Source organism: Amblyomma maculatum, chromosome 10 (assembly GCF_055883805.1).
Source record: "Amblyomma maculatum isolate TAMU_Amacu chromosome 10, ASM5588380v1, whole genome shotgun sequence".
NCBI lineage: Eukaryota > Metazoa > Arthropoda > Arachnida > Ixodida > Ixodidae > Amblyomma > Amblyomma maculatum.
This window is the reverse complement of record NC_139353.1, coordinates 10,647,534-10,788,730: the sequence shown is the minus strand read 5'-3', so window position 1 is coordinate 10,788,730 and position 141,197 is coordinate 10,647,534. Positions and strand designations below refer to the sequence as shown.

The following is a 141,197-nucleotide window of genomic DNA, read 5'->3' as shown; positions in this document are numbered from 1 at the left end:
ATTCATATGTCTCACGGGTTATTCATATCGCCAAGGCGATTATTATAGCTGCTGGCCATATGACAGGGTACACATGTATTATCAAAATCCGTTTCTAGGTTATTTGGCAGCATTCTAGTTAAAATACTGTTCAAATTCTTAGATAAGAATGAAACTAGTAAAGCATAGGACAGGCGTTACATACCCTTTTTATTGTGCGGTTTGAAGTTCGTCCAGAACACGCTTTTATTCATTCGTTGAGCATGCCTTAACATTGAATTGTGAGCAAAATTAGATGCGAGGTTTGCAAATTCTCACTCTTTTCTTTTTGGTCTCTTTCAGGGATGGAATCTATGTTAATCGCGACTGTAATAAATGGTCAAAAATAAAAATATTGATAAGCCAGTGCATGTTACTGGATACGGTAGTTAGCTGTGCTTTCTTGTACCAAACTCAAGTTGCTCTTGAGTTGCTTCAGTGAAAAAAAAACTCCAATCAAAACATTGCATGTATAGTGCTTTATTGTGGACTCGGACAAATACTACATTCTTTTTACAACACCAGCAGCAGCTTCACAGTCCGACAAGCTCCTGAGCTACTGTACAAAAAGGTATGCAACCTGAAAAGCATTAAATTGCATCATAAAAAGAAAATTATCTGTACAGTATTTATTTTAAGCACTATTCACTCTCATAGTGTCCCGGCAACTTGGGTTCACTTCAATTTGTGGAGAGAATATCGATGCATTTCAGATGCCCATGCTGCTCCCACAAGCTCCACAGCTGCCGCTCGGTGTATGCTGGCTGCTAATGCAGGTTCTACAACCTGCGGATTTCTTATTTACATTTGAGAAAGCCAAAAACACCTCGGCACAATGCTGTATCTTAATTTTGCTTCAGATGATGCAGCAAGTTCACTGAAATGACGTTATGGTACCAAGTGTACACGCGGCAGTCCTAACGTGTGCACTGAACGTAGTAGATTAAAAGCCAGGATCCCAGTCTGTCTCTTGAGGCACCTGTTTCATGGTGTAGCAGACGAGAATGTCGCCCTGCTGAAACCTAACACTGGCATCTTGAAGCATGAGTCCGCACTCAACATCTTTCTTGATGGTGTCCACTTCATTCTTGAGATGCCTCATGGATGCCAGCGGCCCTGCAGAGAAGAGAGAAGCAATTATGGTGTTTCTCACATTCTTTTCATTCAAACAGCATAGCTTGATCAATGGCAGTGTATGAAACTACCACAACATATGATTAGCTTGAAAGTAAGGAAGGCGTTTAGTGTAGATCACGCAGTTACGATTTGTTTGGTTTATGACAACGTCCCAAATAAACTCTGGCTATGAGGAATGCCGTAGTGGAGGAATCCGGATAATTTCAACCACCTGAGTCATACTGCAGGACGGCCTTGCATTCCAGCATCATCGAAACGAAGTTTCCACTGCCAGGATCAAACTCGGGTCTCCTGAATCAGTAGTTGAGCGCCTTAACAACTGAGCTACTGTGGCAAGAACATGCAAAGTTAGATTGGCACATAATAGCAACTGTGGAGCTAATCAGTGGTTTTAGCCGGCAAAAACCACTGAAACAGCATAGTTTTCTACAAGTGGACTTGACTTATTTTTGCATGGTTTTGCCAGGATGAAAATAAAGAAAGACCACCTACCACTGTGTATAGTCTTCTCGTCTCGAACTACTTTGTAGAGTGCATTTTTGCGTAGCATTCCCTTGGTGCACTTGCAGCCTGCTACGGGGACCTTCTTTTTGCCTTCTGTGACCACAAATTCCTGCTGCACAAGAGCTTCCCCTGAGGGAGAGGAAGAAAATGGAATGTAGCAGAGGTGTGGAAAAGCTGCCAACAGAGCTTCACACTCTAGCCCAGGGGTCTCAAGCATACGGTCTGCAAGCTTTAAAAATTTAGTGTTCCGAAACCATGTTCCAGTTTCCCAAGTCGGCCTTGCCACCAGGCTTGCCTTCCAGCTAAAAATTAACTAAAAGGTCTTGTCTCCGGACTTAACATGTCCTTTGTAAAATGAAAATATGCATTGGCTCCTCAATCTGCATTAACATAACACAGATGTCAGCAGCCTTCAACAGCAAGGCGCGTATAACTTGCCCTCTCTTTCATCTCCAAGTCTACGTTGTTTCCTTTGAGGGCGACTGCGGTATGTATTAACCGGTAGTTCTCTCCGAGCAATGAAGTGGCGCCCGTCCAGTGTTTAGGCAGAATCGAGCATGCTTTGCTTTCTTTACTCGCAAAGAATCGGAAGATGCAGTCTGAGAACAAGACGTTTTTATTTATATTTCTTTATTTATATTTTGATATTTATTTTTATCCTCATCATTTTTGTTGTCACCTTTCAGCTCCTGACCAGTGAGGGACAACATTTTCTTACACAGCCCTCATAGGCTAGCAATCTGAGCTTAAGATCCTTGCTCTAGCCAAAGCAAAACATGATTAAAGGTGCCCCCCCCCACTGAACTTGACACATCACACGCACTAGGTAACCCATGTGGACAGAGCGTTCCCCAGTGAACACCTCAGTGACACTCTCCCCTTCCTTGCTTTCTTACAGCAGCACTGCAGCGAGGGGTGAGTGGCAACACACCATCACTGAAGATAGTGGTAAAAGCAAGGATTTCATAAGGAGCGGTGGCACATGCTAAGTGCATGTCAAGGCAAAATGAAGGTGACGATATTCAAACTAACAGGACTGGCACAAGTTTATTAGCGTACACTTAATTTCCCGCTGCTGCTCTTGCACATATAAGAAAGCATTCTTTCATAATGTTGCTTGTAAGGCACCCAACATTATCCAAGGCACTCATCATAAACGGCAAAGGTCAAACGACTGTTTTTCTACAGAAGTACATGGGGATGCAGAAATGCACACACTAAATGAATCCTGTATGTTAGTTATGGCAATCCTTGGATGGCATTTTCACATACCAGGACAGTGATTCATTCTGATGTCGTGTCCATACTGCCACAAACATGCGTAAACTAAACAGCAGTCACATTATTGCTCTTGAATATCTGCCTTGGTTCCTGATAATTTGTGCCGTGCTTTTAAGACTATAAGAACCTTGTACACTTAATGATTACAGTCGAGTGAATTTGAAAATTGTTGCGCACATTAGTCTGCTATGTGGGCTTCATTTGTGGGATTTCGCGTCGGGCTAAGACTGCACAAAACCGCAGTGCCAACTACCAAGCAACAAAGGCATGTAGGAAGAAGACGGGCAGCATTCCCAGATGACCAGAGCACTGCTATTTTAACTCGTGCAGTCTGCTAGTTGACCTGCAGTACGAGCTCCAGTGTTACTCATTGCAATCCAATGTTAATAAAAACAATGCGAACAGGAAGACAAAAGACAAGAAAAAAAGAAAGCTATGTAGCTTCCTTTTTTTCTTGTCTTTTGTCTTCCTGCTCACGCTGTTTTTATTAATAATGGATGTTTACCAACTCGCCCAACAGAGCAGTATCTTGGTAAGCTACATTGCAATCCAAGCCAGAAGAAGTCTGAAAGGCACTGACCATGAATCTCTTCCTCATCAAGAAGTGGCAACCGCTTGCCAAGTTCCTTCTTGATGTCATCTATCAGGTGGTAGATGACGTTGTAAGTGCGTATGTCAACATTTCCTTCCTCTGCCGCTTCTTTTGCTGCACTTGAGACAGGCACATGAAAGGCGTAGACGATGCCTGGAAAGGAGTTTACAATTTTCATTACCTGTGCTGAAGACACTAAGAACTAGTATATATGTGGTAGTTACTTAAGCACTGGAGGCAAGGAGACAGACTCTTCACTATATGCTTTGTACTCTCTCTCATTTACAACTGTGCAACTTTGATGTGCTTCTGATTATTCTTTTTTTTTTCTTCTTTACTCCTGCTCTGTGCTCTGGAATTCATGTACGTGGACATACAAGTGTGCCGTGAGATAAACTGAACACATGCCTTAATGAATTGCAGACTGCATCACAGAACTATTGGCATTCTACCCAAGAATGACTTCTCTCCTATTAACTAAGCTGTATGTCACAACTATTATGTAGTACTAAAGTTCATAGCCCCCTTTTTATTATTATTTTTTTTTTCACCACTGAGTTCCAGTCTGTATGCACAGAAAAGCAACACTGAAATAATTCATGGCAGGTTTGTTTGTTGTAGTGATGCTTCATGTCATACTAAAAATTCCCTTCAATCAGAACTAGAATTCCCTATTTCAGGCCCTTTTTCCATGTGGCAGCTTGAAAACTCGGTCAATTTATGAAAAGTGAAACAATTTTCGTTCATAAAATTCCCTGAAACTCCTATTTCCTTTTTACCAAATTTTATCCTTCAAATTCTCCACAAAAGAAAAGGGCGGGGGAGAGGATAATTCCCTGAATTAAACATCACTGTTTTTCAATGCCATCAAGAAGCAAGCGTGGTGTAGCCTAGAGCTTCAATTATCCCAACCAACCCACCTCCTCCTCAGTGGCGGGCGTGGCTGGCCTCGGCAGCTCATGTCGACTAGTTGGCTTTAGTCCACTTAGCAGAAGAACATATGTTAGGTCTTTATTTGACCTTCAATAAAGTCTTTTTCTCTCTCTCTTTCGCTCTCCATCTGGTGTTATCCGGTCTGACAAACTTTTATACCATGCAAGTCTGCATTACTACGCCAGGAAAGGTTTTGCATTTACTGAGCTACCTCACAATTTCAATGCAATTACAACAATTAATGTGACAATTACAAGTGAAAGCTGCATAACTTATTGTTCTTCAAGTAGATAGTTCCATTTAATATACTTAAAACTGCCTGCTTGTTAGCTATGGGAAACATTAAAAACTGGACAGCATACATTAATGACAAGTTACATGTGCAAAATTTAGAAAACTTTCAAGTTTTCTAAATTTTGCACAGGGTAACTTGTCACTTGGCGAACGTTCACCTCGGCAATGCAACATGGCAAGCAGGGCAGCTCTTCGTTACCGTTGAAGGGTTGCACGAGCTCCACGTCAGATTCAGACACTGGTCCTACTCCGTAGTGAATGATGTCTAGACGGCAGTTTTGGTGCGAGTGATAAGTGTCCAGTAGATCCAGAACGGCCTCCACAGAGCCATCAACATCACCTATGGAAAGAACCAATAAGAATTTATCAGTTTTTGAACAGCAAACTAGTACCTTGCCTTGAAAGTATGCTCAATATTGGGTGCATGTTCAAAATAATAAAAAGTTTCCAAGCAGGAGTCCAATAATAGCACAAATTTTCTTGGTCGTAGCCGATATTAGATAGCAACATGGTTGCCCCATCAATTTGACTACCGAATTCAACAAACTAAATGCAATGCTCCATCGAGCATGTTAATCATATCAACTTGTACAATGTTTTTCGAACAGCAAATTGGGGAGGTTGAAGAACACAAAAGTCCAAGATAAATGCACACTATGCGGCCGCATTCAGTCATCGCAACCATTAAAGAAATATGGTCAACATGCCGCAATAATACGCAAAAAGCTACGGACCTCATCATGTAGATGGACCAATTACAGCAGTCCGTCTGAGCTGCATGCTGTAGCACATAACACAATGGGAAAGTAAGTCATCCACCACTACACATTATCATCTAAGGCTATCTAAGAAGTTCTGTACAATCCACAAGAATGCATCTGTATTTTTGCAAAGAAAAAAAAAAAAAGTTGTAAATCATGTGAATATAGTTGCAACCTTACGCACCTTTGACAATGATGGGCAGACAAGGAGTGTCGTCGACAGTGAACTCCTTTTCGCGGTTGGTGAGGCGCTTGCGCTTTTTACGCAGACCCATAGCTCGCCGCTCCTCAAGCTCGGCCCGGTACTTCTCCAAGTGCTGCTGCACCTTCTTTTGTATTGCTTTGTACTCTTCCATGTCTTTCTCTGCCCTCACTTGGGACTCCCGCCACTCGACGACCTGACGCGCGCGTTTCTGCAACAAAAATTATAGTCCAAAGTCGGTTCATCTGCAAGGGCATTACTGCTTGTTCGGCTAGGTCGCATGTTCACTGCACAGATCTGTTTCTGAACCACGCTCGTTACATTGAATTCGCAGAATTTTTCTTGTTTCCACTGCATCTTATAATGGTGCAGCATGCACACGTAGCTAATAAAGCACTTTAGGACAAGAGATAGAAACAGAGTAGTGTCACCTCAGATTCAACTTCAATGATGACATCGCCGGCAGATGGAAGTGACTTCCACCCAATCACTTGAACTGGCGTTCCAGGTGGTGCATTTTGTACTGGCTTACCCCACTCGTCAAACATGCCGCGCACCTTTGAAAGAGAGGAAAAAACATGGAGATAAACTGACATTGATACAGAACATCAAATAGCAATGATCAAATGACTTAAAATAGAATAAGCACATCAATATTTGCACTACAGCATTAAATAAATTATGCTTGGTATGCAGACAATTAGAAGATTCACCATCAAGTGTTAAAATGAAAGCGTACCATGTTGTTGTTTGTCCATTCCTTGTTTATGCTTCCACAGTGAGGGATTCACCTTATGTCAAAGACATTGCACAAGTGGAACACATCCAGCTTCTCTGTGCTAGATACATTGGATCAGACTAGAGGCCTTCTTTATCTGTTACTGAGATATGCTGCAGCGACTAAGTCTAGATCCCCTCCCTCTAAGCTGAAAGAGTGCAAGACGAACTCCTTAATTTTACTTTTATCTGCCTGTACTTTACAAGGAACAAGCTGTTCCACAAGTGCATTTTTTTTAATTTCTCATTCACAACAGAAGAACAGAATCTGTTTGTCCGTTGACCATTTTTTTGAAGTAACTGTACTTGGTGGCACCTTCTTCTGCTAAGGCAGTTTCCTAAATAAATAAATGAACAGAGAGCAGCCTGGTAAATGGCTTACCTTTGCCCATGACTCTCCTGCCACAAGGTATGCTCCTCTCCTTAGTGTGCCACGCTGTACTAGAGCTGTGGACAGCTTCCTGGAAATGTTCGTATCTCCTAAGTCACAGCACTCACTCATAAAAGCAATAGTAACTTGGATTTCTAGATTAAAAAAAGAAGAAAACACTGGATTCATTTTACGACCTTCAACATATGCTGTTGTGCATGCTATTACCCGAGACCATAGTGTGAAAACTGGAAGGGTTTGGAATTCTTGCCATCTAGTGATAGAGTCGGAAGTGACCTGAAACAACTTGCATGCATGCTGGTAGCATTTAATGGCCAGAAAGAGCTACGCCAATACATGCACTAACATATCCACTAAGAAGCTTGCGTTTTGTGCCTCAAGATCTCACCTGTGCCTCCACTGCCCAACATTGTAGTACCTTTGTATGACATTACCTTGTCATTTGCTCACATACAACAAAAGGAACTTCTCACTCCCATACACACTTGCTCCACATCTGACACAGAGTGAACACAAATATCTGCACAACATTCTTTTTTCCCCATTTGACCTGCACTAAATAGATTTAACTAAATTTCATATAGCTAGCCTGAGCGACAATTTCTGTGCATTTCACGCAATATCTCTTTTAGATGCATTCCAAATTCTTTCTTTACCCACGATGTTGGTCTGTCGTGGATTCGATGACAACACCTTCAACAAGGCCCTTGGGGTCTGCTTTGATCTCCATGAGGGCAGCCTGAGTCATAATAGTTTCAACTAACTTGTCCAGATTTGTGCCCTGTGGAGTTAGCATAGGAAGTTAAACATAAACCATTTCATTTATATATGTTATTTTATTTACATCATACTGTAGGATGAACTCCCAAGCTGGAATGGCATACAGGCATATACAATACAAAAAGTATCAAAGCGCAAACAATGTACAAAACAGGCCAACACATCTGGTAGGCAAAGTGTTTACCCTATGAAAAATGCCATGTGAGCTTTCCACAAGGGAGAAGTTTCTGGCTATGAGGTAATTTAGTTAATGCACTAAAGTTAATTTAGGCAACAGCTGGTGTTTCATTTTTTTCCTGATCATTATTCCATAGGTGCAATACTGAAACACTGACTACATGAAAAGCAGCAAGCTATTGTGGTTTCCTCCATGAAACGTACCTTCAATGCTGAGATGCACACATACTGTGTGTCTCCACCCTCATCGTCCATTTGTATTCCGTACGCCATCAACCCCCTTTTAACATGTTCCTGTGGAAGAAAAAAAAATGCATAGTGGCGAGTAGCTACATACAAAAAAAAATGTCACTAGAGCCATTTTCTCAATATGTGGCATCTGTTGCAAGAGTCACTTACAATGTCAGCTCCAGGCTTGTCTACTTTGTTAATGGCAACAACTATTGGTACTGTAATAGAATGCAAGAATTAGCTCTGTCATGGTGCATTGACAACAGGAACATTTTTGCGCAAATACTTACTGCCATCTTAGATTAATTTTTATTTTGCAGAAACTGTGCACGACTGCTGCATGACATAGCAAACCAGACAAAAAGATCCCAGTGAGCTGTTACACAGTCCTTAATTAGCATAAAGTAGTAAGCATTTCTTTTACAGGGAAAGCAAAATTATTGCTAAAAATAGCACACAGAATAAATTTTTAATTGCTACTTTAGTAGAAATCGGAGAAGTACTCACTGCTAAAGCTAAATTGATACATCAGGTTGAGCAAAAGGCAGAGCATAAAGATGCAAACCTTGACTCGACAATCGCTTCTGGCAGTTTCAAACAAGCTGCTGCATCTGCTTTAAAATGTTAGGGAAAAGCAAGAGTCATTCCTAGTGAAAGTACCATTGGCTTCACGGGCGTATCGAATGGATTCGACCGTCTGCTCCATCACTCCATCATCTGCTGCAACGACCAAGATGACGATATCTGTTGCCATGGCTCCTCTTTCACGCATTGCCGAGAAAGCGGCGTGCCCGGGCGTGTCCAAGAATGTGATGCTCTCTTTGCTTGGCAGCTTTACTGTAAACACAAACAGCACTCATCAGCAGCTAACTTAAATGCACTATAATTTACAGGCACAGCCTTAGAACAGGATGACAGCATCTTCCAAGCAGCAAAACAAATTATAAAGCTGAATATACCTGAAAAGCAGACATGTAAAGACATAAAAACAGAGGTTAGATCTAGTTACACACTTGTAGGTGCAACCCAGTTCACAATTTGGTTATATATCACAAAGGATTAAGGCTAAATGCATCGGCCCTGGTGAGCTACCTAAAAGCTTCGAGATGGACGAAGAAACGGTGGACTGTTAGAGAAGCAGTTATGCTATCATTATTCTGAGACTGTATATCGGTGAAGGCTTTCTGTGTCACTCCACATGCCACTGACTATTCTTTAACCTGCAAGGTAAGCAAATAAAACTGGCAGTCCATCATGTTGAAACAAAATCTGCACAGTGAGGGGCAATGTTGAAACTGAAGGGTTTACTCAAGAATGCTTTTTCCAATTTTCTAGAAAGTTGAGGCTCCCAATCACATTCACGTTTTTTCACTCAGCACCTCTGCCACAACTTTACAGTCTTCAAAAGCAACCTTGTTTTACATTCAGAGAAAATGCAGGTTTTGACTAGTTGGTACAACCGAATTAGAGATGACTGCATTGGAAACAAATTAAAACAAAGAGGAGGTCACAGTCTCAGAGAAGAAATGAGGCCTCTTGATAAGAAGAGGCCAATCGTAAATTTGCCATAATCATACTGATTGCATGCTGTCTATAGCAATCCTTCAGTTGCTATAGTAGTCGCTGTAGAACAGGTATAGCAATTTATTGGCCTCCCATAAATGTTTTAAGAGCTGGATAGCAAACAAACACTTTGGTAATGCTCCAGACTAAACGAAAATCTTTTATTTGCAACTGGAGGGCAAATTGTGCATCCTACCAGTGAAGGCGCCAATGTGCTGTGTGATGCCACCAAACTCTTGGTCAACAACATTGGTATTACGTAGCGAGTCCAGAAGCGTTGTCTTTCCATGATCGACATGCCCCATGATTGTAATGACTGGTGACCGTGGCACAAGCATGCTTGGATCAGGGGGTGGCCTAGGGAATAACCAAAAACACCAAGCATAAAACATATGAGCTTCTTTTTTTTTTTTTTCTTTCCTGCTGATATGAAGCAGTGGAGATGTGAATAAATAGGCAAATTCAAGGACAAACAATAACAAAAGCAAGCATGGAAACCATTCCACACCTTCTAACAGCATCCTGAAATTCCTTTTGTGGCGATGGTTTTTCTGGAGGAGCCACAATCTGACCTCGATAGCCAAGTCTCTTGAGGATCTTGAAGAGTATATCTTTGTCATCAATTTCTAAAATAAAAGAATAGATGGAAATGGCACTGAGAGAGCTTATGCAGTACTGCTGATAAAGGGAGAAAGGAAAATTCGGGCCAGTGGGATAGTACTGGTCTCCCGCACACTCACCACAGTCATCACAATCATACTGTCCAGCGTCCTCAACAAAAAGAATTGCCTCATAGATGTCATCTGAAAGATGGAGCACAATATGAATCATAAGATGCAGATTCTTCCTTCTTCTTCAAACCCTGGGACAGTGATAGGATGTCGGGCAGCTCACCTATTGGTCGCTGCACTACTTTGGCAAGCTCAGCAAGAGTTATATTTTTCCAGACTTGGAAGACAGGGCTCTTGGGCTTTGTCTTTGATGGCACCTGTGACAAGTGAAAGTGCAATACAGCATAAAAACGCCACCCACACAGCATCTAAGGATCAGTTTTCCAATGAGAAGAGCTGCTATTTCAGCTGAATTTGTATAGAGCACGCAAGATACTTGCACTATGCTAAGTGCGACAGGTCAATACAGGTTTGTTTGCATAGGACTAACAATGTTGGACCGCACTGCACTAACAACATTGCGGTTTTTGTAAGTTGTTTATAGCAGAGAATGATAAGCGGTGTCCTCTTAGACAGAACATGCAGAGGCGATGAAGGCCGACCACAAGGTAACTTGTTATGGTCTACACTTTTCGATACATAATTTAACGCCTAAACTTGTCTGCATTTTCCGAAATTGGCAAAAAACTGTAGTCGTCTGTGGCAGTACCTTTCGTTGTGGCGAGAATATCGGCTTATTCAATAGTTTGTGCCATCTGGCGAACTTCAAGGCAACCAATATTCTCCATAGGACGTGGTGGGCCTTGCAGTTTGCTATACAGCACAGCCTGTCTAATCAGCTGATCTGCCCAATACAATGAAAATTTCCACCATAGACAACTGCAGTTTTCCGCTGCTTCCGGAAAATGCAGGCAAGTTCAGACGTAAATTTACATTATCAAAAAGCTTAGACCATAGCAAGTTACCTTGAGTTCGGTGTTCGAGCTGAAATAGTCCAGTAAAGTTTGCGCAGGAAAATTTTTCACAACTCAATCAGATAAATGCGGAACGCCCTGTGTATATCACTGTGTAGTTGGTGTTAAGTGCAAGTATATCCGATAGTTACTGATCAGTGACATGGTAACAAAGTAACAGTTATGTATAATTAAACATGTAAAATATAACTAGTGAACCATGTGATACGTCGTTGGACAGTTACTGGTGAGAGGAAGTATAATCTGATAGTTACTAATTAGTTATAATTCATGTAAATAACTGAGTAATCTAAAATATTAGTATATTGCTGGATGCCTGTAGTGGCGACAGCAAGTATAAAAAAAGTTTAATTTATTAGCAGCGGTAATTAGTGAAATTAAGCGGCATTCAAATTTTATCCATAGTGCAATATACGTTGTATAGCTATTGACGAGCAAATTATAATTACACCATTGCATACTCCTTTTCAAACCACGCATAACAGAGCTTACGCTCGATAAACTAGGTGTGACCGTGTTTAACCTCATCACTTTTTTTTTCATTCGAACCACTTGTATTATTTCGAGAAACCTTGCATAAAAATTATAGAAGGCGTACTTCCAGCCAGGCATAAGCAGTAGGCCCGGACCGGCAAGCGCTCGAGTGTTCCTTCTCATATCAGTTGCGCATGTAACGCTTCAAAACTCAGTATGCTACAGGTCATGAAAGACGTTGTCTGGTCACGTTTATGAACTTTTTTTTATTATTATTATTATTAATTCTACGCTCCGCAGAGCAGGCGAAATCAATGAACGCAATGTAAAGTGCTTACAAACGGCTTCTGTATTTTCTTCGCCCAGCGCCAGTAGGACGTGCTGAATAAACGCGATTTGCACAGCGAACAGCCATGGGTATTTCTGTAGTCGTCTGGGTGGTTCAGAGCCAACACACGCGCTGTGTCGCAAACGCCCGTGGACCGCAATCTGCAAAGTCGTGAAAGTTAACAGAAGTGACTGGGGCACAGAGTCGCTAAGAAAACGTGATTAAAATCATCAGAGAACTATAAAGAATTCAACATCTTGCTGCGGTCTAAATTTGTGTCCCACATCAACTGAACAGAGAGCCAGACAATATCAAGAGCCAAAAAGTAGCAAAAACAGAGACCGAAACCTGTGGAGATGTCTCACGGCAGTAGCTCTTATGGATGCCGCCATTATTCCAGTCAATAATGTAAATTTAGCGCAGTATTACTTTCGTACGCACCAAATGTTTTATTTCGCAAGTTTTCTAAAGTAAAGCCTAATATAAATATTACAAATAATTTTATTACTTTTATTTCAACAATTAACAAGTTTTATAATTTGTTAAAAGTGAGCAGTAAATGACTTTGCTTACGCATAATGTGCGGCTAACTCATTACAAGCCAAAACTGCAAAGCGTGCCATGTGCTTTGTGTTTTGGTCGTGCAGCCGGGCTAGCCGGGCGGTGCGTGCGCCTCTTGTGAAATTTTATGTAATTTTGGAGCCAAAATTTTATCTCTTTTACTATGGAGACCACACACGTCAACTCCTGTCTCGATCAACTGTACAAACTTTTTATTGGTCGAACGAGCGGTGAGGAAAATTTGCAAGCAAGAATACGAGTATGTATGCATTTCGATGAGCTCATTCGAGGCGCTCGTTTTGACAAGCGCTCGATGAGGTGCATAACAACCTCATTATGTTCGTATCGGCTTCTCGCAGGCGATAATCAACGAAACGGCAAAGCAACCCAATCTGAAGCTGTCTTCACTTCCACTGGCATCGCCTATTGTGGAGCTTTTGGAACACATCACTGAACAAGTCTGTGGGCATGTTGGCAGATAAATATGATTTTGTGCGCCACATTTGTGCAACGATAGGAAAATTGGGTGTTTCTTGCTTGAACTCCACCAAGTGCGTTAGGTCGATGCTGTTAATATTGTTAGTGTTGAGAGAGAGAAAGTAAATTTAATGAGGGAAAGGTGGAGAGGTCGGGCGTCGATAACCTGACCTTGGCCTGCTATTTTACGAGGGGAAAAGGGAAAGGGAGAAATAGGTTATGATTGGAAACTGATGATGGCATAATACTAATACAGTGAATTGCTGTTTGCTGTTTACATTGTTGTCAGTCATCAAATGTTATACTACCTCCATTAACGCTAATTAAAGTGCCTACACCTACAAGTGGTTGTAAGTGCATTCAACGCCTTCGCTAGTAGACATTATGAAGTAATATGAAATATTCAGTCCCGTGAGTGATAGTGCCACTCGTACGCATTGCCGTAAATAAATCGAACAATTTGGCCGTTGGCTGCACATCAGTTTTGTGTATACTTAGCCATGTGTATTCACACAGTAATGGAAGCTAAGGAAGGGTTTGTAATCATGGCACTTGTTGCAATGCAGGATGCAAAACCAGACACACTTCTACTCGCCGGAACATGCATTGTTCGCCTCCTTTGCCGATTTCTGACTGCAAGCGCTGCTTCTGATGCCCTTCGACAGCTCTTGCTCATGTCTTCATGTCCAACTTCGTGGAAATCTCAGCATGCTGCATTCTTGCCGTCACCAGAGCCTGTGGCACACAGCTCGGACGCTTCGAGTCGTCCTACTTTTTACCACCTTTGCCTCATTCATGGTGCACTGAGTGCTGGCGCTGACTCCCATTTTCTCCTAACGTGCCAAAGTGGTGCCAATGCTGCGCCTTTAATCACAAAAGTCTTGAAGCCTCTCATCTTCCTAGTGCTTGATGACACTGTCTCAAGGTATCACGCTGTGAGCACTCTACTTTTGTGGTTCAGAACTCTAGCAAACACACTGAGGGAATCAGAGGCAGTAGAAGACAGCACCACAACTGCTGCTCGCGCTTTGATACGAAGCTTGTTTACACCTGAATCGGATGAGACTGCACTTGTTCTCTCCGCAGTTGATGCAAACTGGGAGTCATCAGTGAATGGAGTGTCTGATCTTACCAAGAAAGTGTACCAGTCTCTTCTCCATGTGACTTTCCCCAATAACTTGACAGGAGATGGTAGTGAGAAGTTTGGAGTAAATGCGCATGATGTGTTGCCAAGGTTTCATCAATTTCTACTGGAGAAGGCAATGCGATTGGACTGGAAGGCAAAGCCCAAGCTTCTGAGCCTTGCATGCTTGATGCATTTTGTGCCATTTCAGATGGTGAGTGTTCCTTTTCATTGGCGAGAGTCTCATCAGTTACAGAATTTGTTTCACCAGGAAAACAAATGTACAAGACAGAGCTGCTAGGCAAATTTGTCATTTCGTTGTTATTGTGTACCATCTGTGTCCTGTACACTTCTATCCTTTCACTGAATGTCTGCTAAGCCAAGTCTCAGCTATCAACTGTCCCTTGCATTATACATGTCAAATTCTTTCCGGGGATGTGCTGTTTGTCATATTTTAATTTGAGCCAAAGGTTCTCCTTATGTTATAATTATATCTAGCCAAAATGTTCCGATGATTTTCTCAGATAACTGATAATCATAAGGTAAACATTCCGCACTCAAACACAATTGCCTAGCATAGCGAGACTGTAGCGCAAAGCAGACAGGACATACGAGAAGAACGAACAACACGAGCGCTAACTTCCAACAACCTTTATTTCAGACATGCAGCACATTTATACGCCAAAGATAGGAAATCACTTGTGCTGACAGTATCACCGCCGGAGAAAAGAGAGTTCTTTATCGCATAAACTAATAGACGGAGTGCTAACACAAGTCTCTCCGCAAGCATTTATCTTCTCAGCTTCAATTATCATTCGCGTGGTCATGTCAAAATTTCTTGCTAGCACAACTGTTTGTTCCAAGCACGGTTTGCAAGTTTTCGATTCACAAGAAAGAATATGATCAACAAGAGTACTACCCTTCCCATTCTTGAAGTTACGTGCGTGTTCCATTAATCGCTGATTTAGGCACCGTCCTGTCTGTCCGATGTAGTGGCCACCGCATGATAAAGGTATCTTGTACACAACACCTTCAATGCAACTGACGTAAGGCTTCAGATGACGAGTCGTGCAAGCTCGTGCTCCGTTACTGTTTGATTTGCCAATCTTGCACAAGGAAGCGAGTTTTTTTGGAGCTGAAAATACGACAGTTGTGTTTGCCCTACGCCCAATTCTCTTTAGATTATGTGAAATTCTGTGCATATACGGCATAACAACAAAGCGTTTTCTTCCATCGGACAACGGAGGCTGTTGACACTGATTACTATTGAATTTTCTCAGAAGTTTCTCGGCGACAGATACCTGGACATCGGCAGGGTACCCAGCATTAGTCAACCTTGTGGATTGCTCTTTAAAACTTTCAGTTATCTTGTGGGTACACGACTTTTTCAGAGAGTTCTGGAAACACATGCTGACGATGGCTCTTTTTACGAGTTTTGAATGTGCGGAATGATACGGCAGTACAGGTTTATTACTGCGAGGCTGGTAGGCCCAGCAAATGCGATTAGAGTGGAAGGTGAAGATGAGGTCTAAAAACCTGATAGTGTCATTTACTGGCAATTCAGTGGTTAAAACCAGTGGGTCAAAACATTCCTTCATGACGGTCAAAATGTTAATGGCCTTTGACTCTAATGAGCCAGAGTCAGAGGTTCATCGGAGCCATCGGTTCATGCCTGGCGCCGGTTTTAAGCAACATGTTTTTATCTAAACTTGACAAGACTGTTATCAGTCGCCTTGATGGTATGGACGTGTTGCAAATCTTTAGATTTGTTGACGATTTCTTAATTCTTGTTAACAGTGACTCTGGCTCATTAGCTCGTAACGTCAAGAATGGGAAGGGTAGTACTCTTGTTGATCATATTCTTTCTTGTGAATCGAAAACTTGCAAACCGTACTTGGAACAAACAGTTGTGCTAGCAAGAAATTTTGACATGACCACGCGAATGATAATTGAAGCTGAGAAGATAAATGCTTGCGGAGAGACTTGTGTTAGCACTCCGTCTATTAGTTTATGCGATAAAGAACTCTCTTTTCTCCGGCGGTGATACTGTCAGCACAAGTGATTTCCTATCTTTGGCGTATAAATGTGCTGCATGTCTGAAATAAAGGTTGTTGGAAGTTAGCGCTCGTGTTGTTCGTTCTTCTCGTATGTCCTGTCTGCTTTGCGCTACAGTCTCGCTATGTTCACGCACCAACAAGCCCAAAAAGCCACCCTTTTGAACAATTGCCTATACTCGTTTCTTTCCCAGATCTGTAATGATTGGAATAACCGGTCTGCATCCCTAACAAGTATAACTGAAGAAGAAAACTTTTGGTCTGCGTTGCAAACCTTTTTTTTTTGGCTAGTGTTAAAACTTCTTATATGGTTATTTGTTTGCCTTCATTGTATACTGTGCTGCTTATTATATTTTGTTTTGTTATTTTTTACAGCTATGCCATCTTCCACAATTACACATGTACCTCATTGTTATTTTTATGTGCTAACTTCTATAATGAACTTTGTTTTTCAGAGATTTGTACATTTATTGTGTTCACCTTCTGTTTCTATATATCCTGTACCCTACCCTCTGTAACATACATCTGCACCCTGAGGTTATTATAAATAAATAAATAGACCAACTAGGCTAGGATACAGGATTACAGTTTCAAGTAGACAACTGCAATACACTTCAAAATTCATGTGAGAATGAAACATTGTGTCATTCACTGTTGCCTGGGCCAGATATCTTCTATTTATGAAGGTTCACGCTGCCTGCAACTCAATGCTGTCATCAATGTCTCATTGCATGTTTCAAGCAGTCATGACTGAGTGGAGTAAAAGTGTAACCCTCACTTTTTGGCTCTGATGCCTAAGATAACATGCTTCCTGCATATTGTAACTGCTGTAAAATCTTATTAATTCAGCCTTCAAGGAACCTGGAAAAAGATTCGAATCATCCGAAAGCTCAGCCATAAAAAACTGCCAAAAACTTCTTGTGTTCCGGTAATTGTGTCTAATGAACTCCTGGAATATGGCTTTTAAGATGAAAACTGAGTGACAATGACAATTTTTTATGATTTCATCGTGTGCTTTTCTTTGTGCACATTGTCGTCAATGTTAAAAAACTGCTCCAAAACCGTAAGTGCCTCTGTGGCCCATTTTTGCAGTGTGACACAGTAGCAGTGGTGCCTCTTCACAAATGGCCCCATCGCATTTTTAGGATGCTCCACCGCGCAGACGAAGCAATGTACAAAGCGGTTCAACTGGCTGACACGCACCCCTAATGGCTTAAATTTAAGAGCAGTGAAACTGAAACCATGTTTCTAGACTATATTTTGGCAGTGAGAGTTTTCCGATCATCATCATGCCTGTCATAGCTAGCATGCTTGTGGTGCTTGGGCACCAGAATTGTATGCAATTCAGGTTCAGAGAATTTTATCTGGACGATGGTACCTTGACATGACGCACAATCTGATTTAACCGATGCGAGCTTACTAATGTTCAAATTGACGGGCATCTGATGCAATGTTTCATGACCATTGGCTGGAACTGTGCTCCTAGTTTGAGTTAGTTGAATTTCTTAATTAACAAGGATTGAATTAATGACATTTTGCTGTACTTTAAACAAGAACAATACCGGCCAATAAGTTTTAGCAAGTTGCAGACCCAAGCCCTGAAGCATAAAATATCTCCCATGTTTACAACTGATTGTCACTTACAGCTCAAGTCAATGCATTGGCAGCACCGAGAAAAACTTTACTGCATTATACATTTTGGGTTGCTTACAATAGCATACTTGAAGTCCCTTGCAACAGTTAAATGAGCCTTCCTGTTAGCATGTAAAGTAGTGGCATGTATAGATGCACTGTTTTTAATTTCTAGCCTCTCTGCATCCCCTTGTTTTCCTTTCAGTGTTTGAAAATAGATGCCAATTTCACTAAGCACTGCATTCGAGGCTTGCTGGCCAATCACCTTGTGTCAGCGACAGTGGATGTCTACAAAGCGTCACTAACGTTTGGGTAGTTCTACTTTCAATACTTCTCTTTCACTTCCTGTTTGCTGATGCTAAACACACTAACGCATAGAAATCGTACTGCCTTGTAGGCAGATGGGTTACCTAATGCATACAAAGGCAGAAAAAGCTCTGTTATTAAAAAGTAAATTATTTTTGTCAGCATATGGACACTTCCGACATACTGCTCTACTTAGTAGTCTTGGGTGAAGGGAGGTGATGGAGAAAGAGCGCAGAAAATAGTGAAAGAAAAATATGTAAAAGAAACAAATTTTGGTCAGGGAATAAGTTTGTTGAAGTCGAGGTTTTTTGCGTGCATGCCAACTTCAAATTCCTTATGTAACGCAGAATTGTGGTTGCATGTTTCTTACTCAACAACTGCCTTAATTTTTCGTCTGTATTTTGTATGTGGAGAAAAGTATGGAATCCCTTTTGTCTTTCAGCAGTTCAACTGAAATGGCAAGCAAAGAAACGTGGTCTGTACACTGGAAAATGCCAATTATTGATATCATAAAGGCCGATGATGGGTTAGTATTTGCCCTCGCTTGTGTCCATAGTGGAATATCACTCTAAATAGCCTAGTTACTCCTGCAAGTATACATGTAGCTTAACTATATCTGTGGCATATTGAAAAGAAACATTCAGAAATTGCAGATTCATAGGAAACCATGTTTACTACCTAGCATGACCCGATTTAACATTGTTTTGCCGTATATTGCTAAATCAGTGAAAATGTATATGTAAGAAACAACTGGTGCTTTTTATGTTAAAATATTTTGTTTTAACAACTGGTGATATCATTTTATTAGGCTAGGTTTAAAAAGATGTGGTTTGTGGGTTTAGCATTCCAAAGCGACTCAGGCTATGAGGAACGCCGTAGTGGAGGACTCCGGAAATTTCGACCACATGGGTTCTGTGCCATTAGAAGTGATGTTGAGGTAGACCTCCCACAAGTCCTAAGATGAAAAGTTATAATCGGTTATAATTGAGTATAAATATATACAAAGTGTATATAAAAACAAGCAAGAATTCAAGCAGAAATGGGAAAGAACATATTCTTTATAACTGTATAAATATATAGTTTGAAATAAATTTTCTTTTATAAATTAGTTCCTTCTGAAAGGTTTTTTTTTACTTCACTATCTGTCTAGTCCTATACATCCCAGTTGCGACAGTGGATAGCAGTAGGCAAAGACTGCCTTCTTATTTTAAATTTATATCATCCAACATTCTGATTCAGCTGTTGCTGTTAGTCATTGTTGCATACTGTTTCATGCCTTTTCTTTGTTTTCAGGACATGTCTGCAAAACATGACGACTCACTTGCTTCCCTGGACACTCAAGAACATTTCGTGCAGCTTAGAAGAGCTGGCAGAATACTTTGAGATGCGTAAAACTGATGAAGTGTCTCTATCTTTTCTTGTGACCCTGGACCGCATCGCTACGCAAGTAGGGCTTGCATCGAAGGTGTTGGAGGCGAGTCTGAAAATTGTTACAACTGCCTGTTTTTGCATTTGATCGGTGAAAAGTAGTATTACAGTGCTGCTGACCCTTGATGGTAGTATATTTTAGTTTAGTGATGGTAGCTCAGTGTATTATATATCATTCTGTCTGCAACGACAGCATCTGTATTTCCTGCACAAAAGTGTGATCCCCCTTTCAATGAGGTGATATTTATGAGCTGCTTTTGAAGCAACCAGGATGTCAACAGTTTGCTGGTTCAAGCTATAGTTTGAAGGTATGTCATCAAGAAAAAGTATACTTGGATTTTTTTCTCCACCAAGGGCTCACAAAAGCTTGGGACTGCTTGAAAGCGGCACTTGAGTGCAAAGCTAGCCTTTATCTGTAGATTGCTACTTTCTGATAACGCTGATGGTAGTTTTGTTGAAAGCAAAGTTTTATAAGCTAGAATGGGTAAAAAACGAAATCAAGCTGCCAACACCACCTACTTTTACACAAGCAAACTGCGGTGTGTAAGGGCATTTTTTCGGGCATGGAACCTCGTGCTAGGCTATGTTTCTGCTCACTTCCAAATTATGGTCAATGGTCACTGTGTTCTTTTTCATTTTGATGTGATGAGTTTGAATACAAGAGAAAAATTTTTTTTGCTTAATTTTCATGGCAATAAATTTTCTTTTGTTGTGGGACGAGTTACCACAGCCAGAGAGAGCCACAGAATTGATTTTTACCAACAGCAAAATGTAAATGGTGTTGTCCAGTGTTCATCAGCCAGAAGAGTAATCCAGGCCTCGAGGAAGCCAATTAATTAGTTTTCAAACCGAAAACCGCTGTACTCGATTACTTTTGTGCACATAGAAAATTTATGCGCTCTCGTAATATGCTGAAACTGCAATATCAAAACTGTGAAAGATCAACATCCTAGAGATTGGAGAGTAGTTTTGAGTATGCACATATCAGCAAAATTAAGAGAAAGTAAACAGACGTTTGTAGTACTAATGACGGTACTTGTTGGCAAGAAAATAGCGGGAGACATAGTGCTAGCTTGAGCACAACAACAAAAACCTGCCTGGTTGTGGTGTACACAGTTCTGCATGTAGCATGTGAAAGGGTTAATGTTTATTTTTGGCTTTTAGATGGACATTCTGCACATAATTTAAACTATGTTGATATGTTCGTTTCCTTTTAGCCTTTGTTATATTTTTTGTTAGCTTGACAGCTTTTATACAATTTCAACTGTTGGAAGAGGAATTTAAAATTGTTAATGCAGTCTACCTTTTCGGCATTGTCATGTACTGCCTAGTGATAGAATTTAGTCATTCATATATTGGGGGTTTGCAGAGGTTGGAGGTTTTTGTACTTAATTCATATCTTGTTCATGCAGGACTCGTTGCTGGCACAGTGTCTTGTGCACCAGTCTAATGCAATTCGGATAGAAGCATTCAACCTGTGTTGTTCATCATACATACATCATCCAGGTGTGATTTTAGTTTTGCCATTCGAGTTTTATGTGAAATCATTTGAAATAGAAGTTAGTGTCCTGGTGTTACGTTTTACATAGGCCTGCGGGGAAGAAAAAAAATAAATGTAACGGCCAAACGCAGCACATGAAAATGTCTACAGTGTTGTCCATCTTATTATTATTTTTTGTAAGCGCGATAGGAATTTGTAAGGGTTCGTGACTTGTAATCACTCTGTAGGCTCCGCATGCGTGCAGCACTCTGAACAATTTTCGTGAAGTTCACATCTACTGGAGTTTATAAAATGCACCTTTCAAGCTGCGGGCAACAAAGCAAAAAATTTGTGACAGAAAAAAAGCTAGATTGAGCCGCATTCATGACACCCGTAAACCTTCAAGGCGTTGGCGAAACATGTAAGCCATGGAACAGAGTGAATGTCAAGCACCGACAGAGTGCAAAAAAAGTCTCACTTTGGTCGGTGTGTTATTGCCGTCTCCCACAAGCTAATGTAGGCTGTCAGAAATGCTGGAATGTGGTATAGCACTACCGCGAGATGATATTTGTGCGATAATATCTGGGAATGCTGTCACACCATGTAACTGACAATTTTGTATTGCTTAAGCATCTGTAGGACACAGAGCGTGACTGGCACATGAAAATATACCAACGAGAAAACACAGCACCTGGGAATGTAGCAGTGGCTGTTTACTTATATAGGGATTGACAATTTGTTTCCTTTTTTTTTTATAGTATCATAAGAGTACCCACAAAAGATAACATTTGCTTATTGCTTTCCTTTTTGCCATATTTGCAAACTTTCTGTATTTTGGTTCCTGTCATTTGTTGCCTGTAGTATCAGCAATGCTTGATCTGATCACTCATCTTTAGGCTTGTGTGAAAATTGTATCTTTCTTTTAAATGAAACGTAAGTGAATAGTCATTTTCCTCAAATAATGTTGAAGCAAAAATTTTGAATTTTTTTGGCAACACAGGGCCATTACATAAAAACAGAGAATATTCAATGCAGCTTTGTCACACTTGTCGAAGTTGCTTCAACCCTCTGAAAAAAAAAAAAATAAATAAATTATCAGCCATGGTGGCTGAGTGGGTAAGATGCTTGGTTGTGGACTGGAATACCCAGGTTCGAACCTGATCACAGCGGCTACATTTTGATGGAGGCTAAATGCAAAAGGCGTCCCTGTGCTGTGGGATGCATGTGCACAGTAAAACTCCCCAGATGGTCAAACTATTCCATATCCCTTCACTATGGCACCTCTTTTCTCTTTTTCTTTCGCTCTCGGCATTATTTCCTAAAGTGGGGTTGAGGTGTCCACCGAGAAGTATGATGGATACTGCGCCTTTCCTTTCCTAAGGACCTTTTATTTTATTTAAATGTATATGGTACTTAAGTAAAATAAATGGTCTTTAGGGAAGGAAAGGCGCAGTATCCATCATACTTCTCGATGGACACCTCAACCCCACTTTAGGGAAAATATTTATTGAAATAAAGATGCCATCTTCAGGAAGTATGTCAAGGCCAGAGCACACAAAGCCAGTACTCTGGAAGCATTTACTTGAAATAAATACTTTAAGATTTCGAATACCAACCATGCGAATCAAATTGGACATTGTAACTTATTCAGAAATGTGGCGCAACAAACACAAACACAAGAGAGGATACACAACACACGCGCACACTACCAACTGTAATAAGAACTGAAAACACTTCCTCTTCACCACTCCTCCTCTTCCACACTCAGGCACATCTCATCTTTCTCTTCTTCTCATCTTCCTCTTCTTTGCCAAGGGGATAGTGGCACTTTCTTCCTCGCAGACATGGCAGTCACAAATTCTACTAGAAGAAGAGGAAGATGAGATTGGTGACTGCCAGGTTCCGACGATGTTTATAGTCTGCAAGGAAGAAAGTGCCACTATCCCCTTGGCAAAGAAGAGGAAGATGAGATGTGCCTGAGTGTGGAAGAGGAGGAGTGGTGAAGAGGAAGTGTTTTCAGTTCTTATTACAGTTGGTAGTGTGCGCGTGTGTTGTGTATCTTCTCTTGTGTTTGTGTTTGTTGCGCCACATTTCTGAATAAGATGCAGCACCAACTAGCCCCTCAAGCCATTATTTTGGACATTGTAATTTTACAATTGACTGATCATTCAATTTTACTGCCAAATATTTGCACAAACTTACACATCCTGGTGACATCGCAGTAGTTTTTTATTGAATAATGCCCCAGTGAGGACGCTGTAGGTACCCTGTATAAATAAATAAACTGGTCATTTTTTTTATGAGAAAGAATTAGCCTTTCCTTCAACTTGTTGACTTTGGACTGACTATTCAATTTTACTGCCAAATATTTGCACAAACTTACAGATCCTGTTGACATCGCGGTAGTTTTCTATTGAACTAAAGTCATTTTTTTTTTTATGACAAAGAATTTGTCTTTCCTTCAACTTGTTGACTTTGAACAACGGAGATACATATTTTGCTGCACAATCAACCAGAATTTCTGTAACACTCTATTACAAAAGAAAAGAGGGCCTTTACATAGATGCATGTTGAAAAATCTACTTGGACTCGAAAGTCTTTTAGTCATTTGTGATAGCTGTCCATTCACACACTGGTTCAAATAAACAGACCGAGGCAATGTGCCTTCTAGAGCCGCCTTAGTGGTGCAGTGTTTAGGGTGCTCGACAGGTGTGCTCTAGGATGTGGGATCTTATCCTGGCCGCGGCGGTTGCTTTTCGATGGAAGCGAAAAGCAAAGCATCCGTGTGCTATGCGATGTCAGTGCACGTTAAAGAATCCCAGGTGGTCGAAATTTCCGGAGCTTTTCACTATATCGTCTCTCATAGCCTCAGTTGCATTGGGACATTAAACCCCACGACCTAAACCTCAGTGTGCCTTCTGTGTGTGACATTTGCTGTTTTGGTCCTCAGAAAAGTCGGAGGATCACCTTCCACACATAGTGCAATTCGTAAAGGCCAACCTGAACATAGATGACTCCTGGTTTCGGTCGAGGCTCATGGTGCAGCTGGAGAATGTCTGTGTGGCTTTGCGGGAATGCATGGTGTCTGAATTCAACAGAGCGGCACGGCAGAAACGAAAACCAGAAGTCCCGGGGAATCGCTATACTGCGGCATTTTGTAAGTACAGATTTGCACTAGCTGTTGTATCAACCTCAGGGTCAATCTAACGTCTCTTTTTCTTTGGTGAGACAAAGGTGGTATTTGGCACTAAAAGTTTGTTTGTTTGTTTGTTTGTTTGTTTGTTTGTTTGTTTGTTTGTTTGTTGCTTCACTCTGTACATGTGCTGTTGACCTTTTCCAGGACCATACATATGTTAGAAAAGAAAAACAAAGATACCACCTTGCAGTTATCTCTTTTGGCTGAAGAAATGGGAATGAGTCATTGACTCCAGTTTGTCACGCTCTCGTCCCTTCCTGCCCATAAGGAAACAATTCTTTTTTTTTTTTTAAAGTGCTAGTGAGACCGTCTTTACTGAGGAAGGTAAACACCTGTTTGCAGGCAGCGAAAGAGCCATTGAGGTGTCGTGGTTCTAGCAACGGATAAAAATTGACATCACATCTGTGTTTTTTTTTTTTTCTTTTTTTTTTTTGCCTATAAGCTTTGGTGACTGACAGAAAAAAATAGGTCACCAGTACTTTAGTTGCAAGCCCTTGTGAAGTGTCTGGTGTAATGAGACTTTGATTAAGAAATTTTTTTAGCAAACAGTTTTGGAGATCAACAGATATCTGATGTGTTTCTTTCGTGCTTGCATCACAGCAAAGGCAGCTCATTCGAACGGCATCTGCAATTGTTTTCCCAAGGTCATGAAACAGCTATGACTGAACAAGCTTGCCTAACATTGTCATGCCAAATTATGGCCTGTGGTGCATTTTGTGGGGTATGATCATTAATTTAAATCAATGAACTTAGATATTAGCATCTCCTGCTGACTTGAGTACCCATGTCCGACTTTCAACTCATTCTGCACTTAGCCAGAGACTGTGACGGCTTGCAGCCACTGGAGGTTCTATTTGGGCAGGTTTATGAGCAAAATGTTGAGTGCTGCCCGCCTACTGATTATTAAAAACAGGACAGCGTTGTGACATCTCGTTTTCTTTTCTGTGCATCTTCAGGTTTCATCAGGGAAATGGTAGTGGTCTCAGTTGAAAACTTGTTTCCTGGTGCCAACTACCAGAGGGCCATAACTTCGCTGGGAATCCTCGAATCACTTGCAAACATTTTTCGTGTGGATCCGTCTGGGAAACAAAGAACAACTCATAAGAGAGGCAGGTCTATTTCTGATTGCCTGAAATTTCATCTGGTTCGGTGTTTCCCTCATTTCCTGTAGCAGCACGAAATTGAAATTTCGGTGAATGGAGAGCGAATGTGTGCAGTATTCCGCGGGTTGCTAAGACGTTGGCTTTTCCTTGCGCCCTAACAAGCCTTGTGTGTGACCTTGGTATAGGTATATCAGGTAATGGTGAAAAAATAAAAAGCATTGCCTTATGTTCGGTTCTGAACCAAAGGACAGTGTGGTTCAGAAAGCAAGGTGCTTTCTGAGCCAGCTTATTCTTGTAAAAGCTCGCATTACCTTTGTTCAAATATGTTAATTAATACTGCTTTCAACATGTCCCATCTACTATCACTCCGCGTGGGCTGCTGGAACTGCATGTAATGCTTGTCGCGTTAACTCGGTTAGGTAAGTGTATGGAGGAGCAAGCATGTCAAATAATCAGCAGAACTTCGTTCCTAATTCTACCTTCTACCAGAATTCAGATGCTGAAGCTTATCACTTTCCCATCAGTCTGTTGTTACTACTGATGTCTGCAAACATAATATCATATAAAAAAGTGTGGCCGCTAAAATACAATACCATAAAAAATTATAAAATCTGCAATATTTGCAGAATCATGGGGAGCTAGGTGCCTAGAGTATTGTTCATGATAACTCTGTACTTGTGCGTATCTTCAAGTCCATTGTTGGTGTAGTGACTTCATTGCTTCCAGAAGTCAACGGTAGAGTACTAGCACGTGCTCCCGTTTTCTTGCATTTACATTTGTTACGCTTATTGCGCAGAAGGCCTTACACACAAAAAATTTAATCAGGAATCTGTAATATTACAAATCTACTACTAGCGTTTTTGACTACTGAGGCTATTTGTCTTTCTTCAGAAATTCTGGTTTCCATTATCTTGTTGCAAATTGCTGCAAGCAAACTGATTCAGCGAGAACCTCTGGATGCATGCCATGCCTGTTTGGCCTTTGGACTTAAGGTAAAATGAGAGAATATTGCCCAATCATCACAGCTTTCACTTTGAAGTGTGTAAGTGAAGTAATTAGGTGTTCACTGGCATGACGTTGTGTATTGTGGCTCGGTATACACTATATACACTTACATTGATTGCACCTTGGATAATTACTTCTCTTCCATAGTACCAAAGTTGACGCAAGGAGCCTTGCGGCAAAAAGCAGAAATTTTGGGTAGCTTTTTAATCTACATGTCATTGAGGAGGTGACTCTTAATGTCTAGGAAGGTCCATACTTTTGATTGATTTTTGTCCATTTTCATAAGCATGCTTCAAAGTTCAACCACAATTTCAGGAAATATTTGCTCAAGGCTTTTTGCTACATGTTTCATTGATGACAGCAGCACGCAATTCCATTCTACAGCTGCAGTCTTTTCAGAGTTTTTCTTTCTTTCTGTGAGGATACTATTGTGTTTTAGGGAATAATAGAGTTTAATTCAATTCTATTAAAGCTTGGTTGTTTGTAAACACAGAAATGTACTTTATATGGAACCAAAAAGCTGTATCAGTCTACAAATGTCTAACCCTTGCAGTCTGATTTTGGGTTTCATTAAACATAGGCCAAAAAGCCATAAATATTTTGACATTGTCTCTCCGACAACCAAACCTTGCTGCTTGATTGTTTGGAAATCAGTTTTGTGTAACTATTTCTTTTATCCTTGTTAGAAACCTTGGAGAAGTTCTTTGCCTCTGAGACAAATAGGTTTGGATTGGAATCCATGCAAGGCACAATCAGGGCAGCTTGCCTGAAAGCACTTTTTCATAATGTGGTAGAGGTAAGAGCGGTATTTCTACATTGCTGAGTGTTCATGTGTATCCTATTAAATGCTGCTTTTAATAATGACCGTTTCATGTCTTGTCATCAAATTATATTAACGAAGTCAGGGTCCCTAGAATTTGAACAAAACTTGCAATGATATGCTTGTGCTCCAAAGGAAATAAAGAAATATTTTGGTCTGTACAGTAGCAAATACTTTTACAAACATTCCATCTTAGAATAATCTAGAAAACATTCACTAGGGTCACATTGTTTACATCAGTGAACTTTAATCACTAGGTTAGCTGTCTGGGTTACACCGTGGTCTGAGCCATTTGGTGAAACATACATGAGGGGCACACAGTACGAGAGAAGGGAGTACTGTGTCCTTGTTTTTGTGTCTTTTCCCTCCATACGTCGCGCACCACTTTTTTGAGCAGTAGTTTACTAGCAGGTTGTTTTTAAGGTTCTTGCTTTTTTTTTCTTTTATTCAAAATTATGGTTATGGTATTTCAAATTCTGAAACGTAGTCCATAGTTGATGGCACAATGACTATGAAGAGTGGATGTGCAGATGTATTGATGTATTCATGTTTGCAAATCTCTGGAAAATTTAGTGCTGCTGCTGTGACATACAAGTCTTGCAAACATTAATCCCTCGGTCACTGCCTCTTGTAGCCGGAGTTTCTGAAAGTTTGAAATCTTCCAGCTCATTGGTTTTCAGTGCCAACTTTATACCGAAATGTTGTCAGAGGTTCACAGCAGCAAACAGTAACTTGAATGCCAGAATTTGGAGGGTTAACACAGTGTGCATTGACCATGATGATGGTGACATTTTTTATTGAAGAAAAAAAAAAAGCATGGTTTCAGAGCCTAGAACAGTCAGTGAGGCATTGCTTTTTTCTGTCGTCATGCACTTTGTGCTGCTTTGTGGTACAACATTGTACTTATGTTGTCGAGTTTATTTTTCTGGACTCGTGTAGCAGCACTAGGCTTGCAAAGCTTGAACAGTTGTAACTGTTTTTCAGGTAAAGCATGTCACCAGAAATTGAGAACATGTTTAGGGATATTTAAATTTGTCCCTTGATCAGGGTGATGGTTCTGCAGTATTTTAGTCCAAGATGTTTACATTTGAAGTTGGGCATGCCTGATCATTGAAGATTATATAAGAAAATTACAGGAGCCCAAGAGGTTTAAACGTTCATGCTAACTAGGTTTGTTGCCGCTAGAGAAAGGCAGAGAGTTCCATTTTCATTTCTCACCAGCCTTTTTGTTTCAATAATTTCTAAGCTTTGCTGTTAATACCATCAAGGGCATTAAATTGCCACAGACATTGAGTTTTTCTCTGAGAGCTTTCTTACTATCAGGAGTGATATCTGATGAAAGGCTTCTGAATCAGTTTCTTTACACGTCAAAACTATAGCCCAGTGCTGAAGGGCAGAGTGAAGCATTAGGAACTTGTGAAAAGCAGGATGTCCATCTGTCCTAAAGTCTGTATGCCGCAGAAGAAAACATGAAGTGCACAGCTACTTACAATTTTTGGATTTTCCTCGTTATTATTTACCTCAGCGCAGGTCAATGCAGCTGTCAATATTTTTTTCGAAGGAGAAGTAATAAAATTGAGGGGAACTTTATAGCAGAACACAGTACACATTAATCCTTGAATACCCCACTATTTCCCCAGAAGAAATTTCAAGCAGTAATGGTAAATCACCACGCACATTCTACATGTTGAAGTGGAGACAGCTGCAAGGGCATTACTATCACTATACTAGGCAGAGTGAGAGGACGCCTCTCTGCTTCTGGTTAATGATGGCTTGCCACCCATTTCAAAACCAGCATCTTTGTCAATGTTTACCAGTCTTGTGTTGCTTTATCCAAGTCAAGTTGTGTCTTGCACACAGGTGCGTCTATCGGCATTTCGGCTTCTGACCACTGAAGACTGTCCACTTTTCAAAAGTGGCGGCGATCTTCAGCGTGCAGTGCAGGTCACTGCAGACAGGTACCTGACCAGTCCGAGGCCCCAAGACAACGCGGTCGGTGCGCTGCTTATTCGACTCTACCTCACCAAGTAGGCACCTTGTTCTGACTTGTTACTCTCTCGTATCGTTGCGTTAAGTTAATGTTACGTGATCATTGTGTTCAGACTTCAATTTTCAGTTTTGGAATAATGATCTGCACATTGCATTTCTGATCCTTTACCAAACCCCTGATATTCACTGAAAAGTATCATGCTTTATTGCTGAGCAGCAAGGCCATGTGCTGAAGTCCACTTTTATTCAAGTCCAGATTTGGTTCAGATTACAACTTTTCAGGGCTCTTATGCTAAAAGAGCAACTGTTCGATCATTTAATGTTGCACTGTACCAGCATCATGATCGTATGATGTAGTGAAATCAAGTGCTAAGTTTTAAAACTTCTCTTTGATCGTTCTTTGGTGCCTCATAGTGAAATAGGTACAATTTATGCTTGTGGTTAGTATGTGGCATCTTTTCCTCATTGAGGCTGATTGAATGGGCTACTTACAAAAACCACTTAAAAATGTTTTATAGCCTGTCACCATGAAAGCTCCCGATGAAAGTTTAAGTTGAGCATCCAAAGTGACTTTTTTCCTTCTTTCTTTCTTTCTAGCTTGAGAAAGAAGCCAAGCCATCTCATTGCCAAGCTTGAGGAAATTTGCAGCTCGGGTGAGAAGTCTTTGGCAGCGTTTCAACAAGACCCCGTATCTGCATCTGCGAGCTTTCCACTTCATGGTACGTACACCTGTTCTGTACATATGCACAGGCTTGGAAAAGCCTAAAACAATGTTGTGTCTAAAAAAATGAGAAGAGTTCAAAGCTGCTGAACCGAATGTAGAGCGAAAGCATTAGCTGCAAGTGACTGAGCGCTCTTCGTCTTCTTCTTTTTCGTCTTCCACGGTGCCACCTAGCACAGGGTGCTATGGTAACACGGTGCCATGGTAACACGGTGCCATGGTAACACGGTGCCACGCTGACGGCTTGAATGCCTAGCGCAGTGTAGCTTTCGCTATAAAAACTTTTTACTTATAAAATTTAAAAAGGTCCTAAATAATTGAGTTAGGCTGAACTTACTTCACTTTGCATTCATTCACTGAAGCAGATGACACTGTTGATTCACGTCTCTTTTGTATAGACATACCTAGATAATTTGCTGCAGTAATAAATAGATTATTCCTTTCCTTCCTATGTTGGAAGTTGATTAGTTGTTAGTTTGGTTTATATAGTGTTTAGCGTCCCAAAGCAACTCAGCCTATAAGAGACAGCATAGTGAAGAAGTTCAGAAATTTCAGCGGCCTGAGGTTCTTTTAACGTGCACTGACATTGCTCAGTGCTCAAGTTCCTTGCTTTTCGCCTGCTCTGAAAAGAGACTCCTGCTGCCAGGATTCGATCCTGTATTCTTGGTTTTTGCAATTAGGCGCCCTAACCACTTAGCCACCGCAGAGCAGTTGTCAGCCATGTTAGATATACTGTGTGCTTTAAATAATGGATGTTGTCATATGCAATGCTTTAAGAGAACTTATAATGGCAAGTGGAGACTGTATTCTACTGCATAGGAAGAGAGTGCAAGTTTTTGTCATGTTACTTCCACTTGACTGCCAGAAAAAGTTGTGGCAGAGTATAGCAGATGATGTGTAATGAAAAGTGGAGCCTCCCAGTCTACACAGAGGCATGTAAGGTTGCGGGGAAATGCAAAACTGCATTGCTTAATGATATGGCACCACCGTCTCACCAAGGACCATACTTCCTTACCTTATTTTCTCATTTGGTTGAGTGTAGCTGTGGTGTGCGTGTCAAGAATGCTAACCATTTTCATGTAAAACCAAATTTCAAAAATTGAATTTGAAATGTCCATCTTCTAGTTTTAATGATCACACTTCATACGTTTATGGATATCTTTATAAACATACTATACTACAACAAAGCCTCAATATATTGGACATAATCCTCCAAAACCTTTCTAAAATATATCTGCCAGATTTATGCAATTTTTACTTTGTATACAGAGTGTGACTGGGCATAAAACGGATATGTCGCCAAGTGTTACCAAGTTTCGCCGCGCTTCACAGTTGGCTGGTAATAGCACAGCAAACGTTCATACCGTATTTGTGCATTTTTTTTTTAAAGGGGGGGGGGGGAGGCTCGTCAGAAAAGATGTGAAAGATGTATGGTTGAAAAGCGTTCTTTCCTCTAACTTATGTTGTCATTGCTACGGAATCTGTGGCATAGATGACTGCAGCCTCGCAGTCACCTAAGGTGCAGCATCCAACTCAGGTCAACTGTTGCATGTTACACAACTGTGATGAGGGGAAACTGCCTGAGCTAAAATTTGGTTTGCTGTCGTAAGCCTTAGCTTTCTTTTGTGGGGAAGCCAATCTAACTAGCATTTGGCGCTGCTTTTGCTCTCTCCGGAATTGCCGCAAGAGCCCCCAAAAATGTCCACTAAAACTTTGAAAATCCCCCTTCTTCTTAATAATTGCCTGAGGTGCTGGTCCTTCAATGATTGAGTTGCTCCTCTTTCGCATGCATATTTAAAGAAGTTTTGTATCATTGATTTTGGCTATATAGAAACTATTTAGTGATTTTTAGTAAGTATTAATTTTAATGAGGTTTGATATTCCTGTAATGGTCCTCACTGGAGCAATCATAACTTTGCTTCCCTTTCTGTACTGCTGCATTGGGTGAGCAAAACAAGGTATACTAATTGTTCTGACAGCTATTCCTCATTGATGCTCCCGTCTTTATTACAGGAATTCTGTTGACACTAGTGACCTGCCTTAGTGATGTAAAGTGCATACTGGCAACAGTACAGGCTTGCAGTGCAGATGGGGGAAATGACCTACTCAGCTCCATTCTCAGCAGAGCTGTGTGTCTCGCAAAGAGCTCTCTCTTGCATGCTCTTCTCATCATGGTGCCAAGGAGCAAGCAGCAGACCCTTGGTCAGTACGCACTTCAGCACTAGGTATTGCCTGATGTATGATTCTTTACACTATTTGTCCCGTGTTTTGCAATCTCTTGACTGGCTGTCCTACAGCTGTCTTTTAAACATTGTGCATTAAATTCCTGATGATTGGATTTATGATTGGATTTATGCTTGTACTGTGAGAAACAGCTGTTCTGTTGTTCTTTTTTCACCCATTTCTTTTCTTGCAAAATTATTATACTTCTTTTCTGGGATATTACTATTGGTGCACCTAAGAGCAGATCCAGCTTCCGCTTGCTTTCTTTGACATTATTTTGAATCCTAACATCTTGTCTGCATTTTCTGCCGTGACAGCCAAGCAATATGTGGTGAAGTAGACATCGTGGAGTGGCAAATGCTTGTTTGTTTCACTTTTCAGGGGCACTATCAACTACCGCAGCAAACAGAGTGGCACCTTCTTTTGAGGATACAAACCTAGCCTTTGAGGAATTCATCAGAAGTCATGAGTCGGCTACAGGTGTCAAATTCACGACAGAGGAATACCACGAAGTTGAAGAAAGGATGACATCATTCTGTTGGCATTCCATTAAGGTTACGACTGCAAAGAATGGCTTTTTGGTTGCATTGAGGACCGTATGGTTGAAGTTTATCTGTGTCATTTTAAGAGGCAATTATAGCTCATGCTCTAATTGTTGCTATGTTTCCTTCATGTGATACATTCTATAGAATCATGATAATGGCATGAATTTCGCTCAGTTCTAGAAAAAGTGCACCGTTCAATATTTGTATCATCTCAAACGAATGAGCTTCATATGCAGAGACATGTTAAATGTATGCACACAGATGCTGGCTATTTGTTGTGACTGATGAAGTTTCGTTCATGTGCTGAAGTATGCAGTACATAAGCCCATTCTATTGCTCTATTTATGAACTGACTACTAGCTAGCTCAGATCAAATTACTGAACTGTCCTAGCATTTACCTCAATCGCCAGCTGTAAGCAGTCCATGTGTCAGAGGATTGCATTTTGTCGTTTACATGTTGTAGTGTTCATACAAAGCTGCTTCCTCGCTGTTCTTTACAGAACTCTTGCTCACTATTGGAGCTTGTAGCAGCTATTTCTCTCAAGGACAATGGCATCTCTTACCCACTGGATGGCAAAGCACTGTATGACATTTTAGATACCCTGGCCGCAGTCATGACTGGCTGCAGGCATCGTGTGAGTGCATTTTTGTCACTGTCAGTGTCATTTCCTTGACATGCCAGCCAATTTTTCTGAGATTATTTGCCTCAGCGTGCATGATGTGGGTTAAAGAGACACTGAGAACCCCTCGTACATTTCCTGTTTTTGGTATGAACTGATTGAATGGCATGTTCGTTCAGCAGAAAACGTCACATGTAATGTTAGGAAAGTTGTATTTAAAAATGGAGCTCTTCTTTTATTTTTTCACCGCACATCTTTATTTCATTCATTCATTCATTCATTCATTCGGATACCTGCATCGCCCGTAGGGCATGCAGTGATGAAAAGTACCTGGTAACTGGTGTTTGGAGGTGAGTGGCTGAAATCTGTGACGAGAAAAAAAGGGTTGATGTCTTTGTATGTGGCATGTGAAGACAACTGGTGGCATTTTTTTAAATGCCACCAGCTTAGATGCCACCAGTTTAAATGCCACCAGCATTGTAACAGAAGTCAACTCTAGTTTGTTCTCAGTGTCCCTTTCAGCTTCTTTCCTCTAAATGCTCACTTCCCTCTCGTCATTTATTATGCACATTGTCCCGCACACTCCTCCATATATATTCTACTATGTAATAAAGTGTTAATTTAGTGCGTAGTCAGTGAGAAATGCTTTCACTGGAACTGTCATGTCCAAAGCAAGCCACAGAAGGAAGGAATACTGGGGAAATTGCATCTAATGCAAGATAGCGCTGTAAATGCAGCTAGATACATTAGTCATGCTGTGCTCTGTATTCTTGCTTCTTCGTTGCATTAGGGAGCCATTGAAAGCTGCTGTGAGTCACTAAGAAGCCTCTGCCACTTGTTGTCCAGCAGTGAGAGCACAGAAATATCTGGTATCCCATTCAGCCTCCTGAAAAATGTACGTGTTCACATTGTGCTTGCCTTTGCTCCACTCCTTACTGTTCTTATGTCCTAAGTGCATATATATAGTCCTGCTTGCATGACGTTGCTGTGATGTTTTTATTATTTATTTATTCAAGTTGCTCCTAAGACCCTCCAAAGGAGGGTATTATAGTGTCGAATTTCTTTCATGGCTTTCACATGAACACTGATGCAGACTCCTGCTTACCTTTCTGCTTCTTGACTGTTACAAAACTAATTTGTGCTTTAAGTGATTGTTATTGTATATAGCTTGCTCCTATTCTCAGTTTGTTTGAGTAATGTTTGAGTTGTATTTTTCATACAAAGGCGCACAAATCTTTGTGTCTTGGCTAATGTTTCCTGCCAAGACATCAGTGGTTATCAAAATTAAGATGATGGATAGGGTTGAGACATACATGCATTTTTGACAGTGGTTGTGTCTGTTAAGAAGTTTTTTTAAGCAAAGAATTTTGTTTTCTTCCTCATCCTGTATGACATAAATTGTGTCAGCCACATGTCATGAAGAATCAATACTAATACTCGAGCACAAAGATCGTCACATTTTATATGCAAGTGTTGTGGCAAGTTTTAAGGCTGAGATGCACATGCTCAATTTCTAGGCTCTGTCATCTTTGACCCTGAGATCGAAATCCTCTTCCATAACAAGGCGTTCAGCAGGGCTCCCGTTGCTTGTCAGAGCACTGCTTGAAGGTGAAGCCAGAAATGTGAAGGTAAGCATTTTGAGTAACCTTTACGAAAGCATGCCTCGTCCTCTAGTTAATTAAAGTGCAAGTCTTCCTGATTCTTTTAGCAATTACCTTTGTGAATACCTTGTAGGCAGTGGACGGTAAGCTGTTTGGTTTGTATCATTTATAGTCCATGAAATCCCATATGTTATAGATTATGTTAATGCTTGCTTTCTTCCTGGATTCTGGTACACTAGAGCTCATGAGACATTGTGTAAATAGGGCTGCCAGTTTTTCTAGCATAATTTCTCTCACTTTCAAGAGCTGTGCAGTTACTTGATCCTCACAAGCTGCTTTCCCACTTTGCATCTCTTTCAAAGTTAAGATTATCCTTCTTATGCCTCAGAAGGATGGAAATTAGGCACAACCCAACCTTTTGGATATCTGTGGGGTCTAAAATTAAATAAAATCGTGTTTTGTCTTAAGTCGGAAGCCTATATATCAGGGGCATCGAACATCTCTATATATTTGCCCATTTTGTCTTCTTTTGATGTAAACAGTATTTTTCAACCTCTCTCCTAGTCTGTATAAGTCTTTGCTGTGTTTCAGTACACATTTAATTGTTTATCTTTAACCTGTCTTTGCAGCAAAGCATGGCACAGACTGTGGACCATTTGAGCTGCATAATCAGAGAGTGCTCCGAGCAACCCTGTGGTTCGACGACCACTGTGGATCTTCCCCAGGCTGAGGCGCTGCACATTCTTTGTGCCATTGTGAGCTCAGCGTCCCTGGGGCCTGCAGTGATGATGCACCTCGGACGCATTCTGCAGTTTTGCTTTGAAGGCTTGGCATCACCCTTTTGGATTGTGAAGAATGCGGCACATCAACTTTATGGTATGTAGCGTACATTGAGGTGTATTGTGGTGCCCTTCTCTTGCCTTGTATGTACGGGTCTGCAGTTTACGGGTGTCGAAAGGATGAAAAGTGTACAATGGGAATAAGAACAGCGCAAAAACAAGGACACAACGATACAGTGCCGTCTGTGTTGTGTTGTCGCATCCTTGTTTTTGCATTCTTATTATCCCTATTCTTCACGCACCAAACTAGCCCACCAAAATGTTTTCTATGTCAAAACCCAAATATAAGTCAAACCCATTAGCCTAAATAGAAGCCTTATTGAGCACAGTGGATGGATCAAAAGTATACAGGAGCATTTTCTGTGGCTCCAATGTCTCAGTAGTTGAAATATATTGTTGACATGGAACATTAGCAGTTGTGAACCCATTTCACTTTTTACTTGAGTACCAATTTGTATATGGCCTTGGAAATATGCCCCCTTAACTCTCTGAATTTTTATATCAAGTTTACCCTCAGCTGCTGCTTCATTTCGATTTATTTGGCCAGCTTGTTTTTGGTAAAGGGATTTGATGCCTGGTTTAATTTTCACACAGAATAGCATGTGTTAGAGGATTTTGTTGCAGAGCCTTTTTGGATACCTTTGATTTACAGAATTTGCATCATTTTATTGCACACTTCTTTTTTTGTGATGTAACCTGAAAGAGTTTTACTAATGAGAGATTGAAGTAAACTAAAGAAATGTAAAGTTTTGCATTCTGTTGCATTACTGAATTAGTCTTTATTTGGAATTGCGTGCATCCTTATGCTTTAAGCACTCAATTATATTTTGTTACCGTTTATTATGTATCTGCCTTCTTTTTCTCTTTATGTTTAGGTGTGACAGCACCCCGTGTGTTAGGACTAAAGAAGACCAGAGAAGAGTTTGTTGGTCATGATGCTCTGAGTGCTTTGGACCTGTTTACAAGGTTTCCAGGCCTCCGTTCATTCTTTCTGGACAAGCTCGATGGCTCAAATATGGGCAGCCATGACATGTACTTTGTCTTAGACTTCATGTCAAGACTTAAGCCTCCTTCTAGCAACCAGCAACTCCTGTGAGCAGCACTTCATTTCTTATGGTGCCTCGATTAGGAAGCTGCCCGCATTAACTGTTCAATGTTTTGTGACTGTACGGTTCACTTTATTTTCAGTTAAACACATTCATCAAATTTTAGTTGTGTTCAGGGTGGCTGTTCAGGTGTATTGGTTTGTCATGATGGAAAATGCAGTGCTTCAAAGACACAAAGAGAAACAAAGTGGGTAATGTGGGCTCTAACCTGCAACTGATTTTTTTGATTACAAACACAGATTTTTACAAGCACTAGGAGTATGAACAACCATGATTCCAACAGGTTATCATGCGACCAGTCTCTACACATCACAAGGCTTAAATTTTATTTCTATTTTCTAGAAAAGCAATCTCTTTCTTTGAGAGTGCGATATAGATGGAACACTTACCTATCTTGCAGGATTTTTTTTTATTTTATTTTTTTATTTTTCTGGTTTTATTAGTCTCACACATTAGTCGTTCTATATTGCTGCTGACAGTTTTACAGCCTTTGGAAACTAGGTTGACACCCATCCAGCTTACACTCGAGACAGTGTTCAGCAAGGTTTCTTTTTTTTGTTCTAAAAGGTCTTTTTATGTTCTCTAAGCCTCTCTCATTCAACCACCTCCTAGTCTGAGGAACAAAAGTACACCAAAAAGGCACCAGAAAGAATCTGTGCATTGTGCAATAGGGGTTGTGTATTCCTTCCCATTGTCTTGTGGTAAGACCTCTATATCACACCGTAGTTCTGTCAGAGTTTAGTACAGCTTATGTGAACCATCAAAAGTATTGTATGTAAACACTCTTTCATCTTTCATTGTCACTCTGGCTCTAGGGGCAAGACTTGTTAAAATTTGTAGTAAATTAAAATGACAGAGCAATGATTAAATCGCTTAGTTGGGGTCATCTGATCCAAACATACCAAAACCTTGCATAAGTCGTGTTTGAATTGATAGACTTTTTAAACTTTTCTCTGATAATATGGTATTCCACCTTCTTTAAAGTGAAGTAAGAAATGAGAGTACTTGTTATACTTTTGTTTATAAAGTGTAGCACAGACAAGAGATGGGCGTGCTTATTGTTGATTTCAGGGAGTCACTGGAGCCATTTCAACAGCGCATACGTAACCACCTGTGTTGTCGCTCTTGGAATCTGCGGCTGCTTGCCGCCAAGTGCATCACCTCATTTTGCCTGTCAGCCTTTGACGAAGTTGTGTTGTTACTCACAAGTGTTGTGGAATCAAGAGATGCTGATTCGCATAACAGAACCCATGCCCAACTTTATGCTGTCAACAGTCTTCTGAGGAAGAACCAAGATTGGTTTGTATAAATTTACCAATACCTTATTGACAGCATTGCCTATGATGCAAACATATAATTAAAAAAATTTTGTAGCAAATTTGAAGCTTACCATAGAGTGTCGATAAATATGCAATGGCTGTATTAAAAATGGTGCAAATTTAAAAAGCATTTATTTTAATCTGTTGCCTCTGTTTTCTTACTCTAGTCCGTGATAAAATTCTGAGGACTGAGAGGGATAATTGCTTAGTATAGAAGTTATGAGCTCGAGAAAAAAAAAAAGAAAAGAATTGCGATCAATGAGCAGCTTTGCAGCTCAAAATTACTTTTTGAAATTAGTACATGGAGTTTAGTATGCGTGATATGAATTATACTTTGTCTCGAGTGTTTCAAGATGAGATAGGCCATTCTAAAGCACAAATGGCGCCTGTTTCTAGAGCGCGCAGCGCATTTTTATTTTGTGTTCTCTTTCTACTTCCCTTCACAGCATTGAGGATGTTGGGAAGTGGTTCTGCAAAGGCAGTGGTTACAACAGCTTGTCCTGGGCCCTCTCATCCAACTTTTTTGTGAGGGTGGAGGTTGTGAACCTGTTTGATCAGTTATTCAGTGAAAATAATAGCAGTGAGTGGCGAGCTAGCCTGCATACGTCATTCATGTTGGACATTGCAGAGAGTCCCACTCATAAGGAGGTAAGGACCTTGTAAATGCACCCACCCTTGTGCCCTTAAAAATGCAAGTGCTTGTTTCTGTCGAGAACATCAGAAATACTCCTTTTGTTTTTGGCAGTTCAGTCTCATAGTCACAGTTAAATTAAAATTCAATTTTATTTTTGAAAATAGCTTACTTAAGTTACACTTTTTGATTACAGTAGCAGAACCCCAGCAAGTGAAACTAAATTCATGACATTCCTTGTTTAGTAAAGATCTGCTGGTATTACAAGGATGAGCAAGCACACACTAAATGTTCTATACACAATGTAACTCGGACATTAACGATCGAATTTTGAGAAATGTAAATAGCAGTTCCTTTTCAACAGCTCATTTAGTTACCACCTTGACCTCATGACTGTTGAAGAGCCCTGGAACACTATTCAATAATGTTGTGGTATGCCTGGAATCTGCCTCACACATGTTCCTCAATCAAGAATTTCTTTAATGCATATTATATTGAAAATATGAAATAAAGCAGTCATGATAGTCACGTGCCATTGGAAAAGATCTGACCAATATCCCTTTCTTAGCCAGCATACGTAGGTGCATGACATGGAGGAATGCGCAAGTATGCAGAAATAGACAGAAAGGGTTTGTCAACTTTCAAGTGCAATCGTGAGTTCTCTTTTGCATGCGGAAGTGTGTTGTTTGCCTCAGATGTTCATAATAACACAGCCTAGCAATTTAGTGAATTTATTTACTATGTTCACAAAGAATTGCAGGGCCCCTTTAGGGTATAATGACTGCAAGTTACTGCTTGTCAGTATTAAGAAACTGCGGTGTTGTGGTTGCCTCATAGTGAGGTTAGCAACTGGGCTATTTTGGCCTGGTCTGTCAGTGCTTGGTGGTGTGTCCAAAATTTCTGTCAGGGAAAGAGACTGGTTTTCATCATCCTAATACTGATGATCTCGGGACCTTCTTATTAGTCATTCTCATATCCAAAATGACTGACTAGCCGCGGGGGTGCAGTGGTCAAGGCCCTCGACTACTGTGCCCAAGGATGCGGGATCGAATCCCAGCCACGAGGGCCACTTTTCAATTAAGGTGCAAGGCGCCTGTGTTCTGAGTGATATTGGGGCACATTAAGAAAACCCCACGTGGTCGAAAGCGTCTCATAGCCCGAGTCGCTTTGGAACGTAAACCCCACAAATTAAACAAAACAAAGCCAAACTAAAATTAATCAAGCCGATTCCCAGTGTGTTGGATATTGTGCTCACTTTGCAGCAATGTACTTACATTGACAGGCGACATTGAGTCTAGCACCGCTTCTAATGGCTTGCCTACAGTTGTGTTTTTGAACACACTCTGCAGCTTTTGATTTACGTTTTATTTCTGGTACCTTCAAGCTGTGGCTTACTGGCTCTTGCATCCGGCTACTTAATGCAGAGGTGTAGGTGAAATCTTAGCTTCGATGACTGTATTTTGATGGACAGTGAACATATAAATGCCAATGTACTGAAAAAGTTATGCATTATATATTTTGCTGTGTTTTTGACACATAAAAAAATTTGTCAATGCTAAAAGTTCTTTGCTAAGTCTGTGAATGTTTCATGTGAAAGGCGTGTATGATGCCTTCTATCCATTGTACCTAATCCTAGCTGCCTGGCATTGTGACGTGGAGACAACGGCAAACGAAATGGTTGCTAAGGCAAGCGGAGTGTCTGTGTCCTTCAGAAATCGTTACAATACTGCAGAAAGGAACAGAATGCCAGGTTGTTATGGAACCTGCTCTTGAGTTTCTGCTGCACAAAGCACGGCAGCCAGACTCAGAAATTGCACCTGAGGTGTGGTGCCAAGTTGTGGTAAGTTTAATCACGGTTTAATCTTGTTTTTATACTGGCTCACTTTTTTAGTTTGTTTACCACAGTGTGGCTGGATATTGTAGTCATTCAGCCACAAGGCTTTGTCTTGAAAGTCTGTTTGCTGTGAATTTAAAATTTACTAAACGCTGGTACTTGCATCAAATCTGGGATCTAAATGTAGCTGCTGCAGCATTATTATGCAGTTCTGGCTTATTAGTATTTGGCAGTTTTGTAGTCTCTGTTGTTTTATTTCGTATTACACTGCCCAGCTCTTCTCATTGTCGTGTGGGCTGTACGATTTGCGAGTTGGCTGAAGGCTCTTTTTTTCTTCAGCCTTATTTGAATTTTCGTTCCACCTGTGCTGTAAATTGTCGTGCTTTTCAAAAGAAATTTAATAGATATGCACTTAACCCTTTGTATTACAATGTGACACATTTTTCTTGCCATCTTCAAACGTCTACAAATGGGCAGTGGTCTAAATCTATGTGCTATATTTTTGCATGCTGAATGCTACCAAATTATTAAAAAGAAAACGATTCAGCTTAAGGTATTTATCTTTCGCTAACAAACTTGTGCATTTTACAAGTGTAAGTGCACAGTTTAACTTGACGAGGACCATTTTGACAGGAAGAGATCAATTTCAAAAGTAGCTCAGCTTTTCAACCTTTTGCAACAGCCAGCTGATAATACTTCTTGAAGCAAGTTTCATTTCTGATGCAAGTTTACTTATACATCGATATGAGATGCAAACATACCACATTTGGGGTCTTTTCTTTTGAGACGTTATTAGTACCACTGTTTAGTCAACTCATTTTTTTCTGCAAAACATGGTGGTCAGAATGCTATAAAAGGGATTACATTTAGTTTCTAGAGCCATGCTGAGGGCAGGTTTACGAATAGTATGCATGTCACATGCACGCAGCTCACAACGTATGAAGGGTTAGCAGGCACTGTATCATTTCATTGGCATGTTAGCCTAAAAATTTTAGTCGTGCATTCTTTGAATCTGCATTTAAATATTCTCTCAGAAACCACACTTATTCACCATTCTGTTGCGGCCTAGAGACTTACTAGTCAGTGCTCATTAATGGGCTGTGCAACTGCAGTAATATGTCACCTTTTTATTGTGTTTCAGATGACACTTGGAACTTATTTGAACACTGGTCTAGGGTTGCCAGTGCACTTGGCCGAAGCCCTGGAGCTGTTGGAAGTGCTCTTGCGCCGGCCCTTGGTGGCCAGCCAATCGGTCAACACCAGCTGGCTCACAAAGCTGCAGCGCATTGCTACCGAGCCATCCTTTGCAGTGGGCACAACAGTCAGAGCCCTGTCTCTGGTGGTGTGGTCACTCTGCTTGAAGCACTGCCTAGAAGATGTTGAGGGGTGAGTGTTTGTTGTAAGGCAAAAGTTGTTTTGAGACCCAACCTTGAGTGGCTGTGTAGATGAAGCAAATTGTATTTAGCTCTAGAAATCCACAAGCCAGGGCAAACCAAGTATAAAGACGAGAGGAAGAGGAAGAAAAAAAAAATAGAAGAAAATCAAGAGGGGCAGTGACACTTGCTGCATGTTTTAACTAATCCACAGTCTAGTTTAGCAACTAAGGGTTTTTTTTTTTTTTTGCATTTGTGGCTTGTAAAGAAAGTTAAATGAATAGTAGTACTAATAAGTAGCCCCAGTGGAACTTGGTGCAGAGACCTTGCATCCTTCATTGTGCCTGCTAGATCATTAATAAAGCATTGAGAAGATGCATTAGTCAAGTCGTGCAGCATTGCCTCCTGCAGAACTGCTGATGCTGAGTATACAGAAGAAATACTTGGAACAGGAGACATTGGTTCCCGCATTAACCCTTCAGCTGGCATAATAATACAGGAGGAGATAAAGAAACGTAATATTTTCTTTATGACTGCATATATTGTGTCTTGCTGAAAAGCATTATACTATCTCATCTGACATTTATTGCCAGAAGAGCACTGCCAATTCATTTTATATATATATATTCAGGACCTGAAGCTGTTTTGTGATAGCAGTGACTATGGTTGTCACTACTCTCAGCCAAAAGGCACCGTCTTGTATGAATAAGGTCAGATAAGGCAGCGTTCATGTTGAGGTATGGAAGCGCAGAAGAGCATAAAGGAGGACATGTCGTCATGTTACTAGCTTTGCTTTTCAGTAGCAAATGGTGTTGCTAGTCTTATCAGCAACCTGTTTTAAGACAACTCTTACTTTCTGTTTTTACTAGAGAGATGAAGCAAGCAGCCGTGCCAGGTGCATAAAAGTAAACTAAATTGAATGCAAGTTTGAAGCATAGCTTTTAATAAATTGCGTGAGTAGCGTGTTCTGCTAAGAGAGCAATTATGTAAAGGAAGAGGTACTGTAACTTTGAGAAAGTGCGTAACAATATGAGTGCTCACCTGATATTTTTCAGTGATTCATCGAACATTGAAACAAGCGTTGACTCATGGCTTCTTGCCGTCACATCTGCTGTGGATAATGACGCAAAGCTGGCGGCAACGGTGGATATCCTTCGAATGCATGCAGCGAGATCGCTACATGTCGCAGGCAGCACGGTCTTCAATTGGGCTGCCCACAAGTGCCAGCCACAGAAATTCAGACATCTTCAAAGGTGATTCTCCTTGCCTCTACCGAAAGCTCTTTGCAGACTGCTTTGTAGTAGCACACACGTGGACATTCATGAGATAAAATACTGTTCTGGTGAACTTAGAGCCAAGTACTCATTTCTTTAGTGTTTCTATGTGGGCATGTACCATCTAGTTCTATATGCAACACTCTTCCTGTGAAAGCTGCTAAAGCCCCTAACATATTGTAGTATAGACCATTCTTGAGCCCTTTTGGTTGCATTTGGTTGTAATGGTGTTAGCCCATTGATTCTCAGATGTTGAAAATGTCATATGAAAGTTATGAACCTCCAGGACCTCATCACTGATGGTTCCTTGATCACAGAAATTCAGAAGGCTGGGAGGTTTGTTAATGAACCTGGTAAATGATTTAAGCTAATTTTAATATCTGAATGCCTAAAAACCACGAATATATGCGTAAATATGCAGGAGCAATACATTGCAGCGTTCGAAACTGCTCCATCGCCCTGAACGTTGTCAACATGTATACTACGAACCTTTGACAGGGTATTCATAAAACTGCTAAGTGCAAATTGTTCAAGTATGTGCACAGTTATAGCGTGGGTGCTTTTCATGAAACTCATAGCTTCCTGTCATTTAACATACATGTATATATATATATATATATATATGTGCATAATATGACAACATCCATCTTTCTTTGTTGTGTAGGGGATCAAAATTAATAATTGCAAGTAGATGAAATGGCAAGAACATTACCAGCATCACAGTGTCTGAGAATATTTTATAATTACTGTCATACATCTTATTTTCTATGGCTCCAATAACCTGTAATGAACGTGCACGTGTCGCACTGTTCTACAGAGAGTGCTGTGTAGAAAATTGCTGTTCTCGATTCGCAGCTTGTTCAGCACAGTTCTTCAGCTCCTTCAAGACGAAGATCCACAAGTCCGCTCTGAAGCTGCTGCCGCATTGCCGCTGCAAGATACTGAATTGCAGGTGCTGTTGCATTTTAATAAGCATAACTGTAATAGATTTTGTTTAATGTGACAGCCAAGCAACATTAAATAAATTGGTTTTAGATACAAGAGCAAAAACACTTGTTGCATTGATTGGCCATATCACTTTACTCCTTTCAGACTATCTAAGGGTTCTCCAAGTACTTTGCTCCTTTCAGACTATCTGTGCTTCTCCAAAATGCCTGAAACATTTACAAAAGGTTAGATAACAGGTCTTGCCGCCAATTGTGACCATATTTGATGACTGCGGAATTTCGAAGATTCCATGAAATTTCTGTGATGCCCTTGATGACAGGAGAAAAAAAATAAAGGTTCAGTTCAGATCTTTCACTATATAACCTTTATGTGTGCATATGGTATATTTCCACTTTAATCAGTGGCCCCTGGGTTTTGCTACTTGTTCCATGAAATGTGTAGTTAGCACTGCTTTAATGGTGACCAATATTTACTAACCGTAATGCCTTTCAAGATATTAGTATGTACTAGTCACTGTTGCCATTACCGTTTTTTAGATTATCTGGCTGAGGCAGAAAATTAGCATTTAAATTTAGGGGTCTGAAGTAGATTCATGATCTGCAAGAACTCTACTATGCACTGCCAGAAGTACCTATTCCTAGGCTGCTTGTGCACTGCAGTAAGTATGCCTGAACATGTTAATGCACATAACTTGCTGTGAGCTTTGTGGTCATTTTATTTTTCTTTTGGTTCCTTCCTTGTCTTTGCAGTCACTTCCCATTCAGGCCAATGTAGCTGCAGATGTGAGTATGACAGATTTGCATATACTTGTTATCAGCAGGGGATGTCACATGCAGTTATTTCTTAACTCTCCACTTATTGGGAACTTTGCGGCAGAATACCTTCATAATGAGTATCTCGGAATAGCTCAGGATTGAAAGTATAGTTTGTTTTTGCCATTCATTTGGTGAACAAGTTTGCATGGCTCCTGGAATTGTATAAGTGGTTCTTAACTTTATATTCTTTTTGGCATATTATCTTTTTTTTTTTTTTTTTCTAATTTCAAGATCATATATTCTGTCTGAGGCAGAGCTTCACTGCATGGCCAAGAAAGCTGTACCTGTTCTGATTGAAAGTGGTGTTGCATCGAAAATATTTCCCAGGCGGTCTTATCACACATATTTCAAAATAAACAGACTTGCAAAACCTAGTCCGGCTTGAGAGGTAGGTACTGGGCTAGTCTTAGCGCAGGTAACTGTGTTCTGCTGGTGCAGGATCTTTTCAGAAAGATGCTGCTAACCACTGGAGACGAAGCAGAGTGGGCCAAGTTTTTGTGGGGTGAGCTTTGTCGGAGTAGCCCATCTACAGACGAGCTGGAGCAGCTTTTGCATCCCACGTAAGTCCTCACTTGCTCTTGGCGATTTCTGCTATCTCCTCCTTGCATCACAATGCAATTGCTGTCATTTTGCATTATTGCACCACAATGAGGTTGTACACTTTCTTACTTGGAGGTGATCGAGCACTCCTTCTGCCTGTACATAGCATGTACTTTTACAACGAAGCTGCCAGTGGCTTAGTTTGCATGTGAGTTTCACTGACCTGTCTCATCACGTGATTAGTTGCACGTCAGCCTCATATGTTACGTGATGGTGGCGTCACATGAAAATGAATGATCGTGACACCACTGTCACGTGCCATCACATTACAGATGGTGTCTCTGGCCTCAAGGATTTGGCTGAGCACACTCGACACAGTTGTTAGTGGTGTCTCTTCATTTCATCCCAAACATCAAAAGCTTAAGAGACCACTGATTAGGGTATGATATTTTAAACAAAGAAGCCTAGTGCTTCTGTCAGGTATTGGAGGTAGGCCCTGCTTGTCTTAAGCATGTTTTTCCATCGCGTGTTTCATTTTTGCACTCGCACACAACCGCACAAAAAAAAAATAAGTTTCTTGTCCTAGTCCATGTATGTTTCACAGTGTTCTGTGCCACTCTTACATAATGCATAATCATGAACAGAGAAAAGACCCATATGCACAGAAGAAACACAACCATACCGAGACAAGCATACATGCACAGTCGTGTTTTTATAAGAAATGCCGAAGGGGTACCCGCGTCTGCGTTTATGTAACACCCTTGAGTGGGGCTTTAAGGAAAATAAAGTGATGTGATAAAACAAGCATGCCACCAAGAAGCTTTCTTCCCGACATTCGAGCAAAACATCGCCTAGGAGCCCTTCTTCCCTGCATTTCAGAACTGCCCGAATAGCAAAAAGCAAGAAAAAAATACCCGCCAAAGCGGGCCATGACATCGGCTTTTGACATACTCCACCAGATGCATGCTTCCCATTAAAGCCGGAGGAGGACAGTGAATTTTGCTTACGGGGGCTAGTCGACCAGGCAGGAGAGGGAAATTCTTTAGAGATGGAGGGACGGAGAGGAGCATGGTGATGTAGATTGACTTTTACGGCTAACTCTGCTGTTAATTAGTCTTCTGAAAAACAAAAGCTTGTAGCTGCATGTTTCGAAGGTAGTGCCACGCAACAACCAAGTCTAAAAACATTTTTGAACTTATGGCGGTCAGTGGCCCTTTAAGTCGCAAAAGCACATGCAACTGTACTAGTCAACATCATTGCTTATAAAGCATATCCCTAGAGGCATGTTTCATGTTTCTGACTTAGTCGGTCTGAGCAAGTAGTGCTGTTAGGTTTTACACCTAATGTGCAAGCAGTAAGTTGCAAAAGGGTCAAGTTAGAGTTTTGAGTGACTGAACTGTCTGTAATATGCAAAAAACGAAGACAGTAATAGTGATTCCATTTCAGTAGTGCCTTTCTTTTTTCCTGATGCTCGATGTTGCTATTTTCAGGCACATTTTATGTAGATGCAGCAGTATTTAGCATAAATTATCAGTGAATGCCTGTGTCATGCTCACAAAAAGCATTTATTGCGGTTTGAAATGAAAGCGCAGAGCATACCTGCGGACCTTTCTCTAAATATGTGCTATCTTTAATGCCCCAACCAGAAGCAGCAGCTAAAAACAACCTTGTATGACTCAAAAAGACATGTTTGTCCTTTTATGAACAGCATCAATAACTGATCTAGTTTGTAGTAGGGTTCATAGTTCACAGGATTGCAGATTCTTTTTTGATGAAGCAACCTTTAATTGGCTGATCATGCTTGACAAGTGCTGCAAAACATCAGCTGCTAATCATTGCTATGTTCATGCTCTTATGTTGGTATCAACTCTGAGGTATGGTAGCATTAGAATCTTGTTTTTCACTGGCTTGAGTCTTACAATTGTTATGGCTGGCCTGCTGACGAAACTCTCTATGTGTGGTTGTTGCAGCGTGGGAAGTCTCTTTGAACAAGATGAAAGTGGTGTCTTCATTGAGCCAGCAGTAGTTTCCCTGCTGATACTTCGAGGCACTAAGGTGAGAGTGCGGCATTGTGTGAAATATTAAGGCGAAAACCTTCAGTGCCTCATCGTTGTCAGCAAGAGCTGTCAGTAGAGGCTGTCGGCAGAAGGTGTCACACTTTCGAAGGAGATAGTTAAAAATAAATAGATAAACCTTGTCTCCACCGGGAATCGAACCTCCATCCCTCGGATCTCCATCAACCGAGCGCTTTACCAACTGTGCCACGCCCCGGATCGTGAAACACTCTTCATAATTCCCTTTGTCTAGTGAGGATGATAGCGGGATTCCACGAGTGTCAGATACTGCGCCTTTCCTTTCCTGTGAACGAATTATAGAACGTCGGTGAACTTTAATGCGTTCAATGAAATTAATGCTGGCTGTGTTCAATAAGGGGCGCGCGGTGTACCGTCATGACATCACCAGGCTATTCATGCATATACGAAGCTTACCCCGCTAGGCGTCCGATCCAGGAGTCCGTGCGGCGCCTTTTATTTGGCGCTTCCTCGAACGCCATACCACACAGCAAACAGAAGCAGACCCAGATGTCTAGGAGGCGTTAGTACAGCAGGCATCAGCGGCATTTGAAATTGGTTTACAGGATAGAAAAGGCGCAGTATATGTCACAATTATCCGCTGACACATGTACCTTTGGTGGGAGTGAAAGAAGAGAGGGAGATAAAGGTGTCGTAGTGGAGGGCTATGGATCCACCCCGCTATAATGACTTTCGCCTCATCGCACTTTAGTGGTCCAAAGTGCCCTCTAGAATTTTTTTGTAGCTGACCTAGAGCTTGCTCTGCTATACCGTGATCACATTTGAGATTTTTCTTCTTTCTTATGGTACCAGAATCGTGCTTTGTGGAGTAAGAATTCGCCTTGCGTACAACTGCCTTATGTTGTGGCTTCTCTCGTGCGTTCCCATGAACCTGGGACCGAGTTGATGCTGCTGATTACTTATATTCTGGTGCAGATGGCACTGGAGGCAGCATTGCAGAAGGGGCATGACATGACAAGCTTTCTTCTGTGTGAAGCCACAAGAGCAGCAGATGAGCTTAAAGCAACGTCCCGAGCTCTTGACAAGTTTATTATGTGCTCTGGTCAATGTCCTGGTAAGTTTGCTACACCTCAGTTGTCACTAGTTGCAAGTACAGGGGAGGTTTGAAAGGTGCATTTTCCCACATTTCTGGAACTCTATGGTTATTGCATTTGTGGGTGCAGCATTAAGCATGCTACATTTGTTAGGCTTAATATGCTGGCTTATATTGGTTTCTGCAACCTGTTAGACTGTAGATAGAAGGGAGGAAAGAGGGGTGCCATCCATAAGCCCTGAATTCTGTATTAATCCTGGCCAACGCTAATCCAATCCGAAATGAGACACAGGCACTAGTGAGAGTTCATGTTGCTACTGTTGCTACGTAAATGCTCTATCTTGGTGCCGATTCCTTTGCTTGAACGCTTCCACAGTTAGGCATGTGAGCGTAATTTTGACCTCTTTTGTTGAAAAGAAAAATATACTTTAGCTGAATGTGGTCAACAACCTCAGGAACTTAGTACAATTCCTCTACATGGATACTTTATCAGCTGTGGATAACATTTGTAAAAGTAACTTGCTGGCATTGCTAATTAATTGGATCTTGGTAATACGAATCCGGTTGATACGAATTCATGAAATTCCTCGGCCAGAGTGCATTGTGTACAATGCGCAAAATTTCGTATGGTCCGAACACTTTCCCGCGCTACTACGGATGATACGAATGCATGAACTGCGACCGCAACCATGAGCACTATGCACCGGCCGCACATCGTTGACTTCGCAATAGCCAGCATGTACTATGTACATGCTGGCAAACCAGCATGTACGTATGTACGCAACACGAGCAGTTTGCGGTGATGCGTGATCCACACCTCACCGACGTCTCAATTTTCTGTCGGGCTCACACCACGAACAGCTTTCAGCAGCGTGTGGCCCACAAACCGCAGACGCCGTCGTAGCTGGTTGCGGCGTATGCGTCGGGTGCACACGGACTGGACATTGCTGGCTCCGCGATCGCGATCAGCGGGCAGTTTGCGGTGCCGTGCGGCCCGCATGTCGCCATCTGCAGTCATGCTGTACACTCCGCGAGAAGTACGCGGAGGCTGGCGGATCGCACATCGCCGGCATCACGAACGTTTTACACGTCGCGCGACTGCCTTTCCCATGCTTCTGCATACCATCGCCGGCATCGCGATCGTTTTCCACGTCGCGCGACTGCCTTTCCCATGCTTTTGCATACCTATTTTTGTTCATTTTGATGATACGAATGTTCGGATAATACGAATTTTTTCGCGACTTCGTGAGATTCGTATCACCGAGGTTCTACTATCTGCTTTTATGCCTATCCATGTTTTCTAATCAAGTACATATTGATTTAGTCGAGGCAATGAGAACCATATTCTGCTTTTTCATGAATGTCACATGAGAAACATGTAACAACATGAGCAGAAAAAGAGTGAAAAGCTCTCACGGAAGATGTAAAGCTGCTATAAATAAAATTTGGTTGCACTATGTACTACTATAACTACTTACATTGAAGTTGTGAAACTGGGAGCTAGATTACTTCTCCACACCAGCTTTGATGTCTGAATTTGCATAGCCTTCAGCTTGCCAGGCCAAAATGATGGAAGCATGTCTGTGGCACAGCTGCAAAAATAGCTACCCAATGCCTACGACAAATGAAAAACAATTTTCTCGTTGTGCTGTCACTGGTAGACGTATGGTAACTTTCCTCTAATCCACACTTGCAGGCTCAGATCTTCAAATTCTGGGCAGCTCAAAATTGCATCATGCTGTCACTGTGTTACAAGCCCGTGCAGACCTAATTGAACAGGCTTTTCTATTTATCAACAAAGAAGCAAGTCTTGGTACCTTCAGCAAAGCATCATCATTGGTTCAGAGCGTCTGTGAGAAGTCACTAATGCAGACAGTGGCTACCGAGCTCTCACATGCAAAAGTATGTGTTGCTGAGCTGTGGGCTCGGCTGTCATTCATAAAATAAACTGATGCACTCTCTCTCTCTCTCTCTTATTGTTGATTCTTTCTTTAGTTTTAGCAAGACTGTTGTGAAATTAGAGTTCAGAAAGAAGTAAAATGGAAAGTTTTGTCGTAGTAATGTATGTGTGCATGAATGTTTGGGTACGCTCCTGTAGAATTCCGTTTGCACAATCACCTCGCCTAACTGGAGTACTGACTACACAGGCTGTACTAGAATAAAAATTTGTTATTTAGCTTGTTCTTGGTTTGGCTTAGATATTTGGGACTAATAATAAACTGAATCAGACTTGAATGTCTTTCCCCTGCAGTAATTGAACATTGTCATAATTAAGTCGAAAAGTCCTAAGAAATTTTGCCATTTATTGTGACACCGATTTGAGTTGTTGGAGACCTAAGCACCTTCCACATGGCCAAATATTATGTACGCCAGTTGAATTCGAATCTTATCAAAACCTGTCCATCTCCTCTGCAGCCAATATGGGCTTCAAAGCATAAAATGTTATCTTGGCTAAGGGGACAGGAGGAGGCCTGTTCACAATATCCAGCTGCAGTCTCTATATGCTAAAGCTCATATTGTTCACTGTACAAGAGAGCATGTATGGCAGCTTCGTTGCCGGTACCTGTTTTAAATGGCTCCGCCGTACAGCTCACAAACATACAGGCAAAACAACTTATTGTCTCACACTTGTTTGCGAGACAGGAGTGTCTGCACCAGAGTGCTAGTTTGGATGATGGCTGCTTTGTGGCCAATGCAAACTGCTTCCACTTTCATTTTTCATCGCCTGGCCCTGGAGAACTTTGGTATCAAGCACACTGGCAAACGATTTTTTACAATGTGACTTTTTCTGACAATGAAAACCAAACTGCACGCAAAACCAAAAAATAAGCAGAGCAAATTTGCTATGGGCCACATGCAGCAAGGACGTTAAAGGGGTAACTGTAGTTTGCCCCAACAGGAATATATAACAGGTTTTCAACTGTATGTCGGAAAGCTGCTCCTTAGGAAGCATTTGTACACTTATGCCGATACCCCACCACAGTGGCACAGTTGTTAGGGAACTTGAGTGCTGCTCCCTAGGACCCAGGTTCGATCCTTGCCACAGTGACCGCTTTTCAGTGGAAGGTTTCACATACTATGGGATGTCAGTGCATGTTAAAGAACCCTAGGTGAACTACATTTCCGCAGCCCTCTACTGCGGAGTCCATTATAGCTGCCGCCACTTTGGGACTTTAAGCCCTATAAACTAAATTAAACTTATACAGAAACTCGCACACAAAAAAAAAAACATTTCCGAGAACACTGTAGAATTTGCACTAGAGAAATGCATAAGTCTGAGTGTTGCTGTGTTGTCCACAAGATGTGTCAGCGGGATACCTAGTGATAGATAGATAGTGAGTGAGTAACGATTTTATTTATCCCATAGGGGAAAGGGGCAATGGGGAAGGAGGGAAATTCTACTCTGGATAAGTATCGGCTACTTTCTGAGCCCAATCCAGGATCTGGTCCTGAATATCAGATGCTGCGCTGTGCAGGGCAGCCTCCCATTGCTTCTTTGAATACATATTAAGAAATTTCGGTGGGTGGTGGCGAGCACAGCCCCACGTGATGTGGTCAAGGTTGGCTCTGGCCGGGCTGAGGAGGGATAGATAGCTGGGTGAATGAGGTGGCAGAAGGCAGGAGTGGGAAATGTTTGGTTTTGACGCTGGTGCCAAAGAATCTTGCGATAATGAGAGGTTTTGCGGTGTGCCAGAGGATACACAAGGCAACCGACATGGTAATGGTGACATATGTCATGAAAGGAGAGGAGGCGGTCCCGCGCAGTAAGCGGAGCCACATGGCCGAAGGTGTACTAATATAAGTGGTAATATCGGGAGTGGTCAGAGCAAGGGCAAAGACTGCTTCTTCTGCTTCCTCTTAAGAGGAGGCGTATATGCTGGCAGCCGTTTTGAGGCGGCCGTTCGAGTCAAGTTCTTAGGTAAAGGCAGAATGTGTAGATGTTGATGGATATGGTAGGGGATAGTGTGCTTGGATTCAAATGCCAAATTAAAGTTTATGGATAGGGATTGAAGTATGAGCCGACCAGTGGTGGTTTGGGCAAGCCGGGCATACTGTGAGGTGAGATGAGCTTCTATTATTTCGGGAAGGGTGTTCAGGATGCCGGTTTGGAGAAGACATTCAGTAGAGGCATTAGAAGGAATACCAAGGGCGTATTTGTGAACCTGGTGAAGAAAAACGTCCACAGCGTCAGTTACTGCACAGGAGAGGTGAAGGTACGGTAGTGGGTACGTAAGTCTGCTAAATATACAAAGGCCTGCACAAGACAAAGGAGTTCCGATTCACAGAGGCCTCTGTGCTTGTTAGACACGCGTCCTATGAGGCGGATGGTGTGATTGACAGCAGTACGAAGGATTTGAAGGGTATGAGTGTTCAATCGACTGGCTTGAATGAAAAGACCAAGTACTCGAATCTGAGGGGCATGTTGAATGGCTTGATCATTAACCTGAACAATTATAGGAGAGTGTCGATAATGGCGGTGTGAGTGGAGAGGCAGGAGTTCAAATTTTTTAGTGGCAGCATGTTCTACTACTATGTTTGCAGCTGTTTGTAAGGTGTCTTCGATGTAACGACCATCTGTTACCATCAGTTGCAGATGGTCGTTACATCGATGTAACGACCATCGGTTACCCAAAGAGTAATGTCATTGACATGGAGAGAGGAATTGAGGGAGGGGATGGAACGAAGTGAAGTTGGTGCAGGTAACATAGCCAAGTTAAAGAAGAAAGGAGAAAGGACAGAGCCTTGGGGAGTGCCGAAACTTCCCAGGATGTTGGAGGGGGAGTGCTCAGAACCAAATACGAGGGTAGCGTACAAGACGAGAGGAAATGATCGATGGATTTATTGAAAGGAAATGCAGAGAGGTTGGCCGGAACGATTAAAATCTGACCTGCTACTCTGCACTGGGGAAGGGGAAAGGGAGAAGAAAGAGGATCATGATGGGCGACAATGTGGGAGAAAGCATATGAAAAAATATAGTGGCACGACAGTTTGCTTTACAAGCGCGAATCGAGTTCGCTGGTGCACAAAAAACAGCGAAGAGCCCACACTGCCTGGACACCCTTCCCTTTGTCCTGCCAAGTGCCCAGCAGCAGTTCCTCCGACAGAGGCCTCTTGTCGGAACACTTCAAGAAAACGGCTAGAACAGTTCTTTCACGCGCATACACTGGGCACGAGAGGAAGCTGCTGATGTAGGAGTATGTTTTGATGCCACAGGAAATGTGGTTGAGGCCAGCACTGTGCCTTCACTTTCCTGTAAACCAATTATAGAACGCCAGTGAATTGATGCATTCAACGGAACGCTGGTTGTGTTCGACAAAGGACGAGTGATGTACCGTGTGCAGCAGCGCCTCAGGCTTTCGCATTTCTGCACTGCGGTTTCTGCAGTACTCTCAGAATTTTTCAGACTGCAGTTGGTTGATTACCTCTCTTCGCAAACTTTATAACCACTCCCACCATTTCTGCATGCAAATCGCGTCCTTTCCCACTCGTTCATGTTCAAACATTTCAAATTTCCCGCCACCAGCATTTAGGCTTACGTCACCGGACGTCGAATACCACGTGACCCCATTTGAAGTTTTCACTGCTCTGTGCAGCCTGAGCAGTGCAGTTGTCAATTATGTGCTGCACATACGCCAAGGTTGCAAGAAAACTCGCCATATCCGTGTTGCAAAAATTTACTGCTGCCTGTATGTCACCACAACAGAGGACAAGTGCAGGGAGAATGAGGGACTTTATAATGAGAACATAAGAAAGGAGCTAACAGTGACCAATGCAAAAGAAGCATAGGGGATATTTTTCTTTAGTTTTGGTCATAGTGAAGTATAATGTATTCATATACACATTTCGTTAGAAAATAGAACAACAAAGAATCACATGCCACCAGTGGCATCTGAACCCACGACCACTGAATTTCGAATCTGGCACTCTACCTACATTCTTGGGTTGCATTTAACCAATCGCTAGGGAGTGTTCGCCAGCACCACCCTCCTCCACAGTGGCAGACATGGAACATCTTGTGATGCCCTAAGTATCACGTGAAACATGATCCAAGGGGGAAGGTGGGAGCTGCGAGATAGCCCTCTTAATTAACTTACGATGTCAGGGCTGCCAGATTAGAGTCCTCGTTAGGCTAATCAGCTAATGGTTTCATTTCCATCAGTGGCTGTTGGCTCCCTTCATTCTTACCGCATCAAAGGATGTCATATTTGGTGTCTCTTCCATCAGGGCACCTTACATTGCGCTGTAGCCTTTGTAAAATTACTTAATGTTACTACTAAAAATGTGTGATGTAAGCATTGCTCTCTGATTATGTTGACACATGGGAACAAGACAAGTAACAATCGAATAAAGCAAGGCAGAGAGTACTTCCCACTCACTGGTACAAGCAGTAAAAGCGTCATTTATTGTCTGCCACGCTGTACAAAAATAGCGTTTGCACAACGTGCATGGGACGGGATAGGCCTCTAGACAAAAAGAAACACAAACATTGCAACATTGTCACCCATGACAGGCTCGGGTGTGTCAAGTGTTTCATTTGCGGATAATAAACCCTCAGTGGCTCACAAGAGGGTGAATGAAAAGTAACTTCTATATATATATACTATATGTATAGGAACACAGAGAACGCCAGAAAAGTTCTAAAGGTAACATATCTACCACGTAATTAAAATTAAACAATTCGGTGCACCGGGCTAAGGTACAGCGTGATATAAGTAAAGCAGCTGTTTGCAATTAAATGCATACTTGAAGGCATTTCTCATATACCCTGATGATGCATGGAAACAACAGAACATGTGCGAAAACTCTATAGGCTAACATGCACCTGTTTTTATCTTTTTCTCTCTCTTCACAACACCAAAAGGCAGGTTGCAGAAAAGGTACCGTTATGAGGGTTGGAAGTGTAGCGAAGCTTAAACTTACAGCACAGTTTGCTCCCATCTGCTTTGCTGGTGCAGCATATTATCACAACCAAGCAACGAAAATTCCTTACTCTACATGAAGCATTCAACGCCTGTATATATTCACAGCTTACCATACACACCAAAAACGTTAGCTTACATGAAGTGATACTTTTAAAGAGTTATCCAACCATGTATTGATAGCACCTGGCTCCTAAAATTAAGTGCATACAGTAACGTTGAACAACCAACAAACAAGACTAAAACAAAGCCATAAATCTTGTAGAGACCGTGAAGATTTTGTGTGATCACGATTTATCACAGCCTAAGTACACACAAAAAAACACGACGATGTGAAAATCTCGGTTGCACACAAAATCATTAGAGTGTACATTCATGTTCCCATGTTCCTTGGCAGCACAATGCCACCTTGCTCTGGCCAATTCATAAAAAAAACTTTCTGCAATAAAAATAAATTCAGTGCGAGGCTGCCTGCATGTTAAACATACAATAAAAGTTATTCTATGTCAGACGCAGCCTACAAGCAAAACCCCAAACACCCAACACACAAAAACGAAACTTGATACAGCAAGACAATTTTATAACAAAATTTAAAAATACATTGCTGCAATTGCGATACACTAGGCACATTAGGCCCAGGAAAAAAGAAAAACATTTACTGAATTTTACCAGGCCAATAACAAATCTGCAGAATATTTGCAAGTGCCTAGCACTTAATCACGTCAGATGCAACCATACAAGAAAAACATGTGGAACAATTAAAATGAACTTGGATCACACACTTTATGGCGCATTTGCTCCTTCCGGCAGTTAGCTCTAAAAAAACTTCTAAAAAAACGTGCATTAAAAGGACAAGTAGTTGGGAGATGCAAAAGCAGTAAAAAACAAAACTTTATAATGCTCCATCTCGTAACACACCACACTGACTACTACTGACTGTGCCAGCTGAGCTGTCAAAAATGAATGGTGTGTGTATGCTTGCATATATAAGGAACCTCTGCTTCTTATTAAAGTGCTCATGTACAGAGATATGCATATATATTAAACATCTCTATTTTACACATGCAAAGCCAAGCAGCAAAGCCATTGCTGCTGCTGCTGCCAAGATTCGATTTACGAGACTCCCATGAAGCCAGCTTCACTGAAGGACACATCCACTCTCTGTCTTTGGGTCTGCGGTGGAGTGAGATCCGATCTTCTCTTGCACTGGAGGGAGGTCCCCTTCAGCCTTGACAGCTGCCTTCTGTAAACATTCATATGGAAAAGGAGGAAACAAAACCACTTTCAGCAAACAGGCATCAGACATTAACATCCACCAGCAAAGAAAAGCAGTACAGATTTCACAGGACCTTTGCAGTAGATGGAAAATTTGTCTTCATCCGCGGAGTAACTACCGTTGAACCCAGACTTATCGAACTCTAAAGGAATCGAGAAGTGGATCGATTATGTCAAGAATTTTATGTATAAACAACGGCAGTAGATATATGTACAAGTAACCTAGCACTCATACTAGTAATAGGGTACATGCAATGACATGCTGCCCATTGGCGTGCTGACAACGTACTGGTCACTGGGCACAGCCATGCATAACTTGCTTTGCATCAAAGCCGCAGTGCATGGTTCTTTGGAACTAGCCCACTGCCAACTACAAAATGTCTAATCCTGTCGTCACCAGTATGCTACAAATACAAACAACCAAAAAATTAATGTACAGTTGATTTCTTCAAAGCTTTCAACAAGGAAGCGAGCGCAGCACGCCAAGTGAGGGCTGCCTCCTCACTGCATGACAGCACTGTGGCGTGGAAAATGAGTACATGAGATGGAAAGGCTGCCTTCAAGCAATCCCAAGGTTTGCCCCATAATATGGTCTGAGTGTGCTAGCACTGCTAGCAGGTGTTTACAGCTAACCGACCGACCCATTTCTGTGCGCGAAAAATTATTGAAAAGCACCGCTGACGTTGCGGCGGCGGAGAGCTTCGGGCTCTCTGTGCCAATGTGGGAGCTGCCCTCTACACCTGGCGCCTAGCCAAGTGTCCTTCAGGACCCCTACTGTGGGAAATAAAGTTTTACCAAACCAAACCGTTGATGTTCCACTAGTAAAGAAGTGACACAAAGCCAATCATATCTAAGGATTTTCAACAAGATAATCAGCATGTTCCATATAGTCGATAATTCAAAATATCAGAGTTTCCATATCCAGGCTGTGCTGCCTAGTCATTACCTGGGATGTAATTACTTTACCAAATCCAAGGAGCAACTACTAAGTACAATCATCTCTAGCTTGGGGGTTTCCCCTAAATACACTGGATTAACTGCAGTGTGTCCTCTACATTGTTTTGTCATGTGCCAAGGTGCAGGTTTAATACATCTAGTATATAGCGGTAAAAACTCGCACCTATAGCACCTTTAAACTGGTGTATGTAGCTTTTAAGACCATTTTTCTCCCAGTTTTACTTGCTACGAACCCTTTCACACAAGCACAGCCATTTTTCCCCCAACAAGCCACTGGCGTCAACCAGACGGGCACAACTTGCCGAGTTGGCGGGATCTCCAGCACCACTGGGTTGCACGTAGAAAGCGGCATAGACAACTGGGTTCCAGGCCTTGTCGTGGGGAGGCATCTGGAATTCCTCGGGGCTCACCAGGCCGTAGGTGGCACGCAGCTCCAGTTCCGGCGCGTCCTGGGGCACCTTCTGGTGGAATCTGCACCGCAGGCAGTGGTGGCACTTTTTAACTTGACTGCTTCACAACAGAAGTAGGGGGAAACATTTTTGGTAATGCTGAATGCTTGCACTAATTACTGAAAGACCTTCATTCCCCGCCCATCAGTTTCCTTCAGCAAGGTAACTTTCTCACTGTGAGCACATCAGGTGCGAATACATGTGACCAGGAACTCCCTGCTCCTAGTCATTCAAGTCAAATTTTACTTTCGTTTGTACCAAGCACAATTCCTGCTTCAGAAAGCCACTGTTGTGAACAGCTTGACGAGGTGACCGCCCCAACTTGTGACAGGAGCAAAGGAAGTACAGTGAAGTCTCATTCGCAAAAGTAAATAATTATCCAAACACTTTTTTTGCTAGGTGCTGACTCAATTGAAGCTTAGTAATGTGGCAATACAGACAAAGAATAGTGACTGTGTGAGAGAAACCGCTGAAAGGAGCAATTAACACTATTGTGTTATACTAAGTGGTCCCCTTCGTTTTTCCACTATCCCTGCTACACTGTAGTACTTCTCTACTGTGCTTGGGATGCTTTAGTTATGCTCTCCAGCTCCCACTCTCCTATCCCTCCCTCCTTCCTCCTCACTTCCTTCTCTCCCATTTTCGCCGAGGCCTCGACTTTTGAAGACAGTGCTGGGATTTTTGCATGATGGCACTATCACCAATACCGCAGTAAATATATCACAGTAAGCTGACTGAAAGCTTAGCAGAAAAGGAGGAAGGAATTTGGAGGCAGTTACAGACATGCAGATAATTTATTCTTAACATATTAATTATTAGAAATTGCAAATTTTGCATGGGACAGGCAAGCATGATGCACATGATACGCACATGTATAAATTCAGAATACAATTCAGGGACCACTAGAAATGAAGAAACATGGGAGGCTCTGATGCGCAGCTTGGACCCAGATAAGCGCACAGAAGTCGTCAATCAAGCCCAGGCAGCCACCAGGTCCCAAGGGATTGTGGCCAACTCCTAGCCTTGGAGGTTAAAACATCCTTGAATTTTATTAAAGAAATAAAGTTATCTCTCTATCTCTCTCTCAGAGTGAGAGCATCAGCCAAGTGAACTGAAAAGAAGGCAAAAGTTTGCAAGAAACTCACATGAAGCCGTTCTCTCGCTCGCACTTGTCAAGCGTCCTCTTTACCAAGGGTGCGAGCTTACGGAAGAACAGGTGCTGGTCGATCTTGGCAGCCGAGCCAGGCCCCTTCATGCTGCTGTACTGCTTGCAGATGTGCACGGCATCCTGGTAGCCTACAATCAGTTGCTTATTCAAGGCAATTCCACACAAATGGTAGTCATATCAGTACTGTACAAAAAAATCAATGCGATGTAAACAAAGAAAGACAAAATTGTGGGGGCATGGCTTGAACCTGGTGACAGAGTGAAAGCTGTGAGTGTTGCAGCAATAGCCTCTGTAGAATCGCCTTTTTAATCCGCGGTTTCTTCGTAAATTTGTTTAATAATAATTATTGGTTCACAGGAAAGGAAAGGCGTGGTATCTGTCGCATTTCTACTGTAGACAGCTGAACTGCGCCATAAGGCAAGGGAGGAAGGTGGGACTGAAAGTGGAAAGAGAGAGAAAAAGAGGATCCGTAGTGCAGCTACAGAGTGATTTTGACCACCTGGGGATCTTTAACGTGCGCTAACATCGCACAGCACACGAACGCCTCTTTGTTTCACTTCCGTTGAAACGCAGCCGCCGCCGCCTGTCAGGATCGAACCCAGGGACTCCGGCACAGTGGTCGGGCATCTTAACCACAGCACCACCGCGGAAGGGCATAATAAATTTTCTTTCAGTTAGGTTTCGGGGAAAGGAAGGCCCCTTCCACTTTTGGGTGGACACCACAGAATGGTGGACACCTACACCTAACTAAGCCAAGGTCCTGTTTTCATATTTTATCTTATATATTGTACACTGGTTTATAAGAAAGAAAAGGCACAGTATCTGTCAGACTTGAGGGAAAGGAGAAAGGTTGGAGTGAAGGTCCCCCAGTGGAGGGCCACGGTGTAATTTCAGCCTCCTGGAGTCCTTTAACGTGCGCTGACATGACATCGCACAACACAGGGCTGCCTCTCCATTTAAGCTAAGTTTTAGCGAAAGGAAAGCCCACTGAACACCACGCTTAATTAGGTCGAGTTCACTTGAAGGTCAAATTTAGTTGCCACACAAAGACCGGCTCTACTTAGCGTAGTAAAGCTTTCACTACTAAATGCAATGAGGTAAAATAAACAATTCTGGATTATACTCTAAACTGGGCAAGGCACTATACTGTATTTTTCAGTGCTAAGCTGGCATTTATTCCCGGAAGGTCTTTGTTGGTGAATTTCATGCAAAACAAATTACATGTAGCTTGTGCATAAATATTCTTGGCCTAGATGCAATTGATGCTTGGGGTACAAGATATAACTCAAATGGTCCACACACCCCGCACCCCAAAACTGGTTCTAGAGACAATCGCACTTTCTTACACTTGTGACTTTCTTGCAAGGCTCTGATTGCATCTCCACACTTCTCCTGAGCAAGGAGGTTTTCTCCTGCATAGCAGTAGGCCTGAAAGGCAAGAACACAGCACATCTCAGTGTGTTTTCCTTGGCTTCAAATAAAAAAATGATTGATGTTGGAGACATTCAGAATTCACAGCACAATAAGAACATAAAGAAGCGTGAACAAGAACAGGTAGAACACAAAAGAATAGAAGTAAAAAAGACTGATGGAATTGGGCATCTGACTTGGAGAGAGAACTTACATAAGAGAGATAGAAGACGGCCTTGAGAATGAGAAACTTCCTCCAACGTCCAAACTTTGATGCCTCCAGGCTGGCAAGTGAGTCCGCTAGAAGAATGAGGCTTTCAATAGGAGCTGAACAAAATCGAGCCAGGAAGCTTTATACACCACTGCACAATGACTATGGTGGGGTTAAGATGCGAGTTTAGCACATCATGAGGTTAATAACATAAAGTAAAAACAGCACTGCTAACATTATATCGTCAAATCCCTGCACTAATGACCTGCTCATAGCACTATGAAATTAAGTTTGAGTACAGCCTGGTTGGTCTGTGCTATACAACCGTTGGCAGAAAGTTAAATGATGACTGAAAATTTGTTTGTAACCAGGACCTTACCTGCTGATGTGTACATCTTGGACGTTTCATGGGCAAGAGCAGAGATGAGACCTGGAGCATGCTTCATCTCGATGGCCCTGCCAATCGTCACTGAAATGGCAGTGTGATGCAAAGATATTGGCACAAACATCAAGACAGCAAGCAACTCAAGGTAACTGAAAAATTAAATATATTTGGCTCTTACACTTGTTAATGCATCACCAAACTCGCAGAAAGTAAACATCACCATTCTACACAACAAAACATCAACCAAATGGCCCATCTTGCAAACCCAATTTCACAGAAATCTGCTCTAAACCTGACTTCTTGGTTGTCATAGACAGTAAACTATGTGTGGAATTCCTCCATGGTGTGATGTGTTGCATCAGAGGCAGTAAATGATGATGATGATGACGAACTTTAATGGTGCAAGAGCAGCCTCGGCCAGCGAGAGCCATGACACAAACAGTTTTTCTGCCTGCACAAGGCAGGATGAAATTTTTACCACGTGTATCTGCGATGAAACATTTTGCATAGGGGCAAAAATGACCACAAGGCTCAAATCGCTTTGCAGATACATCAGGGATCTGCACAAGGTGCTCATAACCAGCCAAGCATGGTACGTACGGTTGTGAAAATGTGAGCAAACTTGCCGCAGTAGGAAATCGCTTTGAATTTTGGAAAAAAATAAATAAAAAACATGCGTGCTGACAATTTTCCAACTCCCTGACACGAGAGCTTCACAAATTTGAAAGTTGCCAGGTTGGCAGGTATGGCAGGTGTGAGCACACCGTGCCTGATCATGTGAAATCAGCTGCATTCAGACGAAAGAACACCATGTTGGGATGTGCGTAGAAAATGGACCAGAAAAACTGACTGCCATTTGCTATGCCTGTATAACACGAGATTCAGCTATAACTATCAGAGAGTTTTAGCACAGTCATACAGCGTTTTCCAAATACATAGGGCCACACAGAAAATGTGCCTAGGCAAGCACATCAACAGTAGCAATGGAAAAGTGTTACCGTACTACAGTTGAATCCCGCTATAACGAAATTCACGGTGCACGAAAAAAAATTCGTTCTCGCGGAACTTCGTTATCGCAAAAATTTGACGTGAAACGCAGAAAGAATTGCCCAAGCAGCAGCAAAGGCGTTTAATGCCAAAAATCTGTAAGCTTGGTTTGCTTACGCTTCACGGCGAGCAACGCCGTCACGCGATTTTCGCACTCGGTCAGCAAACCCATTGCAACATCGTCGTCTCGGACAGCAACGAAATTCCTGATGACATCAAAAGCGTCCATCACCTGTACGGCGGTTGCCGCAGCCGGCGCTTCCTGTACGTCGTCTTCTTCATCGGAAGAGTCCTTATCATTCCGGGCAGCTTATATGATCTGCTCATCACTCACATCTTCGTGAACAACAACACAAGCGTCAGCGCCGATGTATTCGTCGAGCTCGAGATTAGGCGGCACGGTTCCTATTTCTCCCAGCGTTTTCCAGGCGGCCGCGATCCCCGGAGCCGGTGACGCCTCTTCGTCGTCGTCTGTAACGCCTGGTGTTAGGCCAGCAGAGTGTACGGGTCGACCTTCGGCAAATCCGGCGTGCCTGAAACAGTTCACGATTACTGAGCGCCCCAGTGTGCTCCAGGCAGCAGACATAATCTGCAGTGCCACGTACAAGTCCACCTTCGTGTCTCGGCCGGTTTCAGTGTTAAAAAGCAGCCGCTGAATTAACCTTCCGCGGTAAGCGCGCTTCAGGCTAAGAATCACGCCCTGATCGAGAGGCTGTAAGACAGACGTGCAATTGGGAGGGAAAAACCTCAGCTCCGTGTTAGTGAGCTTGACTTCATCGGAGTGATGTGCTGAACAATTGTCCAAAAGCAAGCAAACTTTACGGCCCTGCCGCTTCATGTCGCGGTCGAATGCCATCATCCACTCGGTGAAAATAGCGCGGGTCATCCATGACTTGTTGTTCGCCTTGTACTGCACAGGTAGGCTACGAGTTCCCTTAAAACAGCGCGGCTTGGCACTTTTGCCTATGACTAACGGCGGACGCTTGTCCGAGCCATCCATGTTTGTGCAAAGCAGCACTGTGATGCGTTTTTTGCTGTGTTTGCCGCCGTGACAGCGCTGCCCCTTGAAGTCGAGCGTCCTAGCCGGCAACATCTCGTAGAATAGCCCGGTCTCGTCGGCGTTGTAAATGTCTGCAGGCGCGAAGTTGCTTAAAATTCCGGCCATGTTACTCGCCTTCCAAGCAGCTGCTCCGTCCACGTCTGCTGACATTGACTCGCCGCACAACACTTTTCCAACGATGTTATGGCGGGCCTTGAAACGGTTTAGCCAGCCAATGCTGGCTTTAAAATCATCAATGCCAAGTAGGCATGCATAGTTCAAGGCTTTCTGCTGGACGATGCTTCCGGACAGGGGGACGTTGCTGGCTCGTGCTTCCACAAACCACGCATGCACTGCTTTGTCCAACTCTTCATGGAGGGGCCGCGTCACCTTTTTGTGCTTCGAGGATGTGCCTGAAGCAAGTGCCATTCTCACGCTGTCCTTATTGCCTAGAATCGTTGACAGCGAACTTGCAGGAATTCCGAAGTCTTCAGCAATTGCCGCTTTCTTCCTTCCGCTTTCTGCTTGGGCGATTATTTGAGCTTTTTGCTCAAGGGAAAGAGTTTTGCGTTTTTTCACTTGCGTTGCCATCGTGTCCTGCGGATGAAAACTCGTCGTTGTCGAAGAGAAAGGCAGCGAGTGAACAACGCGACCACGACACAAAGCCAAAATGGCGGAACTGCAATCACGTGATTTCATGCTTAATGTGGCTTTGGATTTGACTTGGACTTCTCGCCAATAAAACTAGTTTCGGTTTCGATTTTGAACGCGAAAATTTCGTTGAAGCGGAAACGCTCTGCAAAAATGGTTCGTTGTGCAGAGAAATTTAGGCCATTAATTCTTGATACTCGCGTACTCGCGGGGAATAAAAAATTATTCGTTGTCGCGGAAATTTCGTTGTGGCGGTATTCGTTGTGGCGGGATTCAACTGTAGCTGCAGTAGCCGTACACATGTGCAAAAAACTCTCTATCAACAGTGCATCATTCACTATGGCACCATGCGATATCCCTTATGTGCAGACTTGAATAATGCAGGTACTAGTTTATACTGTTGCACACACAGGATACCACAAATCCATAATGCAGAAAATGATGCCACTCTCCTCTGCCCCCCATTTCTTGTTCTTGTTACACCAACAGTGTTGCAGAACTGGGAAATGTGGCATTAACAGCTCTTGCTGTGAGGTGTTAGTCTGGCTGATGGAACAGAAAACAGTAACAAACAATTCTCATAATACCTTCCTGCGCTTCAGCAGTACACTGACTGATGTAGGCAGATGCCACTCGCGAGTCCAGGTCCGATCCAGGAACAGGCTGCTCCCTCAGTTGTCCCACATACTTGTTCTGGTGAAAATAAAAGAAACGAAGTGAAGCACACCAAAGCTGCCACTAGAAGGGATGCTGAACAGTTAATTTTTGAAGCAATATGTGCCAAATATCTTTGCAGTTCTAAAAATAACCTGCATATGTTTGTTCATATGTTTCCTTCAGCTTGTTAAGCAAAATCCATATATCTCCAGCTAGCTGGAAAGTGCATAGTAAGCTGAAATGCCGTACCTATTACGGCACTTTACAGCGTGAAGTACCTCCGTGTTGACTGTGATAAAGAAGTTTATCAATAATATATTCATTATGAGAATACTTCTGACAAAACCCAAGACATGACTGTGCTTTTCAGTTTGGATTCACTGGGCACTCGATTTTTCAGTCCCGAATTACTTGCCGATAGGTCCTGGCTTCTGCTCTGCAAGGGATGGCGGAGAAAGACACAAACAAAACTAGTGCTTCCCCCTTGTCAGCCGCTGTTTTTTAGACTCTTGTTTTTGCGTGTGGTTGCAAGTGTACCTATTTATTTCCTAGTCTGCAATAAATACCTCAATTATCAGTAGCGTTCCTGCTAAGTGTCATGGTCACATGACCTGAATGCCAGAGGCTGCTTGCAGACTCCCCTCATGTTACCTGTACCTGTCCACCATCGTCTGCTTTAACAGTTGGTCACCACAACACAATTCTTTCGCAGTGATGCCGCGCACACGTTTAGTTCCTGACATGCGAGTAATAATTAGTTTGACAACAGAGGCTTGAATCAATCAATGCTAATCGCGAACGAAGCACGGCAAGCCTAAATGCAAAGTATTTGACAGGACTCGGTTTGGCGGGACTTTCTTGCTTTTGCAGCTTGCTGAGAAGTCAATCCAAGGTTGAAGTAGCTCAACTCGCAGCACTCGGGTTGCATAGAAAAGCAGACAAAATGGTTTGCAAACCATTTACGAGTTTTAGCTGCTCGAGCCCAGAGTGGTTTGCTTGCGATGCTTCCAGTCATCCGTGTTAACAAATTCGCAAAACAGGTGAACTTCTGGACAGCAGTATGAGCAAACAATTTGTACTCGTGGCTCTCAATGCATCTGCATTTAGATAATTTCAAGATAAGAAAGTGAAGATGCAAGATTCAGAACTCTTACAGTTGCTTAGAGACCCGCTATAGAGCTCATGTCAAGCTTAACATATAATGTGGTCTGCAGAAACACAAAACGTACTCGGAATGTGCACGGTGTGGTATCGTCCTCTTTTGGTTTCTGTTTCGGAAGCAAGGTTTGCGCTGTGGCGGCGCCACCGTACTCTTTCTCTCATCCTGCGCCCTCTCTCCTGAATTAAAGGATCAGTCTGCGTTTGGCTGCCGTGGCGTATGGTTATCTATCTCTTCCTGCACGCCGCCATTTGGCGGGCCACGTGGCGTCCATGGCAGCACGCCGACACAACAAATTGGCGCAGCAGTCACGCCGACACAACACACGAAGTATAGCTTAATGTGACCACCAGCATGGCACTAGTTTCCTGGGAGCCATACTGGTAGGCACAGGTTCTGGGCTGCCCAAGAAAAATCAATGCAGGACTCAAGTACGCAAGCAGTCTGGGACCTTGAATGTGTCCATCACTTTAACAGGACACTAAAGTGCCTCCTTCAGACAACCGAAACACATGCACACCCTCCTTGAGCAAATGCCAATTCTTTGTCGGAGTACAGGAGCAAAACGGCCATTACCTTCATTGCACTGAAGTATCCTGCAGCTTTTCTGAGACATTTGTGGACATCTTTCGCCTCATCCATGTTGATGCTGAAATGAGTGCATTCAGTATTCGAGGGTGTCAAGTATTGAGAAGTGCTTCCGCATGCTTCATGTCTAAACTTAACATTTATGCAAGAGGTAAGCAAGATGTGCCTTATTTCATGCATGAAAACAGGAAAATGATAAAAGAAAGGATAGCAAGATTACTCCTCCTTAGCAGCAATGGCTGATGCATGCTTCATGTGCCAGATCCCAACATTCTGACATACTGACACCAGTTCAAAGACAGCATCTGACTGCACCCTGCAAGGAAAAAAAAAAACATTCAATGAATGTTAACACAGCATCCTTTTATCAGCAGGTCCATCACTTTGTTGCAAAGGCTGCAGTTGCCTGCTACCATTTCTAGACTGTTCAGCTGTGTTAAACAAGCACACACATGCTCCGAGTGTGAAGCAATAATATTCTTCAAATGTCCATTTGGAATAGAGCTTCAAATACCAGTAATTACATCACTCAAACAAAGTAAAATAAAAGTATATAGGTGTCCCCTCTTCGTCAACCTTTTTTTTTCCTACACTTTACATAATAAACACTGTTTTGTAGTTGTTTTAAAAAAAGTAACTAGTAAGTAAAGATCATTTTCTGAACTGCAAATGAACTTTTGCGATCTGAAATCCTAACCAGAATGATTCTGTAAGGTTATCAATCATGAAAGTATGTGACATTAACAGTAGTGCTTCTCTACTTTGTGCAATACAGCGTTTTGCAGAAAACGTGTACATACATTTAACAAGTACACACAAAATGCTCACAGTGGTGAATGTCCCAGCATAGATTGAGTCCAGCGAAAGCGTACAGAGTGCCTCAGTTTGCTTTCGCCCCCCTTCTCGTCAGGAGCCAGGATCAAGCCAGCAAAAAGGGCGAGATAAGTGTTGAGGGCAGTGTCAATTGTGCTTATGTCATTCGCTGGGTCTGTGAGCAAGTCAAGCAGATGGTTTCTTGCCAGCCGCAGGTCACTGCAAAACAGGAAGTAGCAAAATGCTATCACCTTGCCATCAAGCACTGCCTTAGTGGGCTGGTAGACGAGTTTCACTAATTTACCTAGAGGGAAAACTAGCGTTGCAACTGCCACTTTACCACAAGAACAGTAGGAAGTGTGAACATTGTATTTGGCTTCAGCTTGGGTTGTATTTAACCTAAAGCATAGATCTAGCTGCAGAAACACAGCTTTTTCCCCCCCAAGGTAAAACCAGTAAAAAATGGTCTCATTATGTTGCAATTTACCTAGTACTACCACAAAGAGCACTTATGATTTGCCAAACGAATCTACATTTCTGGCCAAACAATAGCCAAGCTAAATGATCCATTTCCACTTTTGACGTTCCTGTTGGGTATGAAGCACTCTTCAAGAACATTGCATTATAAGTGGCGCCCTTTTCTTCCCCCCAGTGTAATTCTGAGAAATTGTATGAGTACAGTGACCATCAGTAAAAGCATTCTGCTGCTAAACGAATTACCAGCCACAGCAGCCAGAATTAAAAATAGGCAGAGTGCAAATACACCCATGTTTGAGACTTCAGTGCATATTTGGAGCTCCAGATAGTCACAACTGGTCTGGAGCTTTTACTGTATGCAATCGCCTGTCTGGTATAGTTTCCAAACAAAGCAGTTCAATTATCTTTAACTCAGTTGACTAGTGACAACAGCTGGCATGAGCTGTTAGTTGATGCACCATGTGCTGAGATAAAACCAGCATGAAAGTGTTCCTTTTTTTTTAATTACTAACACAATAGCGTTAAAGGCCCCGTTCATCGAAAAAGTCCAGCATCGGCGTCACTGTCAGCATTGTGAGTGAAACATCACGAGCATGGCACTGGTAGGTGGTAGCTAGCAGCCGGCATGACCACACAGTGATTGGATGTAGGGTTGCCTGATGTTATGTTTGGTAGAAGCTGTCAACTTGGACCTCTCCTTTCATATGGGAGGGCGATATCAGAATCGGCCTGTCAGGATCCTTACATTCATGTTACCCTTAGACCACACAGGCACGACGTTCATATGGCTTATTTAAAGCCATGTTTTATATGTCGAGAGGTAGCCTACCTATGCTATCACGTCATAAACTTAAAGGCAGAGCTGATCACTGCCTTGTCGTGGCGGAGGGGCTTGCGAAACTCGATGAAGTCGTGAGCTCTGCTGTGTAGGGCCACCCAAGATAGACAGGTCACGGCAGAGAGTTCTGACAAAATGTGATTCACTGGAGAAGGTAATGGCAACCCACTCCAGTATTTCCTGCCAAGAAAACCCTATGGCCAGTCACAATACCATTATCGATATGGCGCCGGAAGATGAGCCCCCCAGGTTGGAAGGCGTCCCACATGTTACTGGGGATGAACAAAGGGCGATTCCTAGTAGCTCCAGGACGAATGAAGCGGCTGGGCTAAAGCCAAAAGGACGCTCAGTTGTGGATGTGTCGGGAAGCGACCGGAAAGTCCGATGTTGCAAGGAGATATATCACATAGCAACATGGAATGTAAGATCTATGACGCAAGGTAAACTGGATATCGTCAAGCGAGAAATGGACAGATTGAACATTGATATCTTGGGTATCAGCGAGCTCAAGTGGACCGGAATGGGAGAATTTAACTCCGGTGACCATTATGTCTTTTATTGTGGGCACGAATCCAAGAGAAGGAATAGGGTCGCTCTCATAGTAAACAGAAGAATGGGCAAAGCAGTGCTAGGGTACAACCCCAAAAACGACCGAATGATTTCACTTCGGATCCAAGGCCACCCTTTCAACATAACAGTTATCCAAGTCTATGCACCGACCACTGCTGCTGAAGAAGCTGACGTTGAGAAATTTTATGCGGACCTACAATGCCTTTTAGACTGCACCCCATCATCAGGCGTCGTTTTTCTCATAGGAGACTGGAATGCTAAGGTCGGGAGTGAAGAAATATCCGGAATTACAGGCAAGTTCGGTCTTGGTGAGCCAAATGAAGCTGGGCAGAGGCTAGTAGAGTTCTGTCAAGAAAACAACCTGACCATAGCGAATACGCATTTTCAACAGCACAAGAGGCGCCTGTACACATGGATTTCACCGGACGGTCTGTACAGGAATCAGATCGATTATATTATTTGCCGGCAGAGATGGAGAAGCGCTATACAAGCAGTAAAAACAAGGCCTGGGGCCGATTGTGGCACCGATCATCAGCTTCTTGTTGCCAAAATTAAGCTTCGATTGAGGAAAACGCAGAAAACTAGAAGGCCTTTCAGGTATGATCTGGATCAGATTCCATTAGAATATGCTGTGGAAGTGAGGAATCGATAAGAATTAGATCTAGAAGACAAAGAGCCCGAAGAGATGTGGACTGATGTTCGTGATATAATACAAGAAGTTGCTACTAAGGTAGTTCCAAAGCAAAAGAAATGCAAAAAAGCAAACTGGTTATCTGAAGAGGCTTTGCAAATAGCTGAGGAAAGGAGGATGGCAAAAGGTGTGGGGGAAAGAGAAAGATACAAGGTACTCAATGCGGATTTTCAGAAAATAGCAAGGAGAGATAAGAATGCCTTCCTGAACATACAGTGTCAAGCAGTTGAGGACAACAGCCAATTAAGGAACACAAGAGCTCTGTATAAGACAATCAAAGATATCAAAGGAAGCTTCTGTGCTAAGCTGGGAGTGATAAAGGACAAACGAGGCAAGGACCTCACTGAAGCCTCAGAGATAAAGAAGAGGTGGCAGGAATACACAGAAGAACTGTACAAGAAGGACCCGGATGTGCAAACCCAACATAGGACGGTTGTGATTACTGATCTCGAGCCGGGCATCCTGAAGAGTGAAGTTGAATGGGCCTTAGCCAGCCTTGCTAAGAACAAAGCTAGCGGAATTGATGGTATTCCAGCTGAGTTGCTTCAAAAACTCAACCACGACGCTGTTCACACACTGCATACATTATGTCAAAAGATTTGGACAACCCTGCAGTGGCCACAGGATTAGAGGAGGTCAGTTTACATCCCCATTCCAAAGAAAGGCAGTGCCAAAGATTGTTCCAACTACCGCACGATCGCGCTTATTTCGCATGCTAGCAAGGTGATGTTAAAAATCCTGCAAGGTAGGCTGCAGCAGTATGTGGATCGGGAGCTTCCGGACGTGCAAGCTGGGTTTCGCAAGGGCAGAGGAACTAGAGACCAAATTGCCAACCTTCGCTGGATCATGGAAAAAGCAAGAGAGTTCCAGAAACCCATTTACTTCTGCTTTATTGATTATGCGAAAGCGTTTGACTGCGTAGATCACAGAAGATTGTGGCAAGCTCTCCAAGAGATGGGAGTTCCAATTCACCTCATCTGTCTCCTCAGGAACCTTTATGAAGGGCAAGAGGCCACAGTCAGAACTGGGCATGGTCTTACTGATTGGTTTCCGATTGAGAAAGGGGTGAGGCAAGGCTGCATACTGTCGCCCTGCCTATTTAACCTATATGCAGAGTGCATCATGAGGAAGGCCGGTCTGGACGAGTCTTCAGCTGGAGTGAAGATTGCTGGAAAACGTATCAACAACCTTAGATATGCGGATGATACCACTTTAATGGCAGAAAGTGAAGTGGAACTCAAGAGACTTCTGATGCGCGTACAAGAAGAGAGTGAGAAGTTTGGGCTTAAACTGAACATTAAAAAGACGAAGATCATGGCGTCTTGCCCTATCAAGTCCTGGAGCATCAATGGACAAGAAGTGGAAGCTGTGACAGATTTTCTGTTCTTGGGCGCCAAGATTACCTCGGAAGGAGACTGCAGCCATGAAATTAGGAGACGCCTGCTTCTGGGAAAGAGAGCAATGGTTAGCCTTGACCGCCTAGTAAAGAGCAGAGACATTAGTCTGCCAACCAAGATCCGTATAACCCGTGCTATGGTCTTTCCAGTTGTGATGTATGGATGCGAGAGTTGGACTGTGAAAAAGGCTGACCGCCGAAGAATTGACGCGTTTGAATTGTGGTGCTGGCGAAGACTCTTAAGAGTTCCTTGGACTGCCAGAAGATCAAATCAGTCGATATTGTCGACCATAAACCCTGACTGCTCATTGGAGGGTCAAATTCTAAAGTTAAAGCTCAGCTACTTTGGTCATCTGATGAGAAGAGAGGAGTCGCTGGAGAAAGATTTGATGTTGGGAAAGGTTGAGGGTCGCCGGAGAAGGGGTAGGCAGCGAACGCGATGGTTAGATGGCATTCTCGAGGCATTGCAGATGAAGCTATGTGATGTTAAGAAGATAGTGAGAGACCGGAAAGCGTGGCGTGACATGGTCCATAGGGTCACGAAGAGTCGGACACGATTGAACGCCTGAACTGAACTAAGTGTCCCCCAGAATTTTTTCTTTGCTTGTGCATTTTGTTGCACATAGTTCCACATGTTTAACTTTTTAAATGGTATGAACATGCCTTTTTCAAAATACAACTGTGCCACTGCAGCCAACAATAAGCTGTGCTCATAGATGATTAAAAACATTAAATTCGTACTTTTTCTTGGGATAGTTGGTTCGCTCTTAAATATATGAAGCTATCTGAAGAAGACATAGAAGAATGAGTATGCTGCACTATCATGTATTCCTCCTCTGTGTTCTTTTTGAGCATGTATTGTCCCGGTCATATTATGGAGCACACTTTGAAAACTAAACTTTTCTCACTGCTTACCTTACTTGTTCAGTTTGGTTCCTAGCATTTAACGTCCCAAGGTAACTCAAAATATGAGAGACTCCAAAGTTAAAGGCAGTGAAAATTTGACCCCCTGGGGTTTTTTTACATGCACTGACACTACACTGTACACAGGAATGTTGCTTTTTACATACATTGAAAAGCGGCAACCGCAGCTGAGACTGAACCCATGTCCTTGGGGTCAGAAGTGAAGTGCTTTAGCCACAGAGCCAACGTGGCGAGCCGTGGGTGACCTAACAATTGTCAGAAGTATTTTATGCATGTGTTAACGTTAATGCTACTGGTGCTGTTGCTCATGAACCCAGGAAGCGATTTACTTTCGCTATGGAATGCAAAAAAATAATTTCAAGCGTTGAAGAAAGCTTTAATACTTTAGCCACATCTGTGCATACGATGAGAAGAAAATAGGTCTCGCTCGCTCACATGCAGACACATGCACACACACAGAAAAAGTATTGCCAAACTGAGCCTTTCACACTGGTTCAAGTTAAAAGATAGCAAGTAAGAGTATTAGTAACTTTTGTATGTTGAATTTTTTCACCATCTTATTAAGTCGAGAATTAGACGAAAGCTCGTCTCGCCAGGGACAGACATATTGACAGTGTAGAAGGAACGCCGAATAAATTAACAAAAACAAGATGTTTCGGCTCCGGTACGGGAGCCTTGTTCACACTGTTCACACTGAAATGAAGCAAACAGCTGAGCGGAATTAAATATGGTTGAAAAGAGGGCATTTGTTTTGTTTTTATTTGGTCGGTGTTGCTTCTTCACCGTCAACAACATCATATTAGGTGTGCCAGTAATATGTCCAACATAATTCTGGTAAATAAATACAGTAGCTAAGGGCCTAAATTTTTGCCGAAAAGAAAGAATGACTGGACTGAGGAAAGGAGTGCAAGGCCTTCATACAACTTTGTTTTTCTAACAAGGCGAGTATAACAACATGTGTACTGAACCAGTTGAGCTCTTGTGCATTTCCACCTCCCAGGTTTAATATACTTTGTTTTCCCACATCCAAAACTAATATTTCAAGTCTCAGCTTTAAATAAAACCACACTTTTCTCTTTCTTCAAGCAATACCTATTCTAAATTGCCTTCCTAAAACAACTATGATTAGAATAATAGATCTTTATGTATTGCTTTGTGTCGGGCATCCAAAACCATGTATGTACGGTCAGTGTCGGCTACAGATCACAACGAACATTTGACTCCGGTACAGGAAAAAAGAAAACAATCTGCTGCGCCAAGCTGTGCAGCGGCGTACACACAAGCAAACAGGCGAATGCATTTCTTTTTCTGCGCTGAAGCGAACTACGGAACATGTAACGCACGAAAAATCGCGCCTGCGGCCGCGCAGGGTTGAAGGCTGCCACGCGTGGAGAGCGAAACAAACTGAACTAAATTTGGAAAGCGGCTCATGAGTTTCCGCGCGGCCATCTAGATCGGTTATATTTGAGCGTGTGTTTTAACTGACCTTTTATGCGGTTATGGAGATTTTTTTTTTAAAGTTCTGCCGATATCAACTTCATCCTGCTAGCGTGCTTGTCGAGGCTTTATGCGCTGCCCCATCGGTGACAGTCATCTGCCGGAGCGTGGGCTCGCATCGGTCAGCGTCTAGCCCACCCAGTGCCGTGCTAGGCTGTCGAAGAGGTTTACGCTTACGTGGACGAAACGATATAAGAGAGATCTGCGATCACAAAACTTGTCGACATCGGCCGGCGAGCACGAAAGCAACACCCAAGCGCTAAATGCACAGCTGACCTGCAAAGCTTCAGAGCTTGGCTATCCATGGCAAGCATTTTGAGGTCGAAGTTGACAAGCCCGGTGGCCTTTAAAGGATTTCGATGAAACCAGAACGCCATGGCGGCTCCTGAAAGTTGTTAGATGTGGAGGGACGAAGGTATTAGAGGAGATTCACGCAATTCACGCAAGCGACAGGCCGACAGCTTCCATACCACAAACCAAAACAACAGGATAGCGCCGTTAGCGCCACTAGAGCGTCGGTCAGAAAAAAAAAAAAAAAAAAGAACAATATTTACACGTGTTTATTAATTTTATATTTAAATAAAATAAGAGGTTTGTGCAATTCACTAATTTATACTTTTATTTTACAAAACAAATAAAAATATATTTTATTAGTGTTTTTGCGTCCTCTAGCGGTGACATTAAAGTGGCGCGGTAACTTTCCGTCCTTCCGTTCAATCCTCCTTGAGTTATCCAGCGCTATCTTGCTGCAGCGTTCGTTTTGCTCGTAGATTTTTTAGCGCTCAAGTTACGAAATTTCTTGCACACATGTCATATAATTAAGCTGATTCCTCGATAAACTACATTATGGCGTCTTTTCTCTGAAAGGTGCGGCCACTCGCGCACTTCCATTATCGATGTTGAAAAAGCGCTCAGCACCTCTAGCCTTTATCGTGCATTTATTACATTTACTTATTACCTGAGACCGTTGTGATATTGTTAATTTGAATGACGACTGCAAGCTACATATAATAGTATCAATTGATAATTTTTAGCGTATTAATCGCTAGCGCTCATCATCGCGTAGATTCGCAGCAGGCAGTAATGCACCGGGCAGCACCATTTTGCTTCCTCGTTTTGTAGCTTTTTGTCACGCGTCTCATTCCAGCTTCTCCGAAAGCTTAACGATGTGAAATTCGAGCAAAATGTGATGCGAAATTCGAATTATTTAAGATTTTATGGCAAAATCATAGAATGTAAACAATCAAACGTGCCCGCAAGCCGCAGAAGAAATGAATCAGCTGTTGTGCCATTCGCGCTCCAATGACGTCAAAGGCTTTGAACTTCGCGCCGCGTCCTGGTTCTACAAAGGAAGACCCCGTAGTGCTTTGGCAATTTCAAAATGGCGTTGTATTCACCCTGTAGGTGAGGTGAGCAATTGGTAAGTTTTTTTCCTCATCACTGGACTCTCCGGACGCGTTCGGCGACGATTGTTTGGCTTCGTGAACTTTTTCCGGATCGCGTGCGGTGGCCCGCGTCTCAAGACAGCCGTCGGCCGCGCTGTGCAAATTCTCGATGCCGTTTTCGCCGTGGTTTTGTTACTCTTTCGAAGCCTAAATCCAGGCTAGCACAGTGGCATCTTTCCGAGATACGTGCTAAGCCTAAAAGCTGTGCATACTTAACCCTAAAACAATTTAAATTTTCGCCTGGCGGCCTGCATCCCCGTCAGCGGAGCGGCCGGACGGACCGGCGGGCATCGTGCTTCCGCAGCGTGCCGTGCAAAAGTGGCGGCCCGACGGGGCCCACGGGAGCTATGTGTTGAGCCGTGGTCGGTGCCGCCGCAGGGGCCCAGTGATCGGGATGTGATCGGCGGCGCGACAGTCAAGCGAAGAGCGGAGTAGCAGCGCCCGACGTCGTTGGACCGACGACGAGTATGGCGGATACGAGAAGACGCGTCAAGTTGTACGCCTTGAACGCCGATCGCCAGTGGGATGATCGCGGCACGGGCCATGTGTCGTCGTCGTACGTCGAGCGGCTCAAGGCTATGTCGCTTCTCGTGCGGGCCGAGTCTGACGGTGAGTAACCTGCCTCCCTTTCCTCCGTGACCCCCGGGCTACTTGGGCCAAATGTCACTCGTTGACCGAATGCATGTTTGAGCGACGTTCTCGCGCACTTTGCCCGGACCCGTCGCCGAGAGACGCGGTCGAGCTCAGACCGCCTAAAAATGGTGCTTGCCTATTGTTTACATTCCTCGCTGGATAGTCTGCAACCTCTCGCTCAGCGCTGAGCTTCGGCTTCTAGAGAGATGTTGAAAATAACGCGGTCGTTGAGGCCCCCTGCCCATTTTCTGTGACCTGCCAACCGCTTTTGCTTGCTTCTGTGGGATGTTCTACCTGTGTGTGCGCGTTGTGGCCGACGCAGAATGGGACTGGATGGAGTGAATTGAGCACTTGGGCGAGCGTGATCTCGATTTTTTTTTCCTCTGCCTTCAAGTTTTCCATTTTTACTTATTGATTCGTTCAGGCCATTAAGCATGCCGAAATCAGGGCGCCGATGCGATAGTCGAGTTTTGGCGCGGTGAAGGGCGTAACAGCGAAGTCGGACGCCGCGTCCGAAGGCAGTCGATCTGCCTGCAAGACGCATCGTGTTGCTAGTGCTTAGATTATGATTCATAAATTGTATTTCCTTTCTATTCCCACCAGGCTCGTTACTCTTGGAATCAAAAATCCAGCAGGACACCGCCTACCAGAAGCAACAGGTATGGGCCCACACAGTGCACCACGTTTGAAAACCCTTTACACTATATCCAAGGCCTAAGAGCACAGTGTGTTTAATTCATGCAAGCACAATTCCTGTCTGTTGCAGGCTTGAATGACTTGGTAGCGTGTTGGGGCTTTTGTACGTTGTGCGCACAGTGCCATGACAAATACTGGGAATTGAGAACACATCTGGTTTCTTACGCTTTAGTAGTGCCATTATTTCAAATGACAGGCCTTCCTGAATACTATCACATGTCTGTGTTATGTTAAAAATCCTAATATCTATGCTAATAGGGCAGCAGTTCGTTACCCTCATTTTGTACGAATTGACTGCAGCTTCTGTCTCGCAAGCTTTTACACGGTTGGTCTCTGTGACCAACACACCATACAGTATGTAGGGGAGCTACAGGTTTCAAAACCTGCTTTTTGTGGCTCGTCTCATGTGTTGCAGACTAATGATTAGCTGTTTTGTTTTCCTAGCTATTCATAGTGGCTTGCTATGCCAGACAGCTTGACGCTGCTGTCTTTGCTTCCATTGAGGTGGTGTTTTGTGATGTGATCTGCGCAGTGTTGATAACAGCCTTGGCTGCTGCAGTCGCCTCAGCCATGATAACTGGGTCTGCTGTTCAGGTAGATAAGAGGGGTGGGGATTTCCAGCCTATATATGTGTAGCGCCCATTCTCCATTCTTGCAGGTCTGTTATCTTTCACTTCTTAGGTGGTCTGGTTTCGTAGTGCTCTTTCTTGGGTCTATGGGAATACTACTGCTTGCTTGCCTGTGACACTTCTTGTCGCATTGTTAAACAGCTCTCGAAAGCAAAGTTGTTCACTAGTGAGCACCGGGTTCTTTTACCTCTTTGCGTCATTCATTACTCCACATTTCTTTTCCTGCATTGACCCACACACACTTTTTGCAGTCTTTACTGTGGCCTTGTCCATCAGTAATCACTAATTTTGCTGCATATTTCAATGAATTAATTTGAACAAGTAACAGTTGTCTTGTGACCTCACTAGGGCCGCATTGTTGTCATGGAGAAAAATGTGCCTTGTTTTCATTGAACAGCATGACCAGTGCACCAGAACTACTGACTCGCTAAACTTGTGTTATGGTCATTTTATTTAGCCAATTGCAAGTAATTGAGGTGCTCATTGGTTCTTTGAGCTTACGGTTGAAACCTGGAGCAATGCCTTGCCAAGAGGTCAACTCCTAAGCATTGACAGTGCTGACCTTGGGCAAGAAATTAACATTTGTGTGAACCAACTGTGTATACATACATTTTGTAATGTTAAAATGGAGAAAGTTGTGAGTGATAGTGTGAGTTTAGCGCAGGAGGCTTCTGAAGTGATGCCAGTGACACCAAGAGTAAATTAATGTTGACCTGTGAAAATGGAGTTTTTATAAGGTGGCAAAGGCAAAAGCAGAATTTAATGCAGGCATTCCCGCCACCAGCTGTTTTGTCCAAAACGAGCTGCGAAACGGTGTTTTTATGGTCAATTCAAAGCCGCAGTAGGGCATCGTGAAATTCTGTAGGTGTGCTTTCTCACATAACAGTGTTGCCAAACACAAGACAATAACCTTGTGAACAAAGGTAGTGATGTGGGGCTTTGGGCAAAAATGGAACATGTCCACTGTGTCAAGCGATGCTGGCTTTGAAACTAACCCGCAAATATTTTAAACCTTGGGTGTAGTCCTGGTGAGTAGCTGTGTACTTTTTGAGCCTATTACTCAGAAAGAATTACTGGGTGGAGCATTTCCTTCTCTGTGATAGCAGAGGTGCGACTACCGTGGGCAGCTATACAGCGACTGATTGAAATAAATAAAACCAAAGAAGCACGAGGCATTAGAAACTAATTGTCTGCACTTTTCAGCTTGTAGGCGATTGCAAGCTCATGTGGGGAGGACGACGACGGAAAACAGCTTTTTCTTATGATGGACCTTTTGATGTCATGCAGTTACTTTGAATAAGAGCAACACATTCCTTTTGTTTTTTGTAACTTCATTGAGTACACAACCGGCTTAACTTGTTTTATTCTGCTTGGCGAAAAAGAAGTGTGTGGCAGGAGACAAGGTCTCTCTGCATAGGCATACATAGAGGTCTGCAAGAATGCTCTCATTTTGCTCTTTTGGCTTTAGGAGAGTAGCAAAATGCACTCACATTGCTGAACTGGATATTTTAAGGCATACCTGGAGATTTTTATTCCAAGTGCATTTCTTCATTTTCTACTTATTTTGCATCCCTTACATGGGATGTCACTTGGGACAATAAACCCCACATGCCATGTGCCTACTTACTTTGCTTGATCAGGGTGGTACGTTTAGATCGTGAGTGGGGTCGTGCGGAGACCCAGGAGGCCTGTGTGCCTCGAATTCTTCTGCAAATAAAGTTTTTTCCTCCTCCTCCTCCTACTTACTTTGCTTGATCAGGGTGGTAGTGTGGCATACTTTTTTAGGGTCATGAAGTTCTGAATAACCTTCAATGAGGTTAATCTGGGAAATAACACTGCATGACTTAATTGAGATCCTAGTGACATTTACTTGCTTTCTAGGACCAATGTTCAAAAGAGTTATGTTGAAGCCTGCGGAGGTGAAAATGGATGAAGAAACTATGTATGCATGCCCAATGCTGCTTTAGCAGCATGACGCTTGGTGGCGTAATGTGATCGCTGAAAATGACTGGCTGCATCTTTTCTGCTTTTTTTTTTTTTTTTATGTGAGAGCATTATTTCGCTATGTTTTTAGATTTCTGTCTGCAAAATCTTGTTCGCAGCAGCTGTTAGTAATGGAGAAGTGATAGAGGTTAACGAGTTGTGTCAATCGATAGAGGGTGATGTAATGTTGCTGCTGAAAAAATAATTAGGCTAATAAGTTAATTTAGGCAATTAATTACTGGTAAAAAATGTAGAAGTTGTCCGCAGCAGTTGTGAGTAGTTGAGAAGTGGTAGAGGTTAATGAGTGGTGTCAATCGATAGAGGGTGACATAGTGTTGTGTGCGAAAAAAATAATTAGTTCAATATGTTAATTAGCTAAATGACTGAGCTTTTACTGCCGAACAAATGTTGAGATATACAGGGAGAGATATGGAATGAATTCTGACCAAAAGTGAAAATTAGACGGCATTGCCCTGAGTGATCCTTTTAGATTATAAGATGCATTCATTTACTGCAGGAATACTTTGTGTCATGTCTCGGATGTCCGCCGTGCCACTTACGTCGAGCAGAAGCAGCTGAGTAAATAACCGCTCAGCCAGAAAGCATGAGGTCTACAGAAGTTCCAAGATAAAACCTTCTAGATTTGCTTGTGTCTGACTTATTATGGCACTTGACATGCCCATCACAAAGGAAAAGATGAGTGGCTTCTGTGTTTTAAGTTTTATCACAATGGCGCGATTTGTGAAATGTGACTTACCAGGCACCTTGGCTGAGATCTTGTGAAATGCCTCTTGGTATCGTAATGTGGAGACTCTGCTGATGCATGTTCCTGCTTCTGTTCATTTCAGGAGACATTAATTGTCTGGTCAGAAGGTGACAATTATGACCTGGCCCTTAGCTTTCAGGAGAAGGCTGGATGCGACGAGATATGGGAGAAGATCTGCCAGGTATGCTGCCAAAGCTCCTACTTTACTGGAAACCCTGATTACGCCTACATTGAGTGAGATATGTTAGCAATTTAGCAATGTTCGCAACATCGTAGAAATGTGGCAAAGAAAGAGGGGGGGCTATATAAATGATGAAATACACTCACAGGTATATGTGGTGCGTAACTAGCTGATCAAGGGGTGGGCATTATGTGTAATGGGACCAGCAGGATCACCAGGAGCTGAAGCATATTAGTGCTGTCCTGTGTAGTTTTTCTTTTTGTGATCCAGTATGTATTTGCTGATCCCATTGTTTTTAGTTGTTTTTTTTCTACCTTGGACTTTGTCAAAATTCTCATTCTTCCATTTAGTTGTAACGTTTCTAAATCTTGTAAGGGGGTGGGGGGCTGAATAGAGATCTCTGAATTTTTTTTAATTTGCACTAAACTTTCCTTTTTTGCTCTTCAATTTAGCTTGGGCCTCTGGAGCTCTGACCTCGAACATGCTTCATAATGTGTTAAGATGTTCTGGTTTTCATGTTGTGCGTGCATGAAGTTTTAGTAGAGGTCATGAGACCAGCAGTGTTGTTCATCTCATTGCTTTTCTTGAGTGCGCAGTTACTTTGAGACAGGTCTGAGACCAGTGGCATTATGGGATTCGACGGCGGTGTGCTTTACAGTTTTGAATTTTTTTTTTTAAATTTTGCTGCACAAATGGGCAAGATGGTAAGGGAGTCATTATTTGCTCGGCATTTATTACAGAGCTAGCTACCGCAAACTTGTTTCCACAATCGGCATGAAAGACGAGCAAAACACGGGTGTTGGACATGGTGTTCCCTACCTGAGAGGTGTCTACTATGCTGAGCACAAATCGGTGCTGGGTTCCATGTGTCAGCATGCTGTGATGCTAGTCAGTGCATAGTTTTGAATCGCAGGTGGTTGAAATTAATCCATAGCCGTTCAATATGGTCTCTCGTACTACACAGGTTCAGGGCAAGGACCCGTCTGTGGACATCACTCAGGATGTGGTGGAGTCTGAGGACGAGCACCTGGAGGAGGCAAGCGATGGCCTTCCCCCTGTGGAGCTGCCCCCGTGCGAGACTCAGCGACTTGGGGAGCTGGCCGCATTGGTGCAGAGCTGCCTGCCCTCGCCTGTGCGGCGGGACAAGCTGGCCACCGCCCTCGAAGAGCAGGACTACATCCGACGCCTGCTGCCCGTCTTCCACACTTGCGAGGACCTCGACTATCGGGAGGTGCGTTGGGCTGGCCATTTTACTATCTTCCCTCTCCCTCTGTCAGAGCAGTTGGCATAAGTCAGGGCAAGGAGGAAAGGTTAAAGGGTTTCTTGTGGAGAGCAGTCTGGAATTCCCTTCTGCCAAAGTGGTGAGACTAGGTGGATTGAAAGAGAGTTGGTTTGCCTAATCTACTGCCTGTGATGGTTGCGCGCACATTAAGGTAAGACGACTGTCGCATTCTTTCTTGCGCCTGCAGCGGCAACAGCTAAAAAAAAAAAACATGTTTATATGGCACCGTTGGCAAATAGGACATTATTGCATATGAGGCGTTTCTTTCTTTTTGTTTTTTTGCACATCACAAGTGGTGGGCTTCACTGTTGTCGTGCTTGCCTTTCAGGGTTTGTACCAGCTGTACGACATCTTCAAGGGGATCTTCTTATTGAACAAGAATGCATTGTTCGATGCCATGTTTGCTGAGGATGCCATATTGGACGTTGTTGGAATATTGGAGTATGAACCAGGATGTCCACCAGGCCAGAGGCGGCGGCATCGGGATTACCTCCGACAGGTTGGTGTCTGGTTCCCCCGGACAGCTGGGCATTTACGGCACTCTTTGCTTTCAGTCCCTTTTCATTATTGAACTTGAAACAAAAACACGTACACACTGCAGCGCAACTGCCACCCATTGAACTGTCACCAACTAGCCAAACAAAACATTCTTTCATGCAGCGTCTGCAGTTAGTCTAGTTGATGACAGTATTCGTGGTGTTCATACACTGCTATGAAAAATGTCGAAGCTGGACAGAAGAACAGCTACTGCTCGTTCTTTTCACTCTCACTTGTCGGGCTGTAAGAGCCCATTGTGCACATACCTTTTGCAGAACAAGTTGCAGGCAGTTTTAGAAACTGTGCTGCATATCTGCTAGACACATGAGGGTGAGGCAGGTTTGCACCAACATGTTGCAAACATATCTCCACATAGTGAACTTCATAATTGTTTCACAGATTTCCTTGCAACTTTTAAGGACACCTTTTTTCCTGTGTTCAAGCTTTTCTACTTCTGTGTATGGGGTGCATCACTTTGATTACGGTCATGGTGATGTATGTTTGTTCTAAAGCTTTTTCTTTATGTGGTGTGAAGCAATCCCAAATACAGAAGAATAAGGCATGTATGATGGGCAGATAGACATTGACTTTTAATGCCCTGCAAGCATTTCTTTTTAAAAAATATACTGCACTCATAGCTTCTTGTAAACTGTGCTCGCACCTTATGTTTGTACAATGAGCCATCAGTTTTTTTTTCCTTTTAAGGCTGAACTATACTTACCCGAGTGGGTATATCTGTGCTGTGTTGGGGTTTACAGGTGTCGAAATTTCGAGAGGTGATACCACTGGGGAACCCCGAGCTGCTTGCCAAGATCCACCAGACGTACCGGGTGCAGTACATCCAGGATGTGGTGCTCCCTACGCCCTCGGTCTTCGAGGAGAACATGCTCTCCACCCTTTCATCGTTCATCTTCTTCAACAAGGCTGACATCGTCTCCATGCTCCAGGTGGCTGATTGCGAAACACATTTTTGGGGGCGTGTGGTGATTTGGTTGGTAGCACAGCCCTAGTAGGCCTTGTGTGAAGGGCCTGAACTGTCATATACAGTCGATCCTGGTTATATCAAATTATTGCTCATATTGAACAGTCAAAGGATTCCCTTGAAAACCACATGTAAAAGTGTAGCATTGCTGAATGTATTTCACACTGTAAATGAAGTGGCTTATGTATTCAAACGGTGCACTGCTACAAATGGTGCTTCTAATGGCGCTCCCGCAGTCACATTTTGCGCATACTGGCACAGCTGTGGGCACCAACTGGCTACTAGCAGCATGCGAACGGCATAAAACTAGATGACTTGAGGAATAGGGCAGGTAATTGGCAGCAATCTTTGTATTGTCTGGCGGTGCCATTTTTCGCACATTACTGCTGCTATGTGGAGGAGCCAGTGTTCAGTATAAGGTTCCCAGCAGCTCTGTATGCTGCTGCTTGCTGCTCATGATGCATGCCATGCAACTGGCAATTATAGCATTGGGGATGTGCGGGCAGCACTTGGTGTTGGAGGGTTTTCTCGTAGTTTGCACGTTCATATTGTATCACACTGGCACGACAGTCTGTTCAGAACATTAGAGTTTCTGCACCTTGTATGTACACAGTACGTTCTCTCTGTTCAGGGAAATTTATCGGTCATATGCATATCGAATTGTCTGAATTGTAGCGTTGAGGTTTAGCCAGCATGAAAGCATTGGTGGCAAACGTGCCGGGTGCACTGCAGTGCCAGATATTAAAGAACTGTCACATGCAATGACAAGTGGCGATCTGGCGGTCTTGCATGCGTTTGGTGTTACTGAGACTTACGTGCATAGCTCGCATAAGCAGATCTACTTGTATGGTTTTTAATTGGCAAAAGAAAGGCCAGTTTCCAGGAATCAAAAGCTCTGAACACAATCTTCTAATTGTGGGTGGGCGGATAGCTGAGTTCCAAAGCATGCAATATGTTTCTCTCGACATCAAGGAATGCAGTAATGGTAAAATTATTTTACCTGTCAGAGAACATGGGTTGTAGGATATTGAAACTGCCACTTAGAAAAGGAACACCAACTAATCTCCCTGTTTCTGGAGTGCCAGCTTTGACACCTTATAATTCAAGTTTAGTTAAGGGTAAATTGGTAATTTTACCCTTATTGTATTCATTGATATCAAGAGAAACAAATGACATGCATTTTAGCAAGTTGCCTGCTGCAAAATATAAAAGCTGTTCACAGAGTGCTGGGTTTTCCATTTTGTTCATGTGCTTGGAGGCTTGCAATGGTGTCTCACTCTAATGCTGTTTGTTGCACCCATTGTAACCGTGCTTGTTTTTTTCGTTGTTACTTTTCGTTTCGCAGGAGGATGAGAAGTTTCTGAGTGAACTGTTTGCCCAGCTGACAGATGAGGCGACGGATGATGACAAGCGACGAGACCTCGTGCTTTTCCTCAAGGAGTTTTGTACATTTTCACAAACGCTACAGCCGCAGTGTAGAGAATCATTTTTTAAGGTGGGTCTCTATCTCTGAGAGAACAGAGGATAAAGCGATGCATCATGTGTTCTTGGTTGTGCTTGTTGCTTGCTTCAGTTTGCTTGTGGGAATGTTTGTACCTGTCAGGTTACACAATCACCTCATGGATGACCACTGAAGCACATTGCGTTGGGATGCAAATATGAAATGGTCTCTGCTCTGAAGGCAGTGCTCTCAGGTCATTAGAAGGTTGCTCTCATTGTGTTTTTGGAGCAGGTTAAAATTCGTGATGCACTGTTAGCTTTTTCTTCTTTTTTTGCTTGTGTAGAGAGCCATTTGTTTTAAATACTGGTTTGTCTTGGTGCATTGTTTGCCTCAATTTTTTATTGTTCTTTGCAGACACTATCAAGTTTAGGTATTCTACAAGCATTGGAAATTACTTTGGTAAGTCTATCATTACCTTTTAAAAACGTCATGCACTTTGTCAGTGACATGCATTTTGTAAAATTTGCAGCTCCTTTATTTTTACTATCCCCCTCTTTTCTTTCTAAATGTATCATGCTGCTTTTTGTTGACTGCTCTTGTTGCATTTATTGTCAGATGACTGTCTACTGCTGTTGCATGCTTTGCAAACCCACTTCCCTGTGTTGCAGGGCATGGAGGACACGGTGATCAAGACAGCCTCCATCGATATCCTCTCCTACTTAGTGGACTACAGTCCGTCCATGGTGCGCGAGTACGCATTCCAGCAGTCCAACGTGCAGGACGATGTGAGTGCACATTTTTGGCCTTGTTTTAGCATGCTGGGGACCAGAGTAACAGTGTATCCAGCTTACTCTTTGCGTGAGAAATTTGCCCACTTTGAAGGGTTGAGCATCCTTACAGTAAAACCCTGCTTGTTATGTTCCTTTTTTGCGTTGTTATTACGGCTACTAAGTTTCTTGTGAGCCGCTCCCATTCAAGATCCCATAGAAACCCATGCATACCACTCTGCTGTTGCAGCTGTGGCAGCATTCCTGTGCACTGCCGAGCCATTGTCGCCTTACGATAGCAGTGCTTTTCCCTGCACTGCAATTTTGACAGCCTCCATTTAGTGCGCATGGAATGGCAACTCGGGCTAGTTGGCGATTTTCAACTCGATAGGCGCCTGACTGCCACTGTGTTCCAGTGGTTCCAACATGTTCCACCCAATTTACAGTGACCTGGGGTGTGCAAACGAAACTGTCACAGGGAGTTGGTTCTGAAGCTCAGTCATGTGCATTTGCCTTGTCGCCTACAGCTTAAAAAGGCGGTGTTCAGGTTCAAATAGACTTTGTTCGTGCAGGGTGAGGCGGCTGCTTTGATGACAGTGCAGAAATGCTTACGGATACCCAAACTTTCCATACTTTTTATCACTGATAACATTTAGGCAGATGGAGAGCCTTTGCAGGCATGTAGGTGGTGGATGTCCTATATGTATGAATGACGGTGACAGCCTCAGAGCCTCAGGAGCACACTGCTCATACCTGAAGCGAATAAAACAACAAAATGCTACAGATGACACCACTACCGCACCTCCTTCCCCCGTGTTTTTTTTTTTTTTTTTCTTTTTTTCCATATGCACTTTCTGATGACTACATTTTCCGTCTAGTACATCTTATTTCAGCAGTCTCTTGAAAAACATAACAGTGGGTTCTACTGTATTTATGCTATGCAGCTCACAGTCTGCTTGTCTGTCTCCAGCGGATTAACTGTATGTGCATAATATGCGGTATCATCTGTGCAATAATCTCGGGACTCAAGCAAATCACCTGTCCCTTTAGCCCACCTTTCTTCTTTCCAAAATGAGGACTCGGCGTGAGCTTTCCTGGCTACACTATTGCGAATATGTACATGTATAGTACCATATTTGCCGTTTTTTGGAGAGGATAATGTAAAAGTGACATGTTATTCGCACAGGCCTGCAGTAACATTGTCGAGAAGCATATGTACCTCTGCTGTTGGAAGTGCTCATGCTGAGGATTACGTTCATTATGTCCTTTAGTAGGCATTCTACAAGCCTTAGAGGCAGTGCTCGCCGCAGGTGCATAGTGTGCAAGACAAGGCTCTGATTGTCAACTTTTGCTCAATGCAGGATCAACTTCTGATCAACATCATCATTGAGCAGATGATCTGTGATCCAGACCCAGGTATGTGTGAGTTTCGCCACATTTTCAATTTCTCTTGCGTGATTGCGTAGAAGCAAAGCATTCAATTTTGTGTTGCATCTTTTCCTTTTCCCCAGACCTAGGTGGTGCCGTGCAGCTCTCGGGCATCTTGCGGTTACTGCTGGACCCCGAGAACATGCTTTCCCTCGACACTGTGAGTCTTCTTCTGGCTAGCAGAATTTCGTTTGACCTTGTCATTTGTTGAGGAGTCTGAGCAATGGTCAGGGCTTGTTGCTTGACTTTGATCATAAAGGGGCCCTCGATGAGCCTCTCTCAACTCTGCTGTTTGTTTCTTGTGACCTTCTTGCTTCCTCTTTTTAGAAGAAGGTGGCAAAGCAGGTGCCCAGTGTAGCACGTGTTCTTGCGCTGCCCATTTTGTGGTGCCTTGGTTAGACAGTGCACTTATACGCTTTTCTTGTTGCTCCTGGAAGGAAGCTCAGCCGCCCAGTTCGCAGTTGAATCGCGGTGACAGCAGCCATCGTGAACCTAATGCTGAAGAAGAAGAAAAGGTTGGTGGGAGTGTTGGAATGAGTACAGAGAGGGAGTTGTTTTGGGGCTTCCTTGCTTGGTCGGTAAACGTATGTGCAGTTTTCTAGTTCCTCAACATGGAGGTCAGGGTTTCTTCTCCATTTATTACTTCTCTGCATTTGTGGCCATCTAAAGCATGCATCTCTCCAGAACGTGGCAAACGACTTACTGGATCTACTCAAATGTAATGCTAGCCTTTTGCCAGTTTTTAGCAGGCATCGGAAAACAAGTGAATAATTTTAACTGGTTAACTATTCGACTAAATTAAAATCGTCGGCTTTTAACTATTGCATATCATGCCTATTTGTATTTAGGAGCTTGTAGCCAGCTACCTACTATAGCCGTATCAGTGTTTAGAATTTTGAAAATGCACTTGTTCGTTTTAAAATTGTGCCTGTGAAGTGTGCTCATGAATGTCGCTACATGACACCGCTGCCACGGGACCTCTTTTCTTTCGTGGGCGGTAGGTCATATGACATGTTTGTCATGGTATGATGCAAATAACCCTACTTAGATGAGCCACAGCACAAAGGTTGTGTTTTTGAAATTCTTAGATCTGGTACGCCTATCGTTAATGACCATCTACAGAAAAGGACGTTGCGACAAACTAGGTTTATGGGTTACACCTAGCACTGTGTCGATATTCTTGATGCGGAGCAGAAGATTGAAGACATCCAATCCAAAGGCACCTTGAAGAACGATCGGAAGCGTGTTATCCTTGTCACCACATCAAATAGCGGTTCCGAATCTTGCTTTTGAGGACTTCGTCGCTGCTGATGACGATTTGGTTGTGGTGCCGTGGCGACCGAACTGCCAAACAAGAAATTGACGATTGGCTGCTTCCTGCAGACCAAGCAAATACTGACTATGACAGTGAACTGGAAAAGAGAACTAGCTCTGAACAGCGCTGAGACCGCCAGCATGGGGCCAAGATTGCACTCGTTTTTAAATAAATCTGTTTATCTACTTATGTGTTCACTTTTGCTTTCCAGCACGGAATGAATGACAAGATTTCATTTTATACCAAGCTTTCCATTAAAAAATTGTGCATTTAACCTTTGTGTTGTTCTTACTAATGTGCAGGAATTTGTGCGCATACTTTTAAGATGAATACCAAATATAACAAAATTTTTTGCGCCAGATCCAACTTCACTGTAATTAGGTTTGACTGTATGTTAGAATTTGGATAACAGGCTAATTACTCTACATTATTCACAATTTTTCTGATCTCTGCTAGCAATGATATTACTATGCTGCAAACATCATCTTACTGTATCAGAAAGCCTATTTTGTTTTAATTGGTGGCAGGCTGTTAGCCTTCTGGTGTGTGTGAAGTGTAGTGCCTGCTTATTTTGCTATTATAATTTAAGGGGGGATGCGGGGCTAAAATTGCGATTTTAAAAGAAAAAACGTGTTTTTTATTTTTTGCTATTTTGGATCCTGCATTTATCAAAGAAGCTTCTCACCAATTTTGGTAGTCATCAGCGCCGTAGAAAATAATAAAATGAATTTTTTTCACGAGGTGGTGGAGCGCGTTCGCTGCCGAAAGCGCCTATGAACGCTGCTTTCAACACGCGGCCGCAAAGCGGTCAAGAAACCGAACGCGGAGTGGAACGCCACATTAGAAAGTTTGTTTTTCGCACTTTCTAGCCAAAGATGACCTGCTATCGAGAGTACAGCGCACAACTAAAAAAAAAAAAAACTGAAAGCCTTATTTTGGGCCGGGCAATTGCGGATTGGCTGGAAAACCGAAACTGAAGCTTGGATTGGCCGAAACAAGACAAGTGACCTTCGAACGCTGTTTTTGCGCCAAAAGTAGCCTGGCTAACCAGACTGCTTTAGTAAGTCCATGAATAGTAAGAATATGGAACCCAGATAAAGAGGTACGCCCAGCAGGCAACAATGGAGACCATTTCACGAGCGCAGACAAGGTCGCTGGACAGCTGTAAAGCTGAAAAAAAGAGAAGGCGACTCGAAGCAATCGCCACAGAGCAGCGTCTAGTTGAAGAGGAGGGCCCTATGCATGCAGCAGGGCACTTTGATTAATTATTTTTGGTCCGAAAATTAAACAGCGTGTTCCGAAATGTTTGAACTCATTTTTCTAAGTTCGCACTTTTTGCGAAAACACAACCTTAGGAAAACTATCATTTCCAAACTCTTTTGCTATAAGCGGCTTTCAAGGTGGTTTCTGGACTATATTTTTGTCGGGAACAAGATAAGGTACTTTTTAGATCACTAATTACTCTCCAAGTTAAAAAAAATTGAGATGTCTGACATACAATGACAACAAAAAAAATGAAGTTTGTTTTCCAAATGCAGAAATTTTTACAAAAATGCCGTAAAAAGCCCGCAATCCTCCTTATCCTGCACGATGAACTATCTAGAAGGTATTCAATCACAAAAAGTTAGTATATCTTCATTGTTTTTGAAATGATAGTTTTCCTAAGCTGACACACTTCTTTGTTCAGTATAGCAGCTACAAGTTATTACCTATTTGTGCTAGGGCAATGAAATTTAGAATATATTCTAATAAGAGGAAGGTAAGCCACTCCAGAAAATTTTATAAAAATTGGTACAGCCGTTCAAAAGTTGACCCTTTAGCCTAGCATCCCCCCTTAAAACAGTATGTTGGAAGTGTCATTCAAGAGAGAGAAAAAATTTTATTCGTCTCGTTTTCATAATGCAGTGAAAGCTTGTTAATTTGGCCCCCATTCGTTCAGGAATCCAGATAATTGAAGCAGCTGTAGCTGTCTGGGCAATACCTACATATGCCTATGGTGTTGGATGCTTGCTAATTGGAACATTGCATGTCTTTTATTAAAATGGCTTCCCTGAAGGGAAGCAGCATGCAGGTACAGTGTTTAAAATAGCCCTCCTCAAACCTGACTTTCATGCTGCAGAGTTGCCCGCGCACCACTGGCGTGCGTTACGGCAGGCATGACGAAAAAAATGGGCAACATTATCTCTGAAAATAGCCAGACAGCTTTGTTTCAGTTTCACTGTCCTGAACTTCACACCAACCCGTGGTGACAGCAGATATCGGCTACACATCCGCCATCCAACCGCACTCGGCTGTGCGCCATTCAGGAAGCCGATTAGTGCCGCTGTGCGTTTCTCTTGCCTCCATCCACATGGTTTTCCCGAAGCTACACGCTTGTTATGCATAGTGTTCGCTCGTTGTGCATTGAGGGGGCTCCACCGCTGCTGTGTCGCACAGGGAGGGTTGCGACGGGGGCCCCATATTGAAGTTGACCTGTTTCACTTCTCCCAACAGTGTGCATGCAATAAATAAAGCATTGATGGAAATGTGAAAACTGTTGCACGGTTCTCATCTTGAAAGCAGGCAGCCAGTTCTTGTCACATCTTTGTTTTTTAGGGTCACTCGATAATTCCAACTTCTGATGATTCAGGCTTTCATTTTTTCTGCGTCCCTTGAAGTCTGATTAAACGAGCTTTTACTAGAGTGTGCATTTGCTGCAGGCAAAAAAAAGAAAAGTGTTGTATCGCTTTTTCAAGAACTCGTGTATGTCTGACGAGCAGTTCTGAAATATTCATTTTGTCACCATAACTCATCACGTGGATAACTGGAAAAATTGACCAGTGCAACATTGATTACATGGCTCTTTTGTATGTGCATCTTATAAAATGTGTGTGCGGCTTATAAAATGTGTAGAATCTGTGGCCTCTTGTAGTTGCCTGACCTATCCTTTTGCGACTAGTGCTTCTACCTGCACTTTGTTGGGTTAAATGGCTCTTTTTTCGATGACCAGAAAGTTTGCTGCACACTCATTTGAGGCTTAGAAGGGGTGATTCATTTTGATTTTCAGTGGCAAGTGCGTGGAACATATGTGAGAACTTTGTGTGCTGGTATTTGGCGGGAAACTTTGTTTCTTGACACATTGATGGCTTGCTTCATGGCATTTCTTTTTCCTCCTCCTTCTCCTTGCATTCTTAACCCTATCTTTCAGAAGTCCGAGTTTCTCAATTTCTTCTACAAGCACTGTATGCATGTGCTCATAGCCCCAGTACTCGCCAACACCACCGGCGATGCACCCAGCAAAGGTATGTACTATTGCCTGAGGCTGCGAGTGCAGCCCAATCGGGTCTTCCATTGACTCTGCAGACTTTAAGCAGCACTGACAGGTTTTGAAGCTGCCTGGGCAGTCAGTCAAATCTTCTATTATCTCAAAAGTTTTTAGAATGCATGCACAGGGGAAGTAGTAGGAGTGTGCGAATATTAAAAAATTTTGAATAGCAAATCGAATATTCTCCTGTGCGATTATATGACTGAATCAAGATAGTACAAATTGAAAATTTGAAGCGAGTTGGAGAGAGCAGGGCCCTCATATTTTTTTTTTTTTTTTTCATTCAGGAATTGTTTTATTGTACTTTGCACCCTAGTATACTCTTAAATAAAAGCAACATTGCTTTGTAATTGCTGATTATGTGTTTTTAGATTTTGTCACTAAACTAACATGTCTGATTATTGTCTGCCATGTGAAATTTGCCTTTGGTGTATCACTTCTGACAACATGACGTTCCCACTGTGCTCGCTGATGCTGATTTCCAGCGTCTGGATACATAAAAACAGGCACATGTGAAAAACGTTTTGGTGAAAGTTTTTACAGGGTTTTTAAAACCTTCATTTTTTTTTTTACGAAGTTTCTAACAAAATCTTTGAGGAATCGAGAACCTTTGACGGCAAGCTTTCTGTTGCACTGTTGCAGCGGTAGAAATGACATTTATTTTTGTATTTGGCTCTTTTAAAGCAGTCTTTATTAAATGAGTATCAACAAAGAAATTTTCGGGGGCCTGCGAATGTGAAGCCCTTGTCAGCAGAAATTACATTTATAGACCAGTGTACATGCATAAACCGCTTTTTTGGAGGCCAGTTTAGTCTTGACTCATTCCCAATTCTGGGGCTTGCTCTCGGAACTGCAGCAACAAGCCGCACAATATAGCCTTGGTTGGTCACCACCTTTACCTCTTCCTCACGTCTTCCCAAACTACTTAACTCCACTGCCCCACACCCACATATTGCATGTTCCGATTTTAGTCTGGCATCGGTGGTTCTGCCGTGCAGTCTCACCCGGCTGAACTGGCTCATGAAGCCCGAAATTGTGTGTTAATCCAAGCCATATCTGAACATGTAGCTTTATAGCTTTCATTGTGGTTTAAAAGTTTCTGATTCCAGTTGTCGCGCCCGTGAAAGCTGCACAGACATAATTTCATCATCTGCACTATTACGATTTCACTGCCTGTACTAAGCAGAAATTACCTTGACGAGATTATGCACGCTTCTTGCTGTCACGCAAGCACTATCAGCTATGCCAATATCTGGCTGTCCTGGAATGTCTGCACCAGACTGCAAATAACATGATGTCGCGTCCTACCTGTTTCTGCTTTGTGGGCCAGTAACCACCCGTGATCGTGACAGAACAGCATTAGACTGACAAGGCCTAACAGTGCGATTGTCTCAAAGTGGCACCAGTTCGCGAGCATTTGACGCCGGCAGCCGGCCAAAAGTAGCCATTTTGGTCGCATGCTTTCAGAGCTCAGTAACAGCATGTTTTGTGCAGCTTTGTTCCTTTGTCTTTTGTTTGCTTCAAGGGTTTGCTTGTGGTGTTGAACCGAAATGTGGGAACAGCCTGAATTGCGGTCTTCCAAGCAAAGCAAAATGATGCTGACGGAGCATTTATTTCTTGAATTGCAGGGAGTCAGCTCAGCGTGATTTGACATCAATTTAAGGGCCAAATGAGCAGATTCACAACTTCGGAACAATGTAACCTATGAATTCAAAGGGGTATTTTTCCGCCAAAACCTCGAGATCTTTGTGGAAACATCTCAGGATCGCAAAAATAAATAAAAAGCTCAAATTTCTTACTGATTTTTGGTCACAAATAGCAGTTGCTTTCTTGAGTCTGCCCCGACGCGTCTTTTGGCCCCTTTTGAACTGGCATAGCTTGCTTTACGCATGAATATGTTGAAGCTTAAGATGATTTAATGGAGCATCAGGAAACCTTGTCATGGAAACACAACAGAGTTTACCCCTGTAAGCCTTGGGCATTCGGGTTCGGGACTGCAAAAATGTTCATGAGACGGCTCTAAACCTGACGTTGCAGTTTTATGCAACTTATGCATGCAAACATGCTTTTTCCAGACTTGCAGACTAAAAGCAAAGACGGAAACGGTGTGAATATGGGTGCATATATGCAGTCCTATTTAGTAAGTGTGGGTACACCACGTATTGATAACCTGTCCAGATTGAAGTGGCACGGCACTTTTGTATCACCATTCTTACAGAGTAGTAATAGAAGACACCTATTCCACTTAAGAGTCCCCAACATATCCATTGCCGAGAAGCGCCTTCTTAAAGCATGCACTCCTTGCCCCGTTAAGCGTCACTTGTGTACAAGTTTTTCTGGTTGGGGAGGTGACACCATTGATTCCTGTGTGTGCCTGCTTGCAGAGACGAGTCAAACAGCCCAGCTGTTGGGTCTGATAGTGGAGCTGCTGTCATTCTGCGTGGAGCACCACTCATACCACATCAAGAACTACGTGCTGCACAAGGACCTGTTGCGGAGGGTGCTCGTCCTTATGCGTTCCAAGTGGGTTGGCCCCCCTCGTATTCGTGTTGGAGGCGCCACTCATAGGCCTAGTGGCCGCGTTGTTTTCGGAAAGCTAAGGCTAGGTGTTCACTAGAGCTAGGCAAAGCATGTGTAATGAACCTTTGAAGTTGTTCTTTTCATGTTGCACTGCATTGGGAAGCCAGTGGTAGAGCGCATGTAGCACTTGGCTGCTGATGGAGGTGGCTGAAGCAGAGGTGCTCTAGCTGCAGGCTTGATTCGTCACTCGTGGACAAAGTTAGTCATAAAAACTTGGTTAGACTTTTCCTTAGACTGGGCACTGGCGTAAAGCAAAATGTGCCGAAGTAATGGGCCTTTGCTCCTTTCCTGGTGCAGGTTCACGTTCTTGGTGCTCTGTGCGCTGCGGTTCATGAGGCGCATTGTGGGCCTCAAGGACGAGTTCTACAACCGGTACATCATCAACGGGAACCTCTTTGGGCCAGTGGTAGACGCCTTTCGACACAACAATGGCCGCTACAACCTGCTGGACTCGGCTGTGCTCGAGCTGTTTGAGTTTATCCGGGTGGTGAGTGCTCCACGTACCTTGTCTAGAGCATTCAAGCAAAGTCCTCTAGTCTGCATCACTGACGTTTGCTACTGCCTCTTGAACATGATGTAGCTTTGTAAGGCATGTAAACACTATTGGCTGCACCCAACACAGTTTCCTATTTTTGATAAACACATATTTCATATTTACTTGATTACAGCTGACGACTGATTTTTCGGACATGCTTGATTATTCGGACCTTTTCCACGCCCCAGGACGTACCTTATAAAGTTAATGTATTACGCGGCTCAAAATTTCGGACACTCTAGGGAGGGCTATTTGATTTTTCGGACATTCGAAGCGTCAGCCGGGCCAACTGTCACACATTTTAAGCGGTGTCGCCACCATGTTGTTTGTTTACTTTTTCCTTCGATAGCCTCGAGACCGTGCCGGCAAGTCGCTCCTCAGCTAAACTGATGCTGGATTGAGGCTATATTATTTGCCTAGCAGCTTTCGCTTCCAGAAACACGTCGCTGCTCACTGCCGGAATGCTTTTTTTTTTTTTTTTTTTTTTAGCTCGATCTAATCGTCTGCCTGTTCCTATGTGTGTTTGCCGTGCATCTCACGTGCGTTGCCGAGCATAGCGAGTAGGCCTAGCCGGGGTCGTGCTGATGCGAGAACTACGTTTTGTCGCTACTGTGGCTCGCATTTAATTGAATCGGCTTCAGTTCAAGAAACTGTTTCCAGATTTTATAAGGACTTTTTTCATGCAACACGGCAGCGAGAAGGCACTCAACGGAGTCGGTGTTGGGATCCAGTGGTTGGTGGTGGTAGTGTTCCTCGACAGTGAGAAAACCTACTCTGTTGATTTGCTTGGAGCACTTAGTATGCTCGCCGATGCATGGAAGTTGATGGCACTCGCAACGCTGCACAATTGCTTCCGCCATGCGGGATTTGTGCTGAATGACGAGTCGGCTGCCTTGGACGAGGGGAGCTTCGTAGAGCAGCTATCAGGCAGTGAGCAGCACGTTGATGACCTTCGCACTGCAAGTGTCGAAATTCTATCGACCGTCTCGTTTTCAGAGTTCACAGACGTGGACCATGAGTTGGAACTGTGCGCTGGGCTGACAGATGCAGAAATTATTCTCCAAGTACTTGCGGAGTCTGAGAGCGACGATGATGACTCACCTGCAGCAGCGCAGCCGACGCAAGCTGAGCTGATGCAAGCGGTCGCAACCCTTTCGTCGACTTACGGTGACGCTACGACTCTAGCCGAAATTCAGGCGGACCTGTTAGCACGGAAGTGGAACGTGGCTCAGAAAAGCATTCATGACGTTTCCGGCCTCAAAGTCAATAATAGGCAATAAATTTAGCTAGCTTTTTTTTTATTATTATTATTATTATTATTATTATTATTATTATTATTATTATTTTTCGAACTTCCCGATTTTTCGGACATTTTCGCGGTCTGTTGAGCGTCCGAAAAATTGTTCGTCGACTGTATAAGTGATTTCCAAAGTGAGGGGGTGCTTTGATTTGAAAAATGTAAACACTACGACCCCTTCCCCCTTTCTTTTTCGTGGCAATATCTCGGCGAGGCTGTCGCAAGGAATAACAATATATTTTGTAGACCAACTTAGCAAATATTTTCAGAAAACAAATCCACTGTTCGCTTAAACTTCAAGCTGTAGGCAGCCCACTACAAGCTCATTCCGACTTCCGTTGTGGCTCTCGAACTGACACCAAACCGAGCGGTGCTGATACCAAGCCCACGAGAAAACATGCTGATAAATTTATCAGCGTTGCTTTCGGCCGGTTTTCGGAGTTCTGTCGTGTAGTGTCAGAACACAGCAACACAAGCCGGAGATCAGGCCACGGGATGCCGTGCCTGCTCATAACTGTGACAACTTCGTCTCGACCTCAGAGTAAGCATGCTTGACAGTCTTGGGTATACGCTCTTCTTAGAAGAAACGGTTACATTCAGATGCAAGCTTATTGTTTTAAAGTGTTTTTGAGAATAGTGAGGGCGCTTAGATTCAATAAAATAAGCAGGCTTCCTTTTATACATACCACATAGTTCATCCTAAAACAGATGCATCAAACTTCTCACAGCCAAATGACAGATTGCACGTGGTGTGCTAAAGAAAGGTCTGGTAGTGATGCGGCAAGCATGCATAGCGAGGTTTGCACTTGTATCTCACGGACAGCTTTTCGTGACTGCAGCCGAAGCTAGGTAAGGAAGGGAAAGAGGCACACTTTGTCGCTGCCGTGGCGTGTATTGTTAGGAGTAGGGGTGCTGTGGGGTGGAGAGAGGAGTTGAGTGAGATAGCCCACTGTCCGTGGAACAGGGACAAAGGCCTGCCACCTTCTCTTTCTTGCTTAGCCTTTGCTATAGTGCCACAAAATGTCCCCAGTGAGTATAGCATTTGTACACCCCTGCACCCGATGGCAGCGCTCCAGAAGGTTGCGGCAATGGTTGTACAGTAGAACCTCGGTGATACAAATCGCATGGGGTCGCGAAAAAAATTTGCATCATCAAAACGAAAGAAAATAAGTATGCAAAAGCGTGGGAAAAATCATGCAGATCTGTTTACAACCGAGGTGTGTTACGATCGTGCGTTCACAGCTTGCCAATCAGGGCGCGCGCACAGCGTGACGTACGGGTCGCGTGTCAGGCTTCTTGCGGCAAGTAAAGCACGACAAGAGATGGCGACGTGTTGGCCACGTGGCGCCACAGACTGCTCGTGATGTGTAAAGCGCAACTAGCGGTCGTGAAGTCTTAGATGAACGGCCCGTGCACACCCGCCGCATGCGCTGCCTACTACTATGTACTCATGGCCGCGCGCCGCTGCAAACTTTGCGGCATTGAAAACGATCGCGATGCTGGTGATGTGTGGTCCGCCCGCCTCCGTATACTTCTCACAGCGCATACAGCACGACAAAAGATGGTCACATGCTAGCCGTGCAGCGCCGCTAACTGCTGCGGTTGCGACGTCTGCGTTTTGTGGGCAACATGCCGTTGAAAGCTTTTCGTGGCGTGAGTCCAACAGACAGTCATGACGTCGGCGAGGTGTACACCATGTGTCTGTGCAAACTGCTCGCGATGCGTACAGCAGCGTGGCTGGTGATCGCAGAGTCAACATTGTGCAGGCAGTGCATAGTGATCTAGGTTGCAGTCGCAGTTCGCGCATTTGTATCATCCGTAGTGGCACGGAAGAGTGTTCGGAATATCCGAAATTTAGCACACTGTGCACAATACACTCCAGCCGAGAAACTTCGCGAATTCATATCACCGACATTTTACTGTAGCTTTGCAGTAACCATGTCACATTTATGTCGGCTGCTAAGTATAAGTGCTGAAAACTATAATAGCTTTCACTCTAACACCATTTTCCACGCTACCCAGTTGTGATGTTTGGAAGTAACCCTAGATGGCACTTCACCTGCAGTCGTTGCGCACTGGTGATGCTGTGCAAGGAAGCCAACCTAACTGGCGCTCGGTTTATTGCGGCCTCTGGAATCGCCGCGAGCACCTTCGAAATGGAGCTAAAACTTCGGGAAAGATCTCGTCATTCTTTAGTAAGCATCGCCCAAGTTGTCATTCCTTCTCTGCCGCTGCACGCCTTTTCGGCAGAATTTTATATTTTGTATGTCGGCTGTATTAAACTATTCGACAGTTTTATACGTATTTGCATAATGAAGTTTTAGTGCGCTGTTGTGAGCCCGAAATTGCTTGTAAGAATATATATCAAAGGGTTGACGCTTGCCACATAAGTCTAGGACAGCAGTTTGCACTGGTATATGCGAGAGTATTTATTCATGTCGCTGCACACAGAGGGCACTGAATATTTGTAGCGCCGCTCATCTCGTTTTCTCCTCTTTCCCCTTTCCCTCTTCTATGTTGTGCCACATTCCTAGGAGTGAAGTGGGTGCTTAACCGGTGCTGAAAGTAGAACTGTTGCATCTCGTTTACAGGACGACGTAAAGTCCCTGTGCTTGCATGTGGTGGAGCGCTACGGCAAGGTCCTGGACAAAGTGGACTATGTGCAGACGTTCAAGTCCCTCCGGCTTCGCTACGAGCAGCACCAGGAGCGGCTCCGCGAGCGGCCCTCCCTCGAAGGCAGCATCCTTCGGGGCGCAGGAGCCGGTGGAGGTGGAGGGGTGCCTGGGGCGACTCTGGGTCCCACTGTTGGAGGTGCTGGAGCGCTGGCAGCGGCACGCTTTCGACGTGACCCCCGCCAGCTCGAGGAAGACGAGGAGATGTGGTTCAATGAAGAGGAAGAAGAGGAGGAGGAGTTGGAGGGCTCCCCAGGTGCTGTGGCCCCAGCTGACAGCTTCAGTCGACGCCTGGATGCCGAGTTCGACCAACTGGGCAAGATCCTTGACAAGAAAGGTATGGTGCTCTCTCCTAGCACATGCATGTGGGCAAAGTAATTGGCGTGCAGTACGGCAAGCTGAAAGGAACAATAAAGCAACTCTTACGGAAGCACTTTTCAGAAGAGACTTGTAAACTGATACTTAATGATTGTTAATTTGCCCTACATTAGGGCGTGCAAATATTTGCAATTGATCACGTTGACTGTGCAGTGAAGCATCCTGAAAACACGACGGGGCCATTTAGTGAAGAGTGCCTTCCCGATAATGGATGCTGAGGGGTCATGTTGAGGTACGACCGGCAAAGCCAGTAGTCATGTAAATAGAGCTCACCGAGCCAGAATTGCATGGAACAATGGTACCCGCGCACCAGAGGCATGCAGTGGCAGGCTAAATGTATATTGGAGATTCCCCATTGCAGAAATTTAACCGTGCAGTACAGTAAAATGTTAATTTGAAGTTATTGGGAGAGTGATAAACGTTCTAATTAAGGGGGGACATGGGTCTTAAAACTAACTTTATTATTTACTGCCCAAATGTGATGAAACCTCACAGAAATGATCAGTTTTTTCTGCTGATTTCGAATATGCAAAAATTTCTCTTCTCGGGATATTAGTTCTAAAGGTATTAGAGAATTATTGCTATTGTCTGCTCAAACAATAGAGGAAAAAATGCTCATTAGAAATTAATTTTTAATATACAGGTAGATACTATAAAGTATAAGGAATGCAATGTTGAAAGCACATTTTTTTATTTTCACTTCAAGACCCGGCTCCCCTTAACTTGAAATCCTTACACAGTTGCCATGCCTGTGAGTGCGAAGTTCAGTGGGCTGCTAAATCTCTATTATTAGCTCAATTTTAAAACTGCTTCCAACATTGCACTCCCTACACTTTATAGTATCTATCTGTATATTAAAAATAATTTCTGATGAGCATTTTTTTCCCTATTGTTTAAGCAGACAATACAATAATTCTCTAATATCTTTGAAACTAATTGCCCTAGAAGATAAATATTTGCATATTTGAAATCAGTAGAAAAAACTGAACAATTCTGTGAGGTTTCATAAAATTTGGGTAATAAATAACAATACCAATTTTAAGACCCATGTCCCCCCTTAACTGAACACGGTGAATAAAATCATGCCCAGCTATATTGTTTATTACGAGAGCGCTCTGCACATAACCTCCACTTGTCCCACCATCGCACTTTTTGCAGTTTCTCGCGGGATGGCAACGTCGTGCACACTCAATTTAACCCTTTAACTGCCACTCCCGATGCTACTTGTATAAAAAGTAATGATGTGGGTATGTCGCGGGGTCTGTGGAGAAGCCACATAAACACGAAAATCTTGCAGGGTAAACATAGGGATCGGATGTTTCCCGACTCGCATCAGCACTGCATCCATGGCGAGACAGTGTGCCACGGGTGGCCACAGTTTGACAGGCGAAAAAAGTGAGAAACTGCCAATGAATTCTTACTCAACTGAAAGTGACAGCAATGAAGCAGTTGAGCTTAAAAAAAAGCATGTCGTGCATTACTAGCTTAAAATTTTTATAGAAGCAGCATGTAAACAAATCCCGGCTAACATGCAAAAAACCCGGCAGAGGGTGTGCAGCAGTCCTAAAAAAAACTCGGCAGTGGAAGGGTTAAAGCAACTACATTCGAATTTTGGTTTTATCGAACTAACGGAATCCCAGGGAAAAGTATAGGAAAGCTGCGTCATATATCGAACTCAATTTCACCGGTCATTCAATGTATCGAACTCCACACCACGCACTGGAAGGTCTGCCTTTCCCGAAGACTATCTCATCACCCTCAGCTGTTTGGCGCACAACGTTTTCAAGCCACGTGCAGAGGGAATGAGAGGGAACAGGGCAGCCCACGCCCTTTCCCAAAGGTGCGGGCAACTGCGGTGATCGTTTGCCGCGTGCCAGTGCGTGATGTTTGTAACAATGTTACTAGAACAAACTCAGTTTCACAGCTCTGCCCGGAGAGGTGTCCCCAGTGGCGGTCGCGTGAACTAACGGTGCTGCAATTGACTCTTGCTCCTTGCCGGGCGCGGCTGCTACACGTGGTGCGCTAGCATGGAGAAGCCGGCATACACGTAGCTGTTACGTGCTGCCGTTCCACTCTGCACGGCTGCAGTGCAGTTATGACTACATTATGACAGTTTCGGCTTCGAAGACATGCTTTTCCTCAGAGAACGCGTTTGTGCGATGCGAAATTTAATTCTGTGAAACAAGTGTGACAGCGTTGTGGACTTGCTCGCCAGAACCTTGCATTCTAATAACGTCTGCTCTTCGGTTTCATTCCTTTTTTTTTACGAGATATCCTGACGCACAAGTCATTTCGTAGACATAGCCGTTCATTGTGCAGCATTCAGCGTGCTTTCATGCAATTTTTCGCTTCTTATTTAGCATCCACCTTCTTTACACCACAGTAATGCTTACAATTTTTACCTATCTTGCATGTGCGTGCTTCTGAACTGTTGCATTTGAAAAGTGTTTCACTGCAGGCTTAACACCTTTTGAAAGCCATTCAGAATACTTCGTACACCTTCACATCGGTGTTTCCTTTCTTCCTGCAGCACAAGAGAGGGAAGGCAAGGAGAATGTGCGCACTTTGAACAGGTCAGGTTCACCAGTTCTGAACAACAGTCCGGGCCGACGGAGTCCGTCAAACCCTGCGGGAGGACCGTTGAGCCCTACGACGGTCGTGGAGGTCAAGCCTACGACGGGACCCCTTCAGCAGCGAAAGGTCGGACATTGCTTCATTTCTCACTCGAAGCTTGGCAGCTTGTCATGGGTCATAAATGCAGACCTTCATCCAAGGTTTGTTATGACACACGTGGGGATCGAATTGCAAAAAAATAAAAATAAAATAAAATAAAAAAAGCCACAAAAGAGGGGTTTTTGACATTGGAATTTACTAGGCCTTTTAGTTACACTGCAAAAAAAAGTTTATTTGAAAAAGCCCTAAAGTGGCCCTGAAAAAATTTACCGTGGGTACCGAAAAAATTAAGAAATGAATTAAAAACTAGTCGATGTCTTTGTAAAAATGGTATAGTTCCAAGTGCGATACCTTCACCATAGAGAAAGAAAGAATGAGAGAGGACACTCCCATAGACCCCAGTGGCCCAATCGACTCCAATGCGCCTAGCAGTAGGTGAGAACAACTGGCCCCCACACTTTCGGATGCTTCCTGTTCTGGTTTCAGCGAATTTCAAATTGCTTACCCGCCGCCCAATGGATTTTAGCATGAAAGCAACTGGCACGCACTTCTTGTTAGGGGTATAAAAGATGGTGCAACTAAGGCACACATATGTGATTCAAAAAGAACCACTAAACGGGAGCCATTAACACTGTTATTTAAAGATGGAGGTTACCGTAAAAACCCGCGTATAATACGAGTTTTTTTTCCAACTTTCAGCGTTCCAAATTTCCGCCTCGTATTATTTGCGGATCCCAACCAAAATGTCAAAGTTTTGCGAGAAGTTTTGGTTTCGTTGTTGCCGCGTGGCTACGGCTTGGCTTTGTTATCGATGTGCGGCTACGGCTTGGCTTCGTTGCCCTAACGTGGCCGCACCCCGCAGTGGCCACGACGTCGAGGTGTCGTCTCTTTGTTGTTGAGTCGTCGAGTGCGCACAGCATCAGCGCATGTGCTCTCGTGCAAACCACGGTTCGCGAAAAAGTGCACGCTTTTTTCTTTAAGTGAACGAGCAGGATGCCAGGGTCTCGGAAACAGTACTCGGCTGCTTTTAAGAGAAAGGTGATTTTAGTTGCTGAAAACATCGGCAACAGTGCGGCCGGGAGGCAGTTTGGCGTCACCGAGGGAAGCATTCGCGGATGGCGACGACAGAAAGAAGCCCTTTTCGCGTGCAAGGGAGTGCGAAGAAGCTTTCGCGGGCCAAAGAATGGCGCATTCCCGGAAATTGAACTCGCTCTGACGGAGTTCGTACGAGAACAGCGAGCATCGCATCTAGCTGTGAGCGTAGAGCTTATGCAAGCAAAAGCTAGGGAGCTTGCAAGGGAAAAGGGAATTCCGAGCTCCGCCTTCAAAGCAAGCAAGCACTGGATACATCGCTATATGTGCCGTGCTGGATTCTCGCTACGCCGGCGAACCTCGATTTCACAAAAGCTGCCCGAATCCTTCGAAGAGCTGCTGGTGGCTTTTCAGCGCCACGTGATTTCTTTGCGAAAGACCAAAAACTTTCAGCTGGGGCAAATAGGCAATGCTGACCAGACGCCGGTTTACCTGGACATGCCATCGCCCCTCACCGTCCATGAGAAAGGCTCTAAACAAGTTTGTATCCGGTCTACTGGAAACGAGAAGACGCGGGTTACAGTCATGCTATCGTGCACGGCAGACGGCCGCAAGCTCCCGCCCTATGTCATCTTCAAGCGCAAGACAATGCCGAAAGGTGAGGAGCTGCCGAAGAATGTCATCGTGAGATGCCACGAAAAAGGTTGGATGAACGAGGATCTTGTCCTCGACTGGGTGAAGTCAGTGTGGTGCAAACGGCCCGGTGCACTGTTGTCCTTTCCATCCATCCTCGTGCTGGACGCGTTTCGTTGCCATTTGGCCGACTCGGTGAAAAGGCTGCTAAGCGACTGCCGCACAGAACTTGTTGTGATTCCGGGTGGGATGACCTCACAACTTCAGCCTCTCGACGTTTGTGTCAACAAACCCTTCAAGGACGCAGTCAAGCGATGCTACGCGGAATGGATGCGGTCAGGTGAGCCTGCAGTGACGCCGGCCGGGCGGCTGAAGCGAGCATCGCCAGCCACGCTGTGCAAATGGATTGTGGACGCGTGGGCAAGCATCCCAGAGGAGCTTGTGCGCCGTTCGTTTAAGAAGTGCGGCATCTCAAACGCCCTCGATGGCACAGAAGATAAGTACCTGTGGGATGATTTGTCCGACAAAGAAATTTCCGAGGAAAGCGCTGCTGAAGATGAAAGTGATTGAAGTGTGAGGTCCGATTTCAATAAATGTCTTGTTTTTTCTCTCTCGTATTATATGCGGTAAAAACTTTTTTTTTCCATTTCGCGTCTCCAGAATTTCACCTCGTATTATATTCGGGTTCGTATTATACGCGGGTTTTTACGGTAAGTGTGTGTGTCCCCCATTATTGTTGTTCTTTGCTTCATTGGCATGCACACATGCCACTGACTGTTCGGTAGTTTGTGAACATGCCACAGCCGTTCTGCATTTTTGTCAACTCTATTGCATAAATTTTGTGTGGCAGTGATAATGCGTTTTGCATTTAAACCCCGCAACCTCTAATTGCAGACCACCCTTTCAAAGTTGCGAGACGATATCGACATATTGTGCTACACTTTAGGATTCTCAATGGAATAGCCTATACAACAATCATGACACAGGGCTCCATAAAAATCAACCTGGAGTCTTCTTCGAACTCTCGTTGAGGACAAAGCAACTTTTTCGTTGATAAATTTTTTTTAACTATACACTTAAACCTGGTTATAACGAAATTGTAAAATGTCTGCAATTTTTCTTTGCATCCAGTTTTTCGTTATATGCAGTTTTCGTGTGGACACTCAAAACGACAATTCAGAACGAAAACCAGATTAAGGGGAGATGCGCGTCGAAAAAGCGAGTTTTCCAAGTAATTTTTCAGTTTTGAGTTTTTGCCTGTAAAATTATCTTTAAACATTTAGCTACAACTTTCTAAAAGATCAAGGCAAAATTCAATCGTGAAGTTAGTAAAAAGTCCATTTTATTCAACCACGGTGGCTCGAGAAAGTGCTATTTTCCGCGCAAATCGTCAATTTTCGTGCGCCTATACATCAAGAACGCCGCGTCGCCCGCCATTGCCGTTTGCTGCGAGAGGTTGAGTAAGCCTTTCTCTTGTAGATAGCATCTCTCGCAGTTTCGTATCTCGGCTGCAAATAATAAAAAAACGTTTTCCGCGCACGCTTCGAGCGTCCCTACTGGACCTTTTAAATCACGTGGTGCTCTAGAGAGGCCGCCATTGGCCTGGACTGATACGACGGTGTGGCGAAGCCTACCTCCTGCTTTCGTTTTGTGCAGCGTCTGGATCGCGCTACATCGTGCTCTGCTAGTTTTTTTTAGCGGCCTTTTAGCATTTGTTGAGTTCGCGATGAATGACACGCAGAAGCGCAACTTCCGAGCTCGAAAGTCTCGGTCGAAGAACCCGTACCGAGGACGCCGTCGCGAACCTCACCGGAAAACTGCAGCGGGAGACGCAAGCTAGTGCTAACCAGGCCAACGTGCACTCGGACGAGATCGATGCCGCGGTGAACTTTGTGAGCGCCTCGGAGGTGAAGATTGGACTCTTCAAGGAAGATAGGGCAGCATGCGGTCATCGATATTCTACGAGTGCTGCGATATGCGAGATTAGCACGCTTACGGTGCTGGTAAGCGGTGCTGCTTGCCCTACGTGCCGCACCTGTACCCTTGCGGTACGCGAACCGGTGGAAAAGCGAAAGGGGCTTTCGGCTTTTTTTGAGCTGCACTGTGAAACTAGTGAGTGCCCAGCATCAGTGCTTTCTGCTGTGCACACCTCAAGCCGTGTTGTGCCCGGTGGACTTGCAGATAGCGCCAGTGGAAATCGGGACTATCGGAGTGGAAGCTCTCACGACAGCTTCGCCGTCAACGTGAAGGTGGTGGTGGCTGCGCGCGCGCGATTGGCATCGGACACGAACAGCTGTCGCGATTTTGTGCAATTCTTGACCTGCCGAACCCATTACACCACAAGAACTTTGCTGCGATCGGCAAGTTCATGGTGCGGCCATGAAAGCAGTGGCAAGAAGTTTCAAATGCTTTTGTTGTTTATGAAAAAATACAGATGTTTGAAACTTTCAAATACAATTTTCTCCATTCATAGTTTTCACCATTTTTTACGTTTTGTGCAACAAGATTTGAGTACTTTCAGCAGTCCGATTTAGATGAAATTTTGCACACAGCCTCTTCAAAGTGTCTAGAATGTTGTTATCTACCTGGTTATAAAAAATCTCCAACTTTTTTTGAAAAAAATTCAGAATGTTGACACATGGTGCCCAAAATATACACATTGGTGTTCCTGAATTTTTTTTACAATTATAGGATAAAATGAATAAATTTGAAGTAGCTTTCGACATACTATATTACCAAAGCAACAGAATGAGCTATTGCAAGCTGGTCTAAACATGCATTTCATTATCAAAAAAGTGTGCACAAAAGGCCCTATATTGTGCTTTTGCAGGCACTTCTACACAAAAACTAATAAAGATATGTAGAAAGTAAAAACATATTTGGAATCAGCATTAAAAACTCTACAAATGGCCTATGTTTCATAACCTTAGGTTCAATATTAAAGAAAAAGTGTTTTTGAGGAGCATCTCCCCTTAAGAAGCGATTGCAAGGGAAGCCACCTTGAGAAAATCAGCTTTAATGTTACAGAAGCAGTGAAACGTTTCACAGTCTCGCTGAGGGCGTGACCGCAGCAGCAGCCTCCACCGCGACTCGCGCAACACATCTACGTCTATGGGGAGCACGGAAAGGGGGGTGGAGGAGGAATCAGTCTAGAGGAGAGCGCGCGTGCATCGTGACGCTGCTGAGCAAGGAGGTGCCGCGTCTTCAAGCATGTTCCCGACCACCATTGCACCAGGAAACCACGCACTCCGCTGTCACTTTTGACGTGCGAGATCCTGCGAGCAACCACGTGACAACGGCGAATGCACACTGCTTGTCCCGTGCCTTTTTTCTTTGATCTGTTATTTTTCGCTATTTTTAAGTATGATTTATTGTAGTGCTACAATCCAAAACTGAAAGCAGTTGACACTGCTGCTTTTGCCACATAGATATGCCGTTCATGCTAAAACATGGCAAGTTTCATTAATTGTGGTCACTCACTGCTATCATAAATGTCCCCTCACATCAGTTCATGTCTTATCATCTTGAAACTTGCGAGGTTTTGCCAAATTTTCAGTAATTCAGCACCAGTTAAGAGAGGGTCTGTGCCGTGAGTTTGTTTTATCAAGGTTGACTACCAAAACATGTTCGTTACATGGGAGTTTTCAAATACAACACACTTCAAGGGTGGTGACATAAGGGAATTGAAAAATTCGTAATATTGAGGAATTCGCTACGTGGAGGTTCGTTATATAGTGGTTTAACTGTAATTTTCTTACATTTCCAATTCACTGAGATGCTTCTTGGCCGTATAAGATGAGCAAGAGTCCTTGACTCTGCTTTTTTTTTTTCTTCTTCTTCTTCCCTGCAGCATATCTTCCTGAAACTTGACACGTTGGTGCAGCATATAATGCTGAGTGCATTTAGATTTCAATTCCAAATAGCTTACCTGGGAGGACAGATAGACAAATACAGTCAAATCTCGATATAACGAATCCCGCGGGACCGCGAAAAATCATTCGTTATTTTGAAATATCGTTGTAATGAAAAATCTGCGATTATAAGCCAGTGGTCAAACCTAGGTATGAAAATGACGTACCTTGGCAGTAGGCACGTGTGTAGACAAGTAAAACCTCAAGTGAAAAGGTTGCACTAACTCCAAAGCTGATTTATTTGAAAAAATCCATTATTTTCTTCTGCCGCGTGCAGCAAACACGACCGCGCACTACATTACACCACTACAGCACATACACCTTCCGCTTTCCGGAACACCTCATCGCGTGCGTGATTGCACCGAGCGATGAAAGTACGGACTTTGTCCATGTGCAAAAAAAAAAAAAAAAACATCGGAGTTTTTTTATGACCCCATCTTCAATGCTCCCTGAGCTTTGAAAATCTTGTCTCGGTCTTTCATAATGATCGCGGCAGTCGATGGGGCAATGCTAGCTGTCTGTAGAGGCCGAATCGCTTTTTCCCTGCGTCGATTTCTTGCAGTGAAAGCAGCTGCGTTCATATCTTCTTGGCACTTCGCTGGCTAATATCATCGCCAATCTCGCACAAACTTCGCAATAAGATAATCAGCGGCAAAAAAAAAATACCGTCCCGCACGCGCGAACGCACGAACGACCGAGTCGCGTACGGCACACAACACAGGAAGAAGAAAAATGCAGGCAGCTAGGCCTGCTGGCTACTGCGTAATAAACCATACCTTCATGGTGGCGCTAGAAGCTGGTCCTAGATGTCCTGATGATGACAGCTACAGCCCACAGACCATACACACAGAAACGGCGGTTTTTGTTTCGTTTCACGCGAGAGTTGCAAGCTGCGGTGCTGTTAATTTTAGCCAAATTCATAATACTGATGTTCCAAAATTATAGAACAAGAAATAAAATACGTTTGTTATTCTGAAATATACGCTATTTTGAAATTCGTAATTCTGAAATATTTTTGCATTGAAAACATGGCAAATCTGCCGGGGATTCTTAAAAAATTCGTTAATTTGAAAAGTTCGTTAATGTGGTGTTCGTAGTAACGAGATTTCACTGTAGCATGTCATAGTTAGGTCATTTCCTAGTGGTTGTTAAGTGGGAGACTGCTTCTGGAGAAAAGTTTATCTCTCCATCAGACTTAATTAAATTGCACATCCTTAATTGATTCCTCATGCTGATTTTAAATATGTGATTACGTTGTTGATTGGTTAATTAGTTCTCGAAATTAGCCCCCCCTTTTTTCACTAGAACACTAGAGAGAAATGTTGAGTTGAAAGTTCCTTATTAAATAGGAAGGCGTATGGCCATGGATGGGGTAACTGGAGAAATGTACAAAAGTAAAAAATGGGCACTGGTTACACTCTGGAATGGAATGCAATATTGGAGACAGTTTTCTCATTTTGCCGTCATTGATTAATTTACTGTGCAATGAAATCCATGCAACAATTTGTGACTGCATGCCATTAAAAACTCGATCATTCAAAAAAAAAAATCTGGACCTTAATTGAAAAAAAAAAAAAAAATGCTCTCAGATTGCTGAAAAGGGGAATTGTGTTCTCTCAGCTGTAAAGGCTGGGACAGACCACTTTGAAATTTACCAGGTCCAAAATTAGCATTCTGAGAAAATTCAGTTCTACTTGGCCAACTATACGTCGTATTTCTTCAGCTAGCCTGATGGGCATGAGCCGGCCACATATGTTCTCCTCTCACCGAAATATGTACAACACTTCTTGTTATCTGCAGGGTGGTTTGGTCGACTACCCCGATGAAGATTCCGATGAAGAAGAAGAGGAGGAGGAGGATGGCAGCCTGACAGCTGGTGGTCTTCCTTCAGCCAAGCGACCGCGGCTGTCGTCTTAGCGCCTGCCATTAACAGCGCCCCTATCCCTGGTGCACACGCGAGCGCACGCCATCGGCCTCTCTCGTCCATCCATCCCCTCACCACAGCAAGGCGCCCTGTTCCCATCCTCTTTGGGTGGCAGCACATTTTTCAGATCGTGCGGAAGACCTGGCCATCATTCTGGCTACAAGTGATGGCAGAGGGGCAGCTCCTCCCCCTCCTTCTCTGACCAGCACTCATGCTTCCCTCCATGGGTCTCCTTCATCACAGCTACGTGCCATGGCTGAACTAGCAAACAAAGTGGCAGAGCTCTTGCCATCATCGGCCGAAGTTTTTGTGGCAAACATGGAAGCGTGGAACCGCGCTGTTACTACTGCGTCTTGTTTTATCTTTTATTTTTTCTCATTTGGTTCCTGCCACGGCGTCATCTTTTAACTTTCCCCATCTCTGTAGACCTCGCACAAAAAGACGAGCTTTAGTGGGGAAATGTGTATGTAAAGGACGTTGCCTTCTTTTGCCGCATTCAAAGATCTCTCTTCTCGCCGTCTTTTCTTTATTGTTTGTTTGTTGAACCAAGCCCAGTCTCTCCTTCCTCTACCAATGTTGCCCTCTCAACCACTTCTTGGCATCTGCTGTCTCGCATTCTTACCTTCTCTGTACATAGTTATACATAAACAATAGATATATATATATATATATACATGTGTACACATACGCACCATACATGCATATATATATATGTGTGTATACATACACAAATTTATATATATATTATAAATATATATAAAGGATGTGTATCAAGCATCAACAGAACCTTAAACTTGGAGGAAATGTCGAAGATGCAACGACCGTAGTGTGCTATGGTAGCCTGGAAGGAAAGAAAGTGATGAATGGACTTTGCGGGCTCATGGAAGTTTTTTTTTTTCTTATGCTGAAATGTAAAGCCAGGCTTTCTGTAAGCCCTTTTTTTTTTTCCTTTCTTCTTTTTTATCATAAGGAATATATAATACACATAGTTAGCATCTTCCAATTCGTCATCGCCTTACCTAGAACCTTTGACACTTGTGATGCTTGTCTTTTACCTGACTGCACTTTCCGTAAACTCGTGTCAACTGGCTGTTCTCCACGTTTGTTAAGTTTTGCCTAGAACATTTGCTGCCTGCATTCACCTAAGGGGGCGACTCCTTGAGCTATGTTTTACAGGGCATCGTTGCCTTTGTGTACTTCATTCTAGTTCATTCACTGGTGTTTCTTTCATTTGGTTGTTTTTCATTCACGTGTTCTTTTCCAGTCATTGCGCTATTGTGAGAAATGCATTTGCTTCTCTTCAGGAATTAAGAAAATTCTGTTATCTGTTTTGCTTGAACTTGAAAGAATTTTGTGTGGTTTTGGTTGCTTTCGGGAAGAAGGAAGCTTCATCATCTTTGCCCAAAGGACCATCTCACTTTTTTTCTTTTTTCTTTTTTTTTTCCCGAAGAACACGCTGTGTGAACAAGTGTCTCTGTCTTCAGCGAAGAACGAGCAAGTCTGTGCAAGTGTGCTAGAACAGCACAGCTGATCTTTTCATCAACTTTGCCTCTCGTCGGGGGATGTGTGCAAAACAGCTAAAGCAGTGGTGATGACATGGCCGCATTGCTAGAAGAAGAGGAAGAGAAAGTAATGGAACCACAAAAGCATCTACATAGGCATGCAAGCCTCCCATCTCACAGTGGTGCGCGTGTGAGACGCTGTTGTTTTCACAATGCCAGTGCAAGTTTTTTTTTATTATTATTATTATTTGTGACAGACATGACTGCCAAGTGACTGTTGCAGCTGGCAACGACCGACAGACCAACTTGACAACGGTGCGTTGGTTTTTTTTTTTCTTCAACTGCTCCTCTCCCCACTTTTTTTTTTGAGCTTGCGCTCCCCACCCCCACTGTTTCCGTAAAGGCAACTCTCTGCCGAAGGCAGGCAGAATAGTTGTGTCACTGTAGAGTATATTCCCTCCCCTGGTGTTGTTTTTCTTTTTATTATAATAAAAACCAGTTGTTTCAGCTGTGACTGCATCAAAAGTTGGCGTTGTGTGAGCCTGTTGTGCCTTGTCTCGTTTCAACAGGTGAGGAAATGTTTGATACAACAAAAGCTGAGGGGATAAGTGTTGAAGTTATCTACATTTCTACATTGGGAGATTTCCAGTCGTGAACTGTCCTTAAGCGATTATACACACCAAATTTTGGTTACCTGAAAGACATTTGTATATATGGTTTGAACTTCTTTTTCTCACTTGATTCAATTTCGTTTTCAGCAGCCGAGCAATTCCTATACGTCAGAGTGATGTCGGTCGTGATGGAATGAAAAAGTGTGTTATAATCATTGCTTCTTCACTCGTGATCCCTGTTCTTGATGCAGGCTGACTTAGCACTGCAGTGGATTGACGACAAAAAGACAATTGTGGTTTTATTATGCCTCACATGGCCTAGCTCTAACTTTGATGACGTATCTATAACTCAATATCATAACTGAAACAGGTGAGGAGGGTGTTCAGTTATGAAATATGTAGCAGTCGTAGGCAAATCTTACGTGGTGACCTGTGTGTACCAATGTCTTACGCATCATTACAAAGGATAAAGTGTTCAACGAAAAATTAAGCTTAAGAGTGTTTTGGTGTGTGTGCTGTTTTGGTACATCTTGTCTCGAGGCTATTTGTTGTTAGATGGAGCCTATCTGGCAAAGCCTGCCTCTGAATGAACCAAAATATGTGCACTCATCAGCATACAGGCTTGGGTGCTCAGTGAAGTGGGCTAATATAGTTGGCGTGCCATATTCAGGTGGTTGAAGTTGCCAGCAACTTAAAAGGGGTAGACGCCAAATTTTCATTGTTGATTTTGTCTATGGGATGATGTGCCGCGCGCCACTGATGAATGTGACTAGCTATATTTATTGTGTGGAAAAACAGTAAATAATTTATAATTGAATATTTTCTTCCATGCAGTTTCGTTTCGATTTCAACCGCTGAAAGACTGCTATGAAGTCATGAACGTGCTAATATCGCGTAAGGCGTGCAAAAACTATTTATCGCTGCATTATTCATTTTAATTCTCACGAATGCTTATGCAAGCCTGTCCAAAGGTTCTAATCACACAAAAGAGGAAAGAAAGGAATATGCAAAGATTGTTTGTTTTTATCACTCGTGGCTAAAGTGTATGTACATGCCACAGCCGTCACTCAGCCGCTGAAACTGAAAGCGAGACAGCATGAGCAAAAAATGAGTTACAAGTTATTTAGTTGGTGCAAGCGAATATACACTTCTGTTTTGTGCACTATTTGACGGAAGAAAACACGTAAAAAGTTTTGGTCTTTAACGACCTTGAGTATGCTGTTTGTCATCAGTATTGCTTAAATTGTTATTTCTGGTAGATTTGGCATTTTAGCTTCACTACTTTCACTTTGCTTCAGAATAGGAGGAAAGGGCTGGATCGTACATGTGGAGATGTTTCCTTACTATGTGCATAATTTTTTGTTGGCCAGCATATTGACATGTATAGCAGGAACAGGAAGTGTAGGTGATACAAATGCAGCTGATTCTATCCTAGCTGAAATCAAAAGGAAAGAATGAGCAGGGCAATGCAAACAGGAGATAATCATTAGTCCTTTGCAGTAATGGGGTAGATTTTAGGGTAAAGCAAGCGTAGTGTACGCAGTGGTGGAACGGCAGTGCCATTCGTGCCAAATGGCAAATTGTGCTACATGATGCTACAAAATTCAACGGCGTGCTTTTTCCGCAACTTTTTCACAAAGTGTGGGCATGTATATATTTGAAATTTCAAATAGCTGGCAAATGGAATCTGCAGCTTGGAGCTGCACCGCGCATTCCCGTTTCAAGTTCTAATGAAAGTGTGTTTGAAAATATCACTGATGTTCTCGCTTCTCGGAACTCTTAAAATATTGGCACATTTCTAAACAGCGCTCACTAACTTCATATGCACAATCTCTCATGTCGCATAAAACTGAACCTGCGCTTTATCGCACCGACTGCCAGCAAAAGTGCATGCACAATGCCAGGAGACCCTTTCATGAAAGAGATTTGTTGAGTCCTTTGTGAGAGGGGCTGCTACGTGCCCGTGGACCTGAAAATGGAAGTGCAATACTGCGCGGCGCGTTGTCGCAACCTGCGACAGTGCAGCCAGCCATTAGCAGCGAGTGCAGGAAACGTGTTAAGAAAGATAATGAACAGGTTATGTGCAGTCTTGACATTACAGCAATGGGACTGCCTTAGCACCAGCAAAAACGTTTGTGCCACACGTAAGCATGCAAAGCATCATTTGAGAAATTAACCTGGATGTTTCGGATGGTCTTATGAAAGCACGCTTCAAACGGCTTTGGATGTAAGTGCCACGCCTGTGAACGAACTAAAATGTTGTACATTTTCATGCGGTACTTTGACAAACTGGCAAACCTAAAGGCTTTACCATGGGAAAAATGTATAGCAGAGGAAAAGGCATAAAATGCACAGAATTGATGTTAATAGAACATACTTCCTGAAACCATTTCAGCACAAATACTGAGTATGAATATGGGGGGGGGGGATTGGCTCTAGAGCAAGAATTTTTTTTTGCAGTGTTGTCTAAAAAAGGCCGATTTCAGCCTTTTACATTCTGAAAATAGCAGGTGCTGTTCCTTTGACCTACATAAAGTTTGATAAAGAGTACTTTCGAGTGTAATCAATTCTCACTAAAATGGCTTTCAGAAAAACAAAAAATGTAGCTGTGCTAATACTTGTGACGACCTCTTCATATAAGTATGAAAAAGCCACTGCTGCTAGGTGCATGAATACAAATTTGCTCCAGAGAGAGAATGATTGCTCAATTTTGAAGGTTTGAAGGTTGACGCCATGCTAAGAGCGTCCCACACTGCAACTTTAAAGGCGCCTCAAGAACTGCCTTCGGCAAAAGAAGTACCAACTCTGCAGAAATGTCTGAACAACAGGCTAAAAGGCAAAGCGAGTCTGCTACAGCCAGGGTGCCTCGATAGCACTGCCACACCTCCATTCAGGGTGGTGACATGTCGGGCAGGGCGGCTATTTTTGTACATCCGCTGCATAAGCTTGCCATCGCGATCAATGGCACGCTGCTGGAATTCTTGTTACTGGTGTGCTGAAAAGGCACCACTTTTGCTCATGCTTAACTGTCATTTTGGGCCACATTACGGTAAAGCAAGAATGACGACAAAAGAAGCAGACGTGCATTGAGGAGCTTTTAACCAGCCATTTCCTTTGCGCAGTTTCTTTTGTGCTAATGCAAGGATTGCTTTGTAAAGAAGGAATGATTATTCTATGTGAAATACTCGCTTTTCAGCTAGTTATTACAAGTTAGCTGTTTGCAAAGAAAAACCAGACTTGATGGAGAACAAAAGGCCCAGGAGAATGATCTAAACAATACACTTTATTTACTTTCTGAGAGATTGGAGTCACGGCGTCCCAAAATAGTTGACTGTAGGCCTAGTTTATTGTCGGCTATTATAGCGATCATCAAGCGCGAAAGGACCAAACAGGAGGAGAAGACTACGAACATAAATGCTTCTCCTAACTATTTATTGAAGGCATAGGCAGACTGACTGACCTGCACAGGTGTAAACATGCGAGACATTTAGTGTCAGCAGTATTATAAAAGAAAAGTGTAAAAGAAATATCACCTCAGCATTATAAAGAAAATATTACTGAGGTTGTTTGAAAGCGTTTAAATGGGGCTTTCACGAGCAGTTTTAGCTTGCTTCCCAGGATTCTTGCGTCACAGAAACGTGGTTTACAATCGGTGCATGCTAAGTGTTGCACGAGATGCGCACTTTCATGATTACATTTTTTTCATTGGGGACTGCCACTTTTTATGCCCTGAATCTCGTCAGAAGCGGAACACTTCGAGCCCCTTTTGCATTAATCCAGTGCAAAAAAGAAACGCGACAGCTGGCAAGTTTTGTGTGCGCAAGCTCACAAGCACAACCGCGTCACTATTTGGCGTATTTGTGTGATCGTGGGCACAAAACTCTGCTAAACAACCTGGCGGCAAAGTACACAAAATGCTTTGGCTGGTGATGAAATTGGTCTGACCTCGGCATGTCTCTATTGGCTTTCCAAGAGCTTTAGGCACTGGGAACGTTGGCAACATTCAGCGTTTATTAAGCCCGGCTTGCATGGCGTACAAGCATAAAATACTCTGTCAAGTGCTGTCTTCTATGCTGAAACTCCTTGGTTTGTGTTCTGTAAAGCAAGCAAAAAGAAAGAGTCTGCAACAATTCATCAAAGGCCCACTTTCTAAAACTTACAGGGCATTGCAAGCTTTATTCGCAACAATGCTGCTTCCGCATTGTTATCACAGGAAAGGGCAGGGCACAAGCTCTATGAATCTGAAAGAAATGTTATTTAAATTATTAGCCTTGAACAAATTGCTCTATAGCAGTAGCTTCATGCTTTAATGCAGTGAGAAGAGTGCATCTGAACTAAAGGGTATGCTTCAAATGCAGTTCACCTATAGTAGTTATGGTGTTTGAAAGAGTTGCGTGGCAGATCCGCTCTAGAAACATTCCATGTTTGAAGATGGCACGGGCATTGGTGTGACCCACTTATGTTCACACAGTTTTTGACTACCATCACTTTAACATGCCACCATGTCTTGCTTGGTACATCTTAAGTGTGCCAAAGTATAGAATTGCAGTAAGAAAGTATGCAAGGCCACACATGTTTTGACACACAGCTGTGCTATCCATGCGCTGGAAGAAAGTTCCCTAAATTAGAATTAAATATTGCCATTCCGGACGTTTTTCCTGCACCAGCTTGAAAACTGGCAATTTAATTTCAGAAAGTGGCAATTTTGGTTTTAAATGTCTTGTAGAGTTCCATAAAACTTTCCTCATCGAAATGCGCTTATCATGTTCCCTGTATGAAGAAAATAAGTGCGTGCTGGATGTTACTTTCTGAAAGACTGACTGTCTCTAACATATAGCCTCAGTTATGAAACCCGTTAAAATGACTGTCGGCATAATTCAGCCTTGAATAAAAACTTGCAAGGCCTCTTTATCATAAGCTTTTACCTATGACTTCAGCCTTGAGACGAGCAGCAAGTGACTTGCGGAAGGCGAGGTTTCCCTGGTCAGGCGTGCTGGGCGTCTCGAGCGTCACGGTGCCGCCGATGGCAGCCCTGGCAGCCCGAGCAGAGCGCGGGCGTTGCGGTTCGTCTCTCTCGAGTGTGTTATTCAACTGCTTTTCACGTTCCGCACGTTTCAGTGCCACCAGCTTGTCTCGTTGATTGCGCAAATATTCTCTGCGCTGATTAACTTCTTCAGCAGTCGCCCGGTGTCGCCAGGCAAGCTCGTCATCCTGAACAGAGAAGTGCCAACTAAATGCAACCAAGGACAAGGGGTAAGTCAGTTTATGCAACTGGAGCAGGTCTTTAGCACTTGCAGTGCCTCTGTGCAACCTGGTGACCGCCATAGCCACATTTAGAATTGTCTTCCTAGTTCTTTAGTACCTTAGATGATGTTTACTCCAGTGAAGAAACGTTATTTGGATGATTGCATTAAACTGGAACATAATCTGGCATGTCCTTGCAGGTAGTAGCACCGGTGTTGTCTTCTCCGTTGTCCCTCATCTCTGCGCTGTTATTCCTTACAAACATGTACCAACTAGCTCAACTCTCCGTTTTATTGAAGAAATGTTATGATTTCCAGTTAATCACTGGTGATACAGTGGGCACAAGCCTTCTTGGAAAATGGGTCTGTGACTCTATCTTGTGTCGCGACAAAAAAAAAAATGCCTTGCGCATGGTGTTCTTTGGCCAAAGCTGTCCTTATGGTATTAAACCTTATTATCGGACGCTATGATTTATGTTTTGTTATATATACGCGTTCGTATTGTACAACAGGCTCTGATCTTCGCTGGAGTTTCTGTCTGGGCTGATAGAGTCGATCTTGGGTATACTGAATTATTGCAGATACTGAACAGTCGACGAATCTCTTTCAAAATCTCATGCAAAAAGGTAACACTACTGAATGTGCCTAGAGCTCCCGTAAATGAAACATTTGATATATCGAACAACACGCTGCGCCTGTGCTCCCACAGTGCCAAACAGTGTCACACAGGCTTCGGCACATGCTGGCCACACTAGCGAAATGAAGACTCCATGAAACTGCATGACGTGAGAAATGTAGCACATGACTGGAGGTAGCCTTCGATCTGGCGATATCACTTTTCAAGCGACGCTACTGTCATGCGGGGAAGGCAGCTTTCGGCACACTGCTGGCCATGCGGTGAAGTCAACCTAGCTCTCTGAAGGCCGGCAGCTCTTGCCTTGTTGCCTAAGCATAGCAAAACTTAACTGCACCTTAACCTGAATTAAAGATTATTATACTTCTTGTGCAGCAGTACCACGATTAGGCTTCTTATGCTAGGCAATGACCGTATGCACGGACAGCTTTCTCTGAAGCAGAGGAAACAGAAGGAAACTAGCCTTTTTCTCCATCCCCTGGGAAGTGGCCTAACTCGGAACTAGCAGCTCTGCGCCGCCTTTCCTTTACCTGCTCCACACCTTTTATGCAAACTACCCTCTCTTTACGACGTGAAAAGGCCACTCTCCTTCCCTTCCCTGTGTAGTCTTGGTTGTAGAGCTACAGCAAGTTGACCACGAATCTAATTGCAAAGCACCATCTGCGGCAACTTTGATGCAAAGCAAGTTAGGCCTTGCGAGTGAAGCGCTGCCGGGACAAGTCACTGAAGAACGCACATCCGTAGCGATGGTCCACCATACTTCTAATTCTAGGTCACATCTGACTTTATTCACTGCCATGTTTTATATGTCAAATCGTTGGTATATCGGATTGTTTCGAAATCCTCTTCGTTGTTTGACATATCCAGGATCAACTGTTACAAAAATACTCATTTAATATAACTAAACATGGGGCATCTGGTCTCGATTAGTAGAACAAAGCATAATATATTGAAGCACATTTACCACATTTTCTGGCGTTCAAATTGCACCCATTTGCAAAGGCCAGTTTTTCCAGGGAAAAAAAGAATGCAGATAAGTTGCACCGGCATATAAGATGCACCTGTTCATTCTGTAAGTGCTGTAAAAGGTGCCGAGGGTCCTTTAGTGACTCTGTGGGAAAAATATATGTTAGCAGCAGCTGCTGTGTGCATAGGAATGATCCTCAACCTCTGAGGAGTGTGCCGCCTTCATACAATGTGCCTTTCAGAGAGTTAACCATTAACTTGTCCCTCAGTTTTGTGCTGTCCTCAGTGCCGTCTGCGGAACTGGTTTGCTCAGCTACACGGCTCAGCAAAGTTGGCAGCGCACCATAATGTTGGTGGACCAGTGGCAACATGGCAACATTAGTAATACCACTGCTAATGCCCAGTTGCACACTCATAACCATCCCATGAATGCTCTTGCCTGTAAGCAGTAATTTTTTTGCTCATGTTAAACTGTCTCTCTTGTGGATTCTCATTTTCTACAGCATAGCCAATGGCATATAACTTGAATTTAGCATTCTAGCTCCTGCGGCGTCATTTTCGAAAAACAATGCAAGGTGCACGTGAAGCAAAAGGGGCCGGATGTGAAACCAAAACCTAACTTTTTAAGAATATGGCAATGTGGTTTAAGAAGATGGCACATAGTTCACACCACCACTGTGCAAATTTTTTTCTAACCATAGGATGAAGATTCATAACTTAATAGAGGTCTTCCTCTTGTACGTATTGATTTTTTTTTTTTTGTACATGGCTATTGGGCACAGAAAAAACATACCATCTGCGGCAGTGGATTACTTTTTGCCTTATATAAGTTACATCATTGTATAGGACGCTGCAATGAAAATTTTGAAGAAAAAAAAAGCTGCAACATATAACTGGAAAATAAAGTACTGTCACAGCAGGTGCACTTCCACAAGGTTACCATTGATCTTTTGGCTGCACATTGTAGATCATAACCCTGAAGCTATCTTCTAGTCTTAATTGTGACCTTGTAATGAGGCTGTTACGCAACATATGAGAAGAGTCTGCATGAGAGGAGCAAGTTTTTGAAAAACCAGCTGCACTGGAAATCAGCTTACAAGCTGCACGCCTAACTTCATTGCAACGATTGCCACTACATTTGGATGATTGCATCAAACTGGAACACAATCTGGCATGTCCTTGCAGGTAGTAGTTGCAAAGATTCATTCTCAAATGGTTGTTACGCATAGCTTTGCCAGGACATGTACAGTACACCACTGCATTCCCTCCGTGTGAATAATGATGTGAAGGTTGAAACAGTAGCTAGCAATGTTCATTACCTCAACAGCGGACGTATGCTCTTCACTGGCTGCTTCTTTACGTGGCTGTTCTTTGGGCTCTGTCTCGCCACTTTTACTCTGAGCTGGTGGTGGCGGAGGTGGTGACTCTGCAAGGGACAGCTTAAGTGCCTGCAAGATTAGCAACAAGATTGTGCATCTTTCAGTACCTTGCCCTATGCTGCAAGAAATTTGTGCCTCGTGTACCTTGTCCAGAAGTTCCTTTTCCTTGGTCTTCTCCGCTTCAAGTCGCTGCTTCTCCAAGAGTGTGGCCTGAATAGCCTCTTGAAGAAGGTTCTCCTCCATGGTCTCTCGCTCTTTAGCTGTTGTTTCTTCCTCCAGTGACTTTCTAAAAAAGTGGTACCAGCATTTCATGCTTTCTACACTGAAAAGAGCTGTAGTATTACAAAACAGGTACCACCGTGCAGATTTGTGTGCATTTGATCACTACGTCATTTATGGGCAGCCTACATAATTTTCATGAAGGCTATACCTTCAATATCCATTCAAAGACACCTTGAACTTGACGCCTATTAGGTGCCAAGTTCTTAGCACTGTGACAGATAAATAGTGGGATACTCGTTAAAAGTTAGTGCCAAGTGTTTGGCCTTCATGGATGCCATATTGGAACTGGTTAGCTTCTCTCATGGGTGAAAACATAAAGGACTACAGGAACTGAAATGTCTGTTTAAGGTTATTACGGTGTAATTATCTTTAGCACTGCATAGCTAAATGTTAACTTGGAATTCATAACATAGTCCTGATCATGTGCAAAGGCTCTAGCAATGTAGTTAACCTATTGATGTTTCTCTTCTTGGTGCACGCTTTGTTAACATTTGGAACGAGGTGCAAATGCATACTGAAAGGAGTATGGACAGCTAAGTTTAATGCGAAAGAATTACTTCGTTATGTTCAGATTTCTGTCCGCATACCGCGTCAGCAAAATTGTGTCTGCAGCAGTTGTGAGTAATTGAGAAGTGGCAGAGGTTGACGAGTGGTGTCAATCGATAGAGGGTGACGTAATGTTGTGTCCAAAAAATAATTAGGCCAATATGTTAATTAGGTAATTACAGGAAACAAATGTAAAAGTTGTCCACAGCAGTTGTGAGTAATTAAGAAGTGGTAGAGGTTAATGAGTGGTGTCAATCGATAAAAAGGAGACGTAATGTGTTCGAAAAAATAAGTAGGCCAATAAGGCAATTAGGTAATTAATTAGAGGCCAAAAATGTAAAAGTAAAGGTGAAAATGGTCTCATTAGTCAATGGTTTAGCGCCACATTTGAATGTATCAAATACTAAAATAATTAAGTCAGTCAATTAGGATGACATCAAAATGTATAAAATACTAAATAGTTAATTAAATCAGTCAATTAGGGTGACGTCAAGGATGTGACGCCACGCAACCTAAAGTCGAGCCAAAAAAGGGCATAGGAAGGGATTGGCGTGCAATTTGAAAGTACTAAAGTTAATTCAGTCAATTAAGGTGACATAGGTGACGTCAAGGATGTGACGTCACGCAACCGGAAGTAGAGCCGAAAAAGGGCATAGAAAGGGATTGGTGCACAATTTGAAAGTACCAAAGACTAAAATCGGTAAACAAGTGAATTAATGTGACCTCAAGGATGGCACATCACGCAACCGGAATTTGAGCCAAAAAAGGGCATAGAAAGGGATTGGCATGCAATTTGAAACTACCAAAGACTAAAATGGGTAAATGAGTGAATTAAGCAACTAGAATGAATTAGAAGCAACCAGCAGCAGCATCTGTGCTTTCGCATTACTCCAATGCAGACTCTGCAGTGCTCTTTAATTTTTTATTGTGTTTTATTCTTTGTAACCATGCATAAGACATTACTTATACCGGCATGTGGTATTTGCTTTTGACTGCTAAATAATCTATAACAAAATTTTTCCTCCCACTTATTTCGATTTCAGTTTCAGCAGCTCATGATAACTACGGCATCAAAGTATAGATTACGTGAGGAATGAAAAAACTATAACCTAATCGCTCCTCCGTCATTTTAATTCAATACAACGCTAAAGCCAACTTCACTCAAGAGCTATGATCACAACGAGTGAAGATGCAGCAATTAGCGTTTTCTTCGTGCCTCACATAATCTATACAGGTGCAATGCCATATGCATCTCTTGACTGTTGAAGCAGAGATAAGTGTATGAAAATTTTCAATTACAAGTTATTTAGCAGTAGCCGGCAAATACCACATTATGACCCATGTACAGTAATATCACCCGCGTTATTAACGAAGAAAATGTGCCTAAAATATGGTATCATCATTACCACCAGCCTAACTATACCCACTGCAAGGTGGCCTCTCCTACAACTCAAATTAATGAGGGTCTGTGCCAGCTGCATCCATTTGATCCCTGCCAACTTTCTGATCTCACCTGCCTAACTTTCTTCCAGCCTCTGCTATGCTTGCCTTCCCTTAGAATCCATTCTGCTACCTTTACGGACCATTGGTTATCTTGCCTTTGCATTACATGACCTGCCCGTAGCCTTTACTTCTTGATTTCGACTAGAATGTCATTAACTCACGTTTGTTCCTGCAGTGTCTATAGCACTCTAAATGGTCCGTTAGCACCTACACAACATTATGAATGGGATTTTTTGAGATGGGAGGCAGGACGTCTTTGGTAATACCAATCAACTCTGCTTCGGAGCATGTGTCTGCCGGCTGAGACCATCCAGCCATTCTGGTTGTCGCAGTCCTGTGGACACATCAAATATATGGAAGCAGCTTTAAAGAGGAAGGATGGTAGCCGCCTGGAGAAAAGTGTCAATGCATACTTGATGACATGAGCCATGAGAACCTCTTCATCATCTTTGCTGTTCTTCTCATCTGTCTTCTCTGCATCTTCTGTCACACCCTGTGGTTCACCCTGAAATGAATCTGGCACCAAGCCATATCGTTGAGCCATGATCTCCAGTGCCTGCAACTGAAGGTCTATGTTCTTCTGAGTCATCATGCGCTTGAAGATTTCATAATCATCTGCTGCCCAGACCTGCTCAAAAAGACCCTGAAAAGTCATGCATCAAAAGCCTTATTAGCTGTGTATGTTTGCACCTCTACTATGGCTAGAGTAATCACAATATCTTCGTAACATACCTGATGAAATTTGGCTGCTATGCCCCTGTTTGGTTTGCCGCAGACTTTTTCGAACTGCTCAGGAGTAATTCCCATATCCTCCATATGACTTCCAAGCATAAAGTCAACCTGAAATGATTTGCATTTTCGTGAAGCCTTATTATGATGGAGGGAGGAGAATTAATTTATTGTATTAGGATGGCTCAAGGCTGCATTAGCATGATCTAATCGAGCCTTGTTTTTCTTTTCTTTTGCAAGCACAGCCTCACCCCATGATGACTGCCTTCTATATACATTGTTCAAGCATAATTTTACAAGGTGTCCTTCTAAACAAAACATGCTGAACTACAGGCCTGCACAGATAGCAGGGGCTTATGCATAGTCTCTCGATATTACTTAGAGCTCGCTCTGACATCTATGACGTATTTCCATTCCATCAAAGGCACAGTGCACTGACTTGTGGTATTGTCTCCCGGCTTGGATGAGATTTTAAAAGATATTTTCTATCTAAGGAACTAAAGGATGCAATCTAAAGGATAGCACACCACCCACAGAGAAATAAATCATTTACAATCTGCTGGCAATTTCTGCTGGGAAACATCTCGAACTGCAACATAAAAGGCAACGCATCCTCATGGCAAAATGAGGACTGATTTCTTTTTGTATCTTTTTTGGTGCAAACTGCTTTTTAAAATGATCCAAGTTCAAGTGCAGTAAAATTTGATGTTCAACTGTGGAGCTTTGTGTTAAAAGCAGAGTGCTATAGTAATGTATTGCACCACACAATAAAGAGTGCTGGTCACTGCTGATAGTGCTCTTAAACGGTTTCAGAAACATTTCTGTTAGGTGGCATGGCTTGTCTGTTTTGTTCTCTAGATGGTTCGTAAGTTCCTTCATGAAAATATGAGAGTTCCATCGCGGGATTGCCAAAAGACGAGACCAAATCATGCAATGATCTCATCAAATAACCATTCACACATCTGTCAATTAGTACGACTCCTAACCATGAACGCCTGAACAAATGGAGCAGGGCTAATTTATTTGGAGATACTGTCAATCCCATCAGAGATATTTACAGGAGTGGGAGCTGCAAACGTTTGCTGATGCAGGCATTCACACATATACAGAAGGGAACCACAATCTATTACAATATATGAGAGGCAAGCACATGAAATATATATATACATCAATGACAGGTTTGTGACAAATTTTTTGATGTGATTGTTTCATGATTATTTTTGTAGATGTCACGGCTACTGCTGGGCTGAAAACATGGATTCTGCTTCTAAATAGATGTTGCGCTGCAATGCTGTCCTGTGTGCACAGATTAATGAGTTCAATGGTATTCGACTGCTATTTGAAGCTCGCCTAGACAAGTCATATTGTTCTCGCTAATTTCATATTTCCAAAGATTAAAATTCTTCCAGGCATTCCTGTGCCTCTCAGTAGACAATGTGCAGCGCTGCTACCTTCCTATCTAGTCCGTGCATTAGCTTTCATTAGCTTTCTGGCCTTTGAGTAAGCTAGATTGCCTTAGAAAGCTTAGATGAGAGAGGAGGAAAGTGCAAAAGAAGTAAAATAATTAACCAGTTCAATTTAGTAGGCAAAGTGGCACTTACCACTACTCCAATTCAGAGAGAATGTCAATAATCAAATAGTTATCCTCCTGCTATGGTCATTATCATCGACTTACAGTTTGTGCAATTAAAACAGACAAAATAACATTTTCCACTAACAGGAGAGGAAGAAATTTCAATCTTGCCCCCCCCCCCCCCCCCCGCTACCCAGTAGCGCGAATGGGAGAGGGGGGGAAGCACTACTGTTTTAAGTAGCAGTATACTACTTTGCACTGCTAATAAGCGCGACTGATTATTACCATCCCTTAGCATAATGTCCATGCGACAATGCGTATTTATATATCAACTCTTAGAGATAATTATATATCTTATGTGCTTTGTTTTGAAATCCTCAAACGTCTCGCAAACATCCGTCCTTACCAGATTCTTGTACTCGTTGTGGATCTTGTGGTACTCCTCGTTGTCGCATCCTGGCTCGAATACTGTAACACACCAATGAAAGGGTAGCGTTGGCATTGGGACCGTTGACAACCTTCGCCGCAAAGTGGCGAGCGGAGAAAGTGTAGCGACCTTACCAATGGACTTCTGCTCAATGAAAGTTATGATAGGAATGTTCCAAGCGGGTCCTCGCAAGTAACCAACCAGGGACTCGAAGACCCAGGACGATTCATCGTCGTCCGAGGACATCGCGGTGCAGTTAAGTTAGCAGTTGCCACCGCAAGAAAGTACGTTGTGTACAAACATTGTGTTGCCATGACAACACCGCCAGTCATTTCATTGGTGGTTCTTGGTGAATGGCAAGCGCGAGCCATGAAAGCAATGGAAGCTTGTAAAGACCCAGAGTCAAATAGAAAGGGTCGGTTACTTTTCTTTGGAATGATTCTCTTTTTTTTTTCTTTCTCTATAGCGTAGACGACGTAGAGGCATATTTTAAAATACGAAACCAACACTGTTACGCGCCTGTTTATTGGTTAACATGGCCATGGCGGCTTCCTGTTGCCACTGTAGCCAGCGGACTGTTTATGCCATATTATTATAACGATGCTGGTGATTATTTGCTTATCGCCTTCCCCCTGGCGAATTTTATAATCAGCAGCGATGACTCGAAGCAGGAGTGGCAACTTGACCAGCGACAGAAAATCATCATCGCCGAAGTCGTCTTTCAATGGCGCGGTAGGGCGGCCGCCTTCGAAGCTCCTGTGCGAAAATGTCTATGGAGAACCACTGGACTTCTGTGCCGTCAGCTACGGCAAGAACTTAGTCCAGGAATATGTATTCCGGCACCAAGCGTTCAACACTAAGCGGTGGCTTGTCTTAACTCCTCTCTTTCTCCTCTGTTTTCTTCACTGTGGGCTTCATACGCGAGTGAGTCCTTAATAGCACGCTCACTTTTAAGTTTCTTTGGCTTAACGTTACCTCTGTTTCCTTGCCAGGGAGTTGACATCCTCGGTGTGTCCCTCGTCGTATTGTGCGTACTTCTGGTTGTGAAACTCCGACGTCGCGTTAAAGAAGGTTTGTTCGCACCTTACCTTTGCTCGTGCCTTGAACGGCTCATGATGTTGACCTTGTCTGATTCGTCGATCTTCGCTTGTTCCTTTCACAGAGTCGCTCCTAGTTATGAGGTCGCTGGGCTTGCAAACAACGACGACATTCGTGACCGGAAGACAGGAGTCGCGGTTCTTCAACAGGGAAAATATCGAGGACGTCGTAATTTCGGAAGCCATATCAATGGTACAGTAGCTTTTCAGCTGTTACGAGCGAAAAGCTGAAGTCTGGAGAATAGCTGATAGAAATGGGTAGACCAGTGACCAAAAAAAAAAATATATATATATGTAAAGGGGGAAATCACACGCACGCGCACGCACGCACGCACAAGGATTGACAAGAAAGCCCTGCTGATCAAAAAACAAATATTGGATTTCGAACCAATAAAAAACTGAAGAGGAGGGAGTGGGATCGGTGCAACTATCATGGATACCTTCCAAAGGCATTAATGAACTTGTGAACAGCAGCGCAAGCTGTCCCGGTGCCAAAGCCAAGCAGATTAGTGCCAAACGATAGTAAATTTGGAACAGTCATATATATATACATATACATACAGTTTTTGGAAAGGATTTTCCTGGACAAGCTTTAGGTAGAGTTCGATATAGTGACAGCGCTAAAAGAAATGTTCCAATGTCTCGGGTTCATTGCAGGATGAAAACATGGCTGAGGAAGAACAGCGAGACCTATATAGATGGAAGTATAGGAGTTAATGGGAGGAATCCTGCACCTAAGACACTGTCCTAGATTCCATTTATGCCGAAAATGCCAAAGTCGGTACAGGATGAAAGGACGAATTGGAGTGATTCAGCAAAAGAAATTGTTTAAAGCATGCACCCACCCATAAGCAACGGTAGGGGAGTAATGGTAAGATAGACCCACTCAAGCAATACGACACAAGAAAGTTCGCAGACTCATCTATTGAAATTGTTAGGAATGCACACAAGCCTAATTTCACATATGTGAGAGGGCACGAGATTAAAAAACTTTCGACACAAAGTAGATGATGTTAAGGCAGTACAGACTGTAGGAGCATCCATCACCACAATGAAGTTGCAGTTCTGAGGATGTACCCTCCTGATGTCTAGTGCAGTAGCCCGAAAATTCTGCAATAACATGAAGCATGCAGAGAGAGAAAAACCAATCAAATTGAGTATAGAAAATGTCAATCCCTTCTTTTTCCCCACACTGCTCAGCATCAGTAGAAATTACAGTGTATGATGAAAAATGCTCTAAGTGATCATGTTAACTTATAAACCAGGATTGACACTGGAAAAGACTTGGCATTGTTGGGCTGTATGCCATCATAAGCCAAATTAAACTCAAGTAAATGAAGACTAAATGATAGAGAATGGCAGCACACATCCACTAGATATGGGGATAGAAGCGATGAATTGTATATGACCTGTGACCTTAACGAAATCAATAAATGAATTGAAGAAATGAGAATTGTTCGAGAACATGACAGGAGAGAATCATATAGTTTTAGAATGGTTTGATCTGTAAGCTGCTGAAACTACAAGTCTGAGTAAAGCTCGTTTATCACCACAAAACTTGCTAAGCCAAGGGAAAAAAGCTACATGCTTGCCATTACAGCAGGAGCTCAGGACGAGCTTGTAAGCAACAAACCAGATCATGGAGCTACTCATTTGTAGCAGAAATACAAAGTAATATTTGAAGTGCATTGCAGATGAAACTAATGTTTTTGTTCTGTTTTTTCAATCCAGAAAAATTTTTTGCACCTGCCGGTTATTGGCATCTTCTAAAAAAAATATGCAGTCAACAAGAAAAGGGTGCATTGCTCTTTTATTTAGCATGATTTTTTAAATTAGACTGTGTGCCAGAAAGTTTCTTGAAATGTGGTCACTGCATTTAGTATAGTCTAATAGTTTTCTTTTTATAATTAATAACGTGTCATGATGCATAGTGAGATAGGAGGAGGGAATGTGGGAGAAAGGGAAAGAAGTGGACTGTTCTAGTACCTAACTTAGCAGTTAATGCTAAAATCAAATTGTTGATACTCGCCATACCTTGCAGCATTTTCAACGCATATCCACTTATGAGGTAACGTATAATGTATACAAAATGTGTAGGCCATGTGGAATGCATGTCCTCATGTTGGGGGCACTGTTCTCCCCGTTTGTGTCTTAAGCAGCCTATTGCTAGTGATGCCACATAGATTTGAGGTCATTAGCTTAATAGTATTGCAATGTCATACGACCGCTGATGAGAAGCAGATAAGACGAAACACAAAGCTGACTCACAACAGATTATTTAGCGATGAACACACTACTTATATGTCCTCAGGCCTGCGTAGGCAGACCGGAAACCAAAACAGGCTACAACCTTATTGCAAAAAGCATAAAAGGAATGTTTCCCACCTTTTACAAAATACTAAGTCTATTATCCAAACAATTAACTCTTCTGATCTCAAGAAAATGATGCGCATTAAATTTTAAAGCAGCCATTAGAAGCCTTGCGCTCCTAAGAGGTAGTGTAGTGAGGAAGCTTGGGTTCTTGTATCAGTTTATATTATGTTTGTTCAGTGATGATAACAAAGTTGTACCCAATCGTGTTTGTGCTTAAAATGAAAATGGTTTGAAGACTGCTTCCTTTTTAATGCACGCAGCATAGTGTCATCTTCTACCTTGTGATCCTGCTTCATAATGTGGACTCCAAGGTTCCTAGCCTGGTTCCTTTATTTCAAGTGAGTTCTGAAACCACGTCATTACTAAACCTCTCATTTTGCGCAGAGAGAGACCAGGGGTTTTGCATGCCTACTGCTGCCACTGACACAGTTTAATAATATTGCCAGGATCCTTCTGGCATTATGCTTGGTGAGATTTCTGCTATTGTTGAAAACACGATAGCCAGGCTTTGATTGGTAGCTCTGGTTGACTCGCATTCATTGATGGGTGCTAGGTGTACTTGCATTGATCCATGGCCCCATGGTAATCAAAGAGAAAAGGTAGAAAGAATGTTCTAAGAACATTCTAAGAACACAGATGTAGTGACAGTCTGTAGCCTCTTCATAAAGTCTTGTCAATTTTAAAATGTTGATAAGCTGTTCAGATTTTTAAGTCTTAGTTATTACTTAGCTCTTGTAAGCATTGCGAATTGAAATTAGTCCGCAGAACAAAAATTTGTTCATAATAAAGTGCATGTATGCTTTTTTTGTTGTTGGGAAGAAATTGTATTTTAAAGCACTATTTGAAAGTTTGGTGCCATGGCAAGTGCCTGCAAGAGCTGCTAGTTCCTCTTGCTTTTTACTACAGAATACCATGCCAAGGCTGGATGCTCTAAAAATGGTCTACCGCGGCATTCACGACACCTCTTGGAGCCTGCAGCAGTGAGGCCTTGCGTATGTCCTCCTATAGGAACCAGCCATGTCGGCTTTTGCCAGCAGCCATTTGAGGATGAAGTTCATCGGCAAGTTCAAAGAACAGGCCATATTGACTATGTATTACTGCTTTTATATTTTTAGTGCTTCTGTGCAAATCATTCCCGAGTGCCACTCGTTACAAGTGACGTCCTTGCTTTTATTTATGAAACCCAAACTCAGTAGAGTTGTGAAACTTGCCAAATTTTTTACTTCTGTTTGTATTTAGTGAAGCTGACACATTTCTAGGTTTCACATTTGGACCAAAGTGCAACATATCATTGGTGTGTTCTGCTCGAATCATAGGAACATTTGCTGCTTTATTGCGCGAGCACATAAGTAGAACACTTAAATGTTTTCAGAATGTATTGAGAGACACAGAGCTTTGGTCACCTTGATATTTTTTGTATTATTGTTTTTTGAGGCTAGGTGTTTGTTAAAGAAGTTGCATTATCGAAATGTCAGATGACATTCACTTGCGTATGTCAGTTATTAGATCAATTCGACGTGTGTACTTTCTATCTCTAACAGTGGTGCATCTCTGCTTGATGTAGCTTTTCGTTTTTAATGTTCTCTAGAATTCTCTAACAATTGCATTGTAAGTTTCACACCTGCACGTTTGAAAGCATACAACTCAAACTTTTATTACTGCGTTTTCCAACGTGTTTTATGAAAGCCACTCTGATATCTTGCCAAGAAGTGATGAAATGCCTCTGAAAAAAAGAAAAATATTTGTTAGGCTCCCCTTCCCCTTTAACAACATATTCAGAGATATTACAGCATTTGCGCCTTGAAAGGCAGACATTCCCGAAGCCCGCTAAAGGTCTTAGTAAATCAGGAGAGTGTCACCTTCGAAGGTTACAAACTATGTCATTGAGCCCGAATCCTTTTCGGTGCAGTGCAAATTTTGTGGCCAGAAGGCAAACTTATACCATATTATGATATGGGCTTGTCAACAAAGTACCAGTATTGATATAATAAATCAGCCAATGTGGGAAGGCTAGGAGGCGGTCCTGTCCAGCTCGGACCTCGAGGAACGCTCCCTCGTCAAAAGAGCATGGACAGCGGCTTTTACCAATGGTTTCCCGGACTAGGGACCCGACCAGCCTTCCCTTAATCTAAGCCAATGTCAATAAATGTTTTCATCATCATCATCATATCACTTGCTGTTAAGGCCAAAGATCTTAAAAGGCAAGCATTCATCACTTAACAGAAAAAAAAAATTTGAAAGAAAAAAGCACCATTAATTTTAAAGAGACACTGGAGAAACAGCTCTATCAATTTGTTATTTGTAAAAATTGACACTCTTGCTCCTTCTGGCTATGTTGACATTTGTCCCATAGTGAAAGGCATATTTATCACCGAGAAATGGCACTTCGGAATTTCCCCATCGCTTGATTCGAATGTGTGATGCCTAAAACAAAAAGGACTCTCCTGGCCGCAGCAGCTAGTTTTCAATAGAGGCTAAAAGCAAGGTGCCAGTGTGCTTTGCAATTTCAGTGCATGTTAAAGAACCGCGGGTGTTCAAAATTTCTGGAGCCCTTCACTACGGTGTCCCTCATAGCCTGTGTCGCTTTGGTACACTATACCCTACAAACAAACCAAACCATCAAAAAGGGCTTCTACAGTCGACTTGGATATATTGAATTATTTCTTGTATCGAACTCTCAGGATATCTCCTTGAAAACCCCATGCAAGAGTAACTCCGACTCAGCGGAACATTTGATACATCAAAATGCACACCGCACCCCTGCAAGGTATGCTTCTCGTATTGGCGCTGCTACAATCATTTTTCACACACAGAGCCGGGTCACCTGCGCAACCTTGTACAATGCTAACACTGTAAATCGCTTGATGAGGTGAGCGTCCAGTCCACTTGAAAGTGGCGTTCTGTCTGGCATGTTGCTTTCAGTACGACACTGCTGTTATGCGGGAAAGCCAGAGTTCAATGCACTGGCTTTAGTGAATCCAGCTAAGCTGATCGAAGGCTTGCTGCGGTTGTCACATGGCCTGCTTCTCCACGAAAGAAGATGGATAAATGAACTGTACCCTGTACTAACCGAGCTATTACAGTCTTTTTAGTGTGCCAGTAATAGAATTGCACCTCTTATACTGAGCGGTGGCGTTTCCCGAAGCATATTTCGCAGCAGCTTTGATGAGCAGCTTTGGCACGTGCGCCATGTGTTGCTAGACGCTAGGTGCAAGCAGCATGCGCTTCGACGTTCCGGTCTGACTGTACCAAATGTTCAGAGCTCGCGCAGCAGCACGTTGGGGTGCGCTTCCTTTTTTGGTGCACATACGTGCGCATGTGGGTTGTGATGTCCGAGGCAAGCAGTAGGCTGCTAGACATCGGCGGGGTACGAATTGCTGCAGGAAGGGTTCCGTTAGCTTGGGTAAACCGTACTGGAGCTTCTGTGTTACAGAGGAGTTCACCTCAGTCGAACCCACCTTTAACAATACTGAAGTCCCATGGAAATATCATTGTTATAAGCGATAATTGTTATAACCGGGTCAGGCCGAAAAAACAAAGAAAACATTATAAACTACCCATTTAATGAGGACGAGGTAGCTTACACTTTTCATTTCACAGCGGGAAGATAGCCGTAATTCGTAACCATTGTCTGTTTCATGGCAATCTGGCCGACATCTTACTGCAGGGCATCCAACTGCTGAACATAGTGCAGTGGAAGGTTCTTAGCAAAAACAAAGTCCCGCAGGGAGTCAGTCATTCTCAAAGCTTCCAGATGAGACTCAACCTGCACAGGTTCCGGTTCATTTTGGTCGCTACTGTCACTGTCCTCCGCGCCACTGGCTACTGCTACGATGACCTCGTCTGTCAGCTATTCATCTGTCATGACTGTATCATCGGCATGTAAAAATTCTTCAAGTCCCGACACGTCGCCGTCACTACCACTCACTATGGACCAAAGTTCGGTCATTGCTGTGTCGGCAGGGGCTTCGCGACCTTTCACATTGCCGGCATCCCCAGCGAAGCCCACCTTCCCGAAGCAGTTTATGATGGTGGAGGAGTTTACTTCTGCCCATGCTCCAGAAATGAACTGCACTGCCATCAGAAGCGAGATCTTCAAGTCTGGCACTGATTGGCGTTCTCGGACAGAAATGTCGAGGTTCACTGTGACCTGCTCAAAACACGTCAGTGATACAGTGCCTTGAAGCAAGCAATCGCACTTGTATTCATAAGCTGCAAGCTTGCAGTGGTATTAGGTGGGAGGAAGAAAACTTCCACCACATGCGAGAGCTTCTGAGCTGTTTGATGTGCAGTGCAATTTTCGAGCACCAATGCCACCTTGCTGTCTTCGTGCTGCATAAGCTGATCAAGCATGACCAGCCACTCGCGGAAAAGCTTGCTCGTCATCCATGCTTTTCCATTATGATAGTAGTGAACCAGGACGGGCGTTCAAGAACCACTGGTAGAGCACCTGTTTTAAGTCTTTCTAGGCCCCGTGACGAATCCTTTTCCAGCCGTTGTCCATTGCATAGGCAGCACTGGCATCGCTTCCGTTCTCAACCTTGGGCACGCTTTGGGTGATTGCGGATACTGTCGGTTGAGTCAGGCCGTACTTGCCCACCAAGTTGCACACTTTTACGCCATCCTTGTGCTCACCCTTTTCTGTGCCGGCTGTGTCGTGCTTCCTGGAGGAGGATCCTCCATTGCTTTTCACGAAAAATCCAGGACCAGCAGATCATGGCAACGATGATGGCACACTTGGAGAACCATGCCAGAAAGACACGTGCATGAACGCTGCTGCACGCCTGCTGGGGAACATGTGCAACCGCGACGCGGGGGCTTGGACAAAGCATAGGGGAGGATAGTGCAGCTCACCCTTAGAGTGGACTGCTCCACCGTGCAGAGGGAGAGAAGATGCAAGTTCTCTAGGCTACGGGCAGTCTTGAGGGGGTGCGCTCAAAGCCCTCCCTCAGAACGGCCGTGCCTAGCAGTGCCTTACGCCTTCTCTCCTCCTCCACGTGAGGAAGCGCTTCGTCCTCCCCTGCATCTCCCTGGCATGCAAGCTTCCCGGCGCACCCGACTAACACATTAACTCGACACCCTCTGTCCCTTCTTCTTCTTCTTCTTTTTCTCTCTCTCTCTTTTTTTTTTTTTTTTTGTGATAGCAATACTGCGCCAGGTTTCGAGCCGTCGCGTATCCCTGGCGGACGCCACACTTGACTTGAACAGCCGAGCCGAGCAACCGCTTCAGCTGAACTCCACCAGATGGCGGCACCGTTGGTGCACTGCAGTGGCGCTGCTGCCGCGTCGAACAGATGGTTCGCCGTTGCTTCGGCCTCGCCGTGACTGCTTTGCTATCCATGCTGCTAAAGAGAGGTGTCGACGACAAGCTGCGGCAAGGAAGCGACAATGTGCACAAGAGACAGTGGAAGAACGTGAAGAATGTCGTGCTAAGCGTCGTGCACAAGATGAAGCTCGGCGACTACGTTCTAGCTCTCCGAGTGCTTTCACCTTGTTGGCTACTGATGAACACATGACTGCTCAGGAACGCCGCAATGCCACCAAGCGAAGATAGCGCATGAAGAATCGCCGGAAGAACAATCGTAACCATTGTGTGTCATGTGTTACTCTATAGCCAAATTATCGAACCACACAAGCTACGCCACAAGCGAACACACAAGCGTAGCCATGTGGCCTTGCTAACGCAATTTACCAGGCTTAACCAGAGCTAAGCCACAGCTTTTTTTTTTTTTGTCGCTGCATCAGCATTGTCGACATCCCCGCGTACACACACTTTTGTGGTCGCCGCGTTTTTGTTGAGTTTCAATGACAGTATTTGATTGTTATAACCGATAATGTAATATGACAGCATTGTAATAAGCAGTTTATTTTACCATAGAACACATGGCAAACCTGACGGTGCAATGGCCGCCCATTGTTATATCCGATATAATGTTAAAATTGGTATTGTTATAAGCGGGTTGGACTGTATGTCGAGATGTTTCGTGATCTCCTTCGAGTTCAGTATATCCAGGATCGACTGTATTTGTTCTCGGTGTCCCTTTAAGCTCGTGGCTGTTTGTCTCTCTTGGCCAAACCAGATGTGTGCCATGCTCTCTGATAGCCAACAGCACACTCTCTGATTTGTGTGAGAGAGGAAAAATTTGTTGGCCGTAAAAACTGAGATGTGCTAGTCTTCACGCCTTCTGCTCTTACACTATCTTCCAAGCCAGTGGGTGTCACGCCTACTAGCATCTCCACATTTTGCCATTAAGCAGTATCCAGCAATGTACCATAAATTCCAGCATATAGTCTGCAGGCTCTACATGCTTTAAGGTGCAAATTTTGGGCTTTGCAAACTGTTTATAGGTGCGGATTATGTAGCATTTTTAGTGTCATCCAACATGGCATGTAGCAGTATGATTCTGTGTACGGGATGTGGACTGTGTAATGAGCACAGAAATGCCAATGAAAAAAATTGGCAGACAATAACTATATACCCAGTAATGTGAAATTCGAGCACAGCTCCTCGGTTATTTTGGTTTTATGATGTGATGAGACAGAGAATTTTAAAGGCATAGGCATGTGTACAGTTAGAGCCTACTCCATATTTTTTCACACAACCATCCTACCCATTTCCAGAGTTTCTGGATCATACCTTCACAAAGTGACTGGTTTTAGTATGCACTTTATCAGGTGTCTATAAATTTTTGTGCCACCTGGAAGCAGTCAATAGAAGCTTTCTACTATTGCTGTCATTGCCTTCTGAAAATCACCTCTTTTTCTTTGTTCTTTTTCACCTTACTTACCTGTACAGCTTTATTTCTAAGAATTTTCGCCTCTGCAACTCTTGAACATATTTTATTTTCATGGCAGCTGTGCATTTATCAAAAATCGTAAAGTTTGCAATTTACACACAGTTTCCTTAATTGGCTGTGGGCGCCGCCTCTATTCGTAGACACCCGAATTTTGACCAATCAAAACCGCTGTTTTTTTTTATATACGTAGGTCCTATGGGAAGTTTCGCAGCTGGTAATATTAGCTCTGATCCATTTCTAGATTGTTATAAAGGAGGCATCCAGCATGACACCTGCTAGCACCGCCTTCGTGCCTTATTGACCTCATCTCAAGCAACATTTCTGTTTTGCAAAATCATAGTTAACAGTAGAATATCACGCATAAGTCGGCGCAAACAGCGCAGCCATTTGCCCTTGCCCCCGCCGTACCCTCCGCCTCTTTAAGCTTCTGCCTTCCAATCTCTTGCTGCAGCCTTCCTCACTCTCCAGCTGTATCCCCCGCCTCCAACTTTTATTCTTGCCGCCTGTGACAACCATGCGAGAGCGCAGTAGTCACAGGCAGCCATTGTCTTCTAGCCTTTCACCTGAGTATCGAGTGACCACTACAAGAGAGGGGATATACTGGGTGTCCCATCTAACTTGAGCCAGGAGCTAAAAAAGCTTTGCTTTGTTTACGCCGGGGTGGCGCAGTGGTAAGACGTCTGACCACTGTCCGGAGTTCCCGGGTTCAAACCCGACCACGGCGGCTGCGTTTCGGTGGAGGCGAAACGAAGTGGCGTCCGTGTGCTGTGCGATGTCAGCGCACGTTAATGATCCCCAGGAGGTCGAAATTACTCCGAAGCCAGCCACTACGGCTCCCCTTTCTCTCTTTCCACTTTCACTCCCATCTTCATCCCTTCCCTTACGGCGCAGTTCAGGTGTCCACATAGCAAGTGTGACAGATACTGCGCCTTTCCCTTCCTGTGAACCAATTATTGTTATTATTATTATTATGAAAATGAAAGGTTGCTCTAGGATGAGAACCTTGTGCCCCAGGTTGGCCTTTGCCACTTGCAATAGGGTGGCCACCTGAGGCACACATCCCGGGTACACTTAAGCTTTGCTTTTAAGTGCTGGAGCTAAAAAAGCTTTGCTTATTTCAGTATTTCGTATGAAAATGAAAGGTTGCTCTAGGATGAGGAGAACCTTGTGCCCCAGGTTGGCCTTTGCCACTTGCAATAGGGTGGCCACCTGAGGCACACATCGCAGGTACACATAAGCTTTGCTTTTAAGTGCTGGATGCGATAGCATTAAGGGATCCCTCAGGATCTCAACACTGCCATTTATTGGACTTTGCGGAAGGCTGCGGGTTGCGGAAGGCTGAGCAGAATCTTGTGCCCCAGGTTGGCCAGTTTGAACTGTGCCAACAGTGACGGTAATATGTAAGCACCTTAGAGCTGTGCTATAAATGAAATTTCTGCAGGCTGTATACTGGAAATTATTGTAACATTATTGGAAGAGATGAGAAATAAGTGGTCCAGCTTGAGGACTCCAGAAGGTGACTTATTCTTGTTTATCTTAAGCATCATTAAAGGATGCCTTAACACTGCAATGAAAATGAAGCCTGTATTCCTTCTTTTCTGCTACTTTAAAACATTTTGGAGCTGGGATAGCTTTACCATGCTCTATCATAAGCATTATAACCTGAGAAAGGTTTCGTTCTTATGATAGGTCAAACCACTTTTGGAGCAATACTTGGAGGCATGTTTTTATCAATGGCCAACTTAATATACACAGTAAAGGAGTAATTTCCAATCACATTTAAGTTGCGTTACCTTTAGTCGGATACTACTCAAGTCTATATTAACTGCCACTCACAGTCCCTCCGCGATAGAAAGTAGTTTGCTGTTAAAGGATTTCCAGTTACCTAAATAAAGGGCTAAGCATGAGAACAGTTTACAAACTCAAGCATTTCAATGCCTCTGGCTTCATTGGTATAGTAAAATTTCAAAAAGAGATTTTGTTTACTATTAAGCGGAGTAATACATATGTTGCATACAATAGCCCATAGCAACTGCCGTTTTATTTTGTTGTTGTATTTTACTGTAGGAATGTTGTGGCTGCAAATCTCTTTATTTCTGCTTTAGTTTCATTGTTCAGTTTTCTTAACAGAAATATCTGGCTTATTGATAATTTTGTCTTCTTTACAAGATGTTATATGTGAAATCAGATTGTTGTGCTTTAAAGTTGACACAGAATATGAGTATTAATACTGATGATGATTATTTTATACTTCATATGTGCGGTTTTGCAGCTTCAGGGCTGATATATTAGATGGTCAATATTGTGAGTACCTGTACCTAATGTTGATCTGTAGATTCTTAATTAAATCATGTTGTTTATGACAAACTCTCAACAGTGTTATTGTTTTTCAATTTGCACTTTTGTGCACCTTATTTTGGAATCACATGCATTGTTTAGCATAGTTATTGCTTAGCTGCTCTTTACTAAACATATTTTGATGGCTTCTGTGTCCTAGATTAATAAAGAAAGCAGCACTGCATTCTACATATGCATGTGAATATACTATTTTACTCTTACTAGCCAAAGAACTCCTGGTGGTCAAAATTAATGCACAGCCCACCACTGCGGCATCCCTCATAGCACACATGCAGATTCGAGATGTCGTACAAAGCTGCGCCATCATGATAGAATGGTTCCCATTACAATTACCTGCTCAGAATGTTCAGTATTCTACTGCCTGCTGTGGGTGGTGGAGCAAGACTGCGGCTGAGCTGAATGGTCTTAGGACCCATGCCAGCTCGAAGAATGGAATTGTCATCAACGATGATGATGGTGCCATCCTGCCCTTGTTCAGAGGCATTCGCAGCCTGATGAAGCAATCTGTAGATTGTGTCTGGTATGTAGTATCGCTTCATAGTGAGCTTGCGCTTCGGATAGCGTGGCCTCTGAAAATGGTTTACACTTTCATTACATCGCTGCTAATGTTCTGCATGCAGTCAAGGCTTTACCATTTGGCGCGAGGTGTTCTGCGCTTCGTACGGTGACGTGCGCACCAGATCACGCCTGGACTGGCCGCGTACCACAGCGCGTGTATCCGAAAGCCTTCTCTGGCGGAAGTTTGCAGGCAGCCTGATTTTGCGTCTCTCCTCACGCAGTGGCAGTTTCTGCTCCCGTGGCGTCGGTGCGCAACTGTCAGTTGAACTTCCTGTGGAAAGATACGTCATAGTTTGAAGCGATTTCTTCGAAAAAAAAAATAGCAGAAAACTCACTGAAACGAAATTGCTAACCTTCATTATGCGAGAAGCTGGGGGCAGTCACTGTTGGGAGTGGTAGATCAATGTGCTTTTTCTGGATGCGGAGATGAAACTGCTCATGGTGAAGCTCGTACGTCACGCCTTCTTTCTCGAAGGTCATTAGCCCACTCATACTCCATTTTGACATTTCTTCGCGGTGCTTGTTAAGGTACAGCTAGCGTTCTGCAGACATGCAAACTGATGCAAAATGCAGCACTAGCAAGAAAAAGGATACGAATGTTGACGGCTAATTCTTCCGTAAAAAGACTTGAAGGGCATTGTCCGTTGCGTGACATCTGTACTACGGACCCAATAATATCCTGTGTTGCAAATGAAAGATGTTAGAAAATGAACCAAATGAAACTGGCAGCCGAAAGCCTGACCTGTTCGTAGGGCAGCATGTCGGCGTTGTCGGGTGGCCTGTAGTATTTGTGAGAGAAAAAAAGAAAACCTCTGGTTACTGTAATGTATATTAAGAGGATTCCCTCAGACAACATATACCCCTCACCATTCAAGCTTGAACTTGTACACGATCTTGTCAAACCAGCAAAGTTTGTAGTGCGTGCTCATTGTTTCGCCTCTTTACTGTCGTCTGTCGTCTGCTTGCAGACCTCGGCACCATGCCTCAGCTACCTCAGCCTCGGAAGTGGTTGTTGGTCGTGATGTTCGAAAATATGAACAAAAATGTATGAAATTTAAATTTGTTACAATTAAACAAAATATTTAGCATTCTAAAAAAAAAATAAAACATTTTTCAAGGCCATCTCTACCTTGCGTTCTCTAGCTTGGTTGCTGCAAAAGCCAACAAAAGCCAAAAAAAGCCGGTTATTGTACGGACTACAACACGGACGCTGGTCGCTAGTGGGCCGGCGTTGCTGCGACCCGGTTGGAATAAGCTAGAAGCTTGGTGCAACCGGGTGAAAATAAGCAAATCGTTATTGCAACCCATGGATTGGCTTGGCTTTGTTTGTTATTTTCGGATTGGGGTTTTTGCAGGAAAGCCAAAGGCAGATCACGTGTCGTGTGTTTGTAAACGACGTTTGGAAGATTTTTGCGCCGTGCACATTTCGTGCCTCAGTGCTCATCTTGCAGTTTCTTCATGGATTACGTTAGTAACGACAGAGGCGATAGACGCAGTAGAGAGTAGAGGCTTCGTGCATCCATGGAAGTTGAAAGAGTGCTCCTACCTGCGGACCCCGTCGGTCTCTCCGTTCATTCTGCAACAAATCATATTTGCGTGTTGCTTCACGAACAGGGCATCTTGGATTTATTTTTGAAGCATGAGTGGTGCACAGTGTGGCATACTAGAAACCAAGAGCATATGTAAAAGGCCTGTGTATGGGGATCGTGATTTGGTTTGTGCTGCCATGGAAGAAGAATATTCTCAACGTGTAGGTGGTCTTGGCTTTCGTTTTGAAGGTTGCGATGTTTATGTAATCACCGTATGTGATCGCTTGGCTGATTCTGGAAGGGTGTTTATGTGCTCTTTCTTTTGCAATGCCGGGCACTCCAGATAAAACGGGTCTTTTCGAAGCTGCGAGCAGTTTTCCCAAAACTGCCTTAGCGAAAGGACACTTCTATTTCGCGTTATTCACGAGGTGTGCGCGTTCGCGTAGTGTACAAGAGTGTGTAAAAAATATTTAGCATTCACCCGTTCCTACGTTCCCTGAATCGCACAGGGTATAGGCACTAAGATGGAGCCGAAATGGTGCCTTTCGCCCTCAATATATCCCAATATTAACTTCGAAAAAAATATCCAGCAGGTTCGGTACTGGATTTTCTTTTACCGCTTTTCTCAAGTTGCGTCGCCTGTCTGCACGCATTTTTCACGTTGCCCGCATTCTGCTGAAGCTGCCTGAATTGAACAAACCTCTATCCACTAGTTTGATCCAAGGCTTTCTGACCGACCGCTCGCGGTTTTTATACTGCTAATACTCAGTCCTCTTTTTCAAAGTTTTCTTTCAGCTATGTGTTCCACAAAGCACTGTCCCTTACTCTTAACAATCTCCCTTCAGTAACTTCTACCATCCACATTTTAGTTGATGACTGTGTACTTCGCTGCTCTGTAACCAACTCATCTGACGCTTCTGCCTTATATCTATATCTAATTTGCATACAATAGTGATGTGCTATGTGGCCTCCATTCCTGAGAAGCTTTAAACTGTTGATTTCTTCTCACCACTGCCAAAACAACACATCCTACTTACAAAATTAACACTAGTATTACTTTTTCAAAGAATTTGTTTAAGTACCTTGGTGTTCACCTCACTAGTGGCTTAACATTGTGTTACCTTGTAAGCCATGTAACTAATTACTCTAATAAAACTGTTGGATACCTCTATCGTAACCTACCCATGGCTGGCACCTTCTTGTGTAAAATTACTAGATTACAAAATCCTTGTGTGATCACAACTTTAATATGCCAATGATATAGTTGATCCACACTACTGTAACTTTACTGAACCTTATGAGCCTGTTCAAAACCATGCCACCAGTTTAATTCCCTCGAATACTCCTTCAGCATCACTGCCATGAAATCTCTGTTACAGTCTCTGTTCTCATCACTGTACTTCATGCCCCTGCCTTTATCACAAGCTTTTCATACAAGACCTCATGGCAGTCGTCTCGGCTAACCTGTGTATAGAACACCTCGCACAGGTCATCCTAAAAGTGGCGTTTCACCGCATGCCCGCCCAACTACATTTCATGAGTCATTCTTCGCAAGCACTGTTCACAACTGGAATCATCCCTCATCAGTGATCCTGTAAGCTTCAATACTGCCATCGAAGAACCTGTCTAATCATAGCCATGTATACCACTAGCCTGTCGCCATTTATAACTGTGCACAAGCCCATTCCTTCTGTAAAGTCTTGCATTAGGACCTCTGAGGTATCAATAAACACATAAATAAAATAAATAAAAGCATGGTTGATAAAGATTCCTTACAATATGGGAACTGTGATTATGTTCGGCAGGAATATATATATATGTAACTGGATCATGTTGAACGGTGTTAAGCTGTCTTTCCTGTGATATTGAGCTTAGAAATTAGGATACTGAGTGATAACACTGACATGGTGGCTTGTCTTTTGAACTTAGAATGAACTTAGAATTTAGAATTTGATTGCAGTATTCCTTTATTTGCATTCATCCTCAATGCAGGGGTGGAAGTGCTGCTTCATTCTGCTCCAGCCTGCTTTCCCTGCTCCAAAATTGCTCCAACTTGACTGCATCAATGTTCTGACATTAAATTTAGTGGAGCACGGTTTTGCCGCACAGTGGGCCATTACTGGTATTGACAGCAAGAATCGCAATCCGAGACAATTAAGTTAAGCG

At 43.2% G+C, this 141,197-nt stretch overlaps 8 protein-coding genes across 20 annotated transcripts in view; 4 read left to right on the top strand and 4 right to left on the bottom strand.

Moving 5' to 3' along the window:
• Nucleotides 1–473, top strand: part of Sym (symplekin scaffold protein) — a 33,411-nt gene extending 32,938 nt beyond the window's left edge. For all 4 annotated transcript variants that reach the window (XM_084581982.1, XM_084581981.1, XM_084581980.1 and 1 more), the window contains one exon: nt 322–473. The gene's annotated coding sequence lies outside the window, so the exon portion shown is untranslated. The remainder of the gene's footprint in view (nt 1–321) is intronic.
• Nucleotides 474–482: 9 nt separating this feature from the next.
• Nucleotides 483–12,490, bottom strand: mIF2 (mitochondrial translation initiation factor 2). Its single transcript, XM_084581983.1, has 17 exons — nt 12,431–12,490; nt 12,099–12,249; nt 10,536–10,629; nt 10,382–10,444; nt 10,150–10,267; nt 9,838–9,998; nt 8,739–8,915; nt 8,247–8,296; nt 8,052–8,141; nt 7,547–7,671; nt 6,882–6,960; nt 6,154–6,279; nt 5,705–5,933; nt 4,959–5,099; nt 3,521–3,685; nt 1,648–1,788; nt 483–1,134 (listed from the first exon to the last, which is right to left on the bottom strand). The coding sequence occupies exons 1-17, from the start codon at nt 12,478–12,480 to the stop codon at nt 962–964; spliced, it is 2,133 nt and encodes a 710-aa protein (XP_084438109.1). The 5' UTR covers nt 12,481–12,490; the 3' UTR covers nt 483–961.
• Nucleotides 12,491–12,701: 211 nt separating this feature from the next.
• Nucleotides 12,702–50,745, top strand: LOC146175577 (tRNA (32-2'-O)-methyltransferase regulator THADA). Of its 4 annotated transcripts, none has more exons than XM_084581976.1 (30): nt 12,702–12,908; nt 13,009–13,107; nt 13,693–14,463; nt 18,141–18,247; nt 18,687–18,767; nt 19,535–19,715; nt 21,082–21,175; nt 24,100–24,306; nt 25,302–25,454; nt 27,140–27,249; nt 29,134–29,300; nt 29,860–29,981; nt 31,997–32,185; nt 32,588–32,760; nt 33,253–33,387; nt 34,163–34,267; nt 34,890–35,000; nt 35,603–35,849; nt 36,688–36,904; nt 37,990–38,217; nt 38,684–38,885; nt 40,505–40,708; nt 41,844–42,088; nt 43,131–43,328; nt 44,205–44,301; nt 45,047–45,079; nt 45,551–45,672; nt 47,623–47,707; nt 48,661–48,799; nt 50,475–50,745. In XM_084581976.1, exons 1-30 carry the CDS (start codon nt 12,813–12,815, stop codon nt 50,723–50,725), a joined length of 5,169 nt encoding a protein of 1,722 aa, XP_084438102.1. In that variant the 5' UTR covers nt 12,702–12,812; the 3' UTR covers nt 50,726–50,745. The 4 variants fall into 4 exon arrangements, with proteins under 4 accessions (XP_084438102.1, XP_084438103.1, XP_084438101.1 ...); XM_084581977.1 differs by having other exon boundaries at nt 18,684–18,767; nt 19,535–19,706; XM_084581975.1 differs by having other exon boundaries at nt 18,684–18,767.
• Nucleotides 50,746–55,158: 4,413 nt separating this feature from the next.
• Nucleotides 55,159–74,393, bottom strand: LOC146175576 (BRO1 domain-containing protein BROX-like). Its single transcript, XM_084581974.1, has 11 exons — nt 74,177–74,393; nt 67,523–67,726; nt 66,915–67,010; nt 66,683–66,755; nt 64,878–64,983; nt 61,548–61,637; nt 61,172–61,257; nt 60,894–60,975; nt 59,525–59,675; nt 58,233–58,401; nt 55,159–56,941 (listed from the first exon to the last, which is right to left on the bottom strand). The coding sequence occupies exons 1-11, from the start codon at nt 74,275–74,277 to the stop codon at nt 56,837–56,839; spliced, it is 1,263 nt and encodes a 420-aa protein (XP_084438100.1). The 5' UTR covers nt 74,278–74,393; the 3' UTR covers nt 55,159–56,836.
• A 226-nt stretch (nt 74,394–74,619) lies between these two features.
• Nucleotides 74,620–110,951, top strand: flfl (serine/threonine-protein phosphatase 4 regulatory subunit 3 flfl). Of its 6 annotated transcripts, none has more exons than XM_084581969.1 (19): nt 74,620–74,767; nt 75,724–75,954; nt 76,582–76,637; nt 80,135–80,233; nt 81,198–81,464; nt 81,844–82,014; nt 82,811–82,999; nt 84,380–84,529; nt 84,890–84,934; nt 85,144–85,260; nt 86,604–86,658; nt 86,754–86,830; nt 87,108–87,185; nt 91,173–91,266; nt 93,674–93,812; nt 94,167–94,356; nt 98,293–98,710; nt 101,282–101,451; nt 108,801–110,951. In XM_084581969.1, exons 2-19 carry the CDS (start codon nt 75,813–75,815, stop codon nt 108,915–108,917), a joined length of 2,574 nt encoding a protein of 857 aa, XP_084438095.1. In that variant the 5' UTR covers nt 74,620–74,767; nt 75,724–75,812; the 3' UTR covers nt 108,918–110,951. The 6 variants fall into 6 exon arrangements, with proteins under 6 accessions (XP_084438095.1, XP_084438094.1, XP_084438098.1 ...); XM_084581968.1 differs by lacking the exon at nt 74,620–74,767 and adding an exon at nt 75,189–75,320; XM_084581967.1 differs by lacking the exon at nt 74,620–74,767 and having other exon boundaries at nt 75,254–75,954.
• Nucleotides 110,952–114,769: 3,818 nt separating this feature from the next.
• On the bottom strand, nt 114,770–124,580 carry LOC146175574 (cilia- and flagella-associated protein 36). Its single transcript, XM_084581973.1, has 9 exons — nt 124,454–124,580; nt 124,299–124,360; nt 122,323–122,430; nt 122,004–122,233; nt 119,404–119,545; nt 119,200–119,328; nt 115,963–116,248; nt 115,198–115,278; nt 114,770–115,132 (listed from the first exon to the last, which is right to left on the bottom strand). Exons 1-8 carry the CDS (start codon nt 124,563–124,565, stop codon nt 115,271–115,273), a joined length of 1,077 nt encoding a protein of 358 aa, XP_084438099.1. The 5' UTR covers nt 124,566–124,580; the 3' UTR covers nt 114,770–115,132; nt 115,198–115,270.
• A 259-nt stretch (nt 124,581–124,839) lies between these two features.
• On the top strand, nt 124,840–136,960 carry PIG-H (Phosphatidylinositol glycan anchor biosynthesis class H). 2 transcript variants are annotated; one of them, XR_014701428.1, is made up of 6 exons: nt 124,840–125,243; nt 125,312–125,390; nt 125,482–125,609; nt 128,050–128,127; nt 128,696–135,569; nt 135,729–136,960. XR_014701428.1 is itself a non-coding variant. In XM_084581966.1 (5 exons), exons 1-5 carry the CDS (start codon nt 124,977–124,979, stop codon nt 128,771–128,773), a joined length of 630 nt encoding a protein of 209 aa, XP_084438092.1. In that variant the 5' UTR covers nt 124,840–124,976; the 3' UTR covers nt 128,774–136,960. The 2 variants fall into 2 exon arrangements, 1 of the variants encoding a protein (XP_084438092.1); XM_084581966.1 differs by having other exon boundaries at nt 128,696–136,960.
• LOC146175572 (uncharacterized) lies at nt 129,418–138,481 on the bottom strand. The gene is made up of 7 exons (XM_084581965.1): nt 138,370–138,481; nt 138,245–138,281; nt 138,097–138,181; nt 137,856–138,011; nt 137,577–137,773; nt 137,278–137,513; nt 129,418–129,512 (listed from the first exon to the last, which is right to left on the bottom strand). The coding sequence occupies exons 1-7, from the start codon at nt 138,429–138,431 to the stop codon at nt 129,467–129,469; spliced, it is 819 nt and encodes a 272-aa protein (XP_084438091.1). The 5' UTR covers nt 138,432–138,481; the 3' UTR covers nt 129,418–129,466.
• Nucleotides 138,482–141,197: the final 2,716 nt, after the last annotated feature.

Bases quoted from the DNA above. Each gene is read 5' to 3' on its own strand.
- LOC146175576 (XM_084581974.1), bottom strand. From the start codon at position 74,277: ATGGCGTTCTGGTTTCATCGAAATCCTTTAAAGGCCACCGGGCTTGTC. The intron at 67,727-74,176 runs GTCAGCTGTGCA...CCTGTTTTGCAG, and splicing joins CAAGCTCTGAAGCTTTGCAG to TGACCTGCGGCTGGCAAGAA. The intron at 58,402-59,524 runs GTGAGTTTCTTG...CCTGCGGTGCAG, and splicing joins GAGCGAGAGAACGGCTTCAT to ATTCCACCAGAAGGTGCCCC.
- LOC146175572 (XM_084581965.1), bottom strand. From the start codon at position 138,431: ATGAGCACGCACTACAAACTTTGCTGGTTTGACAAGATCGTGTACAAG. The intron at 138,012-138,096 runs GTATCCTTTTTC...AGCACCGCGAAG, and splicing joins AGAATTAGCCGTCAACATTC to AAATGTCAAAATGGAGTATG. The intron at 137,514-137,576 runs GTAAAGCCTTGA...AACCATTTTCAG, and splicing joins AGAACACCTCGCGCCAAATG to AGGCCACGCTATCCGAAGCG.
- LOC146175574 (XM_084581973.1), bottom strand. From the start codon at position 124,565: ATGTCCTCGGACGACGATGAATCGTCCTGGGTCTTCGAGTCCCTGGTT. The intron at 124,361-124,453 runs GTAAGGTCGCTA...GGTGTGTTACAG, and splicing joins CATTGAGCAGAAGTCCATTG to TATTCGAGCCAGGATGCGAC. The intron at 122,234-122,322 runs GTATGTTACGAA...ATGACTTTTCAG, and splicing joins TAGCAGCCAAATTTCATCAG to GGTCTTTTTGAGCAGGTCTG.
- PIG-H (XM_084581966.1), top strand. From the start codon at position 124,977: ATGACTCGAAGCAGGAGTGGCAACTTGACCAGCGACAGAAAATCATCA. The intron at 125,391-125,481 runs GTTTGTTCGCAC...TTCCTTTCACAG, and splicing joins CCGACGTCGCGTTAAAGAAG to AGTCGCTCCTAGTTATGAGG. The intron at 128,128-128,695 runs GTGAGTTCTGAA...TTTTTACTACAG, and splicing joins GCCTGGTTCCTTTATTTCAA to AATACCATGCCAAGGCTGGA.
- mIF2 (XM_084581983.1), bottom strand. From the start codon at position 12,480: ATGGCGGCATCCATAAGAGCTACTGCCGTGAGACATCTCCACAGGTTT. The intron at 10,268-10,381 runs GTGAGTGTGCGG...CTTTTATTTTAG, and splicing joins GTATGATTGTGATGACTGTG to AAATTGATGACAAAGATATA. The intron at 8,297-8,738 runs GTACTTTCACTA...ATTCTATTACAG, and splicing joins ATACGCCCGTGAAGCCAATG to TACCAATAGTTGTTGCCATT.
- flfl (XM_084581969.1), top strand. From the start codon at position 75,813: ATGGCGGATACGAGAAGACGCGTCAAGTTGTACGCCTTGAACGCCGAT. The intron at 82,015-82,810 runs GTTGGTGTCTGG...TGGGGTTTACAG, and splicing joins ATCGGGATTACCTCCGACAG to GTGTCGAAATTTCGAGAGGT. The intron at 93,813-94,166 runs GTGGGTTGGCCC...TTCCTGGTGCAG, and splicing joins CTCGTCCTTATGCGTTCCAA to GTTCACGTTCTTGGTGCTCT.
- LOC146175577 (XM_084581975.1), top strand. From the start codon at position 12,813: ATGGAGACCACACACGTCAACTCCTGTCTCGATCAACTGTACAAACTT. The intron at 33,388-34,162 runs GTGAGTGCATTT...TCGTTGCATTAG, and splicing joins TGACTGGCTGCAGGCATCGT to GGAGCCATTGAAAGCTGCTG. The intron at 43,329-44,204 runs GTGATTCTCCTT...CTCGATTCGCAG, and splicing joins AAATTCAGACATCTTCAAAG to CTTGTTCAGCACAGTTCTTC.